This window comes from Oncorhynchus keta, chromosome 3 (genome assembly GCF_023373465.1).
Source record: "Oncorhynchus keta strain PuntledgeMale-10-30-2019 chromosome 3, Oket_V2, whole genome shotgun sequence".
Taxonomy (NCBI): Eukaryota; Metazoa; Chordata; class Actinopteri; order Salmoniformes; family Salmonidae; genus Oncorhynchus; species Oncorhynchus keta.
Window position 1 is genome coordinate 8,785,638 of NC_068423.1, and position 140,042 is coordinate 8,925,679.

Below are 140,042 nucleotides of genomic sequence, written 5' to 3' on the forward strand. Positions count from 1 at the left end.
AAGGATCTTTTAATGATCAATTAGCCTTTTAAAATGATAAACTTGGATTAGCTAACACAACGTGCCATTGGAACACAGGAGTGATGGTTGCTGATAATGGGCCTCTGTACGCCTACGTAGATATTCCATTAAAAATCAGCCTGTTTCTAGCTACAATAGTCATTTACAACATGAACAATGTCTACACTGTATTTCTGATCAATTTGATGCAGTTTTAATGGATGAAAAATGTGCTTTTCTTTAAAAAACAAGGACAATTCTAAGTGACCCCAAACTTTTGAACGGTAGTGTATGTTTGGAATACCTTGCATAATACTGGACATCAAATGCCCAAAAGAACGATGTAATATCAGATAAACATTTTTATTTAAGCTTTATTCAACTTTGCAAGTCAGTTAAGAACAAATTCTTATTTATAATGGCGGCCTACCCTGGCCAAGGCCTAACCCAGAAGACACTGGGCCAATTGTGCGCCGCCCTATGGGACTCCCATTCACGGACGGTTTTGATACAGCCTGGAATCAAACCAGGTCTGAAGTGACGCCTCTAGCATTGAGATGCCGTGTCTTAGACCGCTGTGCCACACGGGAGAACGTTAAAGGTAACAGACTAAATCCATTTATTGAATTTCCCTTTGATTAGCAGCAGTGGCTGAGGAGGAAGAAGAATCACATGTGACATTCAGCTATGTGTTCCTTTTTGATTGGAGGTTAACCTGGGGTCCATTTACGGAAAACCATAGACCAGCAAAAGGAGCCATTCCCCTGATATGAAGACCCGAACCAGCAACCAGCCTAATGACATAATCCTTGTCCTGCAAAGTTGTTATACATCGTCTTAACAGTAGATGAGGCTGTTGTCTTGACATAGGATTGGAAAGCCAATGTCCATACAACACCAGCTATGTACCACGGCTCTTGCTCAGTAGATAGGGAGTCGGGTACAGAGTAATTACAGTGTAGGTACACATTTTTACACAGTGTAGGTACACATTTTTAGCTAGTACTTGCCTGTTTACATAGCTAGTACTTACCTGTTTACATAGCTAGTACTTGCCTGTTTACATAGCTAGTACTTATCTGTTTACATAGCTAGTACTTATCTGTTTACATAGCTAGTACTTACCTGTTTACATAGCTAGTACTTATCTGTTTACATAGCTAGTACTTACCTGTTTACATAGCTAGTACTTACCTGTTTACATAGCTAGTACTTACCTGTTTACATAGCTAGTACTTACCTGTTTACATAGCTAGTACTTACCTGTTTAAATAGCTAGTACTTACCTGTTTAAATAGCTAGTACTTACCTGTTTACATAGCTAGTACTTACCTTACCTGATTTGATATGATTGCAGCATGCACATTTTCTAGAATTCGCCAAATAAACATTTAACATTTAATTATACAAAACAATACACATTCAACAATGTCCTTCAACAGTTTTGCTATGTAGTGCACCACTTTCTAGGTGTTTATTCCACTTCCATGTCAACGCATCTTTGTCACATTATATTTCACATAGCCTTGAAGAGGCTTTTTGAGAGGTTAAACATGAATATAAATTAATTAGAGTTCGACTATACAGCTCACTAGTGCTGTTCTAATATCTGGACGAGTACAAAAGACAACAGTGCACATGTGTTGCACATTTGGGGAGGGGGGATAAGCAACTGTTTGTCTGCTAGAAGTTTTCATCAAATGCCAAAATAATAACAGACAAAGTTACGAGCAAAAAAAAAAACGGGGTTGTTGACCACCGCTTGGGCACATGAACTGTCCACACCAAACCGACTTGAGAGACTGGTTTCCTCCATCTGTCCTTTGTTGGTATGTGTAATTGTGTTTGATTTAGTGTATGCTAGCCACAGAGAACATGTGGTGGCCAGTTAGGGAGAGGGAAGGAGAAAGCGAGAGAGAGATGGTCCTCAGAGAGAGAGAGATGGTCCTCCCAGAGATAGAGATTGTCCTCCTAGAGAGAGAGATGGTCCTCCGAGAGAGAGAGATGGTCCTCCCAGAGAGAGAGATTGTCCTCCTAGAGAGAGAGAGATGGTCTTCCTAGAGAGAGAGATGGTCCTCCTAGAGAGAGAGATGGTCTTCCTAGAGAGAGAGATTGTCCTCCTAGAGAGAGAGAGATGGTCCTCCTAGAGAGAGAGATGGTCCTCCTAGAGAGAGAGAGATGGTCCTCCTAGAGAGAGAGATGGTCCTCCTAGAGAGAGAGAGATGGTCCTCCTAGAGAGAGAGATGGTCTTCCTAGAGAAAGAGATTGTCCTCCTAGAGAGAGAGAGAGAGAGAGAGAGAGAGAGAGAGAGAGATGGTCCTCCTACAGAGAGATATGGTCCTCCTAGAGAGAGAGATGGTCCTCCTAGAGAGAGAGAGAGAGAGAGAGAGAGAGAGAGAGAGAGAGAGAGAGAGAGAGAGAGAGAGAGAGAGAGAAAAGACACAGTGGAGGAGACGGGTGACAAACAGTCCCAGTCGACCACAAGAACTCACATATATATAGAGCAGTGTTAGGAAGTAAGTCTACAGAGACCAATAGTATCAGTATCAATAAATGGCCATCCTATCAGTGATAGGATTGTGTGTAGGGACAGAGGGGTGCATATTATGCCAGCAGCATACCACCCTGCATCCCACAGCTGGCTTGCCTCTGAAGCTAGGGATTGGTCCTGGATGAGAGACCAGATGGTACTGGAAGTGGTGTTGGAGGGCCTGTAGGAGGCAGTCTTTCCTTTGGTCCCCCCCAAAAAAACATTGCCCTGTGTAAGGTGCCATCTTTCAGGTGGGAAGTTAAACAGGTGTCCTGACTCTCTGTGGTCACTAAAGATCTCATGGCACTTATCATAAGAGTAGGGTTGTTAGCCCCGGTGTCCTGGTGAAATGACCAATCTGACTGTCATACCATCATGGCCACCTAATCCCTCTCCTCTCCCCTGTAACTATTCCCCGGGTTGTTGCTGTAAATGAGAATTTGCTGTCAGTCAACTTACCTGGTTAAAAAAATGTAGACGAGTAAATGAACTGGGTGTGGTGAGAGTGAGTGGACATTAGGCTATTGTCCAACCTAGTCCTAACGGGCCATAGGCACAACAGGAGAGCACATTTTACATCGCTAAGCCTGTGCCAGTGTAACTACCATTAACATGTGTTACCTTGTAATGAGCTACTAAGTGCTTCTTAGAAAACAAATAACCTTGGGTATAACATTGGGCACACTTGGCTACTATAGAGTGCATGCACGGCCTCATAAATAAGAGAGTGCACTCTCAAGGTCAGCTGCGGACCTGTTGTTTAGCAGCAGCTAATGAGCTATGTCATGGTCAGAAACACGGACACGTTAGCGCAGTCAGCACAGTGGTACGTCATAGTGCTCTCCCCATGCCATTCATTATCCCTTCAACCTTTTTCGATGTCAAATCAAATCAAAGTTGATATGTCACGTGCGCCGGATACAACAGGTGTAGCAGTTACAGTGAAATTGCTTACTTACAGGCTCTAACCAATAGTGCAAAAAAGGTGTTAGGTGAACAGTAGGTAAGTAAAGAAATAAAAACAACAGTAAAAAGACAGGCTATATACAGTAACGAGGCTATAAAAGTAGTGAGGCTACATACAGACACTGGTTAGTCAGGCTGATTGAGGTAGTATGTACATGTAGATATGGTTAAAGTGACTATGCATATATGATGAACAGGGACACAATGCAGATAGCCCGGTTAGCCAATGTGCGGGAGCACTGGTTGATCGGGCCAATTGAGGTAGTATGTACATGAATGTATAGTTAAAGTGACTATGCATACATGATAAAAAGAGAGTAGCAGCAGTGTAAAAGAGGGGTTGGGGGAGGGACACACAATGCAAATTGTCCGGGTAGCCATTTGATTACCTGTTCAGGAGTCTTATGGCTTGGGGGTCAAAACTGTTGAGAATCCTTTTTGTCCTAGGCTTGGCACTCCGGTACCACTTGCCATGCGATAGTAGAGAGAACAGTCTATGACTAGGGTGGCTGGGGCCTTCATCTGACACTGCCAGGTGTAGAGGTCCTGGATGGCAGGCAGCTTAGCCCCAGTGATGTACTGGGCCGTACCCACTACCCTCTGTGGTGCTTTGCGGTCAGAGGCCGTGCAATTGCCGTACCAGGCAGTGATGCAACCAGTCAGGATGCTCTCGATGTTGCAACTGTAGAACCTTTTGAGGATCTCAGGACCCATGCCAAATCTTTTTCGTTTCCTGCGGGAGAATAGGCTTTGTCGTGACCTCTTCATGAATGTCTTGGTGTGTTTGGACCATTCTAGTTCGTTGGTGATGTGGACACCAAGGAACTTGAAGGTCTCAACCTGCTCCAATAAAGCCCCATCGATGAGAATGGGGGCGTACTTTTCCTGTAGTCCACAATAATCTACTTAGTCTTGGTTACGTCGAGGGACAGGTTGTTATTCTGGCACCACCCAGCCAGGTTTCTGACCTCCTCCCTATAGGCTGTCTCGTCATTGTCGGTGATCAGGCCTACCACTGTTGTGTCGTCTGCAAACTTAATGATGGTGTTGGAGTCGTGCCTGGCCATGCAGTCGTGGGTGAACAGGGAGTACAGGAGGGGACTGAGCACGCACCCCTGGGGGGCTTCAGTGTTGAGGATCAGCGTGGCAGATGTGTTGCTACCTACCCTCACCACCTGGGGACGGCCCGTCAGGAAGTCCAGGATCCAGTTGCAGAGGGAGGTGTTTAGCCCCAGGATCCTTAGCTTAGTGATGAGCTTTGAGGGTACTATGGTGTTGAACGCTGAGATGTAGTCATTGATGTGCAATGTACAGTGCATTTAGAAAGTATTCCGACCCCTTGACTTTTTCCACATTTTGTTACGTTACAGCCTTATTCTAGGACAAACTAAATAGTTTTCCCCTCTTCAATCTACTCACAATACCCCATTTTGTTGTGCAAATTTTAAAATAAATGTACTGAAATATCACACTTCCATAAGTATTCAGACCCTTTACAAAGTGCTTTGTTGAAGCACCTTTGGCAGCGATTACAGCCTCGAGTCTTCTTGGGTATGAATTTACAGGCTCGGCACACCAGTATTTGGGGAGTTCCTCCCATTCCTCTCTGCAGATCCTCTCAAGCTCTGTCAGGTTGGATGGGGAGTGTCGCTGCACAGCTATTTTCAGGTCTCTCCAGAGATGTTCGATGGGGTTCAAGTCCGGGCTCTGGCTGGGCAACTCAATGACATTCAGAGACTTGTCCCGAAGCCACTCCTGCATTGTCTTGGCTCTGTGCTTAGGGTCGTTGTCCTGTTTGAAGGTAAATCAACCCCCCAGTCTGAGGTCTTGAGCGCTCTGAAGCAGGTTTTCATCAAGGATCTCTCTCTACTTTGTTTTGTTCATCTTTCCCTCAATCCTGATTAGTCTCCCAGTCCCTGCTCCTGAATAACATCCCCACAGCATGATGCTGCCACCACCATGCTTCACCGTAGGGATGGTGCTAGGTTTCCTCCAGATGTGACACTTGGCATTCGGGCCAAAGAGTTCAATCTTGGTTTTATAGGTGCCTTTTGGCAAACTCCAAGCGGGCTGTCATTTTCCTTTTACTGAGTAGTGGCTTCCGTCTGGCCACTCTACCATAAAGGCCTGATTGGTGGAGTGCTGCAGAGATGGTTGTCCTTCTGGAAGGTTCTCCCATCTCCACAGAGGAACTCTGGAGCTCTGTCCGAGTGACCATCGGGTTCTTGGTCACCTCCCTGACCAAGGCCCTTCTCCCCCGATTGCTCGGTTTCGCCGGGCGGCCAGCTCTTGGAAGAGTCTTGGTGGTTCCAAACTTCTTCCATTTAAGAATGATGGAGACCACCGTGTTCTTGGGGACATTCAAAACTGCAGACATGTTTAAGTACCCTTCCCCAGATCTGTGCCTCGACACAATCTTGTCTCAGATCTCTACGGACAATTCCTTTAACCTCGTGGCTTGGTTTTTGCTCTGACATGCAGTGTGAACTGTGGGATCTTATATAGACAGGTTCCAAATCATGTCCAATGAATTGAATTTACCACAGGTGGACTCCAATCAAGTCATAGAAACATCTCAAGAATGATAAATGGAAACAGGATACACCTGAGCTCAATTTCGAGTCTCATAGCAAAGGGTCTGAATACTTATGTAAATAAGGTATTTCATTGTTTTGTTTTGTTTTTGTGTAAAAATGTCTAACAACCTGGGTTTGCTTTGTCATTATGAGGTATTGTGTGTAGATTGATGAGGATGTGTTTTTTATTTAATCCATTTTAGAATAAAGGCTGTAAAATGTGGAAAATGTTGAGGAGTTTGAATACTTTCCGAATGCATGGTATATTTATGAGCTTCCAGGGCTGTGTTTCATGTCATACGTGTTACCTATCAATGCATGGGCTTTGAGTTACCACTAAAATACGCTCACACATACAGGCACACATATGTACGGCTCTGGAATTAATGAACCCTTATTCTTAGATCAACAATGTTGTTTTTCCTGTCATAAGGGTGCTACTGTAACACTAACATACAGCACATAGTAGCCTAAATCTCATTATAACGGGACTACTGTATGGCTCACCTCTATGTACTTAAGGTGTTAATTGCACATACAGTATTGCACATACAGTATGTTCACTCAGTGGTCAGTTTATTGGGTACACCAGTCAAGTACCGCGTCGGACCTGCCTTTGCCTCCAGAACAGACTGAATTCTTTGGGGCATAGAAACGTTGCTCAATTGGTATCAATGGAACTGTGTGCCAGGAAAACATTCCCCACACCATTCCACCACCGCCACCTGCCTATACCGTTGACACCAGGCAGGTTAGGGCCGTGGACTCATTCTGTTTACGCCAAATCCTGACTCTGCCATCACCATGACGCAACAGGAACCGCGATTCGTCGGACCAGGCAATGTTTTTCCACTCCTCAATTGTCCAGTTTTGGTGATTGTGTGCCCACTGGAGCCACTTCTTCTTGTTTTGAGCTGATAGGAGTGGAACCCGGTGTGGTCGTCTGCTGCAATAGCCCATCTGTGACAAGGGCCGACGAGTTGTGCGCTCCGAGATGCAGTTCTGCACACACCACTGTTGTACTATTATTTGGCCTACTGTTTGTTGCCCTCCTGTAAGCCTCCTGTTCTTCCTCCACCTCTCATCAACGAGCTGTTTTCCCTCACAGGGCTGCGGCTGACTGGGTGTTTTTTGTTTGTTGCCGGTAAACCGTAGACACTTGTCAGGTCTGAAAAGCCCAGGAGGATGGCCTGGAACCGGCGCACCAGGCACCGAGGATCATACCACGCTCAAAATCGCTTAGGGCACTCGTTTTTCCCATTCTACTGTTCAATTGAACAGTAACTGAATGCCTCAATGCCTGTCTGCCTGCTTTATTTAGCAAGCCAAGGCTGTGTGTAAGAGCGAACCATTTCTGTGAACGGGTCTGGTGTACCTAATAAACTGGCCTGTATTGTATTATTTGGACTGTATTATTTGTGATGTGTTGGATTGGATAATTATGTAGTCTTGTGGGGAACACAATTCCAACCCACTGATCCAAATAACTTTTACTAAACCAAGTGCTTTAAAGCTGTTTATATGCAGTGTGCATCTCACGATGGGTTCTTTGCAGTTAGTTAGCGCTTGGTGAGCGGATTAGGCATTACTGGGTGAACAGTGATGTTCCTTAAAGGTAGAGTCAGTTATAGGACACCATCATACACAGCGGGTGACTTCCTGCTTAGAGTAATCAACAACAACAATAACAACACAGTCGAATCAACCATTCACATCGACAGGGCTTCAGTGGAGAGGGTCAAAAGCTTAACGTTCCTCCACAAGCACATTACCGGAGACCTGACATGGACCCATCAAACAGACACTGTTAAAGAAGGTTGAACAGTGCCTCTTCTACCTCAGGCAACTGAAGAAATGTGACATGGCACCTCAGATCCCCAATAACTTTTACAGATTCACCATTGAGAGCATCTTGTCTGGCTGCATCATGGTCTGATATGGCATTTGCAAAGCGCACTCAACCACAAAGCTCTACAGAGGGTGGTGTGGATGGCCCAGTACATCAGTGGGGGACGAGCTGCCAGCCCTTCAGGACGTTTACGCCAGGAGATTTCTGAGGAAGGCCTGGAAGATCAGTAAGGACTTCAGTCACTCGAGCAACAGACTGTTCACCCCATTACCATCTGGCAGACGGTACCGGAGAAACAGGCTCCGAGACAGCTTCTACTACACTTTTGTACAGCTAACCTTAGCTGTCTACCTGCTCAGATCTGCTATTTATCTGCACCTTAGAGACTATTTGCATTGACTCTCCACACATCCAACCCTACATACACATACATTCACATAAACACACACACAAGAATACGCACACACACACACACACACACACACACACACACACACACACACACACACACACACACACACACACACACACACACACACACACACACACACACACACACACACACAAAACTGCTCAACCAAGACATTATTCACTTTATTACCGGTAAATAACAGTCATACTTGACATACAGTGCCTTCAGAAAGTATTCATACCCCTTGACGTTTTGTTGTGTTGCACCCTGTATTTAAAATTGATTACATGTAACGGCGTTCTTTGTTTGTAGAAAGAGAGTCGGACCGAAATGCAGCGTGGTGGTTACTCATGTCTTTAATAAATGAAGAGCGATACATGAAATAACTTATACAAAAGCAAAACAACATACGGAACGTGAAACCTAATTACAGCCTATCTGGTGAAACTACAGAGAGACAGGAACAATCACCCACGAAATACAAAGTGAAACTCAGGCTACCTAAATACGGTTCCCCATCAGAGACAACAATAATCACCTGACTCTGATTGAGAACCGCCTCAGGCAGCCAAGCCTATACTAGACACACCCCTAATCAACCACAATCCCAATGCCTACAAAAACCCCAATACGACAATACAATAAACCCATGTCACACCCTGGCCTGAACAAATAATTAAAGAAAACACAAAATACTAAGACCAAGGCGTGACATTACATATATAGTTTTTCTCACCCATCTACACACAATACCACATAATGACAAAGTAAAAACATATTTTCAGACATTTTTGCAAATTTCTTGAAAATGAAATACAGAAATATCTCATTTACGTAAGTATTCACACCCCTTTGCTTTTACACTGCAAATTGAGCTCAGGTGCATCCAATTTCCTTTGATCATCCTTGAGACGTCACTACAACTTGATTGGAGTCCACCTGTGGCCAATTAAATTGTTTGGACGTGATTTAGAAAGAAACACACCTGTCTATATAAGGTTCCACAGTTGACAGTACATGTCAGAGTAGAAACTATCCCATGAAGTCTGAGGAACTGTCCATAGATCCACAAGATAAAATTGTGATGAGGCATACGTATATCTGGGGTAGGGTATGAAATCATTTCTAGTGTGTTGAAAGTTTCCAAGAGCACAGTGTTCTCCATCGTTGGGAAATGGAAGAAATGTGGAACTACCCAGACTCTGCCTAGACCTGGCCGTCTGACCAAACTGAGCAACAGGGCAAGAAGGACCTTGGTCAGAGAGTTGACCAAGAACCAAATGACCACTCTGTCAGAAGGTTCCTTGGCTAAGATGGGAGAACGTGCCAGAATTACAACACTTCTCACCAGTCCGGGCTTTATGGGAGAGTGGCCAGACGGAAGCCAGTCCTGGAAAAAAAGGCTCATGACAGCACGTCTGGAGTTTGTAAGAAGGCACGTGAAAGACTCTGAGATCATAAGGCAAAAGATTCTGTGGTCTGGTGAGACATAAATGTAGCTCTTTGGTCGGAATGCAAAGCGCTATGTCTGGAGAAAACCAGGCACAGCTCATCACCCACCTAACACCATCCCTCCTGTGAAGAGTGGTGGCAGGATCATGCTATGGGGAATGCTTTTCATTGGTATGGACTGGGAGACTGGTAAGGATAGAGGAAACAATGAAAGGAGACAAATACAGGCAAATCCTTGATGAAAACCTGTTTCAGAGTGCAAATAACCTTAGAGTAGAGGAAGATTTACATTCCAACAGGACAATGACTCCAAGCATACAGCCAAAGCAACACTGGAACGGCTTCAGAACAAAGAATGTGAAAGTCCTTGAGTGGCCCAGCCAAAGCCCAGACTTGAATCCCATTAAGAAATCTGTGGAAAGTCTTGGAACTTGCTTTTCACCGCCCAAAAAATAGTTCAGATGTGAAAAGCTGACAATCATACCCAAGATGACTCAAAGCTGTAATCACCATCAAAGCTGCTTCTACAAAGTCTGGACTCTGGGGGTGTGAATACTTATATAAATGACATATGTCTGTATTTCATTTTCAACACATGGCAATATGGAGTATTGTGTGTGCATGGGTGGGGAACAAAATCAATTTAATCCATTTGAATTCATGCTGTAACACAAAAAGATGTGGAATAAGTCATGGGGTATAACACTTCAAATAAGGGCTATGTTTTGTGTAGGCTTACCCCCCCCCCAATTAAAAATGTCACGCCAGGGTAAGCCTACGCTAATTTCAAGTGTATCTAAAATCCCCTGTGGTGAAAATAAATGGCGGAAAAACGATTGGAACACTTCCGTTTGACCGCTAGGTTTTATGGGTATTATGACAGCTCCACTGTGGGGCTTTATAGAAAAAGGTACACAACCCCCCGAGCCAATTTTACATTGAGTTCAGATTTTCAAAGTTGCCCATCCCTGTTTTAGAGGGTTTCTCAGGCGTGAGGACCTCGAGTTCTCATACTGTAGGTCACATAAGTTTTCCTCATTAAGGAATAGTCATTTATTTTGGGGCTAGGGATATCCAGGTGAGTCTGTACAATCAATCACTGATGTAGATGAGTGCAGTGCAGAGCCAGAATAAAGACTAGCAGGTACTGTGTAAAATTCCGTCAAATGTGTTGTATGTCTGATTTAAGTACCCTTCTTGTGATAATTTGAGATAATCTTTACTCTGACTGAAAGTTTGGTGACTATTTTAAGTGTCCACTTTTGAAGCTTTAACTATGTGCATATAATTAGCTGTTGTTTCATCATAAAATATGAGTAGTTCATTTGATAGACTTTTCAGAAATTGACATACAATAATTATATAACAAAATTCAATGTATTTGAGTGATCAGCAATTTACAAGTACCTTATTTGCACTTATGCTTAACCTATGGACACACACCCATTTTTTGTTGTATCAAGACTCAAATGAACCAGGATAAAAAGCATTGCAATCATAGAAATGAACACTTTATACAGAAATAAATTGAGAACAATCACCACACTCATAAATATATTCACATAGAAAATGGTGCAACAGTGTCGTATGGATACAGTAAGAGACCAAAAATAGCCGAGAAGCTATAAAAACTAGGCTAGAAGCTATTTAAGCTCAGAGGCCTTTGCAGGAGTTTAAATTCTTCATGCACAACACGCGTCATGATGTTTTTGTCTCAACCATTAGCTAAGGCAGCATTTCCCAAACTCCATCCTGGGGACCCCAAGGGCTGCACGTTTTGGTTTTTGCCCAAGCACTATACAGCTGATTCAAATAATCTGAACTTGATGAGTTAATTATTTAGCTGTGTAGGGCTAGAGCAAAAACCTAAATGTACACCCCTTGGGGTCACGACGACCGAGTTGGGAAATGCTGAGCTCAGGTATTCCCCAATTCGTGACTACAAATCTAACTCAAGACCAATTTTTCTTCTCCCGTATAAGCTCATCCTCCAATCCTTGTTTTCCCATAGCTTTTATGTCCCTTTTCTAGAGTTTAGGGTCTTTTCAAAACACCTTATATTCTCCCTTTCTTTGTTTAAACCTTTCACCTGTGTAATACAAGATATCACAAATGTAACATTTGTCGTGACTACCCCCTGTCGTTTTATAAAACATTTTTTTAAACGTATTACTAATGAACTTCCCCCTCAGAAAATGATTCTGGTTTCTTCAGTATCACGCAGGAAGACTGCACCCCAACCCAGAACTCTGGCAGAATCTTATCCTTAATAGGGCCCTCAAGTCTATTAAGCAGCTTCACCTCCTTCTCCTCTCCCTCGTTCCCTTTTTCCACGAGGTAGAAGCTCATGACGCCGGCAAGCAGGTCGACATACACACCAAAGGTGGAGCACTGTGGGATGTCCCAGGTGTCCTTGATCCTCGCTTTGAACCACACCTGGTAGCAGGAGCCGGACCAACCCAAGCGCCAGAATTCCTCATTCTTCCCCAGGCCACTGGGCGTCCCAGCATTGACCCTCCTCGCCTCCCTGCTCCTTCATATGTGGTGCCGATGACCACCCATCATGTGTACTCCACCTCCCAGTAGCCCCTAAAGCCCCAAATCCCCTGTAAGAGGAAGATCGATACGATGATAGATAAGACAACAGTGCTGTTCGTGATAAGGGTAATATAAAAATAACACTATGCAAACGTGTATTCATGTGCTATAATATGTGCATTATACTGCAGCGCGAGCATTGTGAGGAAACCCATGTGGTTAGAGTGTTGGACTAGTAACCGGAAGGTTGCAAGTTCAAACCCCCGAGCTGACAAGGTACAAATCTGTTGTTCTGCCCCTGAACAGGCAGTTAACCCACTGTTCCTAGGCCGTCATTGAAAATAAGAATTTGTTCTTAACTGACTTGCCTAGTAAAATAAATAGGAAGAAAGAGCTACCTGAGGGGAGTATGCATATATTTTTGGACTGTCCAGGACGGTTCACATGATATCATCTCCCCTACGAGACACCTTGGCCCTGTCCTCAGAAATCCACAGCATCCTATTGGCTGTCTCGTCATTCAGAGACAGGTTGATCCAGTCTAGATGAAAGACAAATGGGGCAAATGCATTCATATTATTCCATATTTGAAAACATTTGCTGAAAACGGTGCACATCCTTATGTTTTAGAAGCGCGGCATGTTGGCTCTGGAACATTGGGTGTCATAGACAGGTGCTTTCTCTGTGACTAGAGGGAAGAGAAAGTGTCAAACGGGAATAAGAGGAATTTGACATCAATGTGCAACACATTTACTCATTATACTAATCAAAATAAATATCTGTTCTACACTCTAATAAACGCTGGGTTGGGGGGGGTCACTTAGTTGGGTTGTTTTCTTAAAAACGGCTGGGTTATTGACATATGACCCAGCGGGTCAGATGATAAAACTGGAGGTGTAGCTTAGTAGGGGCGTGGCTTTCAGATCGTTCTTTTTGACCACCCGTGAGTGTAAATGTAATTCCGGTTCATCTGTTCTGTTGTTAGCACATGTTACGGTTGAACACTGACACTATTGAAACTTTAATGAGGCTTACACAAGTGTATGAGTTTCTCAAGAGCCTATGCATAGCTCAATGTTGGGATACGTAAATAATAATGTTATAGATGTATATATTCTAATGTGCAAAAATATTCAAGGAAAATTTAACTTTGCCGCGTACAAACTTAACATGATGAACAGGAATGACATTGTGGGTGGCCAAAAATAATTCTCAAAGCCACACAACTGGTTAATGCTTACTCACAAATCCCTCTTAGGCCTCACTCCCCTTAACTGAGATATCTACTGCAGCCCTCATCCTCCACATACAACACTCGTTCTGCCAGTCACATTCTGTTAAAGGTCCCCAAGGCACACACATCTCTGGGTCGCTCGTCTTTTCAGTTCGCTGCAGCTAGCGACTGGAACGAGCTGCAACAAACACTCAAACTGGACAGTTTTCTCTCAATCTCTTCATTCGAAGACTCAATCATGGACACTCTTACTGACAGTTGTGGCTGCTTTGCGTGATGTATTGTTGTCTCTACCTCCTTGCCCTTTGTGCTGTTGTCTGTGCCCAATAGTGTTTGTACCATGTTTTGTGCTGCTACCATGTTTTGTTGCTACCATTAGGTCTCTCTTTATGTAGTGTTGTCTCTCTTGTTGTAATGTGTGTTTTGTCCTATATTTACATGTTATTTATTTTTTAAAATAAATAATAATAATCCCAGCCCCCGTCCCCACAGGTCTTTTTCCTTGTGGTAGGCCGTCATTTTAAATAATAAGTTGTTCTTAACTGACTTGCCTAGTTAAATAAAGGTTTCATAAAATAAAATGTAAAAAACCCTAATGAGCCACACCTGAAATTAACCAACGGATTTCATAAAGAAAATATCCAGATGCTGGGTCAACTAAACTGATGGTTATAAAAACAACAATTAATGCTTACATTTACCCATGTTTGGGTAATCCTAACAACCCAACTGGGCCAAGATAACAGCATGTGTTCTGTCCTATATTTAGGTTGTTTTTAACACAAAGGAATAAAATATGGACACTTGGTAACTTCATGGCTAGGAAACTTTTATAAGAACATTCCATATGTTAGGCTCTGACCAAGGACACAAATAGAGACTGATTTGAAGAGGGCACGACAAAACCTTTTCCCCCTCAGGAGACTGAAAAGATTTGGCCATGGGTCCTCAGATCCTACAGCTGCACCATCGACAGCATGGTTGCATCACTGCCTGGTATGGTAACTGCTCGGCCTCCAACCGCAAGGCACTACAGAGAGTAGTGCGTGCGGCCCAGTACATCACTGGGGCAAAGCTACCTGGCATCCAGGACCTCTATACCAGGCGGTGTCTGAGGAAGGCCCTAAAAATTGTCAAAGACTGCAGCCACACGGGTTCTGTGTGACTGTTCTCTCTGCTACAACACTGCAAGCGGTACCGGAGCGCCAAGTCTAGGTCCAAGAGGCTTCTAAACAGCTTATTCTACCCCCAAGCCCTGGCATATCAAGAAGCTGATTAAACAGCTTGCTCATTACAGAACAGGGTGCACCTTGCAATCGGCATGCTGATTGCCGGAATGTCCACCAGAGCGGTTGCCAAGGTATTTAATGTTAATTTATCTACCATAAGCCGCCTCCAATGTTGTTTTAGAGAATTTGGCAGTATGTCCAACCATCCTCACAACCGCAGACTACATGTAACCACGCCAGCCCATCACCTCCACATCCAGCTCCTTAACCTGCAGGATCGTCTGAGACCAGCTATCCAGACAGCTCAGACAGCTGATGAAACTGTGCGTTTGCACAACCGAAGAATTTTGGCACAAGCTGTCAGAAACCGTCTCTGCATGCTTGTCATTATCACAAGGGTCTTGACCTGACGGCAGTTCTGGGAATGCTCATCTTTGAGGCCACTGGCACACTGGAGAAGATGAAGATGAATCTCAGTTTCAACTGTGCCGGGCAGATGGCAGACAGTGTGTATGGCGTCATGTGGGTGAGTGGTTTGCTGATGGCACGTTGTGAACAGTGTCCCATGGTGGCGGTGGGGTTATGGTATGGGCAGGTATAAGCTACGGACAACGAACACAATTGCATTTTATCAACGGCAATTTGAATGCACAGAGACAAAATACTGAGGCTCATTGTCATGCCATTCATCCACTGCCATCACCTCATATTTCAGCATGATAATGCATGGCCCTATGTTGCAAGAATCTGTACACAATTCCTGGAAGCTGAAAATGTCCCAGTTCTTCAACGGCCTGCGTACTCACCAGACGTCAGTCAATGAGCATGTTTGGGATGCTCGGGATCGACGCTTACGACAGCATGTTACAGTTCCCGCCAATATCCATCAACTTTGCAGACATTAAATAGGAGTGGGACAACATTCCAATGGCCACAATCAACAGCCTGATCAAATATATGTGAAGGAGATGTGTTGCGTTGCATGAAGCAAATGGTGGTCACACTAGATACTGACTGGTTTTCTGATCCACACGTCCCTACCTTTGTCTTAAGGTATCTGTGACCAACAGATACATATCTGTATTCCCAGTCATGTGAAATCCATAGATTAGGGCCTAATGAATTTTATTTGAAATGTACTGATTTGAACTGTAACTCAGTAAAATCGTTGAAATTGTTGCATGTTGGGTTTATATTTTTGTTCAGTGTACATGTGGAAAAAAGTATTTGAGTGAATATGAACAAGCCAGGAGCAAATGAAACAGAAAGTGAATTCTCTCCTCCCTCTCTCCCTGGTTTTATCTCATATGTAATATTCCATACCAGTGACAAACTCGGCTATACTATCCACATATGGCAGTACACAAACAAAATCTAGCTCACTCATTTTACCAGCTAGAAAGTAAAAGCCACAAATTAATTCAGAAATGGAGGAAGAGGATAGCTAGCTATAGCAAGCTAGCGTTAGCTGATACCTCTTTAACAACATTGATTCTAAGATTTAAAAAAAATATATACTTTCCCAATTAACAACATCCACAATCCAACCCTCGAAATAAAGCCTGTCTCCAGGACTTCTCCAAAATGACCACAGATCTGTGATCAGATCCAAGACCAAAGTGTTACATTTCAATTTAGCCCGCAGGAAGGCTCTATATCAGGGGTTCTTACAATTTTTCAGCCTGGTACCCAAATGAGAAATTCTGTGTTTTCCTGGGACCCAAGCGTAGGAAAATATGCAACTATTTGTAAATGTCAATACATTTCGTTGCCCTTATGCCTAAAATAAATGCAGTATAGACAAACACAAATAATTAAATAGCCATAAATATCTTTTCATGTTTATTTTTCCCCATTAACAACACTCTGACATACCTGTCTAGGTTGGAACTGTTGCTGTTAAAATACAATAAATAATTTCATTCTGAACTGAAATAAATGTATTGATCACCTCACACAGATGTATAACTGAACACACACACACACGCATGCTTTTTGATCGTTCAACCCTAAGTAATAGTACAGATAAAAAATGACTGGATAAATGATTGTTGATAGAAAGTCTCGGTTGGAACTGTTGCTGTTAAAATACCATTTTTATTCTGAATTGGAATAAACTGATTGATCACATCACACAGATGTAGACAAGAAAACACACACATACACAGTCCCAATGAGAGGGTGTGTGGCTGGTTGAAGTTTCCAACAAGCATGTCTATTCTGGGCTCCGTTTTTAACAGTGCAATACTGAGGTCATGCTCAGCATTGACACTGTTTCTATGCTTGAGAACCCTGACTTGCATAGTTATGTGGTGCCAAACTGGATCAGAACATCTACTGCTTTCTCAGTCAGGCAGGAGACGCTTCCTGCTGAAGATGAGCAACCCAGAACTGTGTGAGTGTTTGCGTCAAAAAGCATCTTGCGTCAATCAGTTTATTCCAGTTCAGGATAAAAAAAGTAGCAGCAACAGTTCCAACCTAGACTTGTTTTCAACAATCATTTCTACAGTAAAATGTACAGTAGGCCTGATCATTTCTACACTAAAATGTACAGTAGGCCTGATCATTTCTACAGTAAAATGTACAGTAGGCCTGATCATTTCTACAGTAAAATGTACAGTAGGCCTGATCATTTCTACAGTAAAATGTACAGTAGGCCTGATCATTTCTACAGTAAAATGTACAGTAGGCCTGATCATTTCTACAGTAAAATGTACAGTAGGCCTGATCATTTCTACAGTAAAATGTACAGTAGGCCTGATCATTTCTACAGTAAAATGTACAGTAGGCCTGATCATTTCTACAGTAAAATGTACAGTAGGCCTGATCATTTCTACAGTAAAATGTACAGTAGGCCTGATCACTTTTCATCGTCATCTGTACCGTTTCTTAGGGTTGCACGTTAGCTAACGTTAGCTATTAGCTGTGTAACGTTACAAGGCCATGGGGATTGTTTGAAAGAGAAACTCACATCTACGACTATGAGATGTGTTTGTGATGGAACAGTAGTGGAGAGGGTAGCAAGTTTTAAGTTCCTCGGCATACACATCACAGACAAACTGAATTGGTCCACTGACACAGACAGCATCGTGAAGAAGGTGCAGCAGCGCCTCTTCAACCTCAGGAGGCTGAAGAAATTCGGCTTGTCACCAAAAGCACTCACAAACTTCTACAGATGCACAATCGAGAGCATCCTGGCGGGCTGTATCACCGCCTGGTACGGCAACTGCTCCGCCCTTAACCGTAAGGCTCTCCAGAGGGTAGTGAGGTCTGCACAACGCATCACCGGGGGCAAACTACCTGCCCTCCAGGACACCTACACCACCCGATGTTACAGGAAGGCCATAAAGATCATCAAGGACATCAACCACCCGAGCCACTGCCTGTTCACCCCGCTATCATCCAGAAGGCGAGGTCAGTACAGGTGCATCAAAGCTGGGACCGAGAGGCTGAAAAACAGCTTCTATCTCAAGGCCATCAGACTGTTAAACAGCCACCACTAACATTGAGTGGCTGCTGCCAACACACTGACATTGACACTGACTCAACTCCAGCCACTTTAATAATGGGAATTGATGGGAAATGATGTAAATACAGTGCCTTGCGAAAGTATTCGGCCCCCTTGAACTTTGCGACCTGTTGCCACATTTCAGGCTTCAAACATAAAGATATAAAACTGTATTTTTTGTGAAGAATCAACAACAAGTGGGACACAATCATGAAGTGGAACGACATTAATTGGATATTTCAAACTTTTTTAACAAATCAAAAACTGAAAAATTGGGCGTGCAAAATTATTCAGCCCCTTTACTGTCAGTGCAGCAAACTCTCTCCAGAAGTTCAGTGAGGATCTCAGAATGATCCAATGTTTCGGGAACGTGGCGTGTATGTTTCGGGAACGTGGCGTGCCTGACAGCAGCTTAATCAACAACGCCATCAACATAGTCAACGTTGTGGATGTTTGAAGATGGAAAAGAGGCGGAGGAATATGATACAGTGGGACAGAGCATTGTGTCTGGAACAGGACTCTGAAAACTGAAAACGGTAGAAAATAAAGTGTTCTGAAAATGCTGTCCTCAACATTTCTAAATAGTAGGCATCAGTCTTTAAATGTGTTTTCATGAAACATACACTATGGACGTTAATTAAAAATGTGGTCTTCAATGAGCCTGTATGGTTCATATACACTGAGTATACAAAACATTAGGAACATCTGCTCTTTCCATGACATAGACTGACCAGGTGAATCCAAGTGAAAGCCAGGATCCCTTATTAATGTCACTTGTCAAAAGTTTGGACACACCTACTCATTCAAGTGTTTTTCTTTATTTTGACCATTTTCTACATTGTAGAATAACAGTGAAGACATCAAAACTATGAAATAACACGTATGGAATCATGTAGTAACCAAGAAAGCATTTTGATTTGAGATTCTTCAAAGTAGCCACCCTTTGCCTTAATGACAGCTTTGAACACTCTTGGCATTCTCTCAACCAGCTTCATGAGGAATGATTTTCCAACAGTCTTGAAGGAGTTCGAACAAATGCCGAGCACTTGTTGGCTGCTTTTCCTTCACTCTGTGGTCCAACTCATCCCAAAACATCTCAAATAGGGTTGAGGTCGGGTGATTGTGCAGGCCAGGTCATCTGATGCAGCACTCCATTACTCTCCTTGGTCAAATAGCCCTTACACAGTCTGGAGGTGTGTTTTGGGTCATTGTCCTGTTGAAAAACAAATGCTAGTCTGACTCAGCGCAAACCAGATGGGATGGCTACTCTGCGTCTCACAAAGACACGGTGGTTGTTCCTAAAAATCTCAAATTTAGACTCATCAGACCAAAGGACAGATTTCCACCGGTTTAATGTCCACTGCTCGTGTTTCTTGGCCCAAGCAAGTCACTTCTTATTGGTGTCCTTTAATAGTGGTTTCTTTGCAGCAAATTGACCATGAAGGCCTGATTCACGCAGTCTCCTCTGAACAGTTGATGTTCAGATGTGTCCGTTACTTGAACTCTGTGAAGCATTTATTGGGCTGCAATTTCTGAGGCTGGTAACTCTCTAACGAACTTATCCTCTGCAGCAGAGGTAACTCTGTCTTTCCTGTGGCAGTCCGGATGAGAGCCAGTTTCATCATAGCGCTTGATGGTTTTGAAGAAACTTTAAAAGTTCTTGAAATGTTGCGTATTGACTGACTATGTCTTAAAGTAATATGGACTTGGCATTTCACAAAATAGGGCTATCTTCTGTATACCACCCCTACCTTGTCACAACACAACTGATTGGCTCAAACGCATTAAAAAGGAAAGAAATTCCACAAATGAACTTTTAACAAGGCACAGCTGTTATTTGAAAATCATTCCAGGTGACTACCTCATGAAGCTGGTTGAGATAATGCCAAGAGTGTGCAAAGCTGTCATCAAGGCAAAGGGTGGCTACTTTGAATAGAGATTTGTTTAATACTTTTCTTGGTTATTACATGATTCCATGTGTTATTTCATAGTTTTGGTGTCTTTTCTATTATTCCACAGTGTAGAAAATAGTAAAAATAAAGAGTAGGTGTGGCCAAGCGTTTGGCTGGTACTTTGTGCAACTGGAAAATTGGTATTGAAGCATAAGGTGGATGGGAATGTGCAGGAAACCGTTTAACCATATTTTGAGATTGTACAATCCTGTGTGTGTCACACCCTGATCTGTTTCACCTGTCTTTGTGCTTGTCTCCACCCCCCTCCAGGCGTCGCCCATCTTCCCCATTATCCCCTGTGTATTTATACCTGTGTTCTCTGCCTGTTGCCAGTTTGTTTTGTTTTGCGAAACCTACCAGCGTTTGTTCCCCTGCGCCTGTCTGTTCTTGCTCCTGTTTTCTAGTCTTTGACCGTTCTGCCTGCCCTGACCCTGAGCCTGCCGTTCTATACCTTGCGCCACCTCACTGGATTATTGACCCCTGCCTGACCTGACCCTGAGACTGCCTGCAATTCTGGAACTTCTGCACCCCCTCTGGATTACTGACCTCTTTGGAAAGGTCTTTGACCTGGCATTTGCCTGCCCCTGTACTAGAAATAAACGTTTGTTTCCTCGACACTGTCTGCATCTGGGTTATACCTGAAACCTGATTAGGTGACTAGTTAGACTGGAAACTACGAAGAATAAGACCAGAATCTATTAGGTTTGGTTAATTAACCTCTACAGGATCGGTGGCCCCCCTGCAGGAAGGTTGATCTAATGTGATTAGCATGAGATTATAAGTAACAACAACATTTCCCAGGACATATACATATCTGACTGGGCAGAAAGCTTACATTTTTGTTAATCTAACTGCACTGTCCAATTTACAGCTATTCCAGTAAAATAGTACCATGATATTGTTGGAGGAGAGTGCACAGTTATGGACTTGAAAATGTATCAATTAACCAATAATAATACATTGTGACCTTTCTCTTGCATTTCAAAGATGATGGAAAAATACCAAAATGTATGTTTTTTTCTTTGTATTATCTTTTACCAGGTCTAATGTGTTATATTAATTTCCCATTTCCACAAACTTCAAAGTGTTTCCTTTCAAATGGTATCAAGAATATGCATATATTTGCTTCAGTTCCTAAGCCACAGGCAGTTAGATTTGGCTATGTCATTTTAGGCGAAAATTGGAAGAACGTGTCCGATCCTTAAGAGGTTTTTAAGAATCACTGACGTGGAGTGTACCTACATTTTCATTGCTGTGATTTGGATACCAATGCAACACAACAATACTGTTGGTGTCTTTTCAAAACATTTTTGTTTCTCACACAGTACTCACCTGACATTTACCATAGCATTGTGTGGTAACAATAGATACCCGATACTTAGTCACTAGTGAAAGTATACACACCTCTTGCACACCTCTTCACATTTTGCTGCCTAAATCCCCCAATACTGCAATACTGCAAGACAATTTGACCCTACCAGTTTGGGTCAAATTGAACACAATACAAAGTCATGGGTATGCTTGTCATTGGCAGAAACTGGGGAGTTTGTCCAGATAAAAAATATATAAAAGGAGTAAAGCCCAGGTAAAAAGTTAGAGGAAAATCCACCTCAGTCTTCTGGAAACCTAACCCTGGGATCAAGTTTTATATTTCAGTGTACAACTACACAAATGAATAAAGACACACCAGAATGGCTTTCCAAGAGGTGTTGAGTGTTCTTGAAAATCTGGGACCAGGTTTGAATATCGCTGTCCGTCATTGATTCCCAACCAAATTTACTGACCTTGAGCAATTGTGACAAAAAAAGGATATACACTGAGTTTACAAAACATTACGAACACCTGCTCTTTTTTGTTGGTTGTAATTACACTTTTTATTGTTTCCTTTCACAATATAACAACGCAATTGAAATACATTTAACACTAAAGCAATAACCTGACAGACGTGACTATAAATACAATGAAGAAGCAAGAAAAGGAAACAAACTTTAAATTGTTCACCCTCAACCCCTTCCCCATCTCCATAACAGCTATTACAACAAAATGATTTTTATTTTCATTTATTTTCTCTTTTTTCCTTTTAATTAAAAGACCCTACCCCTACCAGTCATCTATGTACAGTATGTCTGTAGTCTACCAGGCCATTACATATTGTTTTCTCTTTCTATCTCGGAGAGAAAATGTCCCCAGATGTCAGAAAAGTAATTGACTTTGCCGTGTATAAATCAATCTTTCATATGAAGCCGTTTCTGCTAAGGCTATGTACCATTCCTTATACGAGGGAGGGTTCTTCACCCTCCAGTGTCTCAATGACTCTTTTGGCTGTGGTTAGAGCAACCTTTAGCCAGTTTAAACACAAGCTTCTCAGTCTATCAATATCCTGATATTCAGGATTTCCAAGTATTGTGGTACCCGGAATATCCCCAATATTTTCCATTTCCTTCTGCCAATAGTACGCAAGCTGGGACAGTCAGAGAACAAATGGATCCCATCACCTGTAAATGACTGACATCTCCAGCGTTGGTTAGATTCTGTCAAACCTATTCCGTTCAACCTCAGAGGAGTCCAATAAATCCTATTGAACACTTTATAGACTGACCAGGTGAACTTGACACAACTGCGGGAATCATTGGAGTCAACATGGGCCAACACGAGGGGGGCCCTAAAAGTTGGTAGAATCGTATTCAAAATGGTTCACAGCTGTAATGGCTGCATTACAAGGTGTAAGACATCTTGTTTTTTGAAATGTATTAATTTAGAAAATATAATTTGGAAAATATCATTTTCTTTCACTTTGAAAATGTAGAGTATGTTTCAAATTCCAAAGAATCCAAAATACAGGTCACGAGTATTTATTAGGTAATTATGTCACACAGTAAAAAAAAAAATACCGGATTAATAGGGACAGTAAAATTAAGTATAGCAATATTTTACATTTAATTCACACTGTAAACTTCATGGCTGTGTTTACAGGCTATTAAATGTAAGATCAGTCAAAGGGTGATGGTGTCAGCCACTCCACTCAGTCTCTTTTACCTTTCACTGCACTAACATCTCTTCTTAAATTACATTTAAACATAGGTGGTCTTCCTTCCTTTTGGCTATATTGGTTTCAAGATGTAAAGTTCAAATTCTGACAAGATGTTGGTCTAATTCTGTCCTCTCCTATTTTTAAAATGACGAATGTGGGACAACTATTTAAAAATACTATAAATGAGTTACATAAAATCATCAAACACTTTAGGAAAATATTGTCCTGTACATATCTTCAGACACATACCAATCTAGTCAGTTTATCCAGATTTTAGAGCTAGTATTTCAAAGAAAAATCTTCGTGGATGACTGTTGTTGATGTGTGCAGAGGGTCCCTGGTTCGCGCCCGGGTATGGGCGAGGGGACGGTTTAAAAGTATACTGTTACACAGAGACTGACCATCCGTGAGATAAAAATGATATGTTGTTTGGAGGCTATACAGCATTTGTTTACAAGAACATTGTTTGCAATCAATGATGTAAACAAAACAAGCTTATATTTGGGGTTCTGATGGGTTACGACAGTTGTTCTAAGCTCATGCATAAGTTATATTCTTCAAGAATCAATGGCTCAGTGTCATTCTTTTAAAAGTCCTGAAATGGATTTGGCAATCCCCTTTAAGGGCCAAACCCAAATGTAAAATCTCTGCACATACCTCACATTTTAGTGCAAATCTCAGATTAAAACCAATGCATTTCGGCAACGTGTTAACGCATGTGTATTCAATTCGGTTCTGGTCACAAGTGTGCAATGTCAGTTTGTGGACCTTCGGGGTGTTAGTTGATAGTGACCCCACCACCTCCCTGCCTGTTGAACAAAGGGTATCAAGTCCTCTCTCTCTCTCTCTCTCTCTCTCTCTCTCTCTCTCTCTCTCTCTCTCTCTCTCTCTCTCTCTCTCTCTCTCTCTCTCTCTCTCTCATTCTCTCTATCCCTTCCTCTCAGTGCATTTCAGCCCTGTCTGCAACTATATCCCTCGGTGGGCACACCGAGCCGGTCGTGCTCGTTTCTTTCACAGATTTACGGGAGAGCTGAGCAGCAGGGGACTTGTCTCCACGGTGACACTAGCTGTCAAGCCAGTCGCATTCTGCTAGCCGAGGAGTCACAGCTGAGGAGTCACAGCTGAAGAGGCGGTGACGAGCAGTAATGAAGACATTCCTTCAGACCCGCTTTTAAACCACTAGATGTCAGTGAATAGGAGACAGGGGAAAGTGTCAGATAGTGTGCCGTTCTAGAGTTACACTGTCCAGTATGGTCAGGCTCTGTTGACCATTATAGCATATATAGCTTTTGAGCGCCTTATTGGTACATTTAGAAAGGCCTGGGGAGGGGGATTCAGTTATGAGTAGGAAATACTGGATTGGCTAAATTGTCCATGTCGATGGGCCAACAAAAGTGGGGAAAAGAGAAAGTCATTAAGAATTCTATATTGTTCAATCTTTATGGTGTTACAAACAACATTTTAATTTTTAATCAGGGGGAGGAGTGGTGAGGGGGTCATCCGGCCAGTTGTTAGGGTATGTTTATTCACCGGCTATTAATAGCACTGATATGAAACATAGGAACTAAATTAATGAATATAGTACGTACATGTATGTGTCATGGTTGGGGTCAGTTCGAATTGATGGCCATCAATTCAGGAAGTAAACTGAAATTCCAAGTGTAGCATTTGAAAAAGGGCATACAGTATATTGCCAATGACTGCTTAATAAACTGAAAAGTGGAAGCTATTTTTTTCATCACTTTTTCCATTAACACCCAATTGTTTTAAACCTTTAACCCCAACCCTGATATATAAATGTAGGTCAAGAAAAAGTATCCTATTACATTAACATAAATATGGTACATTAAAATACTACACTTACTTTTTTTAACTAGGCAAGGCAGTTAAGTGCAAATTCTTATTTGAAATGACGGCCTAGGAACAGTGGGTTAACTGCCTTGTTCAGGGGCAGAACGACAGATTCGGGGATTCGATCTTGGAACCTTCTGGTTACTAGTCCAGTGCGCTAACCACTAGGCTACCTGCCTCCCCACGATATTTTATATAATGTGACATAATATAATGACAAAATAAATCTAACTAGAAATGGAAGAAGGAAAGAAAACAAAGAGCATAACCCAGAGGTGCTTTTTTTAGCCTCTGGGTCAGGCCCTTTGCATGTGATTTAAGGCTTGCACACATAGCCCTGAATGTGGATCTAACGTTAGTTTTAGGGACCACCCGCAGTAGACCTCAGACTGCCAACATTTTCCACTTGATTCTACATGTTAAATTGGTGCACATTCGGGTTAGCAGATTACGTTCAGAGGTGCTAAGCACTCTCGGCCAGCAAACGCTATTGGTGCGTCTGAGCCCTTAATGGTAGTGTGAGAGGTGATGATTGGGGCAGCGGTTACATACACGAGGTGCAAGACAAAGTGCTAGAAAAGTAGCAGATGTTGCTACGCTCACAGCATAGTTTCCCTCTAACATGACAAGTATTCCACAAGTTTAATACGTCGACCGATCCCTTGGTAAAATAAACCCCTTTCACCACTCCACCTTCTCACCCTCTCTTGTCTCCCCCACCTTATCACTCTTGCCTCTCACGTCGTTTCCTTGGAATCCTCATTGGTTTCAAGTGACAGCCTCTCCCTTTCTCTCTCTCCCCCTCTGCCTCTCTCCCTACCTTCCTCCCTGGTGGGTGGGTGACTTAAATGCCAGGAGAGCTTTGAATAAAATAAAAAAGAGAGAGAGAGAGGGGAGAGGGAGAGGGAGAGAGAGAGAGAGAGAGAGAGAGGCAGAGAAATAAAAGGAATAAGCACAGCAAGCCCTCAAACTTCCAGCCCGAGACGAGAAGGCACTGGGATAGCCACTGGGATAGTCATGCCTGAAGCCGCCGATGATGCAGGTATGCACCTGATGGTTCATTCATTTGAGTCAGTATGTGGAAAGTGTTTCTGTTAGAGGATGCATATCTCAGATGTGAGGGTGTAAAGCGCTAAATTGTCAAATGCGAAAGGGTTTTTTACATAGTTGTTAGATATTTAGAGAATTGTTCATTTGTTCTGCAAAAGTGGCGTACTGTAGACATATTGTTGCAGTGTTGAACATGCATTCTGATATGTATTTCTGTCAATGTCCATAGAGTTACTTTACTGTTAGTGAAGACTACTTCATAGCGAACTCTGTCTAAATATGGAGAAAGGAGTGGGATGTGTCTCCAAATTCCTCACAGAAATGCTTTATTTGACCGTCATAATTGTTGTCTTCTCATGAATTTAGCAAATTGAGTTGTCAATTTACTAAACAGTTTCTAAAGTGATTGTTTTGAGCAAATGCATAGCTAATATGACTGCGTACGGCACTGAATATGAATGAAAATACATTCAATGCCAGAGCAATTTCCAAACAGTGCACACTGATGTCATTTATAATACTGTTAGTAAGCTACAGTACATTTCTTAAACCAGACTGCATGGAATTTGGTTCCAGATAGCAACAACCTGATGTGAAAATGTACTGCATATCTTAGGTTGGAGAGGACCAAAAAATTGGCAGAGGTAGAGCTTAGCACATACTGTATGTCATGTCAGAAGATGGGAGAGGGGAACAGATGGCAGGTGCAAGGGAAGTGGTTTGAGGGACTAGTTTGTCTGAGAGAAATTACTACACACACAGGGGGTCTAACCTCACTGCCCTCTCAGTTTCGTCACTGCAGCACAGCTTGAACTTGATCCAGATAATTACTATTGGTGTGTGACACTATAGGGTGACCAAATGCATGTGTTCAGAATCAGATGAGCTAATCAGGTGATGCAGTCATAAGCGATGTGTAGCTTACATATGCCCTCGGAAACTGATGTGTACAAGTTTAAAAGTGCAGGCTCTTGCACATGGGAAGTAAATGATCATACGTGATGGCTTTACTATGGAAAACTCAACAGCCATTAAGTTTTATCAAATAAATTGTACAGTATCAGGGGGAAGTTTTGTAAAAAAATAAAAATAATAATAATAATATAATAGTACAGTTCTGTGTAAGGCGCATTCTGTGATTTCATACAGATATTCCCCCTCAAAAGTATTAAAAAAATATAAAAAACATACAAAATGTTGACTATAAGCTCTGATATATTGATACCATGAAAAACCCGGAAATTGTATTTGTATGAGACTTAGAAATGTAACAAATTGAGCTGACATCACAACCAATGGATTGCAACACTATCTACTCTATAATTTACTATCTGATATGTGGCCATAACACTTATGTCAATTCAGGCTACTAGTTACGTGTCCAGAAGTATGTTTATTTTAATCGCTCCTCAGTTTTTTCCAAATATTACAGCTCATACAAAAGCATATACCTCACCGATATTCACACATTTTCTGCACCTGTCCTGAAAAACAAAAACATTTTCTTTCAAGTTTTACTTTCATTTGTTTTTGTTCCACGTTTGCTAGCTGGCTTCGCTCCAGAACTTTGATTTATACACAAATGCATGCGAGGGAAGGTACACTTTGGGAATAATGCTTGTTTTGGAAGATTTCATTTCCTGGTTACTTGGCACGACTGTCGGAAAGTTGGTAAATATACTGTTGTTTATGATAATGTCATTTAGCTGATGACAACATAACGAAAATAAGCTTGGTAGCATCATGGCGTTTGAATCCCAACTTTTCCTACCTATCAAAGTCAGACTGACACTTAGTAACGCAATAACGTTTGGGTATGTCATGACTTCAATCGTGTCATAAAACTTCAAGCACTATATTTAGTGATGTGTGTCTATGGCAGATTTCAATATATGGTTGGCTTCCTCTCCTCTGAGGAGCGATCTGTCCTCCGTTTTAACATCCACGTTGACCAAGTGTTACCGTAAATCACAACGCTGACGGTAACCTGAGAGAGGGACTAGAAAACCCGAATGTGAGAGGGAAATGAGTTTTAAACACACCACGTTGATTTCAAAACAGGGCGATTGGCCTTGTCTTTCTGTCGTCGCTGCTCGACCACTTTTTTCCTCTGACAGAAAATCTCTATATTTCTTTGACACATAGCGCTGTCTGTTTTTACACGGTGTGAGTCTTCAATGACAGTCTATGAAGTCTTGAAATGTAATACACATTAAGCACTACTAACTTTTGAAGCTCCCACAGCTCCTTACCTTTGTGAAGGCCTATTACCACATTTCCAAGATTTCCAGACGCCTGTCCTACCGTCTGTCACCTATGATACGGTGACCACTGTAACACCCATAAACTTTCACCTCCTTCCATCTACTCTCGTTCTCCCAGAGCCATCCTTTTTCACCCTGAATTTACCGGTGGTTAGGGCCTTAAGATAGATATGATATCCCCTTGCCACGTCTGAACCCCCGCCACCATCTTAGACCTTTCTTGGCTCCGTCCTCACTCAACCGCTAACCTTTGACTGCACAGCTCAAATAACCACCACCCTCCCTGATTGACGGGTTCCTGTACATTAGGCTTACCAGAAGAAAAGAACTCTAAATATAATATCATTTGGAAGGACAGATACAAACAGATTATTTCAGTATGAAAATACTCTGAAAATGTGAAAATACATTACAGTTTAATAACAAACTTCTGCAATAAAGAGTTTTTTTTTTTAAACAGGAAATACCCATTTGTACCAAGTATTTATGCAGTTTATAATCATTCATAAACAATTGACATACATCGGGGCAGCTTTTCTGCCTGTCACTTTAGCTACTCAGGATACAGAATAATCTACTCTGTGTATATTTTACCCGTTTGTCCTTCAAAATACTTATCAATGCCTTGGGGGTCTTGCATTTCTGTGTCGTTCCATTATTAGGTAACCACAAGACCATTTCTTTCTTTTTATCACTGATCTCTCTCTTCCCCCTTCTCCCAGTTAAAAATATCCCGACTTCACCTCTAACCTTTTTCCTCATCTACATTACTCCACCCACATTAATATGATATCACACCAGCCTATAAGGTTTTATCGTATCCAACTTGCAATATAATTTGCTATAAATCATGATCTAATCCTCCATCTGTCTCTGCAGATGTAGGATCTTGTAGTGTATTTGAGGTTTAAAAAGGCTTCTGAAGTCAGTAATATCCACTTAGAAATGTCAGAAATGTCCCTCGTGAAAATGTATCAACCCCGACAAAACTGTCCATTAATTACAATCAATATAATAATACATTTTTTCCTGTTGCTCCAGGATTATTTTCCTGCTGTAGCAAACTGGCTCAAATTAAGATCTTTCATCTGTACTTTTTCAAAAAAAATATAGTCCAACCCTTCCTATTTGAACTAGTTTCTCATCCTACTCTTTCCCGACTCCTCTCTCAAAAACTTGACAGGTCTGCTTTCAACGTAAGCGGAGAGAGACAGGGAGAGAGCAAAGGGTTGGAGGTAGCCTAGTGGTTAAGAGCATAGGGCCAGTAACCGAAAGGTTGCTGGGTTGAATCCCTGAGCCAACTATGTGACAAATCTGTTGACATGCCCTTCTGCAAGGCACTTAACCCTCTGGATAATAGCTCCTGCTAAAATGTCAAATTAAATGTAGAGATGACAGTTTGTTGGCCACAATTCCTTTCATCTTTGCAAAACATTATGGCAGCAAAATGAACTCTTCATCATCCTCTCTCATGTTTCCTGTACATCTTTATTTTGTTTTCTTCAACATGGCTTGTGCAATGCACTTCCTGAAACCATAAAAAGGAAAAGGTTGGCACTCTAAAAACATCGTTATTCCACCTCTTGCCACTATTACATTTTTGGGCCATATTGCATTGCATTGAATTGATTGCTTTTGAAGGCATTCTCTCGATATGATGTCACTCTTTCAAGACATACAGTGCCTTCAAAATGTGTTGACACCGCTTGACGTTTTGTTGTGTTACAACCAGGATTTAAAATGGATTAAAATGTTGATTTTGTTTCGCTGGCCTACACACAATATTCCATAATGTCATAATTATTAAAAAAGGAAATGCTCAAATGTCTTGGGAAATAGCAAACCTAAATAAGTTCAGGAAAAAACGTAACTTAATAAGTTGCTTGGACTCACTCTGTGTACAATGATTTAACATGATTTTGAATGACTACCTCATCTCTGTGCCCTGCAAATACAATTATCTGTAAGGTCCCTCAGTCGAGCAGTGAATTTCAAACACAGATTCAACCACAAAGACCAGGGAGGTTTTCTAATGCCTAGCAAAGAAGGGCACCTATTGGTAGATGGGTAAAAATGTGAAAAAAGCAGACATTGAATATCTCTTTGAGCATGGTGACGTTATTAACGACACTTTGGCTGGAGTATCAACGCACACAGTCATTAGGAACGATGCAGTCATTGTTCCTAATTCAGTTGCTGAAAAGGAAGGAAACTGTTCAATTACAGAGTTTAACGGCTGTGATAGGATAAAAATTAAGACGAATCAACAACATTGTAGTTATTCCACAATACTAACCTAATGGACAGAGTGAAAAGAAGGAATCCTCTACAGACTAACAAATATTCCAAAAAATACATCCTGTTTGAAACAAGACACTAAAGTAATACTGCAAAAAACATTCTGTCCTGAATACAAAGTATTTTATTTGGGGCAAATCCAATAGAATACATCACACTCTCCACATTTTCAAGCATAGTGGTGGCTACATCGTGTTATGGGTATGCTTGTAATCGTTAAGGATTGGGAAGTTTTTCAGCATAAAAAAAATTAAGAGAATGGAGTTAAGCAGAGGCAAAATCCTAGAGGGAACCCTGGTTCAGACTGCTTTGCACCAGACACTGGGAGATGAATTCACCTTTCAAGGACAATAACCTTAAGCACAAGGGCAAAGCTACACTGGAATTGCTAACCAAAAAGACAGTGAATGTTCCTGAGTGGCTGAGTTACAATTTTGACATAAATATACTTGAAAAACTATGGCAAGACCTGAAAATGGTTGTCCAGCGATGATCAACAACCAATTTGACAGAGCTTGATGAATTTTGAAAAGGAATAAAGGGGAAATTTTGCACAATCCAGTTGTGGAAAGCAATTAAATAGTCTTACCCAGAAAGACACACTCTTGTCATCGCTGCCAAGGGTGCTTCTACAAAGTATTGACTCAGGGGTGTACTTGTGTAAATTAGATATTTAAAAAAAAAAAATGTCTATACATTTTCTAAAAATTCTAAAAATCTGTTTTCACTTTCTCATTATGGGGTATTGTGTGTCGGCGGCTGAGGGAATAAAAATATTGAATCAATTTTGAATTCAGGCTGTAACAAAATGTGGATTAAGTCAAGGGACTCCCCATTCTAGGTTTACACTTTACCTCCTTATCTGTCTTGTTTCTGCCAAGGCTCTCTCCATGGCAACTCACAGTGAGCTCCAAAGGCATTGGGACAGTGGCACATTTTGTTGTCGTTAGGGCAACAGACCAGGAGAGATGTCTGCCTCCCCCATGTAGGATTCATAAATCCTATCACCAGGACTGTCGTTTGAAATCCCATTGATTTACCACAAGGCTTAATCGTCCTCCAGATGCGGCCATAAAAGACACCATCGAAGTGTCTGTGTATGGCCATGTTGCACCAGATCACATGCTCTTAGCTAAAGATAGCAAGACGGTAACTAAATCTACCGTATCTGTTTCTATGTACATATTTAAAATAATTGTATGATATGGGCTGACTATTACATCAGTCCCGGCCTAAAGTTCCTATTGGCTCAAGGCCAAGGTGGGCAAGGTCAAGGGGGGCTGATTAGTGGGTGGAAGGTCCCTTGAGAGGTCAGAGGCGTGACCTATAAACAGACACTTCACACCTCCAAGGCAGAGAGAGCCCTTTCTCACGCAGCAGACTGGCCATAAATGTAATCAACTCGAGCTGAGGGGGAGATGGGTTTTAACAGCTGCCCCTCCAAATTAAAAGAACTTGGACTCAAAGGACCATTCAGTCACAGTCCCAATAGTTTTGGAGAATTGCATTGAATTGATTGCTTTTGAAGGCAGTGTTCCCAATATGATGTCACTCTTTCGTATGTCTTGAAGGAGTGACATCATATTGGGAACACTGCCTTCAAAAGCAATCAATTCAATGCAATTCTCCAAAACTATTGGGACAGTGACTGAATGGTCCTTTGAGTCCAAGTTCAAAAAGTATTGACACCGGTTGACTTTTTGTTGTGTTGCAGCCTGGATTTAAAATGGATTCAAATGTAGATTTTGTTTCGCCTGGCCTACACACAGTGTGTCAATGACCTCCCTGTCATCACGACACAGCGTTTCTCAAATGAAAAGTAAAGAAATGAGTTGTATGAATAAATCCTATTATCAGGACGGTCATTTAAAATCACATTGATTTACCACAAGGCTTAAACATTCCTCCAGATGCGTCCATAAAAGAAGCCTTATAAGTGTCTGTGTATGGCCATGTTGCACCAGTGCTACAGTAGATCACATGCTCTGAGCTAAAGATAGCAAGACTGTAACTAAATATACCGTATCTGTTTGTATGTAGGCCGTCATTGTAAACAAGAATTTGTTCTTAACTGACTTGCCTAGTTAAATAAAAGGTACAAATAAATAAAAGGACATATTTTAAATCATTTTATGGTATGGGCTGGCTGACCCCTATTAAATCAGACCAGTGGTGTGGCTACGATCTGATCGATGTTCCTTAGACTAGGTACCTTGTTGTCCTCAGGCTCGGTCTTGATCATGTGGCCGTCTTGCTTTGGCTTGTGTACTCCTGGTCTGCAAGGTGCAAGGTCTTTAGCCAGCTGCATTCCAGTGCTCCTAGGGTTACGGAGCACTGCCTCCTGCGATTTTGGCTGTGATGAGACAGATGGGACCAGTTGGCCACCTTGAGGAGCAGTTGCCCATTGCCGCTGAGCCATCCCATTCGCGCTGTGCTCTTGGGGGCTGTGACAAGGGGACTGGTCATGGTCTCCTTGACTTTAGATCTTGTGAAGGACGTGGAGGTGGCGTCCCTCACGGATGTTGCAGAGTTTCTTGAGGCTGCACTTCTCTGCTGAGTGCTATCGGTCACATCTGGTGCAGCGCTCCTCCTCGTCTAGGAGTACGTAGAGTAGGGCTGGAGCTAGTCCTTAAACTTATGTCGAAGTGGCGAGGCTGGCTTTCCCCAGGGTGGACTCTGGTCGGTTCCGTGGAGAGCGTTAGTGCCCCATCTCTTCTGTGGGCAAACGCTCACGCCTCTCTCTGGTTCGCTTGTGCCCTGCCCTCACACTCTGCCTCGATTTGGAGCCAATTCGCTAGGTCTGTGAGATCCGGACACTCACCATTGAGCTGGCAAGGATGGAGAATCTGCGGAGACCATTTGGATCATCCAGGCGGACGTCAGCAGCATTCATCGTGTGGGCAATCTGCCCAAGTGCCAGGTTGTGTCGGTGGCCCCACTGCTGCCCATGGGTATGCATCGCTGCTGTGTAGGGAGCTGGATTCTTTTTTATATTTTTGTGTTTGTTTGTTGGACATATAAAGAAATACAAAATTACAAATGTAACAGGTACATCCTTTTATCCCCCTGTACCTATTGAAACACCTCCCTTCCATTAACATCAAAAGCAGCGTATATATACATAATTAAATACAAAAAAGTATATATATACATTTATATGCACATATGTACACATACAGTTGAAGTCGGATGTTTATATACACCTTAGCAAAATACATTTGGGATGGTGTTCTTCAGCTTGCATCCTTTCCCAATTTTCCTCCAAACATAACGATGGTCATTATGGCCAAAGAGGTATATTTTTGTTTCATCAGACCAGAGGACATTTCTCAAAAAGTATGATCTTTGTCCCCATGTGCAGTTGCAAACCATCGTCTGGCTTTTTTTTATGGCAGTTCTGGAGCAGTGGCCTCTTCCTTGCTGAGCGGCCTTTCAGGTTATGTCGATATAGGACTCGTTTTACTGTGGATAGATACTTTTGTACCTGTTTCCTCCAGCATCTTCACAAGGTCCTTTGCTGTTGTTCTGGGATTATTTGCACTTTTCGCACCAAAGTACTTTCATCTCTAGGAGAGAACGCATCTCCTTCCTGAGAGGTATGACGGCTGCGTGGTCCCATGGTGTTTATACTTACGTACTATTGTTTGTACAGATGAATGTGGTACCTTCAGGCGTTTGGAAATTGCTTCCAAGGATGAACCAGACTTGTGGAAGTCTACAATTGTTTTTCTGAGGTCTTGGCTGATTTCTTTTGATTTTCCCATGATGTCAGCAAAGAGGCATGAGTTTGAAGGTAGGCCTTGAAATACATCCACAGGTACACCTCCAATTGACTCAAATGATGTCAATTAGCCTACCAGAAGCTTCTAAAGCCATGACATCATTTTCTGAATTTTCCAAGCTGTTTAAAGGCACAGTCAACTTAGTGTATGTAGACTTCTGACCCACCAAAATTGAGATACAGTGAGTTACAAGTAAAAAAAATCTGTCTGTAAACAATTGTTGGAAAAATTACTTGTGTAATGCACAAAGTAGATGTCCTTACCGACTTGCCAAAACTATAGTTTGTTAACAAGAAATTTGTGGAGTGGTTGAAAAACAAGTTTCAATGACTCCAACCGAAGTGTATGTCAACTTCCGACTTCAACTGTACATACATACATATACACAAAAATAAAATAAAAATATCACAACATACTGTCCCTTTCCTCCCACACCCTCTTTTTGTGGCCAAAATTCTTACCCTTGATCAATAGAAGGCAACTGTTCAAAAAAGGAAATTTAAAGTCATCAGTACAACCTCTCAAAGTATTTAAAAATGGTGTATAAAAAAAAGTATATAAAAGACATGAGATCTTTCAACCAGGCTGATACAGTGGGAGGTTTGGAGGATTTGCAATTAAGCAAGATCTTCCGGCGGGCTATGAGGGAAGCAAACACTACAGCGTTTGCTTTACTTTTAGTGAGACTAGGCAACAATGACAGAACTCCAATAGCTATCAAAGGACAAGGCTGCAGGTCGATATCCAGAATTTTAGAGAGAGTATTAAAAAAGGATGGCCAATACTCAGAAAGCTTAGAACATGAATAAAACTTCATGGGTGTGGTGTGCCGAAGTGATTGAACATCTATCACGTGTAATTTGTGTCAGGGAGACATTTTGTATGTTATTCTTTGGCGTAGTGAATTCTGTGCAAGACCTTGAACTGAATTCAACTCAATCGAGCACATCGGGATGTGGAGTTAACCCCAAGAAGGGCCTCCTCCCATCAGTTCAAGTTCACTACCCGTTTGTCTTGATTTTGTTTATTGGAGAGGGTTCAGGGGAAAGCATAATGTCATATAATCTAGAAATCTCTACTAGCAATGTCTTCGGAGGTAGTTGAGGAAAGGTGGGAAAATGAAAGCGAACAAAGTTGCGGGCTTAAAAATAACGAGATCATTAAAACTGGCAAACTTCCCATCTAAAAATACATCTTTGAAACATACCAAACCTCTCTCTCGCCACAAAACAAAAGCCTGGTCGAGTTTGGAGGGTAAAAATAGGTGTTTTTTTCAGATAGGTCTACAATGTTGACAAAATACAGTATACTTTGAAGGACACAAGGAGCACAAGTAAGAGCAGAAAGGGAGGATGATTGGCAGGAGTGTGCTTCTAATGAGCACCAGTTGGTACCTGGAGCATTACACCAGACCATAATCTTTTGAATATTGGCTTCCCGATAATAAAAAAGTACATTTAGAAGTGTCAATCCTCCATCTTGTCTCCTTCTTTTAAATATTGCTCTACGTATCCTAGGTTATTTGCCTTCCCAGATAAAATGACTGATGAGCCTATCCAACTTGGTAAACAATGATTTCGGAAGAAAGATCGGAAGACAATGAAAAACATATAGAAACCAAGGTAAAAACACAAACTTTTCTGAATGTTCCATTTGTAACCTGAGAATGATCCAAATGTGTTTAAAATATGCCGTATGCTATCGACAGAGTTCACAGGGTTAGTGATGTGTAATAGTGGATCGTCTGCGTGTAGTGACACCTTGTGTTCTTCACCAGCTCAGTGGATTCTCGTGAATGATGATCATTTTAAGGCCAAGTAAAGCGGTTCTTCTTTTATCTGCAAAAAAGAAGCGGGGACATAGGGCGACGGGTCCCGCCGGAGAGGGGAAAGTATTTTTGAATGTTGAAGGTTGGTGTGCACGCTAGCCGTAGGAGCAGAATAGAGGAGACGTATCCATGAGATGAAATTGGACCCAAAACAAAATCTTCACAAAATCTTCAATAATCCAACTCCTCCCCGTCGAAAGCCTTCTCCGCATCAAGAGAAACAACAATTCTGGGGTCTGGAGAGACAGGCGCGAGTGTAATGCCCAAAAAGACGGCGTACATTGGAAAACAGTTGTCGCCCTTTGATGATCATCAGATATGACACCCTGAAGGCAGGGATCCAACAGGCATGCTAGAACCTTGGCTAATAGTTTAACATTGGCGTTCAAAGTGAAATGGGCTGATATCCACTACATTCCGCCGGATCTTGATCTTTCTTGGGTATAAGTGATATGTAGGCTTGAGTTAGCGTTGGGCGGAGAGAGCCATGTGATAACGAGTCGGTGAACATATCTGATAGTAAGGGGGAGAGTTGATCTGAGAATTTTTTAAATGGGGAATCCGTCAGGGCCTTGCCACTTTGCATTTAACTTTAGACCCTTGGTTATCTCATCGAGGTGCAGAGGGTTGTCCAGAACATTACTCATGTCCATATCAATAGATGGAATATCCAAGTTGTTTAAAAAGTTGTCCATTTCCGTATGCCTAAGAGTACCAGTCTGACTGGAAATCCCAAAACGTCAAATGAAGAAAAAGGAAAAGAGAGATTGAGAGAGAGGAGCAGCATGAAAAAATAACATCTGAATAATACATTTAAAAAACTTTAGAGAAACAGAGCACAAGAATCTTTGGATAATGCCAACATAATGTTCAATGGCCATAATGTGAAGCCCACTAGGTGCTGCCACATGGCTGAGATAATGAGAAACATTCTAAAGGAACCAGTAGGCTATGAAAAGGGTCATCCCCTGTCTTGGTACATTTTTACAAACGTCCTTAGGTGGACACAATTAAATAACAGTATACAAATGGACAACTAGCATTTTGGATATATACAATTAAGCACACAAACCATGGGTCTGAACTCTTCAGGTAGTGCAACGATTTAACAAGAGTGAAATTAGAAGAGAAGAGTGATAGTTTTCGACTCCAATGTCGTAGTGGAGTCCAAGATCAAGTGAATGTGACTGAGGACCACCAGTGAGCAACATCACCGATTAAGGCCAACATAAACCACGGCAGTTCAAAATGTCCATCAATAACATTTAAAAATACAATTTCAAAAAACGTTATACATCAAGGAGAGCCCCAAATGAAAAATGCATTTATATATACACAAATATCGGTATCTAATTTGCGAGTAACAGTATCCAAAATAGCCTACAGGTTGCCAAACTACCATGTGGGCTATAGATTGCCATAAGTGGAACAGCGAAATCAAAGCCTTAGTCAAAATTTGAAAAAGCAAAAGGCTGCGTTTTCAACAGCGATTGTTTTTGATTAAGAAACTAAATGAGATCAAATTGAAGTTTAAAGTACAGTGAGACAGCATACTATGTCACTGTCAACAACAAATGAGTTATGTGCCGCCTCAAACCTACTCTAGCCGGCAAATGTTAGCATAGGATTATTTCACGAGAAACGGGTCGATAGATAGCCATAGATGTATGTATGTAGCTGTGTGTCCGCACGGTCACTGGGACTAGCTTTACTCACAAACAACAGGCAGGTGAGCAATCGATTGTATTTGAAATATCGCGAAAGGCCTGTTGGGTCTGGATGTTTTTATTTCACCGACATATTTGCCATGTGTTCCCGATTGTAGGCTATGCCTCGTTATTGGGCTACAATCCACAGCGAGGCTATTTAAAAAAAAAATTTTTTTTAAAGCTATTGATCCTATGCTGCTAAATTATAGGCCTTTTCATGGTGTAGTATGCTATTCTGAATGATTAAATTTATTTCTGAACAGACAGCAGTAAGTCTATAACTTTGGCAAATGTATTCCAATTCATCAGGGGTGCCGCAGTTCCTTCAGAACCCTTTGCACGGCTATGGTTCTCTAAGGAAATACATGATGGTCAACGCTGGAGAGATGAGAGCTGCAGGCTCATGTCTACCAGAGCAGACAGGGAGAAAGAACATAGAAAGTGAATCTCATTCTAGTAATGTGAGATATACTGGCGCAATTCTCACAAAGCCATGGCCACGCGTTGGTCTCAAACATAGGTTACAATGTTGCGCAAATCAGAAACCCGGGCCAGGGCTGAAAATCTAATTTTCCACATTTTTTTTTGTTGGGGGCAGGATAATTTATTAGCAACTCGAATTAAAAATAATTTTCTTGTCACGAGAGGTACCGGATCCAACAAAACAGTCCAAAACGGAGAAGTGCCAGAACCTGTTCTGCTCAAATGAAACACGAACTCTGTTCCTTGCCTCAGACTGCACAGGCTGTTCTCTCACCAAGCGATCATATTTTCACCCATCAGACTATTCTCAATTTAATCTCGTCATTACGAATATATTAAATTCGTTTTGATTTAGAATAGCCCGCTATCAAATAGGCAAGAATAGGATCAAGACTAAAAATACATGTCCTCCATATACACTGGAATAGTGAATGGAAGCCACTTTTCCGCAGGAACATTTTTCACTCATGTTGGGTAAGCTACTCCGGTTCTGGTCACTTCGCTGCACCACAGGTGATATACCACTCAAACTCTGAATGCCATGGGCTGTCCAACTGTGTTCCTGCTGCTACCAAGTGCTTAATTTGGGAAACCAAGTGAAATCTGTTTGGGAACATCAATAGAAACATATTTAATGAAACTGTTGACATCTCTCTGAAAGGGCAACCAGTGAAGAACAAACACCATTGTAAATACAACCCATATTTACTTTTGTACATAATGATAACACTGGACATAGCTATAATATGACATTTTAAATGTGCCTATTCCTTTGAAACTTGTGAGTTTGATGTTTACTGTAAAAATGTTATTGTTTATTTCCCTTTTGTTTATTATCTATTTCGCTTGCTTTGGCAATGTTACCATATGTTCCCCAAGTCAATAAAGCCCATTTGAATTGAGTTGAAAGCAATGAAGGAGAGAGGGGAGTAGATGGAAACTCATGGTGGTGAGGTATTCTTTAATTAAAGGTAATGTGTCAGTCTATTAATGATGACATTTCAAAAAAATACCCCATTACTAGGCTATTCGAAATCTAAAACAAATTTACTATAAATGTAGGCTAAATCTGTAAATTTTGGATTTAGGCTAGACCACCAAGATATCTTGAATCAGTATTTGTTTCTGCTATGTGTAATATGTGGTGTCTATGTACTGTATAATGGCACAATCATTATTTTAATTCTGGGTTTTTGTCAGGAAAGCTGCAGAAGGACGAGTAGGCTACAATTCCCCATCGTTCATCAGAGCAATTTTGACGGCCAGCTCGCGAAAAAGTTTGAGAGGGTTTATCTAATGTTCCTTTGTTAGATTTGAGCTCATCTTGCTCTGGCTAGCATTAGTTGTTGATCTTGTTGTTGTTGTTGAGGTGCATTTCGCTATGGCGCACCGGTCTGGGTGGACTCTGGTACTGGACCAGGCCGATGTTTTTATTGGGTTTTATTTACTGCAGTGTCTATTAAATTGTCCAAACGCACGGCCCCTTTCCCACTCTGTAGCTGCTGTAGAATTGTAGAATTGTCACAAATGCCTTAGAATATATAATTCCCAAACATTCTAAGAATTTATGAAAACGTGAAAAAGACCATATTTAAGCTCTCGCTTGTCAGAAAATGTTTTTCAAAGTATCGTATTCTTCCTGGGGGTGTATATGAACAGATTTGAATAACGTTTCATGCCGCTAAAATGCTGTCAGTTCCGCTTTAAATATTGACGTCACAAATGTGTTATTTGTACAGTTCTTTATTACAAATGTTGTTATTTGTTTCATTTGACTGTGTAAAACCCAGCAGCACTAGTTGTTTCTCTGAGAGGGAGGTGTCCACAGTATATAGCATTTTGCAAAAAAAATACATGATTATTTGTCTCTCTAAAATTAAACCATCAAGTGATACAGTACATGTCTGTCATTGAACAAGCCCGTGCCACGTTTAGAAAGTGAAAAGCGCACCCATCTCTGATGCATTTTAGCATTTCAATGTTTAACTTCATCAAAAGTATGACCCGTACAATATATATAGGGCATATTGGATGCCCATGTCTGTATGTGATCCACCAGGTATCAAACCAGGGAGCGTGACTCTATGGACTGCATTGGTCCATTGAGCTGAGGCCTAGGCATTAGCTTTGGTAGCCAACACAAATCTATAGCGAAGTTATACATCATGCAAGCATGTTTCACCAAACCACCTCCTCCTCACGTACATCTTCACGAAGCTATTGGAGGAGACTGACCAATCAGTGGCTACTCTATAGCTGAAGGTGGAGTTTTACCTCGCATCGACTTATAGATGACCTGGAGCCAGTGGGTCTGGCGACGAATATGTAGCCAGCCAACTAGAGCATACAGGTCGCAGTGGTGGGTGGTATAAGGGGTTTTGGAAACAAAACAGATGGCACTGTGGTAGACTGCATCCAGTTTGCTGAGTAGAGTATTGGAAGCTATTTTGTAAATGACATCGCCGAATTCGAGGATCGGTAGGATAGTCAGTTTTACGAGGGTATGTTTGGTGGCATGAGTGAAGGAGGCTTTGTTGCGAAACAGGAAGCCGATTCTAGATTTCATTCTGGATTGGACATGTTTAATATGAGTCTGGAAGGAGAGTTTATAGTCTAGCCAGACACCTAAGTATTTGTAGTTTTTCATATTCTAAGTTAGAACCGTCTAGAGCAGTGATGCTAGTCGGGCAGGCGGGTGTGGGCAGCGAACGGTTGAAAAGCGTGCATTTGTTTTTTACTAGCGTTTAAAAGCAGTTGGAGACCACGGAAGGAGTGTTTTATGGTATTGAAGCTCGTTTGGAGGTTAGTTAACACAGTGTCCAAGGAAGGGCCAAATGTATACAGAATGGTGTCATCTGTGTAGAGGTGGATCAGGGAATAACCCGCAGCAAGATGTATTGTATTGTTGATGTATACAGAGAAAAGAGTCCGTCCGAGAATTGAACCCTGCGGTACCCCCATAGACTGCCAGAGGTCCGGACAACAGGCCCCCAGATTTTACACACAACTCTGTCTGAGAAGTAGGAAATTACTTTTAAAGTGAGGAAATTACTTTTAAAGAATGACCAGGCATCCTCGACTGACAGGATGAGGTCAATATCCTTCCAGGATACCCAGGCCAGGTTGATTAGAAAGGCCTGCTCACAAAAGTGTTTTAGGGAGCGTTTGACAGTGATGAGGGGTGGTCGTTTGACCGCAGACCCATAGGGGATGCAGGCGATGAGGCTGAGTGTGATCGCTGAGATCCTGATTGAAAACAGCAGAGAGGTGTATTTGGAGGACAAGTTGATAAGGATAATATCGATGAGCGTGCCCATGTTTACGGATTTAGGGTTGTACCTGGTGGGTTCCTTGATAATTTGTGTGAGATTGAAGGCATCTAGCTTAGATTGTAGGACTGCCGGGGTGTTAAGCATATCCCAGTTTAGGTCACCAAACAAAACGAATTCTGAAGATAGATTTGGGGCAATCAATTCACATATGGTGTCCAGGGCACAGCTAGGACTTGAGGGGGGTCTATAACAGGCGGCAACAGTGAGAGACTTATTTCTAGAGAGATTCGTTTTTAAAATTAGACGCTCAAACTGTTTGGACATGGACCTGGAAAGTATGACAGAACTTTGTAGGCTATCTCTGGAGTAGATTGCAACACCTCCCCCTTTGGCAGTTCTATCTTGACAGAAAATGTTGTAGTTTGGTATGGAATCCTCCGAATTTTTGGTAACCTTCCTAAGCCATGATTCAGACACGGCAAGGCCATCAGGGTTGGCGTAGTGTGCTAAAGCAGTGAGTAAAACAAACTTGGGGAGGAGGCTTCTGATGTTAACATGCATGAAACCAAGGATTTTTCAACAAATGAGAGTGCCTGGGGACACGCAGGGCCTGGGTTAACCTCCACATCACCCGAGGAACAGAGGAGGAGGAGGATGAGGGTACGGCTAAAGGCTATCAAAACTGGTTGTCTCGTGCGTTGGGGACAGAGAATAAAAGGAGCAGATTTCTGGGCGTGGTAGCATAGGTTTAGTATAATGCATAGGTGAGGTGCGGGTACAGGGAGGTAAGCCCAGGCACTGAGTGATGATAAGAGAGGTTGCATCTCCGGACCCGCTAGTTATGCTGGGTGAAGTCACCGCAATCAGCTAAGACATTAACACAATAGCTATAAACATAGCAAGCTAGCTATCTTTTTAAGTTAACCACATCACCATGTGAAATAATCAGATTTATAATGAAGAAAACATGCCCTGCAAATATTGAGTGTAAAAAACATTATGCCAGTTTGATATGCTGCTTGTGTATTCATTCCCATATCTGCTACAAATAGAACGTTATCCTGTTTTGGTCACGCAGAAAACGCACATGGCTAGCTAGTTGGGTACAGCAGGTTCTACCATTTTTGATAGCCTGTAATCAGTAGTTATTACTTCTAAGTAAAATACATTTTTGGGTCGATTCTTGTTGTTTGGTTTACTGTTTCAATTATTGTTGAGATTATATTTGGTAATCAATGCAAAATAGTCTACTTTGATGAATAGCCATATAAATCCTATAGGAACCAAGCGACAACACTGCTCCCACGACTGTGGAGGGATACGGCTTGTCTCAATTTTCAGGTAGTAAAAACGCATCTTGAATGACAGAGTTTATTACAAGGAGCTACCCCTTTTGTGACATAAAACAACATTCCAACACTCCGAATCTTACGTCTCCATAGAGTTTGGAGTAAGCGTCACTCACTCATTCAAACACACCGCACGGCCCCTCTCTTTCCCTTTCTCTACAGCTCTGGTTAATAAAGCAGCAAAAACAATTAGCTTTTCTGCTGCTTCCCTCACACAAATCGGACCAAATTAATTAATGCATTTTGGGTCCAGGGCTTTCCCGTGTCCATTTTGGAACGGGACCTCTGACTACCATCACTATCAACTCCTCATCATTCAAAATATTCAAATTCATAGTGTTTAGAGAGTGATTAGAAGGACATAAAGCACTGAGTACCTGGCCATAGGAAAGGGCCGTTAGCAAGTCAGATAGGCTACCAATCAATAGCATTCATTTGCACAGCTTTGGATGGGATTACCGTGACCTACAATCAAATGAAATTTGACTGTGGTCATGACTCCTGACTGCTGGTGTGGCAGTAATACGTTCATCACGATAGCCCTAACCCAGGGATCACCAGAGGCCGTCATATGTTGAACCAAGTCATGCCCTCAGTGACTATCAACCTATCAGAGGAGTTTCGTTTTTTTTTTCTTCATTGGGGAAAGTAGGTGTTATGAAGTCTCAGTATCTCTTTTACATTGGGAATACCACATACTAAATCCTAATCTCAAGTATGGACACAATGTGAGTTGGTGTTAGTGCCCCAGCTGTGCCATGGCACTAGGACTGTAGTAGCCTCCATTTCCCTAATGCACTGGACTCTTCTGGCATACTGAAGAGTGTTTTACAGATTTACACCTACTCCTCTAACAGGGTATCAGGGGCATTCACACCACGATGGTAGCCAGATAATACCCTGCTGTCTGTATTATCCAATTACTTTGTGTTGCAGGATGTATTTTTACATTGATTTTTGAAGCAGATGTAAAAAAATATATATAAAAACGAAAATGTGAGCAATGTACCATTCATTCTATCTGATACTTACCTAAACACACGGAAGACAACACAATACCTGGTATCAAACAGTGCATTATGAAACTGAAAAGAAACAAAAGTTGGTAACAAAAGTTACAATTCAAAAAGAAACCAAAGACACCAGGTAAAAAAACAGACTGTGAAACAAAGTGCCATCTGAGAAGAAGAACGTACGGATGGTCAACGTATATGTTTTAGATCGATCAAAAGGCTTCCTGGATTGAATCCGAAAATGTCTTTGAAAGATGTACTTTAGCAGGAGCTTTTGGGTAGAAAGAGACAGCCTGGCTGAGGACTGCAGCAGAGGTCAGCTCCGACTGTTTAAGACAATGATGGGCCACTCAGGGAGAACTGACATGACTTCAGCAAGGACATAATACACCATCCCTTTTCCAGCCCCCACGGTAATGTAGTCGGGCCTGAGAAATCGTTGGGAGCCAGCTATATGATATGCCTGATGCGTCTATTTCAGATTAGAGGGTTCTTTTACCAGCTTTCTACCTCAGCCAATCCAAAGTCGGTCCCCCTGTCCAATACCCCTGATAGGCAAAAAGGCTGGCTGGACAAAAACCCGGATGGACCAGAAAGAGGAGTCATACCGGCAGGGCAGATAGCAATGCCCCGTTCCCAAAATATCTACTGTCGGTGATCCAATGACCCCGAGTTCACAGTGAAATTTGGGGTCAGGTATCAAATTTAAGGGTAATGCAGGCCGTGTTTCACAGTCTCCTACAAATTCTACTGGTGACGATTTTAAAGTGGATATAAAAGTCTGGTGTCTTCCACTCTAGAGTTACACTCCAAAGAAGTGAGCCACACAGTAACATGAAACACTACATTTAACATAGCTGGTCTAATGTCATTGCATGGACCATCTGTTGCAAACAAACAGCAAAAGCTGTGAGGGAAAGGCCAATATTGAATAAAGCTTAGTCTTATCACCTTACGTCCTAAATTAGACATCTCAAAATACTTAAGTATTGTCAGAAAACGTTATGTACCTTTGAGCATAGAAACAAAGCTTTTTTATTGAAATGCCATTTCTCTAAATGTAAGTGGTAAGCATTTGCGTTAATTGCAATGGTTTCATGATTGTAGTCGTGCATACGTTATTGTAACACAGCCAATTGATGTTTTTCCATTTCAGATCAGGTCATGCAAATACTTATTTAGGAATCAACTGAGGATCAACAATGATTTCCCTACAGTCTTATCAACTCTTCTGATGTGCGTGTACTGTGTGTTTCTGTTTTTTTCAGTGAAGCCGGAGGGCGAGGGTGAGTAACTTTGGTGGCGACCTTTGAGTGCATTACAGTGGCATAGTTAGACATGATAATGACCGACATTTTTCCATGTCTTCTTGTCAACTGGTCATGTCAGAGGGTAAGTTACAGGAGGGTAGGTTACAGGAGGGTAGGTTACAGGAACTACTGTAAAACAAAGCCATGTCTGCATCTGTTATTATTGTGCATATGACGGGGCTGAATGGCAAAGTGGACTGATGTAACTAAACCATCTGTACCATGATAATGTAATATCATTTTACCCATTGTCTTACTGTCATGCAATTGCAACACCCATATAAAGATATGAGAATATTGTCATGGTTTTGACCAGTACTGATGACTGGTTATATATTGTCCACTTCTTCTTATCTAACCATTTTTTTTGTTTGCCTTCTCAGGAGAAGCACCAGCAGAAGGTAAGGTGATGATTTCTAGTACAGACCCCAGTTCAGTGTCAATAAAGCCACCTTTCTATGGTCTTCACGCAGTTGTTTAGAATGCAACGCTTTTGAACACTTAGCGTAACACTGAAAATGTGATTCTAAAACGATCGGTTGTCCCTAATCCCAATGCCGCTAATAGAACATGTAGTCACTATTCAATCAGCTGGCACACATAATCAAACCAAAATATTCCCCAAATCGACTGAAATATGTAGAGACTCGGTCTCTGAATTTACAAATGAAAGTGCAAAAATGACATCTCTGTTTTAGTCTAGCAAAAAATGTATTTTATCCTGGTGGAACCAGGTGATCCAATCGCTGACAAGTTAGTTTAGAATAATTCCCATTATTAGGCATAAGCTCAAACAGTTTCAATGTGGAGGAATGCCAGACTGGTCCGCGCAGTGAAAAAGAATGCTGAACGCCGCGATCAGGCTGATTCCACCCGGCTAAATGTCTTTGTCCTCCAAATAAAATGACTATTCAATTCACTTCAGTCCCAGAATCCAGCAATGCATTAAAAAAAGTGGCTAAAATCGAAATTAATCCAGGCGCAAGAAATGTATAAAGGAAATACGATAAGAAATCAACTTCCCAGTTCAGTTGTTAGTCTGTGTAACACGTCTAATATCCATGCTGTGGTCCTTCTGTAAATAATGATCATTTTTCCTCAGCTGAAGAAAAACCAGCAGAAGATGGTAAGGGACACTTATGTTTTATTGTATTGAGTGTTCAGTGTTGATAGGTTTGGTTGTACATTGTATGTATGTACGTAGGTGCGTACGTATGTGCCTGCATACAGGCTGTGTTCAGGTCATGGTAAACCTATAATACTCATAATATGATATCTTGCAAAGTAAAACAACACAAAAACAATTTTAGCTGATGCAAAATCGACAGAACTATGTATGTAAGTATGCGGTATGTGTATCCTATGGACAGAATGTACTGTATGTGTTTGTATGCATGTACTGCACTGTGCAGTATACATGTTCCTCAGTGTGTTAACATTTGATATTTAAAATTATTAGATTAAATATCTGTATTTTTGTAATAATTCCTCAGACTCTGGCATGTGTGGAACTACGTCATTCTCAAATTTTGGTGGTGCAATAACCCTGTTTCAGTCCCTCAAGGAAGTCCAGTGTTTGCACTAGAGTTGGTTCTGCATTAGAATGTGTCTATTTTATAGTTTTCAAGTTAAAATGCTTCCTTTTTCTCAGATGAGGCACTGCCTGAAGGAGAGGAGGGTAAGATAAGTTTCGTTGGACTGTCTAAACTAGCAGAGGATGCCTTTGTACTGTATGACTGAGAACACAACCTATGTGTCAACTGTCAACAGCAGACCTGGGTCAAATACATGTACAGTTGAAGTCGGAAGTTTACATACACCTTAGCCAAAAACATTTAAACTCAGTTTTTCAAAATTCCTGACATTTAATCCTAGTAAAAATTCCCTGTTTTAGGTCAGTTAGGATCACCATTCTCCTATTATTCTGAAATGTCAGAATAATAGGAGAGAGAATGATTTGTTTCAGCTTTAATTTCTTTCATCACATTCCCAGTGGGTAAGAAGTTGACAAACACTCAATTAGTATTTGGTAGCATTGCCTTTAAATTGTTTAACTTGGGTCAAACGTTTTGGGTAGCCTTCCACAAGCTTCCCACAATAAGTTGGGTGAATTTTGGCCCATTCCTCCTGACAGAGCTGATGTAACTGAGTCAGGTTTGTGGGCCTCCTTGCTCGCACACGCTATTTCAGTTCTGCCCACAAATTTTCTATAGGATTGAGGTCAGGGCTTTGTGATGGCCACTCCAATACCTTGACTTTGTTGTCCTTTGGAAGTATGCTTGGGGTCATTGTCCATTTGGAAGACCCATTTGCGACCAATCTTTAACTTCCTGACTGATGTCTTGAGATGTTCCTTTAATATATCCACATAATTTCCCCTACCTCATGATGCCATCTATTTTGTGAAGTGCACCAGTCCCTCCTGCAGCAAAGCATTCCCACAACATGATGCTGCCACCCCCATGTTTCACGGTTGGGATGTGTTCTTCGGCTTGCAAGCCTCCCCATTTTCCTCCAAACATAACGATGGTCATTATGGCCAAACAGTTCTATTTTTGTTTCATCAGACCAGAGGACATTTCTCCAAAAAGTACGATCTTTGTCCCCATGTGCAGTTGCAAACCGTAGTCTGGCTTTTTTATGGGGGTTTTGGAGCAGTGGCTTCTCCCTTGCTGAGCGGCCTTTCAGGTTATGTTGATATAGGACTCGTTTTACTGTGGATGTAGATACTTTTGTACCCGTTTCCTCCAGCATCTTCACAAGGCCTTTGTTCTGGGATTGATTTGCACTTTTTGCACCAAGGTACGTTAATCTCTAGGAGACAGAACGCGTCTCCTTCCTGAGGGGAATGATGGCTGCGTGGTCCCATGGTGTTCATATTTGTGTTCTACTGTTTATACAGATGAACGTGGTACCTTCAGGTGTTAGGAAACCTCCAATTGACTCAAATTATGTCAATTAGCCTATCAGAAGCTTCTAAATCCATGACATCATTTTCTGGAATTTTCCAAGCTGTTTAAAGGCACAATCAATTTAGCATATGTAAACTTCTGGCCCACTGGAATTGTGATACAGTGAATTATAAGTTAAATAATATGTCTGTAAACAATTGTTGGAAGAATTACTTGTGTCATGTGTAACAGTTTAACTTTAGTCCGTCCCCTCGCCGGGCTCGAACCTGGGACCCTCTGCACACAGTCAACAGTCACCCACAAAGCATCGTTACCCATCACTCCACAAAAGCCACGACCCTTGCAGAGCAAGGGGAACAACTACTTCAGGTCTCAGAGCGAGTGACATCGGTTACACATGCACAAATTAGATGTCCTAACCAACTTGCCAAAACTATAGTTTGTTAACAATACATTTGTGGAGTGGTTGAAAAACAAGTTTTAATGACTCCAACCTAAGTGTATGTAAACTTCCGACTTCAACTGTCGTTCAAACACTGTTCTGTGCTTGATTTAGCTTGCCCAGTACAATTAAACGAATTAAAAAGCTGCAAAACTGCTAACTATAATAGCCCACCTCAAATGCTGTCAAGTATTTGACCTATGTATTTGAGTCATGTATTTGAACCTAGTCTGGTCTATTTAAGCAAGGCCCGGGCAGTGTGGTACATTGTGAATATACCACGTCTAAGGGTTGTATGTGGTCACGAAAGTGACAAATATGTAATTTTGCTGAACTATCGCTTCAAAATTACATGTTTATATATTTGTTTCCTTACTTTAAAAGCAGTCTATGGACAAGGAGAGACTGCAAATAAGGAAATAAATATATGCATATGTAAATATATAAAGTACATTCCTTTAATGGGGATAGCAGAAGAAACAATGATGTACTTGTATATTTTGTGTAATATATGAATGTTTGGATGTACAGTATGTGGAATTTTGTACCATGCACAATATGTATGTGCCTGTACGTGTTGATTGCCTGAGTAATGCTGTACAATGTATGTGGAGTTAATTGTAGTTATTTTAATATATTATATAATGGTTTTGTTTGGTCTTGGACATGGCGACACCATATTATTGTCAGTGATGGTGCATGATTGCAGCGCAATTATTGTATATAATGAAATTGTCTGGTTACTGTAGTTGAAAGTGAAAAGTAAACACAGTACTTTGTATTTCCAGGAAAGGGAGAATGAAAATGTTGTCATTTTCTTCTCTTTCCCAAGGAACTATGACCAATGTTCATTATAAGAGGCAAAATATTGTATAATTCGATTTTTTGAAATACTTACCTTATACAGATTATGTACTGGAAATATTTATTTGGAAATGCAGTACCAGACAAAAGTTTGGACACACCTACATGTACTCATTCATGAGTTTTTCTTTCTTTTTTTCTATTTTCTACATTGTAGAATAATAGTGAAGACATCAAAACTATGAAATAACACATATGGAATCATGTAGTAACCAAAAAAGTGTTAAAAAAATATAAATACATATTATATATTTGATTCTTCAAAGTAGCCAGCCTTTGCCTTGATGATAGCTATGCGCACTCTTGGTATTCTCTCAACCAGCTTCACCGGGAATGCTTTTCCGGGAATGAAGTTCCCACGTATTCTGAGAACTTGTTTGCTGCTTTTCCTTCACTCTGCGGTCCAACTCATCCCAAACCATCTCAATTGGGTTGAGGTCGGGTGATTGTGGAGGCCAGGTCATCTGATGCAGCACTCCATCACTCTCCTCTTTGGCCAAGTAGCCCTTACACAGCCTGGAGGTGTGTTGGGCCATTGTCCTGTTGAAAAACAAATGATAGTCCCACTAAGGGCAAACCAGATGGGATGGCATATCGTTGCAGAATGCTGTGGGAGCCATGCTGGTTAAGTGTGCCTTGATTTTTAAATGTGTCTGTTACTTAATCTCTGTGAAGCATTTACTTGGGCTGCGATTTCTGAGGCTGGTAACTCTAATGAAATTATCCTCTGCAACAGAGGTAACTCTGGGTCTTCCTGTCCTGTGGTGGTCCTCATGAGAGCCAGTTTCATCATAGCCCGTGATGGTTTTTGCAACTGCACTTGAAAACTGACATTCATGTCGTAAAGTAATGATGGACTGTTGTTTCTCTTTTCTTATTTGAGCTGTTCTTGCCATAATATGGACTAGGTCTTTTACCAAATTGGGCTATTGTCTGTATAGCACCCCTACCTTGTCACAACACAACTGATTGGTTCAAACGCATTAAGAAGGAAAGAAATTCCACAAATGAACTTTTATCAAGGCACACCAGTTACTTGAAATGCTTTCCAGATGACTACCTCATGAAGCTGGTTTAGAGAATGCCAATAGTGTGCAAAGCTTGTCATCAAGGCAAATGGTGGCTACTTTGAAGAATCTCAAATATAAAATATAATTTGAATTGTTTTAACACTTTTTTGGTTACTAAATGATTCCATATGTGTTATTTCATAGTTTTGATTTCTTCACTATTATTCTACATCCTAAAAAAAAAGTCTAAATAATGAAAAACCCTGGAATGAGTAGATGTGTCCAAACTTTTGACTGATACTGTATATATTTGGAATATAGCTGCGAGCAGCAGTGAACAATGTTCACAGGATGAAAGAAAGGACACAAAATCAGTTTTGATAACAAAGCAACCACTATCATGTTGGAGCTAATGTTTAGCTAACCTTTAGGTATAGTCAGTGAAAGCATTACCATGTTTATCTCTCAATACCACAAGGAATTGTTCAAATAATTACTTAATGTGTTGAGTTTGTGTACCAATTCTGGGGTCAATTGGTTTATGTTAAGCTTTGTTAAATATTTTTAGCGTTAGCGTATAGGTATATTGCAGTCAACTTTGAATTCTGGGACTTTATTTTGTCAATCTGATTGTGTAAATTGATTCAATCTCAGTCTGTACTCTCCACATTAGCATTCCCAAATAGTTCAATACACTGTCACAGCTGTAATACGCAGACTGCAAGAGGCAGGACTTCCTGTTGAAAACGTTCCCTCATAAAATATCCACTTTTCACTATGTTCTGACCACATAATGTGGAGTTATTGACATTTTATGTCAATAACTTAGCCGTCTTTTGAACAAACGTAAGTTTAGACATGTACAGTGCCTTGCGAAAGTATTCGGCCCCCTTGAACTTTGCGACCTTTTGCCACATTTCAGGCTTCAAACATAAAGATATAAAACTGTATTTTTTTGTGAAGAATCAACAACAAGTGGGACACAATCATGAAGTGGAATGACATTTATTGGATATTTCAAACTTTTTTAACAAATCAAAAACTGAAAAATTGGGCGTGCAAAATTATTGTTGTTGATACATACAGAATTTGGTGTTAGTTGTTTCGTTTTTTTTAAAGCGTTTCAAACATTTTCAAGATGGAGGAAAATCTGTCCTAACAGATCTTATGGGTCCTTGAGCCAAATTTGTTTAGCATGAGGAAAGAAGCCTACATACAAAGTTTCACGTTCCTAGGTCAAACAGGGCGACGTATTTGAGGATTTAAGTGAGACTGCTGAAAACGGCGCCCCTATTGGTCAATCAGTGACATTCTATATGACCAAGTCACTCATTGCCTCTAGTTCCTGTGTTCCAAAAGAGAGAACAAGTTCCCAGTCTATGCTTGAGGTATTTGACCATGTCAAGGAAGAAAATGTAATCCAGCTTCGCTGTGAACCCCTAAATGTATATTTGGAAAGACATATTGATGATTTAATCATTACAATGTGTAATTATCAGAGGCACCTGCTGAAACAGCTCCAGCCCCAAGTGAAAATGTAAATGTGGAAGGTGGTTTACATTATCTGTCTCCTCTGTATAGTCTTTGATGTTAAGTCACCTATTTGAGAGGTGAGAGGTCTTGGAGAGATCCTGAACCAGTTCCCGACTGACATTTTGGTGTACAAAGCGCTGTGTCAACGTCGTAGTGTCCCGTGCCTTATTGTGCCAGAAAATCCCATTTGTCTGCTCTCCGCTACCACTCTCTGAGCGGAGCTACATTAAAATGTCAGGTTCCAGACCCCACATTTGTATAGGGAGTGACACGTCACATTTTCTGGCCTACCCGGACAAATAATCGATTTGCTCTCCTTCTGAGCAACGGAGCCCAGCCTGGGAGACGGTATAATGAAAAGGGGGACAGTCAAGCGAATCCAAATTGTGGTTTCATCTCACTGTGGTGTTCCCAGACGGATTTAGAGCTCTCAACATGAACAATACTAAATAATTTCATAGAATCCTAGAACAAGACCACATACTCTTGGCCACAGACAGATTCCTTCACTTCTGCTTAAAGCCGACGTTGTAACGGCGTCTCTGCGCTGCTCAATGGACCTTTGCCCGAAGAAAAGTATCTGTCGTCAGTTACGTAATTGTGTCAATATTGTACTGTAACTGATGATCATATTTATTTTTGCCGTTATAATACAGGTGAAATATTACACTAAGTCGTTTATCATTTGATGTGTTACTATATTTAGAAAGCATTTCAGTCATTTCAAGCAATATTGCCTCACTTTTGTTGAATGGAACAAACAATATATTATTTTCATAGTATTTAGCTACAGTATGTACTTGAGCTTGTGTCCTCAATTGTGAGTACAATTTATAACGATTTAAATCTAAAAGTATGCAACATTAGCAGTTCTTGTTTGTGGCCATCTCATGTAAAATAATTATGTTTAGCTATGTCTTTTTAGGCGTAAATCTCCATTTTGGACCTATCATTCAAGCAGGCACCGGAAGAGTGTTTATAATTTTCTAATACCCAAACTATATTGATTCAGAAACGTCTAAAGCCTCAATGTAATGTAAAGCTATGGCCATGAGTATCAAGTTGCATCCTGTCTATCCTGCCTACTTACCAATGGCTGTAAAGAAAACAGGACACAAGGCTGTACTACTGTGGTCAAACATGTGTTTTTCAACACAACTTTTTAAGGGGTTGTCTGGTAATACTTTTTAAGCATTTATTCGTTCTTATGCTTTACAAATGAACACTAAATGTTATACTTATGCTTCTGAATTATAATTCTTATAAATGCTTATACATGTTTACGATGAATCAGTGTTGTAGTAGCTTACCCGCGACTACATATTGATTGTGTTTTTTACTCGGCTTTGACTCGGACAATAAGGACTCTTCATTTCTTCCCGAGAACAGCCGAGACCAGCAAATGAAACAAATCACTGTTAGCTCCCATTTATCATTATTAACAGCTCCCAAGGGGACACCAGGGAAGTTGTAACATATTTTGTATTTCTAGACCTGTTTGGGGTCTGTGAGAGGGGTTTGTGCATGTATGTTTTTTTTTTTTACATAATAGTATAGTTTAACAGTGTGTTATTATAAGCTGGGTGGTTCGAGCCCTGAATGCTGATTGGCTAAAAGCTGTGGTATATCAGACCATGTACCACGGGAATGACAAAACATATTTTTACTGCTCTAATTACATGAGTAACCAGTTCATAATAGCAATATGGCACCTCAGGGGTTTGTGGTATATAGCCAATATACCACGGGCTAAGGGCTGTATCCAGGCACTCTGTGTTTTGTTGTGCATAAGAACAGCTCTTAGCCGTGACATATTTTCCATCTACCACACCCCCTCAGCCTTATTACTTAAATATAAACCTGGTTTGAATCGTGGATGCTGATTGGCTAAAACAGACTATGTACCATGGGTATGACACAAAACACTTGAATACTGCTTTATTGAAGTTTCACTATGCATACCAAGGCAAATGATATCGGAAAAGCAATAAGGCTTGTATTAACACATTTCCCCTTGTTTCTAGCCTAGCAGTTGATCTGCAACAATGGGGGTTTGTATAAACCTTGCTGTCTGTTTCACCGAACTCAGCAATGCCATGTAGAAATGCGATCTCCCCCTGTATCCTACCATAGAGAGGGAATAATGTCCTGACGAAACAGCAACTTTTCTGACCAGACCCAGGCGAAATAATGCAGCAGCGTCATTATAATGGACAAACAAAAAGTGAAGCTGCTTTTTGCTGTCATTTCAGCTGCAGAGGCTAACTAGCAGGTTGATGGCTAGCTAGCAAGTGACGAGAAGGTTAGCCCACAGATGAAAGGTTAGCCTGCCTGCATAGCAACAATGATTTGATTGCAACCAGATTTTCATCCCACACGATGTCCTCCGGTGGAAGGGTGAAATAGTATGAATTTACCTTTCCAAAATCAAGTTTGTAATGAAAATATGTTAGTTATTGTTTCAATATGTTGGTAGCAATAAGGCACCTCTGGGTTTTGTGGCATATGGCCAATACACCATGGCTACGGGTTGTGTCCAGGCCTTCCGCTTTGTACTGTGCCTAAGAGCAATCCTTAGCAGTGGTTCTGTATATTGGCCATACACCACACCCTTTGGACCTTATTGCTTAAGGATAAACAGATATCACCATATGCCTTGCTCACATCGATATCCAATGATATCGATATCATACTGAATTATCGATATTGGTGCCCACCACTATAGAATCATAGATCTTGATGACAAACATCTTGACGACTTCAGCGAATAGCATTCTAATTCTGGAAGTTGTGAAATGGTGAATCTGTTAATAGTAATAAATCAACTGTTTTACTTAATTTAGAGACCCTAGCAGAACCAGCAAGATGAGAAGTCAAACGGTACAAGAAACCTTTCCTCCGTTGTCTGTTATGGTCGAAAGACCGTGGTCCAGTCCAGTATTTTGATTTTATGACTTGATTTTCACAATTGTTTCAGTGCTATTGGTTATTCTGGTAACATTTCTGCACAGTTAATATGGGTTTACAGTATTATGAGCTTTCTGGATGTGTGTGTGTATGTGGATGTGTGTGTGTATGTGGATGTGTGAGTGTATGTGGATGTGTGTGTGTATGTGGATGTGTGTGTGTTACAAGATGTATCCAAACAAGGGATTGGCGCTCATCAAAAAATGTGTGTTATGATTGTTCAGAACATGCATATGTTACGTAAAAAAGGTGTGAGACCAGGTTGTTTCCTTGTGCTTGCTTCCTTGTGTGTCTATGTACATGTGTGTGTTTGTGTTTCAAGAGGTATCCAAACGACTCATAAGTGCTCATCAAAACCTCTCTTTGTTATGATTGTTAGAATTTGTACACTACCTGTCAAAAGTTTTTCAACACCTACTCATTCAAGGGTTTTTCTTTGTTTGTACTATTTTCTACGTTGTAGAGTAATAGTGAAGAATTCAAAACTATGAAATAACACATATGGAATCATGTAGTAACCAAAAGGCGTTCAATTTGACCTGCTCTTGACATAATATGGACTTGGTATTTTACTAAATAGGGCTATCGTCTGTATACCCCCCCCCCCCCCCCCACCCACACACACACACACCTTGTCACAACACAACTGATTTGCTCAAACACATTAAGAAGGAAAGAAATTGAAACCTGTTAATTGAAACGCATTCCAGGTGACCATCTCATGAAGCTGGTTGAGAGAATGCCAAGAGTGTGGAAAGCTGTCATCAAGGGAAAGGATGGCTACTTTGAAGAATCTTAAATGTAAATACATTTTGATTTGTTTAACACTTTTTTGGTTAATACATGATTCCATATGTGTTATTTCATAGTTTAGATGTCTTCACTATTATTCTACAATGTAGAAAATAGTAAAAATAAAGAAAAACCCTTGAATGGGTAGGTGTTCAAAAACTTTTGACTGATAGTAGGATCTTAATGCGTTCTCTACAGCAGGAAGATAATCCTGCAGCAACAGGAAATGTGAATTATTATGAGGATTATACTAAATTGACATTTGTTCTGATATTTCAGTGGAAATTGCAAACTACGGAAGCCTTTTTAAAACTCAAATGCACTACAAGTATGCATTTCCTGCTGTGCAGGAGCAGGACAATTCTCAGCAACAAAAGAGTGATCAAGTTAAGATCCTACATCTGTGCGTTAATGTGTGTGTGTTTGGAAGTGTGTTCTCATCTCTACCCTCACACCCCTCAGGGGTCCATCAGTCGCAGGAGATTACAGGACTGTTTCTTCAGCACCCTGAGACTACGGTCGCCATAACAGGTTATACAAACAACACTGGCAGTTGACTAATACTAGCTACATCCTAGCATGCAAATACCAATTTGTCTTACTACTTTGAATTCACGTAGGGTATTGTTAAACTGAGTAGTTATTTGCTGTATATAAATACTACAGTAGGCCTAATTCTGTCATGTACTTTACCAACCTGTTGACCTGAAGTTTACACAATTCAGCTGTACTGTAGGAACTTTGGTATAGGAACACATACAAATAGAAAAGGGCCAAATTCTATTCCTTTACTGGCTTTCTGAGTGTTGATTGTGAATGGCAGGTACGGACATTGTGTTTACTGCCAAAGTGGACTCTACTACACTATCAAGGAAACCAACCATTAAATGGCTGAAGGGGAAGTGGCTGGACCTGGGCAGCAAAGCAGGAAAACACATGCAGTTCAAAGAGACTTTTGACAGAGCCACAAAGGTACGTCTATGGAAGTGGGTGGGGTTGGCTGGATGAGTGGAGGACAGAAGTGAGGGAATGTTCTATGCATCACCAATCCTCCCCCCTCTCTCTCTCTCTCTCTCTCACTCTCTCTCTCACTCTCTCACTCTCTCTCTCACTCTCTCTCTCTCTCTCTCTCTCTCTCTCTCTCTCTCTCTCTCTCTCTCTCTCTCTCTCTCTCTCTCTCTCTCTCTCTCTCACTCTCTCACACACTATCTTTCTCTCTCTCTCTCTCTCTCTCTCTCTCTCTCTCACACACTCACACACACACACACACACACACACACACACACACACACACACACACACACACACACACACACACACACACACACACACACACACACACACACACACACACACACACACACAAACACACACACACGCACACACACACACACACTTAAATGTTCTACTCCACTTAGATCTACACCTGGGACATGAAGATAATCAAGGTGGTCCCTGGTGACGCTGGGGCCTACAGGTGTGAGGTCACCTCCAAAGACAAGTGCGACAGCAGCGCTTTTGACATCTCCGTGGAGGGTGAGTGGGACATATTAGGAACACTGACCACTGCCCCCAATATATTTTGTATCCCTGAACTACCATTATATCTGATTCATCTATAAAGGCTTGATGATGAGTTGAGTCATTAAGTGTGCTACCTTTGAAATGGATGAAATACATGGAACGACTGGGGGTTTTCAGGAAGAGGTTTGAGAACCACTGCCTCAATGCACAATCAAAGGTTCTTAACATAAGATAGGGGGTATTACAAGTGTGGCAGGTAGCCTAGCCGTCAGTAGCGTTGGGCAAGTAACCGAAAGGTTGCTGCTTCGAAACGCCAAACCGAATAGGTGAAAAATCTGTCGTTGAGCGCGGCATTGTACCCTAATTGCTCCTGTAAGTCGCTCTGAATAAGGGCGTCTGCTGAATGACTAAAATGTAAATGTGTAATCGGTTTAGGTGCACGCAACTGTAACCCATATGTGTTCTTTATGCAATCCCTCTTATTCCAGCTGTGCATACTGAGGAGGAACATGACATTATGGCCGCATTCAAAAGAACGTAAGCATTTGTATTCATGTTTGAGCTTATTAGTATTTCTTTGTGTGCGCGTGCACACCTGTGTACGTGTATGATTGAGCGCTATCCGTAATGTGTTTGCTTAATCTAGAATGACAGTATATATTTTGTGCACTGTCTTTCTCTAATTAGGGATGCTGGAGAGGATGAAGGCAGTTTGGATTTCAGTGCTTTGCTGAAAGCTACCAAGAAGTGAGCACTGTTTACATTGTGTGCCATATGTAGGGATCACATAAAGTACAAGGGATCAGGGATCACCGGCCACATTCCAGCGACCAGGGATCACCGACCACATTCCAGGGATCAAAAATGCATACATGATTACATTACTATTGTTTTTAGCTGTGTCATTTTTTAATGCTACATCCATTTGCAGTGTACAGTACAGTCCTTCATGTAGCCTATCCTTTAGATTACGAGTACAAAGTTGATTGGATAGTATGATAGAACGTGCTGGAACGAGTCATTCACTTGAAACTGAGAGTCGACTGACCATTGATTTGCTAGATTTTTGTATCGTTGACTAGGTAGCCTCTCCCTTTGTCCTCTCTCTTCATCTCGGGGCCCTCTTTCTTCCTTCCCTGCCTCATCCTTCCGTCTTTCACCCACAGGAAGAAGAAGCCAGTCGTAGACGAGGAGAAGGCAGACGTGTGGGACATCCTGAAGAACGCTCAACCCAGCGAGTATGAGAAGATTGCTTTTGAGTACGGCATTACAGACCTGAGGGGTCTGCTCAAGCGTCTGAAGAAGATGAAGACGGTTGAACCCAAGCACAGCGACGGTAAGATGGAGAGGGGAAATATTATTATATTTGTCTTCACTTTCTTATGATTACCAAAAACAAAAAGCTTCTCCAAGTTATTAAACAAACGGTAGTACCTTGCCAATCTTACAACAACTGTACCCAATGTCATGCTCTCTGTTTCGCCCTGCAGCTTTCCTAAAGAGAATGGAGTCTGCCTACTCTGTGGATAAGGGCAAGAAAATCGTACTGCAGGTGGAAGTGGTTGACCCAAATGCCCAGGTCAAATGGTTGAAGAACGGCCAGGAGATAAAATCATCAGCCAAGTAAACACACAAATACAGACACACCCACCATCAAACACACACACACATCCTAGAAGAGGCTACTGGGAGGCTGAGGCTCGTTGAGGGCCATTATGGTTAGAACATATCAGGACTGAGGGCCGAACCCCAACTTGAGAAATGACGGCGTAGCTGGAACCTTTGACTGATGTCAATAAGCGAATCACATGCATCTCCTTGTTAGGATATGGCCATAACTTACTGACGTAATACTAGCAAGGGGACGCGAAAGAAGTGCAGAGGCTATTCATGGAGATGGCCATTAACGGAGATTTTACAAAATAGATTTTTAAAAAGTCCACTTACGTGACTGTTATGTGACTGTTTCCTAGTAACGAGTTAACGTGACTTAACGCAAAACACAAAAAGCAAACTCACCAGGTTGTTTGTTTACTTTCCTCTTGGCATATTCAGTCAACAAGATATTTGTTTTGAAAAGATGTTTTGTACGCCTTCCATTGAACAATCTCCATCAAAAGGCAATGTAGGCCTATCTATTTTTGTCTTCTCTCTGGAATGCATTGGTAGAGCAGAGTCCTCTCTCTCTGTAGCAATGCCAGATATGTGATTAATTGCACAGTTGGCCCTATCTGATTTACCGCAAGCTAAGCTGGTGTTCTCCACGTCTCCTAGGCTTGACCGGCAGGGCTGGAAAATAGCTCTCTAAAATTATCTCTCCGCAACTCCATCATTCTAAATTGCGCTGCCATCAACACATTTTATTTCTAGGAAGCCATAATCAGCTTCTCGGTGGCCAACAAATCACGTTGACAGGTCATATCATTCCCTGCGCATAAACTCCTCATGTTTAAAAAAAAAAAAATTATCAGAAAAATTTTGCTACAATTTTTGAAGCCCCCCATCTTGGCAGTGTAGAGATTTTTTTTGCATTTTTAAGCCACTAATCCTGCAATTCTACACATTTGTCAATGGAGCTGAGAGAAAAATGCTGCAGTTTTAAAGTGAATTTCCTGAAATTCTATGCATTTTGCCATGGCTAATGCTGTGTTCTTTTGCTCAAACATATTAACAAAATCGGCCTTTATTCATTGTTTTGTTTTTTAAAAACTTTTATTTTGGTGATTGTTAGTTCTGAAAGATTCTATTATAAAAAATAAAAAATGGATTGGTCCATTATCTTTTCTACATACTTTGTATCTGAGTAGTCGTTTAAGTTCACACTAAAAAACTGTTTGGACTTAAGCAGCCCGAGAAAAAAAACACTTGGGCTGCCTGCCAAAATGTCTTCTATTCAGAAAAATCCTTGCTCATGTACAAAGTCAGGTCTGAATCATTATCATGGACAAGTCTTAATTTAATGGCCATAGTTGTTTACTTGTGGCCTCGTGACAGTTTGGTAGCCTTTACTGTACTTCACCTCTGATTACTTAGTACTCTTAGCTAACCCTTAACTTAACACTCTTCTATTCTTTCTTTTTAAAACTTTTTTTCTTTTTTTGTCTATCCCCAGTATGAACTATGAGATTTATTGCAGCAACAACTTTAGAAGACTAAAATAACCCATGCGTTAGTTCTTCTAAACAAATGACAATGGTCAATCACTTTCGGAAAACTGTAGATTGCCATTTTATTCAAGTTGACATGCTGCTCATACAAGTCTTATAAACGGGCTTTCGGAGAATGTTAAATGACATTCATTCACAATGCTGTCTCTGTCCATCCGTTTGTCCGTGTGTCCGTTTGTCTATCTGTGCACCAGGTACATCATAGAATCAATTGGCAACATCAGGACGCTCACCATCAACAAGTGTAGCCTGGCTGACGACGCTGCGTACGAGTGTGTGATTGGGGAAGAGAAGTCCTTCACAGAGGTGTTTGTCAAAGGTACGCCTTCTTCTCGCTCGTCTACACTCTTAGAGAGAAAAAACGACTATCGAGAACCTAAAAGGGTTCTTCGACTTTCCCCGTAGGAGAACCCTTTGAAGAGCACTTTTTGGTTCCAGGTTGAATACTTTTGGTTGAAGGTAGAACCCTTTTGGGTTCCATGTAAAAACCCTTCCCACAGAGGGTTGGACATGGAACCCAAAATGGTTATATCTGAAACCATAAAGGGTTCTACCTGAAACCAAAAAAGGGTTCTTCAAAGGGTTCTCCTATGGGGGCTGCCGAAGAACCCTTTTGGAACCCCTTTTTTTCTAAGAGTGTGGAGTTGTGATTTGCTGATGCCATGTAGCATAAAGTGTACCTTTATTGTAGTGTTACCCCATGTGTCCTTTATTTAACCAGATGACTCCCATTTACATAGTAATCTTTTTTTTTTGCAATTCAACTTTGACCATCAGAATCATCCAAGTATCCATATAACGACAATAATCATCAAACAAAAAAAAAGATTTTGAATAATGTAAAAAAAATATATATTACAAAAAATATTTGCAGTTGTGTACGCTCACTGTCACACATTTTTCGAAAAAACGACTTTGCCCCCTGAGGGCCACCGTGTAGCCAATGTACCAAGTAATAAACACAATGTTTTTTACACTGCACTTACAATAATGTCCCAGTGTTAAGGAACATGAAAATGGTGTCTTCTTGCTGTCGTCCTCTCCAGAGCCCCCGGTCACCATCACCAAGCTGCTGGATGACTACCACGTGGTGGTGGGAGAGAGGGTGGAGTTCGAGGTGGAGGTGTCTGTGGAGGGAGCACACGTTAACTGGTCAGTAAAACCTTCCAGTAATGCTTTATTTGACAGTCCCCTTTAATCCGGTATGTTTATGGTATTTTACATGGCGTTAACTAAGAAACTGTGTAGTAAAAAAATGATGCTTTATAGTACTGACCTCAAAGTTTAAAAAAGAAGGAAAGTAAAGTTCAGCTTGGAAGGCCTGAACCATTTTTATGTTCCTGGTGTCTGCGCAATTCACTCAGGTGTTTCCGTGTCACCTACTCTCACTCCTCAGGATGTTTGAGGACCAAGAACTCTCCAGGGACTCCCATAAGTACCGCTTTAAGAAGGACGGATTGAAGCACATGCTCATCATCCAAGAGGCTTCGCTGGATGACATTGGGATGTACTGGTGCTTCACCAACGGCGGGCGAACCAAAGGAGAGCTGGAAGTTGAAGGTACCATTCTTTGTTCTAGGGGAAAGATGAGACATATTTTCCAGTCGTCGCGGTGATTCAAATTCAGTTCTATATCTGCGGTGGATTTTTGCTGTAGTGCTGTGGACAAACACTTGTAGGTATGCTAGTTTGGGTATCCACTCACTTCTCCCTCTCTCCCTGTCTCTCTCTCTCCGCATTCTCTTTCGTTCCTCTCGCTTTCCTCTCTATCCCTGTCTCTCTCACTCTGCCCTCTTCCTATTGCTCCCCCCCCCTCCAGAGAAAGAACTGGAGGTGTTGCAGAACATCGCTGACCTGACGGTGAAGGCCGAGGAACAGGCCATGTTCAAGTGTGAGGTGTCTGATGAGAAGGTGACAGGGAAATGGCTCAAAGATGGCGTGGAGGTGGTGCCCAGCAGTCACATCAAGCTGACCCACATCGGAAGGTACGGGCCCATGTTACGTGTCAAGCGACTTTAGATTGTAATTATGTCTTTGTATCAACTTCTGATTATGTTTTGCCTACAGAATGTGTAACCACGTGGACTGTCTGTCTTTTATTTTCAGTGTGTATTGTATTCTAGAATGACGAGGAGCTGTGACTGTGTAATTCTCTATTGAACTAGAATGTGGCACAATTCATGAGCAGCTTCCTCATCCTCAATGTGTTTTAGAATCCATCGTCTTACCATAGACGACGTCAAGCCCGAGGACGCTGGAGACTATACGTTTATCCCAGACGGATATGCCCTCTCACTGTCCGCCAAACTCAACTTCCTGGGTAAGAGAAAGAGAGAGAAAAGATGAGAAAAATATCTCTATTTTTTTTTTAAATGACAAATTCACCAACTTTGGAGAAATGTACATCATGCCTATACATACTGTTTAAATGGAAATAAAGTCCCTTAACATCAGTTCAAGTCACATATGAATAAATCCATTTTGTCTTCCTTTCAACAGAAATTAAGATCGACTATGTCCCCCGCCAAGGTAGGTTTTCTAAATTACTGCTACAAAACATAATGCCATAAGTATTGATTCACATCAATATATGCAATATATCAATGTACAGTGCATTCGGAAGGTATTCAGACCCCTTGACTTTTTACATTTTTTGTTACGTTACAGCCTTATTCTAAAATTGATTAAATCATTTTTTTCTTCATCAATCTACACAAAATACCCCATAATGACAAAGCAAAAACATGCTTTTAAAAATGTTTGCAAATGTATTAAAAATACAAAACTGAAATATGATATTTACATAAGTATTCAGACCCTTTACTCAGGACTTTGTTGAAGCACCTTTGTCAGAGATTACAGCCTCGAGTCTTTTTGGGTACGACACTACAAGCTTGGAACACCTGTATTTGGGGAGTTCCTCCCATTCTTCTTTGCAGATCCTCTCAAGCTCTGTCAGGTTGGATGGGTAGTGTCGCTTCACAGCTATTGTTTAGGTCTCTCCAAAAATGTTAGATCAGGTTCAAGTCCGGGCTCTGGCTGGACCACTTAAGGACATTCAGAGACTTGCCCGAAGCCACTCCGTTGTCTTGGCTGTCTGCTTAGGGTCGTTGTCCTGTTGGAAGGTGAACCTTCGCCCCAGTCTGAGGTCCTGAGCGCTCTGGAGCAGGTTTTCATCAAGGATCTCTCTGTACTTTGCTCTATTCATCTTTCCCTCGATCCTGACTAGTCTCCCAGTCCCTGCTGCTGAAAAACATCCCCACAGCATGATGCTGCCACCACCAGGCTTCAGCGTAGGGATGGTGCCAGGTTTACTCCAGACGTGACGCTTGGCATTCAATCCAATTAGTTCAATCTTGGTTTTATCAGACCATATAATCTTGTTTCTCATGGTCTGAGAGTCTTTAGGTGCATTTGGCAAATTCCAATCAGGCTGTCATGTGTCTTTTACTGAGGAATGGCTTCCATCCAGCCACTCAACCATAAAGGCCTAATTAGTAGAGTGCTGCAGACATGGTTGCCCTTCTGGAAGGTTCTCCCATCTCCACGGAGGAACTCTGGAGCTCTGTCGTGTTCTTGGCCACTTGCCAAGCCCTCGACTGCTCAGTTTGGTCGAGCGGCCAGTTCTACGACGTGTCTTGGTGGTTCCAAACTTCTCCCATTAAAAAATGATGGAGACCACTGTGTTCTTGGGGACCTTCAATGTTGCAGAAATGTTTTGGTGCCCTTCCCCAGATCTGTTCTTTGACACAATCCTGTCTCGAAATGTGGTAAAAGTCAAGGGGTCTGAATACTTTCCGAATGCACTGTGTATATGTATGTACGTATGTACGTGTGTGTGTGTGTGTGTACATTAATTATCAATATACTGTAGATATAATAATCTAACATGTACATTTACATTCACACCGTTATTTGCCTTCTGTATAAAGACCCACCCAAGATCCATCTAGACACCACCGGCAACATGGTTTCCCAGAACACCATCATTGTGGTGGCTGGCAACAAGCTGCGCCTGGACGTGGAGATCTCTGGAGAGCCTCCTCCCACTGTCGTCTGGGCAAAGGGAGACACGGTAGGCACTTCCTAAAGTAATTCATATAAATATGTGTGGAAGTCAGTTGCTAATTCTTTAACTCAAATTTTGTCTTGAGTGTTTCCGGTATGGTTTACATGTCTATACAGATATGATATACATTTAATCAACTTACATGTTCATGAAACCAAACACACCTTATTTTCAGGCTAACATACTTTTGCTCGTGGGCGTGTTTTGATTTCTCGTCTCTTAGGCAATCACAGCTGTGGAGGGGCGTGTGAGGACAGAGAACCGGAAGGACCTGAGCTGCTTCATCATAGAGGGGGCAGAGAGAGAGGATGAGGGCAACTACTCCATCATTGTCACCAACCCTGCCGGAGAGGACAAGGCTCATCTGTTGGTCAAGATTGTTGATGTGCCTGACTGCCCTGAGAATGTAAAGTGTACCTCGGTGGGAGAAGACTGTGCCACCATGGTCTGGGAGCCACCTAAGTTCGACGGAGGCGCACCGGTCACAGGTTTTTAAATACTGAAATACTTTCATGTTAAAAACATGAGTAAACCCTTTTAGTAACAGAACAATGTAGTAGGTGGATGAATGGATGGATGGGTCACTCATTCTCTTCCTGTTTCTATCGTTCAGGCTATCTCATGGAGAGGAAGAAGAAGGGCTCCACCAGGTGGACGAAGCTCAACTTTGACGTGTACGAGGGGGTGACGTACGAAGCCAAGAGGATGATTGAGGGCGTGCTCTACGAGATGAGAGTGTACGCCGTCAACGGCATTGGCATGTCCCAGCCCAGCCTCAACTCCAAACCCTTCATGCCCATCGGTGGGTGGAGTCTCAAACGGATCTCATAATTCTGGATTGCTCTGTATTGTCAACCCTCACTTTCAGTAGTTTTGTCTCCCTCACTGCCTCTGTCTGTTGTGTCTTCTCTCTATTTCACTCTCTCTCTCTCTCTCTCTCTCTCTCTCTCTCTCTCTCTCTCTCTCTCTCTCTCTCTCTCTCTCTCTCTCTCTCTCTCTCTCTCTCTCTCTCTCTCTCTCTCTCTCTCTCTCTTCTCTCTCTCTCTCTCTGTCCCTGTATCTGTCTCGTACCTCCCTCCGCGTCTTTTGTCTCCTTCTCTTCCCACCACAGCTGCAACCAGTGAGCCTCTGGGCCTCAAGGTGCATGATGTCACAGACACCACATGCACCCTGAAGTGGCTGGCCCCTGAGAAGATCGGTGCCGGAGGCCTGGACGGATACGTTATTGAGTACTGCAAGGAGGGAGGTAAGGGTGTGAGACAAAATAAGACCGTTATCCCTTTTAAATGGCAATTTAATTAGGCCTAGCTGTGTCTAAACACAGATTTGTGTCAGTTCAACAATGGCATGAAATTAATGTTGTCCAAAAACAGTAATTTGTTGTGTATTACAAGTTGTGGTAACATAGCTACCCAAACGGTCAGTTTCCTACGCCCTGTGTCAAACGCCATAGTCTATCTTTGTCAAATCGAATTTATCACTGTCAAACCTCATTCATCACTGTCAAACCCCATTCATAACTGTCGTACCTCGTTCAAGGTCAAACCTCATTTATCACACTGTCAAAACCTATTTATCTCAGCCATACTGTACCTCATCTATCACTGCCAAATCTCATTTATCATGGTAAAACCTACTTTGTCATTGTAAAACCTCATTTACCATGGGTAAACCTTACGTATAACACAGTCACAACTCATTTATCGCTTCCTCCTCAGTCTGTTTCCCTTTCTTTTGGTCCTAGACACGGAGTGGGTGGTAGCGAACACTGAGCTGGTGGAGAGACAGACTTATACGGTCCGCAACCTCCCCACCGCGGAGAAGATCAATTTCAGAGTGGTGGCCGTGAACATTGCTGGACGCAGCCCCCCTACCGGCCTGGCCCAGCCCGTCACTATCCGCGAGATCGTGGGTGAGTTCTCTGTCGCCCGTAGGAATAGGACTGTGTGTCCTGCTGAACAGGGCCCTGTTGTATTGTATTGGGTTCATTTCAACTTCAATCTGGAGTGGATGACGTAAACCACAATCCCGCCACCCATCTCTCTCTCTCGCTCCCCATCTCTCTCTCTCCCCATCTCTCTCCCCATCTCAACTTCAATCTGGAGTGGATGACGTAAACCACAATCCCGCCACCCCATCTCTCTCTCTCCTCCTCTCTCTCCCCATCTCTCTCTCTCTCCCCATCTCTCTCTCTCTCCCCATCTCTCTCTCTCCCCATCTCTCTCTCTCTCCCATCTCTCTCTCCCCATCTCTCTCTCTCTCCCCCATCTCTCTCTCTCTCTCATTTCTCTCTCTCTCCCCATCTCTCTCTCTCCCCATCTCTCTCTCCCCATCTCTCTCTCTCTCTCTCTCCCATCTCTCCCCATCTCTCTCTCTCTCCCCATCTCTCTCTCTCTCCCCATCTCTCTCTCTCCATCTCTCTCTCTCTCTCTCTCTCCTCATCTCTCTCTCCCCATCTCTCTCTCTCCCCATCTCTCTCTCCCCCCATCTCTCTCTCTCCCCTCCCTCTCCCCATCTCTCTCTCTCCCCATCTTATGCTCTCTCCCTCTCCCCCATCTCTCTCTCTCTCTCCTCCCCTCTCTCTCTCTCCCCTCTCTCTCTCTCTCCCCACCTCTCTCTCCCCATCTCTCTCCCCATCTCTCCCTCTCTCTCTCCCCCATCTCTCTCTCTCTCTCTCTCTCTCTCTCTCTCTCTCTCTCTCTCTCCTCTCTCTCTCTCTCTCTCTCTCTCTCTCTCTCTCTCCCCATCTCTCTCTCTCCCCATCTCTCTCTCTCCCCATCTCTCTCTCTCTCTCTCCCCATCTCTCTCTCTCGCTCCCCATCTCTCTCTCTCCCCCCCATCTCTCTCTCTCTCTCTCTCCCCATCTCTCTCTCCCCATCTCTCTCTCTCCATCTCTCTCTCTCTCTCTCTCCCTCCCTCTCTCTCTCTCTCTCTCTCCATTAGAACTGCCCAAGATCCGCCTCCCTCGCTACTTGAGACAGAAGTACCTTAGAAGAGTGGGCGACAAAATCAACCTGACCATCCCCTTCCAGGTCAGTTGTTCAAAGTTATATTTTTCTATTTTCACCGATTTTATTTGAACTAAAGTCACATTTTCTGTTTGTTTATTGAACCTTTATTCAACTTGGCAAGTCAGTTAAGAACAAATTATTATTTATTCAGTAGAGTACAGAACACCTCATCTGCCTTGAATAAGGGTTTCTCCCAATAAGCAATATAGTTTGTTTGGAGCTCCTGACTCTGGTCCTCTTCAATGACGGCCTACGTATGACGTATGATCCAAAGCTATCTTGAATGCTGTGACTTCTACATAATCACTCTATTTGGGACGAGCTTGAACAGCTTATCAGGTGCCCATTATCTAGTGAAGTTGGTTTACCAGGTACCACTGCAGTTAGTCATCGACAGCTATTGTTTTGTCCTTCATTTGTTTCTATTCTGAGCAAAGTATTACCTCGTGTCTAATAGGGTAAGCCACGTCCCAAAGTGCAATGGTACAAGGATGGGGAGGAGCTTGACAGTCGAGTTGCCAGCGTACGCAATTCCGAAGTGGACTCTATCCTGTTCATCCGCTCGGCTGAGAGATCCCACTCTGGGAAGTACGAGTTGGTCCTGCAGATTGAGAACATGGAGGCCAGGGCTATTCTGGAAATCAGGATCGTAGGTAAGAGATGAAAGACAATTGTAGACATAAGTGTCCTCCCTTCTTCCATCCGTTTAATGGGTAATGAACACAACCCAGGAACATAAGTGAAGTGGCTAAGTCATTTAGCATCGCTACTGCCTTCCCGAGAACTGAAGTAGCTACTGTTGTCCCCCAGAACCAGAAATGGCTTGGCTTTTTGCATTGTTGTGTCGCGGGGGAAATCTACGAAGTCGACAGTATACTGGCTCTAGGCCGCTGTAATGTCTTACTGTAGTAAATATCGTGCCATTTTTTCATCCTAAACGTTTAAAAAAAAGACCATATATTTTTGTCCAATCAGAGACACCCGGGCCTCCCGAGGTAATGAAGGTCACAGATGTTTGGGGCTTCAACGCTGCGCTGGAGTGGAAGCCACCAAAGGACGACGGCAACTGTGATATCACCGGTTACACAATACAGAAGGCGGACAAGAAGACAAATGTGAGAGAGGAGGGCATAGGGACAAAGGGATCAAATACTCCATCCCCCAGCATGCAAAGCAAAGCTATGGGCTACTGTATAGGATTGTGAATTTGTGGCATGGGGAATGGGAATAAAAAAGCAACTAGAACCAAATCAAATTATTGATAATGGACACCGTGGAATTCTTAAAGTAACTCGAAACACCAGATCACTACAACTGACCACTCTCCTCATTACCATCGCTTTCTCTCCCCCCCCACCCCTCTCTCTCCCTCCTCCTCTCTCTCCCCCCACCCTCTCTCTCTCTTTTCTCTCCCCCCACCCCTCCCCCCACCCTCTCTCTCTCTCATTCTCTCCCCCCACCCCTCTCTCTCCCTCCTCCGCTCTCCCCCCACCCTCCCCTCTCATTCTCTCCCCCCTCCTCTCCTCCCCCTCCCTCTCTCTCCCTCCTCCGCTCCCCCCCCCCACCCTCTCTCTCTCTCATTCTCTCCCCCCCCACCCTCTCTCTCTCTCATTCTCTCCCCCCACCCTCTCTCTCCCTCCTCCGCCCCCCCCACCCTCTCTCTCTCTCATTCTCCCCCCACCCCTCTCTCTCTCCTCTCCTCCTCCCCCCCCACCCTCTCTCTCCCCTCCTCTCTCTCCCCCCCCCCCCCACCCTCCCTCTCCCCCACCCTCTCTCTCTCTCTCTCATCCCCCCCACCCCTCTCTCTCCCTCCTCCTCTCTCTCCCCCACCCCCTCTCTCCCTCCCCCCCCACCCTCTCTCCCCCCTCCCTCTCTCCCCCCCACCCCTCTCTCTCTCATTCCCCCCCCACCCCTCTCTCTCCCTCCTCCTCTCTCTCCCCCCCACCCTCTCTCTCTCTCATTCCCCCCTCCTCCCCTCTCTCCCCCCACCCTCTCTCTCTCTCATCCCCCCCACCCCTCTCTCTCCCTCCTCCTCTCCCCCCCCACCCTCTCTCTCTCTCATTCTCTCCCACCACCCCTCTCTCTCTCTATCTTTCTCTCTCTAGGAATGGTTCACTATCTACGAGCACAACAGGAGGACAAACTGCACAGCCTCAGACCTGATCATGGGAAATGAGTACATGTTCCGCGTCTACAGCGAGAACCTCGTTGGAAAGAGTGAGGATTTCTGCCTCAGCAAGGACACAGCCATCATACCTAAGATAGGTGGGTATGCCTGTGTGTATGCGCGCGCGCGCGCGCGTGCGTGTGTGTGCTGTGCATACTTACATACCTTATGTCAACAAGGCCTATAGTATCTTCAATGCCTACAGTATTTTAACAGAGACATCCATTACAGTATTAATTCATTACCACTCCGTATTAATTCACTGTATAATAACCTCCCTTTCCTTCAGGATTGGAGTACAACCCACCTCCATTCAAGGAGAAGGATATGCAAAGCGCCCCCAAGTTCATACAGCCCCTGCTTGACAGGTCTGTGGTGGCAGGCTACAGTACCGCCATCAGCTGTGCTGTCAGGGGCTACCCCAAGGTATGTCTTCTGGGACAAGCAGTCCGAATACTCTAACTGTAGGTGCAGGGGAAGGGGAAATTGTTGCTTTGTTGAAGAACCTTTGGCAGCGATTACAGCCTCAAGTCTTCTTGGGTGTGACGCTACAAGCTTGGAACACCTGCATTTGGGGAGTTTCTCCCATTCCTCTCTGCTGATCCTCTCAAGCGCTGTCAGGTTGGATGGGGAGCGTCGCTACACAGTTATTTTCAGGTCTCTCCAGAGATGTTTGATCAGGTTCAAGTCCAGACTCTGGCTGGGCCACTCTAGGACATCCAGAGACCTGTCCTAAAGCCACTCCTGCATTGTCTTGGCTGTGTGCTTAGGGTCACTGTCCTGTTGGAAGGTGAACCTTCGCCCCAGTCTGAGGCCCTGAGTGCGCTGGAGCAGGTTTTCATCAAAGATCTCTCTGTTCATATTTCCCTCTCTGTTCATACTCTCCCTGCCGCTGAAAAACATCCCCACAGCATGATGCTGCCACCACCAGGCTTCAGCGTAGGGATGGTGCCAGGTTTCCTCCAGACGTGATGCTTGGCATTCAGGCCAAAAAGTTCAATCTTGGTTTCATCAGACCAGAGAAACTTGTTTCTCATGGTCTGAGAGTCCTTTAGGTGACTTTTGGCAAACTCCAAGAGGGCTTTCATGAGCCTTTTAATGAGGAGTGGCTTCCGTCTGGCCACTCTACCATAAAGGCCTGATTTGTGGAGTGCTGCAAAAATGGTTGTCATTCTGGAAGGTTCTCCCATCTCCACAGAGGAACTCTGGAGCTCTGTCAGAGTGACCATTGGGTTCTTGGTCACCTCCCTGACCAAGGCCCTTCTCCCCGATTGCTCAGTTTGGCCGGGCGGGCAGCTCCAGGAAGTGTCTTGGTGGTTCCAAACTTCTTCCATTTAAGAATGATGGAGGCCACTGTGTTCTTAGGGACCTTCAATGCTGCAGATTTTTTTTCATACCTTTCCCCAGATCTGTACCTCAAAACAATCCTGTCTCGGAGCTCTAAGATATTTCTGTTGTTGCAAAAAAATTCTGAAAACCTGTGTTCGCTTTGTCATTATGGGGTATGGCGTGTAAGATTGAGGAGGAACACATTTTTTTCCAATCCATTTTCGAATAAGTCTGTAACGTAACAAAATGTGGAAAAAGGGGAAGGGGTCTGAATACTTTCCGACTGCACTGTACATACCTACGCATTTCTAGACATTTACAAGCATTTCAAATGGCTTACTCATGACAGTTTTTATAAAGTGTTACCATGTTTTTGTTAAGTCCTTCCCCTTGATTTGTGTTACATTGAAGGCCATTAAGGTCGCATACTTGTCATGAAGCCACTGACACAAGTCTCTCTTTGGCTCCCACTTAGCCTAAGATCAGGTGGTTGAGGAATAAGATTCCCTTGGACGAGAACCCTCGGTTCCTGATGCAGAACAACCAGGGGGTTTTGACCCTGAACATCCGCAAGCCCAGTCAGTATGACGGGGGCAAGTTCACCTGCAAGGCTATCAACCCTCTGGGGGAGGACGTCGTGGAGTGCACCCTGCTCGTACGAGGTATGGATGGAGAGGGACAGGGGGGAAGGGAGGTGGAGGGAGAGGGAGAGTGGGGGGTGGAATACAGGGATGGGGAAACGGATTGAGGGAGAAAAAAAAGATGGCGATGTGAGGTAGAGAGAGAGAGAGGGGTTGTGAGGGGGGAGGGATTGGAGAGAGATAAGGCGTAGTGCAAGCTAAAGATAGGACGTGTGGGGCGAGGGAGGGCGGAGGGAAGGAGAGGGATGGTGGGCGTAGGGTGGGAGAAAGGGATGAGAGAGAGGGAGTGCCAGGTGGAGATATGAGGTACGGAGAGAGGTGCCGGGGGAAGGAGGGAAGGATAGAAAAAAAGGATGGATGAAAGGAGAGAGAGAAAGTGGAGTGCAAGCTGGAGATACAAAGTATGGAGAGAGGGAGGGATTGAGAGGAGGGGTATGGAGGAAAGGATTGGGAGAGCGAAACAGGGAGAGGGGAAAGATATATTCAATATTTTTCCACAATCGTAGAATGATAGTCATTGTAATGGAAACAACACCATGGATTCCAAAATGCAACTTTTTTTATATGATTGATGGATTGATTAAATGTCTTCGATTTTAATTAGGTTCTATGGTGTACATTACCTCAAGCATATTGACCATGCAGTATGAACAGCACCTGAATGTTCGTTTTCAACCGCTGTCATTTTCTCACCTTCTCATAGCTCTCAAGGACAAGGAGGACGGAGATGAGAAATGAGCTGCAGAATGTTCACAAAACATTCACAATGTTTCAGTAGGTTTTGAAGCATGCGTTGAAATAAAAAATACTTGAAGTTTTGGCTGTCTTTATTTCCTCTTGAGCATATTTTGTATTTTCGTGGAACCAGAGTAGTACATAGAAAATACATAGAATCCGAATATTCAGCACGCTTGTTTCACTACAGTTGCACATTTGGGCAAGTCTCTAAAAGCTTTCCACACCTGGATTGTGCAACATTTGCCCATTATACTTTTCAAAATGCTTCAAACGCTATCAAATCGGGTTGTTGATCATTGCTAGACAACCATTTTCAGGTCTCGCCATAAATTTTCATGTAGATTCAAGTCAAAGCTGTAACTCGGCCACTCAGGAACATTAACTGTCTCCTTGACAAGCAACTCCACTGTAGATGTAGCCTTGAGTTTTAGGTTATTGTTCTGCTGAAAGATGAATGAATCACCCAGTGTCTGGTGGAAAGCAGACTGAACCAGGTTTTCCACTAGGATTATGCCTGTACTTACCTCCATTCTGTTTATTTTTTTATCCTGAAAAACTCCCCAGTCTTTAACGATTACAAGCATACCCATAACATGATGCAGCCACCACTGTGTTTGAAAATATGGAGAATTGTACTCAGTAATGTGTGGCATTGGATTTGCCCCAAACATAATACTTTGTATTCAGGACAAAAAGTTAATTGCTTTGCCTCATTTTTTGCAGTGTTAATTTAATGCCTTGTTGCAAACAGGACGCATGTGTTGGAATACTTTACTTTACTATTCTGTAAAGGCTGCCTTCTTTTCACTCTGTCAATTAGGTTAGTATTGTAGAGTTACTACAATGTTGTTGATCCATCCTCAGTTTTCTCCTATCACAGCCATTAAACTCTGTAACTGTTTTAAAGTTTCCATTGGCCTGGTGGTGAAATTCTTGAGCACTTTCTTTCCTCTCTGGCAACTGAGTAAGGAAGGATGTGTGTATCTTTGTAGTGACTGGGAACACCACCCAAAGCATAATTAATAACTTCAACATACTCAAGGGGATATATCCCATGTCTGCTTTTTATCGACTGAGGGACCTTACCTCTAATTGTATGTGTGGGGTATAGAGATGAGGTAGTCATTCAAAATCATGTTAAACACTACTACTGCACACAGAGTGAGTCCATGCGACTTATTATGTGACTTTAGTCACATTTTTACTCCTGAACTTATTTAGGCTTGCCATAACAAAGGGGTTGAATAAATCAAATCAAATGTGATGTGTCACATGCACCGAATACAACCGGTGTAGACCTTAGAGTGAATTGCTTACTTACTTAACCAACAATGCAGTTTTAAGAAAATATCTTTAAAAAAGGAAGAGATAAAAAGTAACAAATCATTAAGGAGCAGCAGTAAAATAACAATAGCGAGGCTATGTACAGCGGGTGCCGGGACAGAGTAAATGTGCGGGGGCACCAGTGTCGAGGTAATTGACGACTTATTGACTCAAGACGTTTCAGTTTTTCATTTTTAATTCATCCGTAAAAAAAAAATAAAAAAAAACATAATTCCACATTGGCATTATGGGGTATTATTGTGTGTGACAATAAAATCATAATGTAATCCATTTTAAAGTCAGGCTGTAAGACAACAAAATGTGGAAAAAGTCAAGGAGACAACTAATTCAATCATTTTCTAAATATTATAAAAGCCAAATCACTCAATCAAGACCTAAGATGACTTGACATTCTGCTAAATAGAACAACATCCAATAGGAACTCAATACAACACAATACAAAAAAGTACAATGGATCACAAGAGAACAAAATTCACAAGGTCATTGTATGGATGATTTCTATTTTAATCTCATAGTAGGCCTATAAGTATTGATGTGTTGCCCTGTCCTCTCCAAATGCCTCCAGGATGTTTTAGGAAGACGTATTCAAGCCTGGAGAGCCAGACTACCCCTCCCTGGAGTACAGGTTTCTCCTCCGGTGAATTAACACAGCTATGCTGGCCAACAACGCCATTGTCAGGATAGCAACTGCCACTGCAAGCGCCGCAATGACACCTTGCAAAAGTCAGGAGAGATGCAATGAAGATAAGCAATCAGATTGAAAAGATTTCCGCCCGGTTTCAATGAGTAGTGTCAGTCTCCGAGTAAACGTTACAGTATCTGTCGCAATATTTATGGATATTCTGGTGTATAGAATGACAGAAAAATGAGCTCCTATAAGCAAAAGTAACAAAGCAAAACCTTTGAACCATTAAGACAATATGGACTACCTTTCTTACCTGTGTTGGACCATGATGGTTTGAGCCCACACTCGGCGTCCCAGTCCGTTGAGATGACATCTTTAACCAGGTCAGTGAATAAGGTCAGAGGGCATGGAGTTGTCTCACAGCCAGGCACAGGGTTCGGGTAGGGATCACGGGATGAGTCATTACGGTAATACAAGTCAAGAGAATAGGACCTGGAATAGTTCACAGAGACTATGTAAAGACATAGCCGACAGTCATGTGTTATGCAGATTTCTGTAACACTTTAATACTAATTTCACATCTCACATACCATTTAGTTGTCATTTAAAGGTGCAATATGCAGAAATCGCTCAGCTATTTCCTGGTTGCCAAAATGCTAATAGTTCACCAAATGTTTATGTGGCAAAACAAGCAATGTATAGTGTAAAGAAAAATCATTGTACCTTCTTAACCACTGTGCAATATCTTTTCAATTAGCAAAAAATATTGTATTTTCAGCTCTTTGAAGCTGGTGTACAAAACCGAAAGTAAAAGATGCAAATATGAAACTTAAGCACGGGAAGCATAGAAATAGCGCACATAGAACAGATATAGCGCTTCTTGGACTTGCTTTTAATGTGAATGACGATGTGAATTTTTTCAGGTCACCCAAAAATGTACATATTGCAGCTTTAAACCAAATAATTTCGACAGTTTATTGCGCTAAAACATTAGCCTTGTACATGTGATCATTTCTGGAGGTATCACAACTAAAACTACATTACCCATGGTCCTCTTGGTAGAACTCAAAGAGCTGACAGGCAGCATAAGGAGGAAGAAGACCATTGTACACGTCTAGGGCAGCCTGGAGAGTGATGAGGGTGGAGTCATGCTAGAGAGAGAGAGATGTACACATTAGAACACAGAATGAACTGTGTTGCATAAATTGCATAATCACATAGCATTAACATTGTGTTTGGTCATGCGTGGATGTGCTTGTGAATGTATAAATATGAATACGGAGACATGCTAGATGTCAGATTGCATAATATGAAGTGTGAGTGTACAATTAAGTATGTGGATGTGTGTGTGTGTGTGTGTGTGCCAGCGGTGTTCACTAACTGCTGAATACATGATGAACTTGAGTGTGCTCCCTTGCTCCATTGCCTTGGAGAAATTCCTCAGGATGGCATTCAACAGAACCCCTAAACAATAAACAAACCATCAACATTATAAAAACAATCATAGTGACATACACGCAAACAAACAAACTGTTGGCACAATCCAACTCATTAACATAACATTCAGACCAACTCACAATCCACAGGATATTTCCTCCACTCAGCATGAGCAACCTCTCAGCCCACAGTCACAACATTAACTCAACGTCACTTCAACTTATTTTCAACTCTCAACCCACAACAACAAAGCGACAGTACTTCAACTCTTTTACAACCCACATGACCTCTGACACCTTCTGAACTCTAACCTCTCACCTCCTGAGAGCCTGGCCTTTTCCTTTCTCTTGTGAGTGACGACGCTGAACATGACCTCAAAGGAGGATATTTCCTGTAGAGTGTTGAGTACTTCCTGTGTGGCCCAGCCAGGGGTGGTCAGGTTGTGATTCCTCTAACAAGGGTACAATGACAACCGTTAGCATCGTTCTGTTTGAAGCGCAACTCTTCCACAACACATGAGTCACAAACAAGCCTATACCAGTGTAATTATTGTGCGCTGCATCCCAAATGGCACCCTATTCCCTTTAAAGTGCACTACCTTTGACCAGGGCACATAGGACTCTTGTCAAAATTAGTATACAATACTGGAAATAGGGTCCCATTTTGGACGCCGCCTGTATTTCACGGTTTGTATAAGTCTTTCTATTTATATCCATCTCTGAAAATAACAGATGATGGATGAACACTTTGCACTGGTGCTAATGTGTATTACTGTAAATATGACCATGTCTACCTCTTATATAATCATGGATATTATTAATTTCAACGAGCTATTGAGTTATTCATCGAGCCCAACTGCCGAGGTGATCACATGGCAGTGTACCCCTATGTTGTTTGTACCCAGGCCGGGGCACAGAGGCCCAAAGAGTAACATCCAGGCTTTCTGGCATCAAAAGTTGTCAATTGAAACCAATAGAAGCTAAACTATTTGACACAGGGCAACTTGCAAGAGAGGTAGGTAGGGGAAGGGAGGGGAGGCGTCCTGCCTATATAATGAGTGAGGCAGGATGCAGAGTCTGATGAGTCTGACTCATGGGTGCAATTTTTATGTCTCTGTGTAGTATTTGTATTTATTATGGATCCCCATTAGCTACTTTTCCTAGGGTCCAGTAAAATTAAGGCAGTTTATACCATTTTAAAAACATTACAATACATTCACAGACTGTATGCCCTCAGGCCCCTACTCCACCACTACCACATATAAACAGTACAAAATCCATGTGTATGTGTGTGTATAGTGCGTATGCTATAATATGTGTGTGTGTGTGTGTGTGTGTGTGTGTGTGTGTGTGTGTGTGTGTGTGTGTGTGTGTGTGTGTGTGTGTGTGTGTGTGTCTGTGCCTATGTTTGTGTTGCTTCACAGTCCCCGCTGCTCCATGAAGTGTTTTTTAATCTATTCTAAATCTATTTTAACTGCTTGCATGAGTTACTTGGTGTGAAATAGAGTTTAGTACTGTGCGCCTTCCATAGTCTATTCTGGATTTGGGGACTGTGAAGAAACCTCTGGTGGCATGTCTTTATCATCGGATGGGGCCACAGTGTCTCCTGACCCCTCCTGTCTCAGCTTCCAGTATTTATGCTGCAGTAGTTTATGTGTTGGGGGGCTAGGGTCAGTTTGTTATATCTGGAGTACTTCTCCTGTCTTATCCGGTGTCCTGTGTGAATTTAAGTATGCTCTCTATAATTCTCTCTTTCTCTCGGAGGACCTGAGCCCTAGGACCATGCCTCAGGACTACCTGACATGATGACTCCTTGCTGTCCCCAGTCCACCTGGCCGTGCTGCTGCTCCAGTTTCAACTGTTCTGCCTGCGGCTATGGAATCCTGACCTGTTCACCGGACGTGCTACCTGTCCCAGACCTGCTGTTTTCAACTCTCTAGAGACAGCAGGAGTGGTAGAGATACTCTTACTGATCGGCTATGAAAAGCCAACTCCTGAGGTGCTGACTTGCTGCACCCTCGACAACTACTGTGATTATTATTATTTGACCATGCTGGTCATTTATGAACATTTGAACATGGCCATGTTCTGTTATAATCTCCACCCGGCACAGCCATAGGAGGAGTGGCCACCCCTCATAGCCTGGTTCCTCTCTAGGTTTCTTCCTAGGTTTTGGCCTTTCTAGGGAGTTTTTCCTAGCCACCTACACCTACAGCTTCTACACCTGCATTGCTTGCTGTTTGGGGTTTTAGGCTGGGTTTCTGTACAGCACTTTGAGATATCAGCTGATGTACGAAGGGCTACAGAAATACATTTGACTTGATTTGTGGTGTATGCATGGATGTCCGAGCTGTGTGCCAGTAGTTCAAACAGACAGCTCGGTGCGTTCAACATGTCAATACCTCTCACAAATACAAGTAGTGATGAGGTCAATCTCTCCTCCACTTTGAGCCAGGAGAGATTGACATGCATATTATTAAAATGAGCTCTCTGTGTACATCCAAGGGCCAGCCGGGCTGCCCTGTTCTGAACCAATTGCAATTTTCCACCGTCCTTTTTGTGACACTTGACCACACGACTGAACAGTAGGAAGTTAGAGATAGTTTCGTAAGCCAATGCTAACGAGCATTAGTGCAATGACTGGAAGTCACAGAGTGGTACGGACAACATGCAGGAAACGTGGGTTTAATGGGTTTCAAGCAAGTCTGTGTATGCATCCCAAATGGCACCCTATTCCCTACAGTGCACTTCTTTTGACCAGAGCCCTACGGGCCCTTCACAAACTAGGTGGCCTATAAAGTGAAGAGGGTGCCATTTGGGACGTAGATCCCTTTGAAGGGGACCTGCAACTAACCCTATAGAGGAAACCCTACATGTGGCATAGTATTTACTTCAGAGTCAGAGCTTGTATGCAGAGAGCTACATACAATAGTCCAGTACCTGACAGGAGAGAGTGTCGTAGACCCTCCATATGGAATTCCTGCCCAGCAGCCTAGACACAGGATACCCAGTGTGGTTGGAGAGCTCCTGTATAAATCGCTGTGGGAAGATGTTCATCTTATACGATTTTTTCATTTATTCCAGTCAGTCAATGTTATGATTGCGCCTGGTGGATTCCTAAAAGCAATCACTCGGTCACATATTCACATGTCACATTCGTTTTTTGCTTCCATAAACAGTTGATTATTAAAACCGTAAGTCTTGTCAAATAAGGGCACCGTACCAAGGTTTTGTTTTATATACCCAGTGCTTAGTTGAGAGAAAATGACTCAGGGGAAAGGTTCATCTACACTGATGCAAAATACATGATTACTGTCAGTACGTAGTGATAGGTCATCATTCTAGATCCAGTATGTAGCTTTGGTGGCGACCCAACGAAATTCAGATAGAAATGTGAGTCTGATAAGCAGCACATTCTATGTGAGCTATTTCTATGCTTCCCGTCCTGAAAGAGATTGAACGGGATCTTATGGACTTACATATTGTACGAATTGGAATTCATAACATATCATACATTTTGGCTCATGAGCGCTACTTTTCAGCTACTGGCTGAAATTATACAAAACCTTTATAACTTAACTTTAAGTTTCGGTTTTGCATCTTTTTACTTTTGGTTTTGTACACCAGCTTGAATCATCTCAAAATACGATCTTTTTTTATTTTAGAAAATATATTTCACTGCAGTTTAGATTATTTAATGATTCTCTACACTTGTTTTGTCACGTCAACAGAAATTAGGCGAACATGATAGAATCTTGGTGAGCGATTTCTACATATTATGTCTTTATGCCCATTAACCTTTCACCTGCTTTTCAGATCACATAAAATGAGACGAGAGGAAGCCACTTGTGACTATTAAGATGAACACAGGGTGACAAAACATTTTCAGATAGATACTCCATCTTCTCACCAGAGGGTAGTAAAGAGCACCAAGGACACCTCCATCAAAAGCCAGACATCTCCATAATAGGAATCAGGATGGGATTCAGTTAATTAAAGCCTATTCATTTTAATTCTCAATATAATTCAATCCTGTCATTAATTAACAGCTCTGAGAATGTGAGAGAAATTGCACCAAGCAGCTTTTTGGAAGATGAAGGAGAAAACTGTGAGTGAGGAAATCACTGAGGACCTGATGTCACACCGAAATAACTAACAAGGCCTTTGTGACAACTAATAACCTACTGGAATGAAACAATCATTCAGTCTTTGAATAACAAACACATGTAGCAAGTGAGTCAAAGTGAATTCACAAGACAAGATTAATAGGGACAGGGTTGTGAGGAAAAGGGTTTCATTGCTGCGACATATTGCTCAAGGCCCATCTATGACAGGATAGGACTTGAAATGACTAGACAGAACAACAAAAATAAACATTAACAATAACAACGTTAAAAAAAAAAATAGGGAAAGCGATTGAGGTGTGTTTGATAACCTTGGAGTTTCTCCCTTTGGGGCTATTCTATTTGGACAAACTCAATCAAGCGCAGAGTATTTGAAAATATTTGACATACTACTATGCATTTGACACAGGTCTGAGCATGTTATGTCATGTCTACTACATGTGTAGTATCTTCATTTTTAAAACTCCTGAGTGGCGCAGCAGTCCCTGGTTTGAATCCGGGCTGTATCACATCCGGCCGTGATTGGGAGTCCCATAGGGAGGCACACAATAGGCCCAGCGTCGTCCGGCTTTGGCCGGGGTAGGCCGTCATTGTAAATAATAATTTGTTCTTAACTGACTTGCCTTGTTAAATAAAGATTAAATATATATATATATATACAGTATATATTGATCACTCTGTATTTTCCTGCAGGGCAGGATATTCAAATGAGCCTCATTCTTTACATACATTCACCGAAAACCTGTAGTTCTCTTTCTCTCTTGCTCGCTCAAACACTAAATCAACAGACAGAATAAATGTCCTACTATCGTAGGTCCTGCTACAGCCACATTAAAATGTACAACAATGTATCTGAAATGCAGCCATTACACATCAACAACTGTCGTTGTATATACCCTATTATTAACTGGGTGGTTCAAGCCCTGAATGCTGATTGGCTAACAGACGTGGTATATCAGTATACAGTATGACAAAACATGTATTTTTACTGGTCTAATTACGTTGGTAACCAGTTTATAATAGCAATAAGGAAACTCAGGGGTTTGTGGTATATGGCCAATATACCACGTCTAAGGTCTGTATCCAGGCATTCTGTGTTGCGTCGTGCGTAAGAACAGGCTGTATACCACCCCCCCTCGGGCCTTATTGCTTAAATAACACAAATAGATAATGGTCTCTACTACAACATAGTGTATCCGAAATGCAGCCTATGATCAGTGAAAAAATGTCCTCCTGCGACGAAACTGGTCCAATTAAGATGTATGAAGCGTCATAGGCTTTAATGATTTGATGTGTTACCTTGACAACTCTTCTGAGACTTACCTGGTGAGACTTGAGAACTCTCCGGTAGTGTTCGCTGTCAAACGTCTCCCCCATCAGCTCTCTAAACCTGGGGCAGTGTTTGCTTGGGGACTTCAACAGCTTGTGAAATCCAAGACAAAACAACCATTTTTATTCCTCTGTCAAATTCCTCTTCCTCTTCTCATAAAACCCAGGTACACTCAGTTTACAGCTTTGCTTTACGAGTGGCCCTTCCTTTCTTTTCTTTTTAACACCGCCTCAGTGCCAAATGGCCTATTGGTCAGAGAAATGGACATGAAGGTCCATGCTCACATCTCAAATGGGCGTAGTGATATTGAGTTCCACATCAGGCTCCAACAAAACCAAGATATCTTGATTCAAATTAGTCTTTCTTTTTTTCAAATACTTCAGATGGAATGACTTTACACTTCTGGGACTATTTCATTGGTTCCAATGTAACCAGGCAAGCTCAATCAAGCACAGCTAAAGTTTTTGAAGGAAAACAAACACTATTTTGAATCCAGGTCTACTGGAAAGATTCATACAGCTGATTTAATGGATGGTGAGTGAGTGAGTGAGTGAGTGAGTGAGTGAGTGAGTGAGTGAGTGAGTGAGTGAGTGAGTGAGTGAGTGGGCACGTTTGTCTCTGCCAGCCAGCCGCCAGCCCAGGGCTCTAAATGAAACAAATTCATTGATAGCACTGGTGCTCCCAACTTTAAAAAGTTAGGAACACCACATGAAATTTAGGAGCACCAGAAAATCTATATTTTTTAATTGCTTGAGATATACCGTACGTGGCCTATATTAATTCTAGGTACTTTTGTGCCCTAAAAATATGTAACACAGTAAATACATTTGTTTATTTTAAAAGCTAAAATGTTGATGTAAATACCTGTCATTAAAATTACAAAGAAAATTGTGGAATGTTTACTTTCTACATTGTGTAAAAGCACTATTTTCATATTGCGATGCATTACATTGAAAATTATACATGGTCTCTTTAAAAATGTCAGGTTTGCGATTAAGAGCAAAGCTATTAGTGAAAGGAGGGGCTAGAAATCCCATCGGGCTAGAAATGGAGGACCGTGTAATGCCCCACCCAGCAGATTGTAGAACAATCGCGTTCAAGTTGTCATGCTGCTTCACGTGGTTGCTAAAATGATCGTCACGCAATCCCTTCTCAAAGTCAAGACACCTGACTATTTTTCTTGAGAGTACATAATGTCATAATTCAAAAGCTATACGATGTTACATCTCGGAAAAAAAACTGTAATGCTGTACTTGTTGCTCATGCTAATGTTGGGTTTTTAAACTAGCGCCCAATTGACCCCCATTCACTCCTTGAAGGAGATCTTTTCTTGTCGTAGAATAGCCCAGAATGCACCTCGCGGCCCATTGACGACGCATGGTAACGTACACAATCGCATTAATACGATTTCAAATGGAGTTTCCAATCTCCTCAAAAGTATCTCTGTTAGTAGTGTGTGATTGCAGCCGCAATCGAGAATCCAATTGGTTTCTTCATGAACACACTTGAGCACACCATTTTCATGGTTGTGTGACACTTTTGATATTCTGTATTTCCCCTGATTGTCTATGCAATTAAAAAGGGAAATAAAAGTATTATCAGAGGTTTTACCAGTGTCTGAGCTAGCTAGCTACAGGTGTCGCCCCCGCCTTCCATCTACTGTGTACCGGAGTCTAGCTAACTAGTCCTTCGCTTACGCCTGCTTGCTAGCACACAGTGTCCTTCGCTCCCACCGGCTGAACACCTGCCCTTAAAAGAACTGCAGGAAAACAGTGCCCGACATGCAGGGGCAAAGTACACTGTCTACCGGTGTCCTAGATAGCTAGCTATCTATCCTGCCTATTGCCTGCTATGTACCGGAGTCCTAGCTAGTTAGCTAGCACCCAGTGTCCTTCGCTAACGCTATGCCCGACATGCCAAAGTGCCTATCCTGCCTACTGCCTGCTATTGCCTGCAGAACTGGAGGAAAGCAGTGCCCGACATGCAGGGGCAAAGTACACTGTCTACCGAGTCCTAGCTAGTTAGCTATGTACCAGAGTCCCTAGTGCTCACCCAGTGTCGCTAACGCCTGCCGAACACCTGCCCTCGCCATCGTTAACAGAACTGGAGGAAAGCAGTGCCCGACATGCAGGGGCAAAGAACACTGTCTACCGTTTTCATAGCTAGCTAGCTACCGTTGTCGCCCCCCGCACCATCTTATTTTTCTATGATATTAAGGCGGTCCGCAAAAAAAAACCGTTTAAGGTGCATGTCACTACCTACTGTGCTGGAGTGTGCGATCAATCATGGCCTGACAAATTCTGTACCAAGAAAATACATTTTTAAACCAAATAAAGCTGTACTAACTTCTACCACACCCTCCCCTCAAAAACCCTCCCAAGCCCCCCAACCTCATTAAAAACATGTTGAAACAATCCACCCTTAGGATTATTCAGCATATCAACAACCATTTTGACAGTAGCATCTGTTACCCCATCACTATTTTGCCGTATCCACAATAGCCTTCAAGCTGGTATTTCTGCTTTCCACAACCCGAGTCGTGTTGATAACCTTACCAATGAAAGCTATGAAATGAACCTTTGACACAGCATATTCATGAGCGCAAGATTTATGAACAGGTCTCGAAACAATGCCAGGCCCAGCAGAAGCACCAGCCCCAACAGTAGGTCCACTTACTACAGGAGCAGCCATGGAAGCTCCATCAGTCCGCACTGTAGTTCCACCAATCTGTTTACCAGCCTCTGCATAGAGTGCATTCGGAAAGTATTCGGACCCCTTGACTTTTTGCACATTTTTTTACGTTACAGCCTTATTCTAAAATGTCTTATTTCCTCATCAATCTACACACAATAGCCCATATAATGACAAAGCGGAAAACAGTTTTTTTTCTTATTTTTTTGCAAATGTATAGAAAATAACAAAACAGAAATACCTTATTTACGTAAGTATTGAGACCCTTTGCTATGAGACTCGAAATTGAGCTCAGATGCATCCTGTTTCCATTGATCATCCTTGAGATATTTCTACAACTTGATTGGAGTCCATCTGTGGTAAATTCAATTCATTGGACGTGATTTGGAAAGGTCCTACAGTTGACAGTGCATGTCAGAGCAAAAACCAAGCCACGAGGTCGAAGGAACTGTCTGTAGAGCTCCGAGACAGGATTGTGTTGAGGCACAGATCTGGGGAAGGGTACCAAACATTTCTGCAGCATTGAAGTTCCCCAATAACAAAGTGGCCTCCATCATTCTTAAATGGAAGACGTTTGGAACCACCAAGACTCTTCCTAGAGCTGGACGTCCGCCCAAACTGAGCAATCGGGAAAGAAGGGCCTTGGTCAGGGAGGTGACTAAGAACACAATGTTCACTCTGACAGAGCTCCAGAGTTCCTCTGTGGAGATAGGAGAACCTTCCAGAAGGACAACCATCTCTGCAGCAATCCACCAATTAGGCCTATATGGTATAGCGGCCAGACGGAAGCCACTCCTCAGTAAAAGGCACATGAAAGCCTGCTTGGAATTTGTCAAAAGGCACCTAAAGACTCTCAGAATATGAGAAACAAGATTATCTGGTCTGATAAAAAACTATTTGGGCTGAATGCCAAGCGTCACGTCTGGAGGAAACCTGGCACCATCCCTACGCTGAAGCATGGTGGTGGCAGCATCATGCTGTGGAGATTCGGCAGGGACTGGGAGATCCTTGACGAAAACCTGCTCCAGAGCGCTCAGGACCTCAGACTGGGCCGAAGGTTCACCTTCCAACGGGACAACGACCCTAAGCACAAAGCCAAGACAACGCATGAGTGGCTTCGAGACAAGTCTCTGAATGTCCTTGAGTGGCCCAGCCAGAGCCTGGTCTTGAACCCGATCAAACATCTCTGGAGAGGCCTGAAAATAGCTGTTCAGCAATGCTCCCCAACTAACCTGACAGAGCTTGAGAGTGTCAGCAGAGAAGAATGGGAGAAACACCCCAAATACAAGTGTGCTAATCTTGTAGCAACCATACCAAGAAGTCTTGAGGCTGTAATCGCTGCCAAAGGTGCTTCAACAAAGTACTGAGTGAAGGGTCTGAATACTTACGTAAATGTGATATTGAATTATTATTATTTTTTATTTTTTAGACATTTGCAAAAATGTCTAAAAACCTGTTTTTGCTTTGTCATTATGCAGTATTGTGTGTAGACTGATGAGGGGGGAAAACGATTTAATCCATTTTAGAATAAGGCTGTAACTTAATAAAATGTGGAGAAAAGTCAAAGGCTCTGCATACTTTCCGAATGCACATTATACATTATGACTGATTCTATATCTCTGAGCCTCTCTAACCTCTCTCTGCACCTGGCATCCATCAAATGATGCACTATGTTGTCATCGTACCCCCCTTCCACAATTACAACTCTTAACCTTCACATTGCTCCCACATTCACCGCAATCATGTTCCGCTCCATACTTGGCACATATTTTCTTTCCTTTACACTGAACAACTACATGTCCCATTCTTTGGCATTAAAAACACTGCAATGGGGATGAGACCAATTCTCTGACATTGAAACTAAGGAATCCTATCTGTACTTTTCTAGGCAAAACCTTCTCAAACCTCAGCAACACTGATAAGCTTTCACTTCTTTGACCCTCTTTCCTACTGATCAACCCTTTGGCCTCAATCACTCTGCCTCCCTTCACATTTTCTTTCATATCATCTGTGGACATAGATATTGGGACCCCAGTGATGACTCCCCTCGACCTAGCATAAGCACCAGGGACATGGCTTCTAATCTTCTTCCCATTAAGCTTTTCCATTACAGAATCTTCCCTTGCTGAGCCTGGCTACCACAAAATATTAGCAATCTACCATTTCCAATGAACCAGGCTAGTTTGACTTCACCTATCTCTACGACGTTGGTTAATCGGATAGGGTGTAAATGAGGCCCTGTGGTCTCATCAAACACCATCACAACTTTCCACTCACAACACATTATTAGTCTTGCTTCCTACCTTGGCCCTCTTTACGCTTTGCAGACGAGACGCTCCACTACTTTCAGTATCATGATCTCTCTTCTTCCTGTGTCTTTCCTCTACAGACCATTCAGATCCTTGACCCTCATCCTCCCACTCCATATCATCAGAACGGTCACCCATATTGATCGCATCCCAGCACAGCTGTTGCTTCTCCAACCTTGTCTCAATTTCCTCCACTTCGTCCGCACTACTCGCCGCGATTTTCAACCATCCGCCATACGTTACCGTTCCTCGGCCTGTCCTTTTTTGCTCTGTTATGGTTCTTCCATCTGGAGGGAGCTGCCAGCTTGTGGTCAATCTTCCATAGGAAGGTGAAAATGTTGCGCCGATACTATTGGTCAGATCTTTTGACCTGGTTTGACCTGGTTTGACCTGGTTTGACCTGGTTTGACCTGGTTGGGTCACGCCGTTTTCGCTGTAGTAATGGTGAAACCATGACGTGAATGAATCTGCACTCGCTTGTTTCTCTAGGGCACAGAGGAACAAATGGTACAGTGTGAAGCCTTATCGTTACAGATGCTTTCGTAGTCGCTCAGTGCTCCCAAAATAAAACTCCTTGTTGCACAGAAAAATATTTGGTCGCAGGTTTAGAGCCCTGCGCCCGCCTACCTTATCCTGTGCTCTGGTGACAGTGTGCACTGGAATGGGCCGCCATGGTAACTGGGGCATGAGGGGAGGGGGGCGTCTGTTTGGGGGGAACAGCCCAGCCAGGTTAGCCTGGGCACTCATTAGAGTGCGGTCATAGTCTGTACTCCGCACGTACACCTGTGTGGAGGGAAAGAAGTAAAGCTTAGGTTCCTATGTCTATACCAGCATACCACTTAGAGAATGCATGTCCAAAAAACTGCTTCACTGTACAGTAAGTGGTTTGCCAGTGTGCATAATGGAACAAAGCTTTACTGTATTAAGAATTAATATGTTCTATTTAAAATGTGCTTTTCCCTTTTCTGTCATCCTATGTGAAGTGATTGCACACTGTAAATCATTTTGACAACATTGGCTTTTCCTGTGATGCCGATAAAGCTGGCTTGAATTCGAATGTGACATGACAGGGGACAGGAAAGGTACGGCACGAGCTGAAACTTGAGTGTGACAACAAATCGTTAGCGACAGCGAATTAGGAAAGTTGTTATTTTGGTGGTAATTGCTACTTCATGGACGGAGGGAGGGAGGGAGGGAAAAAGGGAGAGACGGGGACGAGAGAGAAAAAGATAAAGAGATAGAGTGGAGTAAAGAGAAAAAGGGAGAAAACGACAGGAAGTGAAAGAGAGCGACTGGAAGAGGGAAATCAGATCTTTGTTGTAATGCCAGTACGATGCGAACTGCCTTGGGGCACACAGAGCCAAACAACATGCATGCAGCCTAATGCACAGTGACGAGATCAGTCGGGATTAGCCCACATGTTACATCATGTTATGAGGCCGGGGTGATGATGTCATCAACATGAGTCATTCTCATTAGCCTACACCATAACAGACATTACAGGCACTAAGTACCACACATGGATATTGTGTGGTCATATGCTCCAAAGAACCCAGACGTATAGCCCGAAATAGATTTGCCAAGACTTCAAATGCACAAACAGCACACATGGTAAACAATGCTATTTCTCTCCAGTGTAATATGTACACGTTTGGGCTCCAGTAACGCACCTCTTTGCTGTTGTAGTCTTCACTGAGGAAGTGTCCATAGCGTCTCTTTAGAAACCTGCCGAAGTCAAACTGCTGTCTCATCCCCAACTGAGCCAAGTGAGACAAAAATAAGACGAGAGAAAGCTTATACCTCACACAACAGCCTCGGTCAAGTAAGAACTTCTACGGAGAAGATTTAGGAGATATTACTGTGAAGTGTGATAATATTGCTTGTTTTTGTTACGGCACATGATTATCTAACATTTCATGACAGACTCCTTCAACTTTTTCTGAAGAAAATGTGTGTGCTTTCTCAAGCTCATAGTTGAAGAAGAAATTACAGGCACGTTCAGAATGGAAATATAGGCAAAGGGTTTTTCGGGAAACATAATTGTCATTGCATACTCAAACTTCTGTACCTCAGTTAGCTGCCCGAAGCCTTGTGCCCACGCTTCCTCACCGTGAGGGTCCATGGGAAACGACTCAATGGGGGATCGATCGCCATGACGAAATACCTTACGCCAGTCATATGTTTTATGTCATATGTATAGAGTACCTTACACAAGTCATATGTCTTATATTCCTATGTGATATGCAGAAGTATATTTTATACCTGGTGCTAACATGTCCTATGCCCTAATCTTATCCACAATTCCAGTTGTGCCCACATATTAGTCGTTGCATCTACACGTGGTATTAAAATGTGTCTCTAATCCGTTTACGTGTGTCCCCATTGTGACCAGATATCCTAGTCTCTCCGGAGGTGGTCAGGGAGATGGGCTCACAATCAGCAAATAATACATCTTTGAATCATCTACACCTGTCTTAAAATGTGGGCACAATCAGAATGTGGACAAGATTGGGACAAAGGACACATGTTAGCGCCAAGTATAAATGGGGCTAAAATTGGGTTAAATTAAGCTTGATTGATTGGTTTAATACATGGCTCCTACATCAGACATCAAATACAATATGATTATTGATCATCTTATTTACTTATTTTCCCTTCAAGCATAAACCAAAGTGTTGAATCTATCAGGATTTCATTAAACATTTGAAAACGAATCCCAGAGGAGTAAAGCAGAACTGAAAAGACTTACGGCAACAACAAATGTCAGAATGCGGGATTCAGTCGATGAGACACAAGAGAGAAGTAAAAGGTAACCCAAAGTTGTTAGGCACCCCACCATCTCCTCTGTAGTTTCTTTCACAGTGGGGTCGCCTTTTAGAGGTTAACTGAAGAAAAAAAGGTCATATCGATTATCGATACAGACAATGAAAACGTTCTGCCAAATTCAGTTTGTTTGCTCACTCAATATCACTTGGAAACTTTTAGCAGAAACACACTATTTGGCAAGTCTATTAATAAGGTCATTATTTTATGTAAATGTAATGGTGATTCTAATTCCACAAGTTCAATAGTTGTTAATTAACTAATAATAGTTTGTTTGTATAATAATAGTTTGTTAATTTCTTCTGAACACTTACGTCATTAAATGTAAATGATGACCTGTCAGATAACAAATTAGAATAATTATAAAACATAATTACTGCAAATGTTCACTTACCTTAATTTGTATGTAACAGACTCAGAGTAGTTCCTTGCAGCTGGTTTGTATTTTAAGAAATCTATGAGAAAAAGGCCCACTGCAGTAAACCTCATCTGTTAAGCTATACACAGATACGAATTGACATTTAGTGCATGTTTCACTAAAGGATGCACTGCTTTCATAACCTACCTAGCTGACCCCCACTTCCTCTTCTCTTCCTCTCTCCCTTGTGATGCCTGCTCCCGATTCGCACGGGCCGCTCAAAATCCAAATCACTGTATCTGTCAATCTCACTCGCTCTCCCTTGACATACCAATGGACCAATATACCCTGGCAGTTCTCTTCAGTTTCGCATTTGATCTGTAGACATATATGTCCACCTCAGACAGGACAGCTCTCCTTATGTAGCAGCCATACAGTGCCTATGGTGAAACAAGCCCTAAACATGCGAATTGTCCTCTAACAAGGCTCTAACGATAGCCTTACTCAGTTGGTGCCTCACTTAGCCCCCCACCACCACCACCACCACCACCACCACCACCACACACGCACACACACGCTCACACACACACACACACATCCGTGGGCACGCAGACACATGCTTACATCCATGAATGCATTCACACATGCAAGCACACATGCAATTACGCACACACAGCACATTGCATGCATTCACACACCGCACACACACAGACCGGGGCCACAAACACTCATTATATCGTGCCATGTCATCCACCATGGATTTTGCCCCAAAATTACAGGGCCTGCAGTGTTTTCTCTGACTTAGCAAACCTGTAGGGTTCTGTTAGTATCAAAGTCGCCTTATGGGTCAGTAATATAGGGTAATATGATGTACTATAGGCTTATAATTTATGACCCATCATGATTGGAACAAGTGAGCTATTTTGTAACCCTGTACATTCTTAGAATGTGGGGACAGCCAAAGAACCCTTTTGGAACCCTTTTTTGTAAGAGTGTAGGTATGTTTATACATAGTAGGATGCATATGGTATAGCAGTACAAGCTAAATGACACATTTGAGTGTACAGCCATAAGCCATAAATAGTATGCCCACACAATATACACTGTACACACTGCACACGCACACTAACACACACACACACACACACACACACACACACACACACACACACACACACACACACACACACACACACACACACACACACACACACACACACACACACACACACACACACACACACACACACACACATTCAGTGCCTTCAGAAAGTATTCAGACCTCTTGACTTTTTCCACATGTTGTTGTGCTACAGCCTGAATTTTAAAATGATTACGTTGAGATTTGTTGTCACTGGCCTACACACAATAACCCATAATGTCAAAGTGGAATTACAGTTTTTTTTTTAATGTTTTTTTTTTTTTTACAAATTCATAACAAATGAAAAGCTGAAATGTCTTGAGTCAATAAGTATTCAACCCCTGTGTTATTGCAAGCCGAAATAAGTTCAGGAGTAAAAATGTGCGTAACAAGTGAAATAACAAGTTGTACGGAGTATTTGTGTGTGTGTGGTAATAGTGTTTAAAATGATTTTTGAATGACTACCTCATCGCTGCACCCCACACAATTATCTGGAAGGAGTGAATTTCAAACACAGATTCAACCACAAAGACCAGGGAGGTTTTCCAATGCCTCGGAAAGAAGGCCACCTATTAGTAGATGGGTAAAACATTTATTACACGTTGGATGGTGTATCAATAGACCCAGTCCCTCCAAAGATACAGGCCTCCTTTAACGCAGGGATTTCACCATGAAGCCAATGGTGACTTTAAAACAGTTACAGAGTTGAATGGCTGTGATGGAAGGAAACTGAGGATGGATCAACAACATTGTAGTTCATCCATAATGCTAACCTAATTGACAGAGTGAAAAGAAGGAAACCCGTACAGAATAAACTGCAAAAGAAATTGGCAAAGAAATGAACTTCATGTCCTGAATACAAAGCCTTATGTTTGGGGCAAATCCAACACAACATATCACCGAGTACCACTCTTCATATTTTCAAGCATAGTGGTGGTTGCATCATGCTATGGGTATGCTTGTCATCAGCAAGGTTTTTTTTTATGATAAAAAGAAACAGAATAGAGCTAAGGACAGGCAAATTCCTAGAATAAATCTTGGTTCAGTCTACTTTCCAACAGACACTGGGTGTCACCTTAGATATCTCTGTTTTCTTTATATTTTGGTTAGGTCATGGTGTGACGAGGGTGGTTAGTTTTTGTATTGTCTAGGGTTTTTTGTATGTCTAGGGGTTTGGTAGGTCTAGGTATATGTATGTCTATGGTGGCCTGAATTGTTTCCCAATCAGAGGCAGCTGTTTATCGTTGTCTCTGATTGGGGATCATATTTCGGTTGCCATTTTCCCTTTTGGGTTTGTGGGTTCTTGTTCTATGTGTAGTTGCCTGTCTGCACTATCCTATCCATATAGCTTCACGGTTTGTTTTATTATTTTGTTAGTTTGTTCAGTGTTCATTCGTTTAATAAAGAAGAATGTGCGCATACAACGCTGCACCTTGGTCTCCTCCTTTACAACAGACGTGACAGAAGAACGCACCATAAAAGGACCAAGCAGCGTGTTCAGGAGGAGCAGACATTATGGACTTGGGATGAGATTTTGGACGGAAAAGGATCCTGGACGAGGGAGGAAATATTGGCAGGAGAGGATCGCCGACCATGGAGGCAGGTGGAGATAGCACGGGAGGAACGGCGACGATATGAGGGGACACGTTTAGCAAGGAAGCCCGAGAGGCAGCCCCAATAATTTATTTGGGAGGGGGCACACGAGGAGATTGGCGGAGTCAGGTTGGAGACCTGAGCCAACTCCTCGTACTTATCGTGGGGAGCGTGTGACTGGTCAGGCACCGTGTTATGCAGAGATGCGCACGGTGTCTCCATTTCGCATTCATAGCACAGTGCGCTCTATTCCAGCTCCTCGCATTTGCCGGGCTAGAATGGGCATCCAGCCAGGACGCTTTGAGCCAGCAATATGTTCCAGATCTCCAGTGCGTCTCCAAGGCCCAGTGTATTCTGTGCCCCCCCCCACGCACTCGCCCTGAGGTGCATGTCCCCAGCCCGGTACCACCAGTGCCGGCATCACGCACCAGGCCTCCAGTGCGCCTTTGGGGGGGTACTGTCATGCTCTGACCTTAGATATCTCTGTTTTCTTTATATTTTGGTTAGGCCAGGGTGCGATGAGGGATGTTAGTTTTTGTATTGTCTTGGGTTTTATGTATGTCTAGGGGTTTGGTAGGTCTAGGTATATCTATGGTGGCCTGAAATGTTTCCCAATCAGAGGCAGCTGTTTATCTTTGTCTCTGATTGGGGATCATATTTAGGTTGCCATTTTCCCTTTTGTGTTTGTGGGTTTGTGGGTTCTTGTTCTATGTTTAGTTGCCTGTTTGCACGATACATATAGCTTCACGGTTCATTTTGTTAGTTTGTTCAGTGTTAATTTGTTTAATAAAGAAGAATGTATGTACAGTATACTACACTGCACCTTGGTCTCCTCCTTACAATGAATGTGACACTGGGAGACAAATTCACCTTTCAGATAGACAATAACCTAAAACACAAGGCCAAATATACACTGGAGTTGCTTACCAAGATGACATTGAATGAAAATCTATCGCAAGACTAGAAAATGTCTGTCTAGCAATGATCAACAACCAACTTGACAAAGTCAGGGGCTGAGCCCCACCTGTTTAGAACATTTTTGGGCATTCATACGTGTCACATACGGTGGGGCAAAAAAAGTATTTAGTCAGTCACCAATTGTGCAAGTTCTCCCACTTAAAAAGATGAGAGAGACCTGTAATTTTCATCATAGGTACACTTCAACTATGACAGACAAAATGAGAAAAAAAAGACAAGATCCCACAAACTCAGGAGGAAAACAAGCTGCCTAAGTATGATTCCCAATCAGAGACAACAATAGACAGCTGCCTTTGATTGGGAACCATACCCGCCCAACAAAGAAATAGAAAACTAGAATGCCCACCCAAATCACACCCTAACCAAATAGAGAAATAAACAGGCTCTCTAAGGTCAGGGCGTGACATCTACTCTCAACGTAGACTCTCAAAGGGCAGCCTCTCCCTAGGGAGGGTGACATGTTCGATGCCAACATAACGTAGAGACGAAATCGAGTGGTTTTCTTCCAAAAAGTGGGTCACAACTGGGTAAGTCAAGTTTTTGCACCTAATGGTGCTACGATACTCTGAGATACGTACATGTACTTTTTATTTGCGCTTTGTTTTACCCACCTAATTTTTACCACAAGGACAAGTTATAAGATAAATAACTGCCTTAGTGAAGCACGTGATAACACCTTTGATTGGGATCTGTTTCCCTGTTTGGGGGTGTTTGAAGGATCTACATTTATAAGTTTCATTGCATTGAGCACAGCCATTACACTTGTAGTTTCCATCCAATAGGGGCACAAATACACGTTGTGCAGGGATATCTTGGGGTGGTCAATCTGAGTTTACCAGTTGATCTCTGAGGTTTCTGCCCTGCGAGAATAACGACCAAGGGAAGGATCGAATCCACCTCACTCACACACACACACACACACACACACACACACACACACACACACACACACACACACACACACACACACACACACACACACACACACACACACACACACACACACACACACACACACACACACACAGTCTTGTATAACTAACCTTGTGGGGACACACAATTCAGTCCCATTCAAAATCCTAACCTTTACCCCAAAACCTAACCCTAAAATGAACCCTTGCTCCTAACCCTAAAACTGATTCTAAACCTGACATTAATTCTAACCTTAACTCTAAACCCCCTAGAAATAGCATTTGACCTTGTGGAGAATAAAAGAAATGTCCCCAGTTGATCAAATGTTTTTGTTTGCTATTCTTCTATTCCCCACAGGTATAGTTAAACATGACCCCTGCAAGCACACACGCACACACACATACAGTATATACTGTTGACACTGCAATACACTGACTGCGACATCTGAACTGCATTAAAGGGATGGTAAGATATATATATTTTACTGCAGCAATACTGTTTCTATCTCTGTTGAAATACGGTGCATTCGGAAAGTATTCAGACCCGTTAACTTTTTCCCCCCAAAATTACATCACAGCCTTATTCTAAAATTGATCCAATTGTTTTTTCCCCCTCATCAATCTACACACAATACCCCATAATGACAAAGCAAAAACAGGTTATTAGATTTTTTTAAATGTACCTATCACATTTACATAAGTATTCAGAACCTTTACTCAGTAGTTTGTTGAAGCACCTTTGGCAGCGATTTACAGCCTTGAGTCTTCTTGGGTATGACACTACAAGCTTGGCACACCTGTATTTGTGGATTTTCTCCCATTCTTCTCTGCAGATCCTCTCAAGCTCTGTCAGGTTGGATAAGGAGCATCGCTGCACAGCTATTTTCAGGTCTCTCCAGCGATGTTCCATCTGGTTCAATTCCGGGCTCTGGCTGGGCCACTCAAGGACATTAAAATATTTGTCCCAAAGCCACTCCTGCTTTTCTTGGCTGTGTGCTTGGGGTCGTTGTCCTGTTGAAAGGTGAACCTTCGCCCCAGTCTGAGGACCTGCGCTCCCCGAGGAAGGTTTTCGTCAAGGATCTAGCTGTACTTTGCTCCATTCATCTTTCCCTTGTCTCCCAGTCCCTGGCTCTGAAAAAACATCCCCACAGTATGATGCTGCCATCACCATGCTTTTCCGTAGGAATGATGCCAGGTTTCCTCCAGATGTGACGCTTGGCATTCAGGACAAAGATTTCAATCTTGGTTTCATCAGACCAGAGATCTTGGTTCTCATGGTCCATCTTGTTTCTCATGGTCTCTGAGTCCTTAGGTGCCTTTTGGCAAATTCCAAGCGGGCTGTCATGTGCCTTTTACTGAGGAGTGGCTTCCGTCTGGCTATACAATAAAGACCTGATTAGTGGAGTGTTGCAGAGATGGTTGTCTTTCTGGAAGGTTCTTCCATCTCCACAGAGGAAATTTGGAACTATGTCAGAGTGACCATCGGATTCTTGCCAGGTCTAGGAAGAGTCTTGGTGGATCCAAACTTCTTCCATTCAAGAAGAATGGAGGCCACTGTGTCCTTGGGGACCTTCAATGCAGCAGACATTGTTTAGTACCATTCCCCAGATCTGTGCCTCGACACAATCCTGTCTCGTAGCTCTATGAGCAATTTCTTTGACCTCATTGCTTGATATTTGCTCTGAAATGCACTGTCAACTGTGGGACATAATATAGACAGGTGTGTGCCTTTCTAAATGATGTCCAATCAATTGAATTTACAACAGGTGGACTCCAATCAAGTTGTTGAAGCATCTCAAGGATGACCAATGGAAACAGGATGCACCTGAGCTCAATGTCGAGTCTCATAGCAAAGGGTCTGAATACTTGTGTAAATAAGGTATTTCTGTTTTGTATTTGTAATACATTTGAAAAAAATTATAAAAACCTGTTTTTGCTTAGTCTTATGGGGCATGTGTGTAGATTGATGAGGGAAAAAAATAATTGTATTTATTTTTTAATAAAGCTGTAACCTAACAAAATCTGGAAAAATGGAAGGGGTCTGAATACTTTCCGAATGCACTGTTATTGCCACAATTTCACCATGGTTGTCATGGAAACCCAGCAGTTGATGCATTTTGACCGAATCTGTTCAGGGAGACTGAGACATTGAAAAAGCGGAGATGAGAGGTGGAGGGATACCCAAATCCATCAAACGAGTGAACGTTACTAAACAGTGCAGGGCATTTCAACACAATAAGGCTCCAATGGGAATGAACGGTTGGGAGAAAGAGCACAAGAGAAAGAGCGAAAGAGCGAAAGAGCGAGAGCAAAAAGGACGGAGAGGGAAAGAGCGAGCTATTTTAGGCTGCGGGTTGTCATGGAAACAGCAGCCTCGCTACTACAAATGGAGACAACTAGAACACATGGATCGACAAACAAATGGCGTGCGTACAAGAGCATGCAAATGACACGGCATGTGTGACTACTCTCCATCTTGGTCGGGTTAATCCTCATGAAAACACAGTCTCTTTCAGCCAGAGTGAATATGAATGGGGTGCTTTAGTGAGAGGGGACAAACGCTGGGAGTCAGGGGCTAAGTAATGTCCATTCAGTCAATAGTGAGCCAGCCACTCAGTCTGTCTTTTAATTAACCAGTCCCTTTGGCCGCTTCCTTCCCCCTCTTCTTCTCTCTTTCCCTCTCTATCTTTCTCCCTTTCTCTCTCCCTTTCTCCCTCCCTTTCTCTCTCCTTCCCTCTGAAGGACAGAGGTATTCCCACAGTTCTCTGGTTGCTATAGCAACACTGCGGCGAGAGGAGGAGAAGAAAAAAAAGAGAGGACACAGGCAGGAGGAGGAGGAGGAGAGAGGGAGGGGGAGGAGTAGGGGGGAGGGGTAGAGAGAAGCGGGGCCTAAGATGAGGGGATGTGTGAACAATGCTAATGCTAATGATAGCCGCACCCGAACCGGGGCGATGGCGACTCTCCGTTTGTAGAGCCGCCGAGAGCCCAGACTGTCACTGTCATTAACATAATTCTCGCCGGATATCTTATCTTGCTTCGAGTCGATATCTCTCTCTCACTCTCTACAGAACACAGTGGAGGCCTATAGCCATCTGCTCATTCATTTGACATTGAGCGGCTCGATTGTCATAATTGTGTTGAATTTATTTACCTCGTGAGTGTCGTTCAGAATGACAGGAAGTACAGTGATAAGATCCCACACATCATTACTTTACCCAGGGAGACTGAGAATGACAGGGGGATAAGGCAGTGTGTGGTTATTGCGTGAGGACTTAAACAATGCAAACCAAAGGGCCCATCTGACAAGGTGGATTTTTTAAAAACATGATAAATAAACGGATAAATATGGTATGAAGTTACATACGTACTGTTATACACATACTGATAATAACACCCTTCTGTGAATGTATACAACGTCGGCATGCTGTTGGTCCAGTTGACGACACCCGACGCATGCCTTCCCTCATCCTGGTGCTAACTGGGTAATATCGATGACACGCAATCTCTAATATGTACACGTACAGTGCATGTACATGTTGGTAGGCCATATGTAATATCAAAAATATTTGTCACGTCAACACATTAACACAACCGAAGACATACAGTATGTGCCACTGAAGGCCCTGAGGAATATAAAGGGGAAATAATCTGGGTGTCCGTGGTGCCAATGTACACTGAGAGTACAAGACACCTGCTCTTTCCATGACATAAACTGACCAGGTGAATCCAGGCGAAAGCTATCATCGCTTATTGATGTACTTTGTTCAATTCACTTCAATGAGTGTAGATGAAGTGGAGGAGACAGGTTAAAGGAATGATTGTTAAGCCTTGAGACGATTGAGACGTATTGTGTATGTGTGCCATTCAGAGGTTGAATGGGCAAGACAAAAGATTTAAGTGCCTTTGAACAGGGTATGGTAGTAGGTGCCAGGCGCACCGGTTTGAGTGTATCAAGAACTGCAAGGCTGCTAGTTTTTTTTGAATGCTCAACAGTTTCCCAAGTATATCAAGAATGGCCCAGCACCCAAAGGATATCCAGCCAACTTGACACAACTGTGGGAAGTCAACATGGGCCAGCATCCCTGTGGAACGCTTTTGACAACTTGAGTCCATGCCCAGACAAATTGAGACTGTTCTGAGGGCAATAAAGGGTGGAACTCAATATTAGGAAGGGGTTCCTAATGTTTTGTACACTCAGTGTACATCTGGTAGACACATACAGTACATGCACAAGTCCAGTAGATACATGAAGGCTATGTATCACTATGGCCATCAATGTGTGTCCCATGCATACCGCATAGGCCTACTAGGGGGACTGTTGTTGTTGGCGTCTCGTATGCCTTCTGCATGTCAACTGTCTCTCTGTCCTCTCTTGTCAATCAATAGCTCATCTCTTGACGTCAATACTGTTATACCCCATGGGACAGAAATGTATTTCCTTAGGACAAATGGAGTATGAGAGAGAGAGTGAGAGAGAGAGAGAGAGAGAGAGAGAGAGAGAGAGAGAGAGAGACATGGGACAGAAATGTATTTCCTTAGGACAAATGGAGTATGAGAGAGAGAGAGAGAGAGAGAGAGAGAGAGAGAGAGAGAGAGAGAGAGAGAGAGAGAGAGAGAGAGAGAAAGAGAGAGAGAGAGAGAGAGAGGTGGAGAGGTAGAGAAACTTGTTCTGCCTTCCTATCTCATCATGTTATAAATAATATATCCGACAGCAAGAATTGTTACGTCTTTCTTTGCTTTTCCTTTGATCTTTCTTTCTTTCTTAATTTGTTCTTCTTCAGTCCTTTGCTTCTTAAAACAATCTTCTCCTTCTTTGTGTTGTCAAAAATGACTTTTCAGAGAGAACGAGGACCTGCCCCTCAAAAATAAGAATACATATTGGAACAGTAATAAAAATGGAATCAATATATGAATCTAGACACAACAGAGAGGCAGCAGACACAGAAATGACCACTGCCCCATATTCCCAAGTGTTGAGTTCGCAGACACAGATTTGTCACTTCTACAGTGCCGAGATAGTTGTGAAACTGACAGTTACTTTTGCAAACGCATTCCAATGAAATATATATAGCTCACGTTACCAGGCTTGAAACTGAACACTCCACTCAATGAGTAGTGACATGTTCCAAACATGGACCTTTCACCCTCTTCTCATATTTTTCATTATTTCTCTCTTTACATTTCACAAGCCTTTATCATTTCCCCTTAATCCTCATCCACTTCCTTGCCGTCATCCTACGGTGTCCCTAAGAAGCAAAGTAGCTTCACCGTATCATCCGGCAACCAGAGGCCTACTGTAATGTACCATACGGAGTAGTGATGCATACTGTAGTCCATTCCAAAATGTATCCACACACGTCCACATAGCGCATCAACGTACCTCAGCAACATACATGACCTACTACTCCCACCCCGTTCATCTGCAAGACTGGGATATCGGAGACGATAGAGAAATAGCTAAAAAGCAAAGAATCCCTTTCTAACCTCAAACCTCTTTTTACAGTGGCTGGTGAGATATTTCTGGAAGTCCTGTGCTTGTTAGAGGTTCTGTATTGGTAACATCTATCACGGTTAGAATGCATTATGAATGAGATTCTAAGGCACCGATGCATTCTGAACGTGTGAGCTATTTCAGAGTGTGTTCACGATGCACCACAAGGAAAATATATTATTGGTAATTGACCCATTGCCGCATTGCCGGAAATGGAACACAAGGCAAAATCATCATCCCAAAAAATGACGATATTTTGCTGACATTTTCTGTTAAGGTAACATGTTTTCGCTGAGAGTAAAAGAACATTCTAAGTGGAGACTGGAGTCATAAGCATTTAAGTTTTTCGCAATGCTTGACTGGGATTGAAATAGGTGCCGGTACTCAGTTCCGGTGAGCTGCGGCCCAAGTCGAGCACTGTTTTTACAGCTTTAGAGTATCACTGTGATAGCCTTGTGTACGTCCTCAAAGATATGGACAAGCTGTTCAGGAAGCTTGCAAAGGAAATAAGATACACTTTTTCAATCATGTACGCATGGTATAAATACCGCATCTCCTCTTCAGTGTCAGTGTCATGGGAAAATGCACACAATTCCTCCCAGTAACAATACGGGCAAAGGTTTCCACTTGGAATCAAACACATGCATTTCTTAACAACAACCATGTCCATATTCTATTCCACAAAATGTGTTTCAGGTGGGCACATGAACCAATTGGATCATCATAAAAAAAAAGTTGGCACAGGCTCCAGATAAACTCTATCAACCTACTCCCCCATCTCCCACCCACTTCCACCTTTTCTGCATTAAACGATAGGGGAAAGAAATGATCCAAATGAAACCAATAGGTAAAAAAATGTGTTTTTTTTTCCAGAGTAGAATTACAAATATGCAGTTATTTCAGGTGACATAGCTTGCTGGGTTGAGCACTGTCTCCACCGGAATTGGCATCAAATGAGGTAATGAAACTGCCCTGGGGGAGGAGTGTGTTAGGAAAGTGGAAGTAGAGATATGGGTTAAGAGAATGACTAAAATAGAACGCGGATAGCATCTTCCATAGCTCTTTGAGCTGGTATACACACACTGTCCAGAATAATAATCGAGATGAAAAAAAATCACATTTTCCTGAAAAATATATTATTTACATCTGTACATTTCCACATACCATACATTGTGTCAGGCACTGAGACATTCGAGAGCATTCGGTTCTCATCTAATGGGGATCCGGAATAAAATGCATATACAAAATGATAGTATGCTGAAGTAGCAATTTGTCTCTATTTACATATAAAGATCACTAATCTCAAAAAAAATTGCATTTAGTACAATATATCCCTAATACACACACTAACTCCTATTCAGTTGAATGCATTCTGTTCCTTAGGCTTTCTCTCACATGTTGATGTAGCTGGGAAATGTTGCCGAGTCCCAGGCTTTGAGTGGCATTGAAAGGCAGAGCATATCCACTCAATTCCCTAACAGATCACATAATCCACAGCCAGTATCTAGCCATTGGTGCTACATCCACACTTGAATATAGCGACCCTAAACTGCTCTTGTATGCATGTACTGTAGGCATGCTCAGAAGTACGCTACCTCCCTACAGCAACAAAAAAAAAAATGTCCATGGTTCTAGAGCAAAGGCGCTACTGTCGCTGCCTACGCACTGTGACACCTCTGCTCCATAGCTCCATAGTGGAGTTCATGTAGTGTCAGTCTCCCGACCGACACTGTAGTATATGTGCAGTCTGTTTGTTGGCCAGGGGAGTGAAAAGGGAATCCCCTTGAGAATCACTGCTGGGAGGCTATTGAATTTGAAGGGAACGATAGCACGGAAAGAGAACAACAGGGCAAGAGAGCAGGCTCAGGGAGGCTCAGGGAGAGGATAGATATTTTGGGGGATACAGATAAAGGGGACATCGATGGGGAGGAAAGTCTCATCCATCAACAAAAACAATTTGTCCCCCTTTCATTTCAATTAGTCGGGTCACAATTAGAAGAGGCAAAAATGTAATGTAAAAAAGAAAAAAGGTTCCCCCAGTACAAATGGTTGTGCCTTGCTGTGAGCGATGAGAAGGGTATTTTCACAAGATCACCTTGCACTGCCACATATGTCCGCGTTAAGATCACACGCTCCTCTAATCACATTTGCATTCCCAGCATTACATCTTCCGTCTTTTAGTGTGGATGCGTGTTCAATTTGTTTCCCGCCGCAGCGTACGATGCATTCCGCTTCTCTCTTCCAGGCCTCTTAAGAATATTTACGATTGATGCGTTACCTAAATCTGCCGGTTCTGTCGACATAAAAGCCTACTTAAGGCGCGAGTGATAGATGTTATGTAGATGTTTTTTTTTCTTCTTTCGTTAACCCACATTTATTTCCTTTCAGCTCATTCTGTGTGTTTGGCAACACAGGTTACGATTTACCTACTCGAAATTTCACCTCAAGGTGTTTTGAGTGCAACTGCTTTCAAGCCTCATCACAGCTCGAGGTTATCTCCTTCAATGTATTAATAAACACCATCCTTACTGGCAGCTACAAATGTAACTCCGTTTTTCTGTTACAATTCACCAATTGCTAACAACCCATCTCTTTATTGTCCAATCAATGTCTGTACTGCAGTGTGATGCTTGTTCCAGCAGGAAGTTTTTTTAAACAGATGTACAGACAGTCTCCAGGGACCAATGGGGGGGTCTCCAGGGGCTGCAGGAGGACAACCACATATAAACATGCCCCAAAGAACATGCCCCAGAGAATTGAATAGTGTCCCATAAATGTACAGTAGTCTTCGTTAAACATGTCACATAAAATCAGACAAATGTTGCAAATTCGAAATGCAAAATGGATCATCAGTTTCGTATTTGTCAATCCACATTTCTTTATATTGGTTGTAAATCAATATGCCATAAACCGTATGAAACCGGGACAAATAAGTGGAACACACTATGATTCCAGTTCCCACGGTTATGGGAAGTTACGTTTACCTTTGTATGACGAACCAGATCTCGCTAACTGTTCTCAACCATTACTCTGTAACCAACTGGGTGCAAAACACAGACAGTTACTCTATCCTGACCAAGAAATAAAACATGCCCTGTGTTCTAACAGTGTGTCAAATCAAGAAGTTAATCTATCAGTGGTTCCCAAACCTTTTTTTTAGTCCCGTACCCCTTCAAACATTCAACCTCCGGCTGCGTACCCCCTCTAGCACCAGGGTCAACACACACTCAATTGTTTTTTTTTTTGCCATCATTGTAAGCCTGCCACACACACACACACACACTATACGATGCATTTATTAAACATAAGAATGAGTGTGAGTTTTTGTCACAACCTGGCTCATGGGAAGTGATAAAAGAGCTCTTATAGGACCAGGGCACAAATAATATAATAATAAAAATCAATCATTTTGCTCTTTATTTAGGCATCTTACAAATAACACCTTGTTTGTTCATCAAACATGGTGAATAACTCAACACAGGTTAATGAGACGGGTGTGTTAGAAAGGATGGACATAACTCTGCAATGTTGGGTTGTATTAGAGAGAGTCTCAGTCTTAAATCCTTTTCCACACACAGTCTGTGCCTGTATTTAGTTTTCATGCTAGTGAGGGCCGAGAATCCACTCTTACATAGGTACGTGGTTGCAAAGGGCATCAGTGTCTTAACAGCACGAGGCAAGAAACTCTGAGCGCAGCCCAATCCAAAAATCTGGCAGTGGCTTCTGATTAAATGACATTTTCACAGAACTGCTTGATGCAATTTAGATGAGGCTCTCTTGTTCAGATATCCGTAAGAGGACTGGAGGCAGGGCATGAAAGGGATAATGAATCCAGGTGTTTGTGTTGTCCGTTTCGGGAAAGTACCTGCGTAATTGCGCACCCAACTCACTCAGGTGCTTCGCTGTATCACATTTGACATTGTCCGTAAACTTGAGTTAATTTGCACACAAAAAAAATCATACAATGATGGAAAGACCTGTGTGTTGTCCTTGTTAATGCAGACAGAGAAGAGCTCCAACTTCTTAATCATAGCCTCAATTTTGTCCCGTACATTGAATATAGCTGCGGAGAGTCCCTGTAATCCTAGATTCAAATCATTCAGGTGAAAAACGTAACCCATATAGGCCAGTCATGTGAGAAACTCGTCATCATGCAAGAGGTCAGACAAGTGAAAATTATGGTCAGTAAAGAAAACTTTAAGCTCGTCTCTCAATTTAAAAAAACGTGTCAATACTTTGCCTCTTGATAACCAGCACTCTTCTGTATGTTGTAAAAGCGTTACATGGTCTCTACCCATATCATTGCATAATGCAGAAAATACATGAGAGTTCAGTGGTCTTGCTTTAACAAAGTTAACCATTTTCACTGAAGTGCCCAAAACATCTTTCAAGCTGTCAGGCATTCCCATGGCAGCAAGAGCCTCTCGGTAGATGCTGCAGTGTACCCAAGTGGCGTCGGGAGCAACTGCTTGCACGAGCGTTACCACTCCACTATGTCTCCCTGTCGTGGCTTTGCCCCATCAGTACAGATACCAAAACATCTTGACCACCAAAGTCCATTTGATGTCACAAAACTGTCCAGTACTTTATAAATATGCTCTCATGTTGTCCTGGTTTCCAGTGGTTTGCAGAAGAGGATATCTTCCTTAATTGACACTCCCATAAACGTAACAGACATATACCAGGACCTGTGCCAGGCCCGCCACGGCTGTTAACTCATTCAGCTGTAACGCATATAATTCACTGGCTTGTATGCGAAGCAGTAATTGTTTCAAAACATCTCCTGCCATGTCACAGATGCGTCGTGAAACAGTGTTGTTTGATGAAGGCATTGTCTGTATAGTTTTTTCAGGCCTTTTCCCCCAGCATTGTCCCAGCCATGTCCGCGGCAGCAGGATAAATTAAGTCCTCCACAATAGTATGGGGCTTGCCTGTCCTAGACACTCGGTGGCACACCATAACACTCCTGTGAATTATTTTTCAAATTGTCATGTTTTGTTTCTAAATGTCTGCACAAGGTTTCCGGCAAGAGAGTAACGGTTAATGTGATTGGATGTTCATTATTTGACTAGGCTACTTGTGTTTGACATTGTGTTGTTATTTCGCTGAACACGAGATGGTTTAATTTTATTTTTGCTAGTGAAACGAGGATACTCAGGCGAGAAACAAAACCTCACCCAAATGTTTTGCCCCGTTGGAAAATATAAATGTACTGTTTGAAAATGTGAAGAAATTATTATAATTTTTTTTTAAAAATGCGAATAACATTTTATTTGGCATACCCCCGACGGCATTGCGTGTATCCCTGCCAACCCAGTTTGGAAATACCTGATCTAGATGAACCAAGGGTAAAATCCATCTTACGTCATTTTTTGTCAAATACTTTAAAGATAAATATCTTTACTGTGTATTGTGCACCCTGACAGATGGTAAGCCTTTTTGTCACTCCTATGTAAATATTATGAAGACAGTATGTCAGGTCACCTCAAGTATAATTACCTTGGTACTTGCTGTACACCTCAACATGCTAGCAAACTAGCAACATCGCAACAACAAAGAGCACCTACTCATGTGTGGTTAAACAAACTTGCAATGACTTCCACTCATGCATTGATTAAGAGTGTACTTTCATAGCCCAATGTCATTAAGCCGTACTACAGTGTAAGATTCAGACAAGTCCACAGCAGTGACTCACACCTGTCTACGGTGTCCATATTAGGACACTTACTCCAAGCGACAATGATATCAACTCCAAGTGACTCTGATATAAACCCCTGCTAACTCTGACACAACATCCATGGATGTGTCTCTGACCTAATATGGGCACCGTGCTAGTGGTCAATGAAATGCTAACTCCCTTTTCTTCTCAAAAATGAAAAAGAAAAATGACAAAACACACAGAATAATTTCTATTTTTCAGAATTCATTTCATTTTTGTTTTTATCAAATCCACGCCATAACTTAATGTATCATCATGTAACCCCGGCTTAAATGTTAAAACTTCTGTAGTACACGGTGGTCAAGATGGGAAGACAACAACAACTGAATTGGAACTATGTGTGGTGAGTAGTTCTGTATGTGAAATATGATTTACAGCTAGCAGAAAGTTAAGCCAAACGGACAGCAACGTACAATACCTCTCAGTCATTGTATGACGATCATAGAAGTGTAAGTACCATATGTGTTGATTTGGCCAAAGTTATAGAAAAATAGTACAGTGTTTCAAACCTTCTACTCCACCATTTTGCATCCCTGGGTTTATGATTTTTACAGATGGCAGTACATTGATAATGACCATATTAATAATATTACACTTTAGATACAACCAACACGTGGGGAAAAAAATGTCAACAACTGAACACAAAAATGACACTTTTATTATTTTGCATTTAAGGAAATCTATATGTTTTCTATAGCTTCACTTCATGTATTTCACATCATTAAAAAGCTTTCCAAACAACAACCTAGTTCAGTTTCTTGTTCTGTTTATCAAATGGAATCTTGTACCAAAAGGTCAGTTTGTGGTTTAGAATACAGTATTCCATTATTTTCTCACAAGTTTGTGGCTGAAGTAATAGTAATCCACATTCTGTGTAAGTTATCCAATTTTTACTCCAAACACCAAATGAAATGGCATCTGGGCTGTAGCATCCAGCTGTAACAAGAGGTGGGACAAACGACACACTCAGTATTCCATCTGTTGCAAGAGGCCATCATCTTCTTCTTCTGTGCAGTAGAGTGAAGAAGACATAGTTGTCAAAGTTCAGGTGTTCTCCTCTGATGTTGTTACCCGGGGCATGACTTAGTAGTAACTGTATAATACTTCCTGTTTTGTCATTCCGCCATCAAAAACACTACACCACTATCTTCAGGGTATAACAGGGTGGCAGATAATTATGATAATTATAATAATAATAACAATAATAACATAATAACGTTAATAGTAATATGGCTTAAATAATAGATGTGTTTCTCCAATGGTACAATCGTAACAACAGTGATGCTACAATATTGATATTGATCATCAAACATGGCCAAATATTATAATTCCAAGAAAGGACTTTCTTGTTCTACTAGCATATTCAGGAGGTACTTAATATGCTCTTTGAAATCTGACAGCACAGTTACCAAAATGTAGCACATCAACTGTCATCAACAGTGCAGCCATATGCTGGAGTTTTTAGTCTTCATTTATATTCTAGTAACGTCTCAATGGGGAAACAGTTGAACTCTCTGCCGGGCCACATGACTAAAATACTATATCAGCATCCTACTTCACTCCTTTTGAGGAGGAGTGCCATAATTACTGAAAATATGTGTAAAACATCAGGGAAAACCTTGCTTTTACAACTCCCTAATAGTTCCTTGGTTGGTCGGTCGTTTTGCCTGTCTCATCTCAGAAAGTCTACAGGCAGCACATAAACTGAGCGACATTGAAAGCTGACAAAATTGCACCGACAAAGTCATTCTGCCCCGTTATTGGTATGTTCGGCATGTTCCTTTCATATCTTAATGCTGATCAAACTAACTTAAATCCAGGTGTAAATGTACGAGAGATATCGTCACAAATCGCCACAGATCAGAATTGATCATATTATTATTAATGTTACTATTATCGTGGTTGTTTTTGATCATTATCAGAATCATTATTTCCTGGAGAGAGAAAAAAAACCGATGCACTCCTTACGAGAGCATAACAACGAGATCAGAAGAACCAGCCTTCCCCACCCACTCAAGCACTGAAAATGTATGCAGCACCTGCGAGGAGAGAGGGGTGCAGCAATAGCGATTGTTGAGTGGTTTGCAAATTACACAGAGCAGCATGTTGGTGCAAGATCACCTCCATATTACACAAAGACTAATGCGGGTAGCGTTACCACCACACGTCAAATCTCAAGTCGTCTTTCACGTGAATGGAGTTGGCGTGTTCAGTTTGCAACAACCATTTTTATATCCGTTTCCCGTGTTGACTCACATCACTTTCTTGGGGTTAAGGAGACAAACTGGATCCTGTGTCATTTTAAAGCAGCCTTTTAATGCCAATGCAACTCCCTCATAAGAATGACTAAAAGCCGGTCTTGAGATATTAAAAGAACAGACATCATAATGCGATTACCAAGATGACTAATGGGTGTATCGTATACCATATAGGTTCAACCTAGATTGAAATATATAGCCTACTAATCACTTTTTAGAACTACTGCATGTTTTCAGTTGGTTTCCATTGACCGCCCAGACCTCGATATATGATTTATTTATTTCATGTGAATGATACATGGCTAGACAACTGTACACATTATATCAAACTAAACAAAAATCATTGAAGACATAGTTCAAATGCGCAAAGCTTTAAAATGGTATGAACACATGAAAGGTACACCGTAAAAAGTTGGTTCGTACAATTGTCATACAACCAAATACTATTATCGTACATTTCTGTTCCACTAAACCAAAGAATGTGGTCGAATCCACCCACTGAATGCCATCGCAAAGACAGGCATTTAATCACCCTTATGACAGCGTTATGTGGCATCAAAATGGTCACCATGAGAAAGGAGTTCATATCAAATTCACCACTTATAGCACATCTCTTGCTACTGATCGAGTTACACTTTGTCAACATTTCCCATACAAGTCTTTGCAAGGTATTAGCTCACTGTTGATGTGTTTTGTTATTTCACCTAAATTTGCTGATGGTACACGTATATGCTGGCATCTGGAGCTCTCATTTGAATAATCAAGTAGCCTGCTGGAACATATGGAATATATTCTCAAAAACAAACAAGAACAGAAGTGTCCAGTTATCGTCACGGTTGAGCGAGTGAAACACAGGGAGAGAAAAAACCCTCGCCAAACAGAAAACTGGGGGAACTCTCCAGCCATTCTTCAGTACTCATGGCAGCCAAATTCATAGATTCACAATGAGTGTTGCAATTGAGCCCTTATGTATTCGAGGAGTAGCCAAACTCAAAACATATGTATCGTTATATTCAACCTTCACAATCACCGCCCCGGATCACTCAGAAAACAAACGACTACAGCTCGTACATCCTCCAAAATATCTCTGCGTTAGAGTCTGCAATGTAACATATTCAAATGAAAATATATTTATGTATCTGTGTGACTTTCACAGTAGTTTGTACTGTACTGTACTGTATGTACCTTTTGTCCATCCATTTCTGCCTACCTACAGCCTCAAGGGGAGACTATTGAGTTCATGCGAGAGAGTATCTTGCACAAGTATTTTCTGTGAAAGAGCAATGTCTCGAGCATTTTTTTTCCTGCAATGTCTCCAAACGTCAATGTGGTCAAGTGCTGTGCGTGACATAAGTCTCGACTTACTAGCCAACCACAACGTGGGGGATTGAGCTACAGTACTTGGAAAGGCGTTGTCTTCTATGTGAATACAACTCGTAGAAACGGCAAGAAACATTTGCTTTGGCACAGATTTACATTGTAGCGATGTTCGTTTTTGAACTCCATTGCCGTGATCGTTACTACAAACACAAGTATCCCATTGTGGTAATCCTTGGCTCAGTACACTGTCACTGACCAGTCTATGTGTTTGTGTATTGCAGTGTCAGTCTATCCCCTCTCCTGGTGTAATGTCAATGCACTGTAGTGTTTAATCGTTCGGCACGTAAAGAGGCCATCAATCCCCTCTCTGTCTTTCCCTTGCACTCTCTCTCTCCTCACTCTTTTTTTCTTCAGATTTGAGTCTCTTGAACGTTTTCCTTTGAGTTTCCCTTGAACAAAAGAGGCTCCATTTGTGGATTCTGGTTCTGGCCCATGAAACCCTTGATCGATCCGTGTAATCCCATGGGGGACATGGGGAGGGACATCGGCAGAGGTGGGGAAACGGAAAGAGGGTTGGTGTTGGCGCCATTTCCGGACATGGTCTGGAAAGTGGCTGAGGAGATTGGAACCTGTGTACAGGAGATGGGGATATCCTGGCCTTGCTGGTTCAGTGGGGACGGGTTGTTCTTGTTGCTTAGAGTACTGATGCCTGCCCCTGTCCCAATGCTCAGACCCATAACGTTGTTGTTGAAATGATTGGCCTTGTAGTAATGGTTAAGATGCTCTGATCGCCCGATGTTGGGAAGGTTGACTATTTCCGGGTGATGCATTCTCAAGGTTCCGTCTCCTCCGCACCCGGATTGCATGGTCGATCCCCCTGAGATGCCGCTCCCGGCCCCGGCACCCATCTCATCCTCCACGTTGATGATCTCGATGGCGCGGGTGGGGCCATGGTGCTTGTGCAGCTGGTGCTGCTTCCTCAGCTTGTAGAAGACCACCAGCATCACGGCCGCCATGAAGGTGATGGCCACGAAGCAGCCAATGATGATCTTGGTGGTCTTCATCACGTCGTCCAGGCCAGGGATGTTCGTGACCTCCATTATAGACACTGTGACTGCCTTTTCAGTGGCTCTGGTGGCTCGCGGGGACAGAGAGGAGAGAGATGAGCGAGATGGAGATATGGTGAATCCAGCCCTGCCTTTACCCAGTACCCCTCCTGAAACAGTGGGACCCAGGTAATCTGGCGGTACGTAGGTTTCGTTGATGTACTGCCTTGCAGCGGAATCCTCCCCATTGTTAGTTTCCACGGTTTCCACAGTGACGGTGGTGAAGTAGCTGAAAGGGTTGCTGGAGTCTGAGGTAGACACGTTGAGCACTGCGGTTGCCGTAGTGTTGCCGGCGGAGTTGGTCACCATGCAGGTGTATTGGCCCGTGTCCTGCACAGTCACATTGGTGAAATTCAGGGTTCCGTCGTGAAGGACTGAGATCCTGACGCGGTACGACCCATGCGTCATGAGGGTGCCATTTGGGGTGAGCCAGTTGACAGACGTCATGGAGGTGCCAGTGCGACACTTCAGCTCGGCAGCCATGCCCTCTGTGACATTGAGGTCAGTGGGTGGCTCTACAATGACAGGAGCGTAGCATGTGAAGTGGCTCTGGTCCAGCTCACCAATGTACCGGCCCTTCAGGCCTGGGGGCGCGTGGCAGCGGGCACAGCATGTGGTGTTACTGGGCACCGTCTCCTTCAGCCACCAGCTAAGCCACAGGACATCACAGTTGCACACCCAGGGGTTGTGGTTGAGGTGCACCCGCTCCAACTGGTGCAGCGGGGTGAAGAGATCGTGGGGCAGCGAGTGCAAGGTGTTGTGGGACAGGTTGAGTTCCTCCAGGTTCTTCAGGTCGTCGAAGGCATTGCGCTCAATGACAGTCACCTTGGAGTGCATGAGCCACAGTTTGCGCAGCGACACCAGGCCTTGGAACGAGCCGGGCCGGACATTCCCCAGCTGGTTGCCAGACAGCTCTAGCTCCTCCAGTCGGACCAAGGGTGTGAGGTTGGGTATTTCCTTCAGACCGCACATGCCCAGGTTCAGGAAACGCAAGTTGAACAGGCCCTCGAAGGCAGCCTCAGAGATGTAGTCCAACTTCCGTAGTTCGCCCAGGTCGAGACGGCGCAGGGAGGGAACGCGGTGGAAAGCGTACGCCGGCAGTGTCTCGATGGGGTTGTTCCGTAGCCAGAGCTCCCGCAGCTTGCTGAGGTACTCAAAAGCCTGCGACGGTACCAACGTAAGGCGGTTGTCGAAGAGCTCCAGGGTGTTGAGGTTGGGTAGGCCATTGAACGCGCCCACCTCGATTTGTCTGATGTGGTTCTTGGAAAGCTGCAGGATTTCCAAATGCCGCAGGTGCTTGAATGTGTCAGACTTTATCACCTGTTAAGAGAGATAAATACATGTTGGTACATTATAGCCATATGAAACCGCTCGGCCGTAAAGCATACTCTTTTCATATGCGTACATGTATGGATTGTAGGTAAACGTAATGAGAGAAAGGCATATTTACCTCAATCGTGTTCTCTTGTAGGTTAAGGTATCTTGTGTTCACAGAAATACTGTCCGGGACTTCTACCAAACTCTTCCTTGTACAGATCACTCGGCTTGCCTGATTGGAGCAGCTACAGGGGTTTGGACATGGGGGAGCGGCCTCTGTTACCTGAGGTCCATGGTGGTGGAGCCACAGTAAAATCTGGACCAACCAGAGGAGGGGGGAAGGGGTGGAGGGGCTGGTCACCATGACAACACGCATGGCAAATGGGTCATGACCCACCCCTAGTCCTAATATGTTTATAAGTCCCCTCTGATACAAGACAATTAAGTAGTTCTCTTGTTGTTCATGTTACCAATCCATTCTATTCTTCTCTTTCAAGTCTTTTCAATAACTGTTAGATGTTAAATGTTCTCTTGATTTATCATTTATATTTCCTCACTTGACTATGTTAATGTCAGTGTAAATATAAAAGGCAGTCTAATTTTCAGCACAGCTTTTTAGGGAATTATGTATTTGTAGATCCCATGACAATTATTAGAACAACAAAGTAGATGTTTGGTGAATCTGCTCTTGATTGGCGTATCTCTGTGGATGGTAGATGCTCCTCACTGTATAGGGGAGGAAGAGAGAGAGAGAGAGAGAGTGAGCAAGAGAGAGAGAGAGAGAGAGAGAGAGAGAGAGAGAGAGAGAGAGAGAGAGAGAGAGAGAGAGAGAGAGGGATCAGACAACCTCACAAAGCATGAGTTCTGTAATTGTAGAAGCATTGTGAAATCTGTGGGCACTGAAACATAGAATCATGTTGGACTTTTAACGCAATTGCAAGATTGATGGTTAATATATAACATGTTTGAGCGTTGGGCCAGTAACCGATAGGTTGCTAGTTTGAATCCCAGCTCCGACAAGGGGGAAAATCTATCATTCTGCTCTTGAGCAAAGCAGTTAACCCCCCACAAGTGGAAGTCAAGTTATTTTTAAAAACTCAAGAGCTCAGGTGTGTCACAACTCAAAGAAACCACAGGCCTAGAGCAAAGTATGAAATAAACTTTAGTGTATGATTCATTACTCGATGATGAGAGAAAAAATAAACACCTTTGTTATTTATGAGCATAATCATACACACTGTAGTGTATTTGGACTGGAGAAAAGGTATTTATGTAAAAAAAAAAAAAACATGAACACATGCCAACATCACTCTAAAAGACTATAACAAGCAAGCGTTGAACTGTCAGTTTGCTATTCTATTTAATGAGGTATAACTTGTTTTTAGAATCAATGTTACACAACTACTGCTACATGGGGGAAACAGCAAAAGGTTTCCCGACATCAAATGTATGGTGACCTAGCCCTAATGATCTGCAAGACGGATATTAATCCAGTCACAATCAGTTCTATTGATCACAAGGAACTGGAGGGTATGTTTTGTGATGTTGAGGGGTACTTCCACAACCAAGTGTACAGATGCTGGATCTTAATTTGAGCCAGTTTGCTACAGCAGGAAAATAATCCTGCACCAACAGGAAATTTGAATTATTGTGTGGATTATAATTGATGGATTTTTTTCTTTGTAGGGGGTTGATACATTTTTGGTATCAGCAAATCTCGTCTGAAATTCTTACGTTTGAAATGACAAACTTTAGAAGCCTTCATAAACCTTGAATTACATTCCATGTTTGCATTTCTCAGCAACAACAATGAAGATCTTACATCTGTAACTCAGTTATCGACATCCCCCCTGACTGGTCTGCATCCTCCAATAGCCCTTCAGGGTTTGATTGGGGTGAAAGAACCCGGGTTAAACGTGTACCCCCTAGCCTTATGACTGTATCATTTCAGTAGCCCATTTCACAGTGAACGTGTTTTACATTAAGCAGCTCAGCCTTTGTAACTCTAGTGTGATTACCATCAGGCTACTCATGATGTACATATACCACATTTGAAAATAATTGTCTTATGAAGACACAAACAAGTCATTTACAGGTTATTGCTGGGTACCAGTTTACCATATCATTTTGACATGGTAGTTTCTGCCAATTTCTGCTTCTACAAATTGGGAAGTAAAATAGCTAACATAGTTATCTTAGCATGTATACAAACATGGGATCCCACTCTCATCTCTGATTCAGAGGGGTTGGGTTAAATGCAGAAGACACATTTCAGTTGAATACATTCAGTTGGACAACTGACTACCTATCCCCCTTTCTCTTACCTTTCCATTCATCCTCCCTCCCACAAACTACCCTGTACTGTCCCTTTAAGACCGACAAATATGGAGACCCTTATCAGAACCTCAATACAATACTACATGTGGTTCAAGGCCCTGTTGTTCAAACTAAAGCTACCTGTGCTCAAACTCGTGTATATCCATTTGTATCATACCTCTCTGGTAAATGGTGAATGATGTGACAAACACAAAACATTCAGTCAGCATCCGTCCTGTGGGGGAGGTTGAAGGAGAATGGCAAGAATCGTGCAAGGTAACAGGCGGGCCACAAACAGGAAAATAACATTGCGGCACAACAGTGGTGTGCAGAACAGCATCTCAGAACGCACAACTCGTCGATCGTTGTCACGGATGGGCTTTTTCAGCAGACGGCCACACCGGGTTCCACTCCTACCAGCTAAAAACGAGTAGAAGCGGCTCCAGTGGGCACGCGATCACCAACCCTGGACAATTTAGGAGTTGAAAAACATCACCTGGTCCAACGAAATCCAGTTTCTGTTGAGTTATGCTGATGGCAGAGTAGAAAGTACAGAGTACAGGCTGGTGGCGGTGTTGTAATGGTGTGGGGGGAATGTTTTCCTGGCACACGGTAGGTCCCTTTATACCAATTGAGCAACGTTTCAATGCCCCGAAGAATTCAGGCTTTACTGGAGGCAAAGGGGGGTCTGCCCCGGTACTAGATTTGTGTACCTAAGAAACTGGCCACTGAGTGTAAGTCAAAAGCTTTTTATGGTTCTGTAGGCTATGTTACACTGTCGGGTGCCTGCACGTCAACAGCCCATACTTGCTCAGTAGACATAGCATGTTTCTTTCTCTCACAAAGGGGTCATTAAAAAGTTATGCTTTAGAAATGTTCTAAAATAATCTGAAATATCTGGCTTGTGGTTTACAGCTCTATAGTAGTAGAACTAGGCCTACCTATTGAAATGATCGAGTAGCCTAAGTGAGTCCATGATATCTTTAGACCGAACTTAAACATAAATAAAGGAAAAATACACAAACTTCCCATACCACAATGTCAAAGTACCTGATCCAGAGATGATCCCTGAAACGTAGACGTTGCACACATTGAACAGTGCACACTAAAGCCAACCCCTGCCTCTCACCATCACAGCATAGGGAAACATACTCTTCATGAATCCTAATGTGCGCATAGGCTGCAGAATAGATCCACATCAATGGGTGTTAAAATATTGCTAAAAGCAGCCATTAAAGATCCCAGTGTAGTCAAAAACTTGATTTCCTATGTTTTATATATATTTCCACACTATGAGGTTGGAATAATAGTATAAAATTGTCAAAATGGTGATAATGCATGTTGAGTGCAAGAGCTGTTTGAAAAGTTTTGGCCTTCCACGGTGACATCACCATGCAGTATATCAGTTAGTAGACAGATAAGAAAGACAGGGCCAAACATCTCTGCAAATAACAGGAAAGTTTCACTTTTCCCCACCCCACTCAAACCACTCCCAGACAGTCCTGGCAACATTTTAGCTTGAGAAATTTCTCTTTGCTAAGAAGCTTTTTTTTTTTAAAGGTACTTAATTGTTACCCAGAAATGATTTAATATTGAAATAAAAATGTCTGCATTGGACCTTTAAGAAGCTTATGATGGAGAATATCCTAAATATAGGTCTGTGGAAATGTACTTTACCCGCCCTCACACGTGCACACACACACACACACACACACACACGCAAACACGCACACAAACACTTGCACACACCACACACCAAATCCATGATTCTCCACTATAATTTCAGCGTTGAGGCAAATGATTGTTGTGTCACTGTGCATTAGATAGTTTACCGGTCTTTGCAATGGACAGTCGCATTGGGGGAGGGGAATATATTCAATATGTGCCCCGGGTGTCCCTTCACGATCTATGTGGCCGTCATTGTAAATAAGAATTTGTTCTTAACTGATTTGCCTAGTTAAATAAAGGTTACATTTAAACTGAAAAAAAAATGCGGGGCCTACACTCCAGGATGATATCTCTGAGATGATGCCCACTGAAGTCAGTTCGACGTCTATTCCAAGTCGGTTCAATGTAATTTCATTGAAATTACGTGGAAACAACGTTGAATCAACCAGTGTTGGACTTGTCCATCATTGTGAAAATGTTCTCTGTTATTGTGGCGATCTTGATCAGCAAAGATCAATTTTTTATTACATAAGAAGTGTATGTTGGGTCTTTTTATTTTACCAGGCAAGTCAGTTAAGAACAAATTCTTATTTTCAATGACAGCCTATGAACAGTGGGTTAACTGCCTGTTCAGGGGCAGAACAACAGATTTGTACCTTGTCAGCTCGGGGGTTTGAACTGGCAACCTTCCGGTTACTAGTCCAATGCTCTAACCACTAGGCTACCCTGCCGCCCCTTACAAGACAACAGAGGGACACACCACTGTAAAGCGAGTTTATGAGCTCATGGCTGCATGGGGAAATGATTGCTCTTTACTCAGAGTCATTCCAAAGCCATCAAAACAGAACACATATTGTTGTCCATGGACGTACGTTATCTCTTGTTTTCAGGCGACTCTCTCATACAGGCTGTGCACTGTGGAGGCAGGCATCTGCAACAATGCAATTCTATAGTGCACATTCTCTTATTGTAGGTGAACGTTGGCTACCTATAGTCTACTCAGACATGTCAACTCATAACACTCTCTCTCAATTCAACGTGTCGAGCACAATAAGACCAGCGAACGTACACGAATGTGTGCCTCATTATTTGATTGACTTTACTCCCTTCAACTGCAGTGAACTTCTGTTAGGGAGGTGGCTTTTGCCTATCTTGGGCTACACTAAAAAGCACTGGGGGAAAAACACACTGCGAACTCTTAAGTTACCCCATACCACACATTCCACCTCCAGTGGAAGACAAGGTTGAGTAGTCTGTAGTCTTTTTATTTTATTTCCTGTCGGCAAATACAGAACATTACATTATGTTCATATAACATGGCTCCGGTTTTATTCCTACAGGCTCTTCTTACTCTTTTCCCCCCCATACACTATAGACTTTACACCGATGCAATGAATTTGTCTCATGTCAAGAGCTGGTTGCAGTTGCACCCATGTAGATATTGATCGACTATACACAATCAGTTCTGGGAGAAGAAAGCGCTCAGTCGTGAAGAAACAAATGATCTGCAACCTGCTGGCCAAATGTTACACCAACACATGATTAGTGTGTAATCACTGTCCACCAATGGTTTATTCTTTGGATCTGTTGAGGTGAATAGTGGGGTAACACTTTACTTAACTAGCCAGCGGTTTCAATTGACTTCAATAGCCTGCAACTATAATGTCCATTATGATGCAGTTATAATGCATTGTCGAGTGTATAATGTAGACTATTACAATAGTATCAAAATGATCCTGAATAAATAACAGCCATTTTGAGTAAGTTGAAATGGTGATACATAATAGAGACATAGGCCTAACATAAGTCTATCATAAGCCTTATTATAAGACATTATAAAAGCTCATAGCTTTATATGATTACAACCAGTTCTGAAGCACAGCAGTCTAGTAAAGTCAAAGTAAAGTGTTACCAATTGTGGCTTTGTTGTGGCTTTCAATATCCTCGGGCTAAAGACTACCTGAGCATAAAGAGAGATCCTGTAGGGTACCCAACTCTTTCCCTGGCTGCCACTGCTCTTGCTCAACAACAACAACAAAAATCCTCTGTGTCATCACAACTTTTGGAGATATTTCAACAAAACAATTTTCGGATAAATGTATCAAATTTTTTGAAAATTTGAAAGAGTTGTAGATATATTTCAATGAAGTTAGATTTACATTTGTTTTTAAATTATACAAGGAGGAAAGCCTTAAGATGAATTATCCACGTGTTTAGAGAGAAACATGTTGATCCTTTTTTTGTAAAGTAGTAAGTAATATGTTGGATGAGTGTGTTGGGGGAAGCCCCCCAGCTAGTTAGCATTAGCTGCTAGGTGTGCTAGCTAGCAACCTTACAACCAAATCATCAAAGGTAAAATACATAAAAAGATAACGTAACTTAATTGCAGTTGTAAATGTTTCCACTAGTGACTGATTGCTTTGCAGTTAATGTTACTTTATAGCCTTTTAGCTATTTTGCACAGCAACCCCTTGTTTTCAGTCACAGGTGGGACTGGAGTAGGTGTGAGCAGTGCAGGAGGTGTGCAAATGAGTTGTGCTTCAATTTTACTGGAGATATCTTTATTTGTGACCTTTGTACAAATTAGAATCGTGCAATAATAGAGCATAAGAGAGTTGCCATATCAATGTGAAACGGAATTAATTAGGTAAGTTATTGTTGTTGTTATTAAATGTTATATTCCAATGTTATTTAATGTTATTAGTTATATTCCATCCCAATTCATGTTTATTTTGATAAATTAAAAACAAAGATTGAAAACCTTTTGCTCTTGAATGTAATTTTAAAGACTGCTGGGATTTCAAATCTTGCATTATTCAAATAATATTTAGTTCAATTGTATGTCATGGATTGTATGGGAACGGAACAACAAAATGTATGTGCAGGTGAGTTCAAATGAGGGACTTCACATCAAATCTCCTCATAGTGCGGCTATTAATGGTGGCATGTGCAACACCCTTCGCCCCATATTTGATTTAAATAATTACATTTAGACAACGAGACGTAGCTTTGAAGTATTACGTAGTAAAGAATTTCTAAATACAACTGATTAAATGGATTTTAACACACTTTTGTCAAACCCTATTCCATAATCTTCTACCGGGGCAACTGGCCACCTGTACTTTACAAAAACGGCCGTTTTCTAATAACAACATTTCATGAAAAAAAATCAACTGTAGCCATTTATTACCGTTTATAGTTTATTCGCCTAAGCATGGCATTCACCCAAATACCATTTATTTGCCAAACGTTGCTTTTTTTGTGTCAGCAATTAGACATTGTTCTTTAGGGGGCAAGTTACCCCCTAGTACCCAATACCACGCTAAATTAGGCCTGATATTTACCGCTGGTCTGAGACTAACACAAAGCTGCAACAGCGCTAACGTCTAGGCCTACTGTAACTATGACAACACCAAATTGATTCGGAGTTGTTGGACGTGGGCTTCCTGTTAGGAGGAGGCTATATTCAAAATAGTGGCAATCAGTGTTAGCCTATTGGGGAAATTAGGTAGGTCAAAATGGTGCTTCAAACACTTCAATTGCAGGAGAGATTTTTTCTCTCCTTAATTGGTCTGACATTTTACAGCATAAAATGGAGACTCTAAACATTGGAATGAAAAGTCGAATTAGATCATTTCCAAGGAATTTATATGACAAATAGGTGTCATCTATTCTCAATGTATGGTCAAAGCACAATAAACCCTAGTGAATATAAATTAACATGTAATTTCATTAATGCAGCTGGCCTCGCGCTACGGCGCACCTTCTATGGAACGCAATTGAAATTCTTAGAATAGGCCTAATTCGGCACATGCTGCATTACAAAATGGCTTGCATCGACTGTCTCTTTGAATGTGGAATAATGACAACTACACAATTGCAACAAGAATAATGATATTTAACGTTATGAAGCTATATTACTACAAAATAGGCTTACATATGGTGACAATATGATTTCAACAGCTTTTAGGGTTGAATTGATCTTAAGAATACATTTCAACACAAGATCATATCAATACATCAGCTTTGATTTTCAAAATGTCTAACGTTAATTGGAACCTACTAGTTATGACTTGTATCCATTTATACTTAGCTATTTTAGCTAATAAAACAGTAATGTCGCCACCTGATATCCGCAGAAACAAACCAAAATAAGAAATAGGTTGACTACGACTGTCTTTTCAGACGTTTCTACCAGTATTAGGCTATGTGCAATTGACTCATACCTTTCTGTTTCAATTGCTGCGGCGTGAGGTCGACGTTTTCTTCTCCTTTCGATCCCTCTCCTGTCGCCAGTCCCCCAACCTCTCTATCTATTTCTCATTTTCTCTTCTCTAAATTGATTCGCTCGATTCCACGGCTGTGAGTTCGGCTCTTGTTCTTGTCTTCCGCAGCAGCAACGCAACAGGGACTTCATACGCCGATAGCACGTTCAATATAAGCAGAATCCACACACACCATGAAAAAGGGTGAAGAAACGTTAACGTTACAATATATAAAGCGGTATTTAGTTCAAATAAAAACGAAATCCGGATTGGATGCATCCAAGCGGCTTCTTATCCTTGGAGACGCGCGCAGGCAGCAAACGCGACGGCGCCCGTTGGGCAGAGTATTTTTGCGCTTCAGCATAAGCGGCAGTATACGCACATTCCGTAGGTCTGCAGCTGAATGCCACGAAGGCAGCGTAAGCTCTCAACATGGACCACAGAAGACCAACCATTTATGATGGAGAGCCATGATCAAGAAACTCGCCATGTATTCCAAGACGTATGGCGCTAATGCACTACACTATCCTCATGGTCTTTGCAGTCGTTGTGCAGGTCCTACTATAACCTAGGTTTGAAGGGTGAGTGGGATATCAGGTCCAGTGGGTTTGAGAGAACCTAGATAGATCTATGATGGGCTACGGACAGTGGTCACAGAGTGTTAAGTGTTTGATATGACTCAGCACTCTATTGCTCGATTAATTGATTGATTCGGTACATTTCAGGAAAAGTTGCATGAGGTTTCGCTGCAGTCTGCTTAGTGGCTTTGAGATCAAGATATTGCTGGTTCCCAATTGCATCTCAGAGTGAGTGAGCATATTGCCACTGGGCCTTTGGGGAAAGTAGCTATTTCACTACCCCTGGGCATTTTCAGTTGTACTATTGTTGCACAAATGTTGCCTTATTTAAATTTGTATTTTTTTTAACCTTTATTTGACTAGGCAAGTCAGTTAAGAACACATTCTTATTGACAATGATGGCCTACAAATATCAGATCTGACCTGACCAATCAACATTGGTTTAACACAGTATAAAGGTTTCCTAGAAGAAGAAAAAAAATCAACATTGAGGCAATGGCTTTTCAATTAGGGTTTTGTAATTTTGTAGTTTATCTAAGGTTGTGGCGTCATGGCATACAGCTTATTAGCAGAAAAACACTACGTAAGTTTTAATTTAATTAAACTACACTACATGACCAGAAGTATGTGGACACATGCTCGACGAACGAACATCTGATTACAAAATAATGGACGTTAATATGGAGTTGGTGCCCTCTTTGCTACTGAAACACCCTCCACTCTTCTGGGAAGGCTTTCCACTAGATGTTGAAACATTGCTGCGGGGCACTTGCTTCCATTCAGCCACAAGGTCGGGCACAGATGTTGTGCGATAAAGCCTGGCACGCAGTCGGCATTCCAATTCATCCCAATGGTGTTCGATGGGGTTGAGGTCAGGCCTCTGTGAAGGCCAGCCAAGTTCTTCCACACCGATCTCAACAAACCATTTCTATATGGACCTCGCTTTGTGCACGTGGGCATTTTCATGCTGAAACAGGAAAGGGCCTTCCCAAAATGTTTACCACAAAGTTGGAACCACAGAATAGTTTAGAATGTCATTGTATGCTGTAGTGTTAAGATTTCCCTACACTGGACCTAAGGGGCCTATCCCGAAGTATGAGAATCAGCCCTAGACCATTATTCCTCCTCCATCAAACTTTACAGTTGTCACTATGCGTTGGGGCAGGTAATGTTCTCCGGGCATCTGCAAAACCCAGATTCATCCGTCGGACTGCCAGATGGTGAAGCGTGATTCATCACTCTAGAAAACGTGTTTCCACTGCTCCAGAGTCCAATGGCTGCAAGCTTTTCACCACTCCAGCCGACGCTTGGCATTGTGCATGATCTTAGGCTCGTGTGCGGCTGCTCGGCCATAGAAACCCAGTTCATGAAGCTCCTGACGAACAGTTATTGTGTTGATGTTGCTTCCAGAGACAGTTTGGAACTCAGTAGTGAGTGTTGCAATCAAGGACAGATTATTTTCACACGCTACGCACTTCATCACTCGCCGGTCCCGTTCTGTGAGCTTGTGTGGTCTACCACTTTGCGGCTGAGCCGCTGTTGCTCCTAGACGATCCACTTCACAATAACAGCACTTACAGTTGACTGGGGCAGCTCTAGCAGGGCAGACGTTTGTCAAACTGACTTGTCGGAAAGGTGGCATCTTATGACGGTGCCACGTTGAAAGTCACTGAACCTTTCAGGAAGGCCATTCTACTGCCAATGTTTGTCTATGGAGATTGCATGGCGGTATGCTCAATTTTATACACCTGTCAGCAACAGGTGTGGCTGAACTAGCACGAATCCACTCATTTGAATGGGGTGTCTGCATACTTTTGTATATATAGTGTACCACCAAGCTACTAGTTGAACTGCATTATTCACTCCTCCCAAACTAAGCTTATTATGACATATGGATAACCAAGCAATCAAGAAAACATTGACCATCTGATCTGAATTTTTGCTCAATGGGTATAACAGCGAATGGTTTTGTCTGGACATAACAGCCTTGGACAGCAATTATGTGTGTCGGGATGCTGTGTGTGGCATGTGGTCCTGTTAGTCGGTTCCTTGTCCTTTCCTTCTCGTAAATAGATCCCTAAACTGAAAGTAATGGAGATTAGGAGAAACAGTGACACTGCTCCACTTGGTGTATACCGCCCACCTTGAACATTAGCATGACCCTTCACACCAGCCAACTCTAGTCACCTGTTGTACAATGCACTGGATCCTGTCACTCTGTTTCCATGCATTCCACTGAGAGTTGTGTTCAATTTTAAAAAACACAAGACTATAGCTATTCTCAGCAATCCACAGCATTTGCTCTCAATCAATTTTCAAGCTGCACCCGCATGAACCCATGATAAGTTCAAATGTGTAGCTTATAGCATCACTCCCTCCACCCCCATTCCCCCTCACCCCATCTATCTCCACAGTACAGGCTGTGGAGTAGAGCACAGACAAGAGTATTCACCAGAAGAACCCCTCAGATATACTCTCCACTCCCTCGCTTTTCGACTCCTCCCCTTCCTCTCCCCGAATGCCGTAATGAGCATTGCTCACAACCGATAGCTTTCGCTAAGAGCCGCACAGCAATGAGGTCTCTGTGCCTTTTGCTTCTCTCTTCCTCTCCCTCCCCCTCTCTCCGCCTCTGACTCTCTCTCCCCCTCCACCTCTCTCTCTCTATTAAATTTCCAGTCACACAGTGGTGCAGAGGATATTCCTCTTTTCCCTCTTTCTCCCTCTTCCCCTGGTCTCTTGCATTTCCCCCACACTCCTTCTGAAATCTTAGTCCTCTCCCAATCCCACTCTCCCTTTCTGGCTCTCTTTCAATCCCTTCTCTCTCTCTCTTCTTCCTCCGTACATCTCTTTCCCTTCCAACCCCTGCACCATTTAAAATGTTTCCATACACATGACCAAAGATCACCCCACCCCCTGCTTTACCTCTTGCCCCCCCCTCCCAACGCTCTGTCCTCGCTGTCATTGCATGTGTGGCAGTACGTGTGTGTTGGTGTGTGTGCGCGTGCGTGTGTACTTGTGTGTGTGTGTGTGTGTGTGTGTGTGTGTGTGTGTGTGTGTGTGTGTGTGTGTGTGTGTGTGTGTGTGTGTGCGTGCGTGCGTGCGTGTGTGTGTGTGTGTGTGTGTGTGTGTGTGTGTGTGTAGGCGAATGAACAAACACTTATAGCTGTATTGCTTGTGTCATCAGTACAGAGAGGCTACCTGACAGAAATACAGTGGATGGCACTAATCCTGCCAGAGAGAGGGGGGAGGATGGAGATTTGGCAGTGGCATGTCATCGCAAGACACATGTAACATGCTGATAGCTCTGGAGAGGTACAGCTAGGACTGTGGAGACACACAGGAGGGTGTCGCTACGTATTCATCAATTCCATGACACTTTGGATCAAGGATGTTGGATAGCTGTCTCTATGCCCTGTCTTTTCAGATAGCCAAGCTGGTTGTGCGCATTCCTATTGTGGTGAACATTCACGAACACGCATTGTTTGACAATGTGGGTCATTAGGTATGCTTTGAGATTCTAGTAAACAAAATAGCAGTCTGTTTGATAGGCATCTGATGTGAGCTTGCTAACGAATTGATATTTTGGCACTTTAGTCTTTTGGATCTGTTCTATTTATAACTGTGACTGAAAAGATAGAAAACCGTTCAATGTCATTTGTGATACAGAAAGAGATAGATACTGAGTGAATTTAGTGCTATTCATGGTGACAACGCTGTGTGCTGTGTGAGGGAGGGAGAGAGCCAGAGGAGAGATTCTAGTGTCACAGTATCTTAGCAACTGCCTCCATCTCCTTGGAGACAAGACCTGACATCATTTCCCGTCTGTGAGAAATCGCTTTGGTTTGTACACAGTGTGTTTGTGTGTGTGTGTGTGTGTGTGTGTGCGTGTGTGTGTGTGTGTGTGTGTGTGTGTGTGTGTGTGTGTGTGTGTGTGTGTGTGTGTGTGTGTGTGTGTGTGTGTGTGTGTGTATGCGTGCGCTATGTGCATGCACTCATGTTTATGTGGAGATGTGGGCCTGTTATGATTGCTAGCAGTATGTGCAGTGATGCGGTGGGGATGTATTCCAATATAATAGGGTATATTCAAGAATGACTTTCAGAAAATAGTTTACAAATATGTATTAGTTAAAACAACATATTAAGACAGACGTTAATCAAAATGCCTAACTTGAAAGTATTATTATGAATTATGTTTCTTAATTTTTTTACTTAATTAAAATGTAACTTTATTTTACAAATAATTTATTTTTACTTTATTTAAGGTAACAATAAACACATAATATTTTTATGTAAAGTTATTTTTCCCATCAACAAAAAAACACAAATGTGCTAATTTGTAATAAGCATTACTAAATAAAAAAATAAAAAACTTTATTTAACTAGGCAAGTCAGTTAAAGAACAAATTCTTATTTTCAATGACGGCCTAGGAACAGTGGGGTTAACTGCCTTGTTCAGGGTCAGAATGACAGATTTGTACCTTGTCAGCTCAGGGATTTGATCTTGCAACCTTTCAGGTTAGTCGTCCAACGCTCTAACCACTAGGCTACCTGCCACCCCTTCATTAACAATTCATATATATTTAATTACTTTAAAAAATGTATCAACATTTAGAAGCATTAAGAAGCAATTATGATAATTTAGCAAGCACAGAATTGATAAATATTTAGCGAAGGATATAACATGGCTTATTCAGGAAAATGATTGCCCCAAATTTGCTACCTAGATACCAATGTTTATCAGATAGCAAATGTCAGGGATAATAAATACAATTTATTTTAAAAGAAATGATGACACTTTTGACAATACTTTGTGAAAATACACTATATGACCAAAAGTATGTGGACAGCTGCTCGTCAAACATCTCATTCCAAAATCATGGGCATTAATATGGAGTTGGGCCCTCCTTTGCTGCTGTAACAGCCTCCACTCTTCTAGGAAGGCTTTCTATTAGATGTTGGAACATTGCTGTGGGGACCTGCTTCCATTCAGCCACAAGAGCATTAGTGAGTTCAGGCATTAGTGTAGGTCTGGCTCGCAGTTTGCGTTCCACTTCATCCCAAAGGTGTTCGATGGGGTTGAGGTCAGGCCTCTGTGCAGGCCAATCAAGTTCTTCCACACCGATCTCAACAAACCATTTCTGTATGGACCTCGTGTTGTGCGTGGGAGCATTATCATGATGAAACAGGAAAGGGCCTTCCCCAAACTGTTGCCACAAAGTTGGAAGCACAGAATCATCTAGAATGTCATTGTATGCTGTATTGTTAAGCTTTCCCTTCACTGGAACTAAGGGGCCTGAAACCTGAAAAGCAGCCCCAGACCATGATTCATAACTCCAGAGAACGCATTTCAACTGCCCCAGAGTCCAATGGCGACGAGCTTTACACCATTCCAGCCGAGTTAATGTGCTGATGTTGCTGCCAGAGGCAGTTTGGAACTCGGTGGGGAGTGTTACAACCGAGGACAGACAATATTTACGCGCTGCGCGCTTCAGCACTCAGCTGTCCAGTTCTGTGAGCTTGTGTGGCTTACCACTTCGAGGCTAAGCCGTTGTTGCTCCTAGATGTTTCCACTTCATGATAACAACACTTACAGTTGACCGGGGCAGCTCTAGCAGGGCAGAAATTTCTCAAACTGACTTGTTCAAAACTCCTATGACGGTGCAATGTTGAAAGTCACTGAGCTCTTCAGCAAAGCCATTCTACTGCCAATTTTTGTCTCTGGAGATTGCCTGGCTGTGCGCTCGATTTTACACACCTGTCATCAACGGGTGTGGCTGAAATAGCCGAATCCACCAAATTGAAGGGGTGTCTACATACTTTTGTATCTATAGTGTACCTTGTGCTGATTAAGTACATGTATTTCACAATACTACTAATGATTAATGTATACATAGTTGATGGTTTACAGCAAGAATATGTCTGCTTCTGTACTCCCCTGAACAACCAGTGTCCTCTGCTGTCACCTAGTGAACACAGGAGAAAACTACAACGTTAATGAGTTTCACTTATACACTTACAGTGAGGGAAAAAAGTATTTGATCCCCTGCTGATTTTGTACATTTGCCCACTGACAAAGAAAATATCCGTCTATAATTTTAATGGTAGGTTTATTTGAACAGTGAGAGACAGAATAACAACAACAAAAATCCAGAAAAACGCATGTCAACAAATGTTATAAATTGATTTGCATTTTAATGAGGGAAATAAGTATTTATATGTAGACCAATTATATGCATATCCTAGCTTCTGGGCCTGAGTAACGGGCAGTTTACTTTGGGCACGCTTTTCATCCGCATGTCAAAATAGTGCCCCCTATCCCAAACTTAAGAACAAATTCTTATTTACAATGTAGGCCTACCAAAAGGCAAAAGGCATCCTGCGGGGTTGGGGGCTGGGATTAAAAATATAAATAAATTAAATATAAATATAGGACAAAACATACATCACGACAAGAGAGACAACACAGCACTACATAAAGAGAGACCTAAGACAACAACACAGCAAGGCTGCAACACATGACAACACAGCATGGTAGCAATACAACATGACAACACATGGTAATAACTCAACATGGCAGCAACACAACATGGTTGCAGCACAAAACAGTGTACAAACATTATTGGGCACAGACAGCAGTGCAAAGGGCAAGAAGGTAGAGACAACAATACATCATGCAAAGCAGTCACAACTGTCAACAAGTGTCCATGATTGAGTCTTTGAATGAAGAGATTGAGATAAAACTGTCCAGTTTGAGTCTTTCAAGTCTCTAGCTGCAGCTAACTGAAAAGACGAGCGATCCAGAGATGTGTGTGCTTTGGGGAACTTTAACAGAATGTGACTGGCAGAACGGGTGTTGTATGTGGGGGATGATGGCTGCAGTAGATATCTCAGATAGGGGGAAGTGAGGCCTAAGAGGGTTTTATAAATAAGCATCAATGGGTATACAGAGGTGACCTACATGATTCCATACTACATGATTCCATATGTGTTATTTCATCATTTTGATGTCTTCTACAGTGCAGAAAATAGTAAAAATAAAGAAAAACCCTGGAATGAGTAGGTGTGTCCAAACTCTTGACTGGCACTGTAGATATTAAAATATTTACAGTATTTTATTCACCCATCTTTTACTGAAGACTGTTACCGATGTGTTGGATGAATTATCACATCATAATAACTCTAATGAGTGTCCCCTCCAACTATTCACATAAGTGCCATTTGAACTACCCACTTTTTTTTATCTCTTTACAATGTGACTGTGATCAACTGATACAGGTAAATATTCCTCTTGCCCCAGCAGTGTGGGATGAATACAGTAACTCCATGATACACTCTATCTTTTCTCCTCTCTGATCACATGAAGGCAACAGTCTCAGTAACCCCAAATTATGTTTGTCTTCTCTTGGCCTCTCTGTGTGTATGGTTCCATAAACTAGATTTCCTCAAAACAATTCTCACTGAGAGGTTAGCTTTTGTATCAATCTCTCAATTCTCTGTCCTTCTCCTCCAGCTGTCTGCTGAACTCACTCTGCATCTTTGTCACTGAGATCATGATGCTCCTCTGTAATTCAGGTAGGACCACCTTCATCATGTTTCTCTCTGCTTCAACTATGGCCTCTCCTTCATGCTGTCTCATCTTTCCTACATCCTTCCTGTGCATCTCTTCCCTCTCTCTCCTCTCCTTCTCTCGCTCTTTGTCAATCTCATCCCTTCGATCAGACTTAATTTTTAGCTTAATCCTTAGATCTCTTTTCTTCTCCTCATCCCGCTCTTCTTTCACCTGTCTCTCCAGGTCAGTAGTTCGCTCACTGAGTGTCCTGATATTTCTCCCGTGGTCCTGAATTACTCCCTCTATCTTCTTCAGAGAGACCTGCATCTCTTTATTAACCTTCTCTTTCACCTCCCACTCCTCCCTTTGTTTTCTCTCTCGTTCCTTTTGTACATTTCCCTCCATCTCTCTGACCTGGGCCTCTGCCACCAGGTAGGTCTGACTGCTATAGAAGCTCTATATCAGGGCTGTCCAACACTGTTCCTGGAGAACTTCCCTCCTGTAGGTTTTCCTTTCAACCCCAGTTGAAACTAACCTGATTCAGCTTATCAACCAGCTAATTATTAGAATCAGGTGCGCTAGATTAGGTTTGGAGTGGAAACTTACAGGATGGTAGCTTTCCAGGACCCAGGAACAGGATTGGAGACCCCTAGCTCTATATGTTTCCTGACATAATCTTCTCTACCTGGTCTAGCAGCTCTAGAACCTGAGTGCCATGGCCCCTGTCCTTAATGTCGAGGACGTGATACCTGCTTCACCATTTCTGTTGCACTCAGCACTGCCCTTTCCCACACGGACAAAGGAACACCTACGTGAGAATGCTGTTCATTGACTACAGCTCAGCGTTCAACACCATAGTGCCCTCAAAGCTCATCACTAAGCTAAGGACCCTGGGACTAAACACCTCCCTCTGCAACTGGATCCTGGACTTGCTGACGGGCTGCCCCCAAGTGGTAAGGGTAGGCAACAACACATCTGCCACGCTGATCCTCAACACGGGGGCTCTTCAGAGGTGCATGTTTAGTCCCCTGCTATACTCCCTGTTCACCCATGACTGTGTGGCCAAGCACAACTCCACCACCATCATTAAGTTTTCCAACAACACAGCGGTGGTAGGCCTGATCACTGACAATGATGAGACAGCCTACAGGGAGGAGGTCAGAGAACTGGCAGTGTGGTGCCAGGACAACAACCTCAAGACAAAGGAGATGATTGTGGACTACAGGAAAAGGAGGGCCGAGCAGGTTGAGAGTTTCAAGTTCCTAGGTGTTCACACAAAAAGTTATACAGGTGCACCATTGAGAGCATCTTGACTGGATGCATCACCGCGCTACAAAGGGTAGTGCGTACAGCCCAGTACATCACTGGGGCCAAGCTTCCTGACATCCAGGACTTCTATACCAGGCGGTGTCAGAGGAAGGCTCTAAAAATTGCCAAAGACTCCCACCACTCTAGTCATAAACTGTTCTGTCTGCTACCACATGGCAAGCAAGCGGCACCGGGGGCCAAGACTGCCAAGACTCGGTAAGGCTACCCCTTAGCCATAAGACTGCTGAACAGCTAATAAAACAGCTACCTAGACCATTAGCACTGACACCCCCCTTTTTTATCCACTGCTACTCACTGTTTATTATCTATGCATAGTCACTTTACCCCTACCAACATGTACATGTTACTTAAATTGCTTCAACTAACCTGTACCCCCGCACATTGACTCAGTACCGGTACCCCCTGTACAGTTGAAATCAGAAGTTTACATACACTTAGGTTGGAGTCATTTAAACTTGTTTTTCTACCACTCCACAAATGTCTTGTTAACAAACTATAGTTTTGGCAAGTCAGTTAGGATATCTACTTTGTGCATGACACAAGTCATTTTCCCAACAATTGGTTACAGACAGATTATTTCACTTATAACTCAATGTATTACAATTCCAATGGGTCAGTGCCTTTAAACAGCTTGGAAAATTCCAGAAAATGATGTCACAGCTTTAGAAGCTTCTGATAGGCTAAGAATTGTAGACCTCCACAAGTTTGGTTCATCCTTGGGAGCAATTTCCAAACACCTGAAGTTACCACGTTATTCTGTACAAGCAATAGTACGTAAGTATAAACACCATGGGACCACGCAGCCGTGATACCGCTCCGGAAAGAGACGTGTTCTGTCTCCTAGAGATAAACGTACGAAAAGTGCAAATCAATCCAAGAACAACAACAAAGGACCTTGTGAAGATGCTGGAGGAAACAGGTACAAAAGTATCTATATCCACAGTAAAACGAGTCCTATATCGACATAACCTGAAAGGCTGTTCAGCAAGGAAGAAGCCACTGCTCCAAAACCACCATAAAAAAGCCAGACTACGGTTTGCAACTGCACATGTGGACAAAGATTGTACTTTTTGGAGAAATGTCCTCTGGTCAGATGAAACAAAAATAGAACTGTTTACCATAATGACCATCGTTATGTTTTGAGGGAAAAGGGGAGGTTTGCAAGCCGTAGAACACCATCCCAACCGCAAAATGGCTTAAGGACAGCAAAATCAAGCTATTGGAGTGGCCATCACAAAGCCCTGACCTCAATCCCGTAGAAATTTGTGGGCTGAACTGAAAAAGAGTGTGTGAGCAAGGAGGCCTACCAACCTGACCAAATTTCACCCAACTTATTGTGGGAAGCTTGTGGAAGGCTACCTGAAACGTTTGACCCAAGTGAAACAATTTAAAGGCAATTCTACCAAATACTAATTTATGTATTTAAACTTCTGACCCACTGGGAATGTGATGGAAAAAAAGCTGAAATAAATCATTCTCTCAACTATTATTCTGACATTTCACATTCAGTGGTGATCCTAAATGACCTAAGACAGGGAATGTTTACTAGGATGAAATGTCAGGAATTGTGAAAAGTGAGTTTAAATGTATTTGGCTAAGGTGTATGTAAACTTCCTACTTCAACTGTAAATATGAGATGAGTAATACAGGATATGTAGACATTAAAGTGGCGCTATTTAATGTGACTAAGTGACATCTTTATTAAATCCATTTATTCAATCTATTACGGTGGCCAGAGATTTGAGTCTGTATGTTGGCAGCAGCCACTCTATGTTAGTGATAGCTGTTTAACAGTCTGATGGCCTTGTGATTGAAAAACAGCTTTTGTCTCTCGGTCCCAGCTTTGATGCATCCGTACTGATCTCGTCTTCTGGATGGTAAACGGGGTGAACAGGCAGTGGCTCGGGTGGTTGTTGTCCTTGATGATCTTCTTGGCCTTCCTGTGACATCGGGTGCTGTAGGTGTCCTGGAGGGCAGGTAGTTGCCCCCGCTGATGCATTGTGCAGACCGCACTACCCTCTGGAGAGCCTTGCAGTTGTGGGTGGAGCAGTTTCCATACCAGGCGATGATACAGCCCGACAAGATGTCCTTGATTGTGCATCTGTAAAAGTTTGTGAGTGTTTTAGGTGACAAGCCAAATTTCTTCAGCCTCCCTGTAGGCCGTCTCGTCGTTGTTGGTAATCAAGCCTACCACTGTAGTGTCGCCTGCAAACTTGATGATTGAGTTGGAGGTGTGCATGGCCACGCAGTCATGGGTGAACAGGGAGTGCAGGAGATGGCTGAGAATGGAACCTTGTGGGGCCCCTGTGTTGAGGATCAGCGGGGTGAAGATTTCACCACCTGGGGGCGGCCCGTCAGAAAGTCCAGGACCCAGTTGCACAGGGCGGGGTCGACGAGTTTGGAGGGTACCATGGTGTTAAATGCTGAGCTGTAGTCAATGAACAGCATTTTTACATAGGGATTCCTCTTGTCCAGTTGGGACAGGACAGTGTGCAGTGTGATGGCGATTGCATCGTCTGTGGACCTATTGGGGAGGTAAGCAAATTGGAGTGGGTCTAGGGTATCAGGTAGGGTGGAGATGATATGATCCTTGACTAGTTTCTCAAAGCACTTCATGTTGACTAAAGTGAGTGCTACGGGGCAAGGGATAGTCATTTAGTTCAGTTTCTTGGGAACAGGATCAGTGGTGGCCGTCTTGAAGCATGTGGGCACAGCGGACTGGGATAGGGATTGATTGAATATGTCCGTAAACACACCAGCCTGCTGGTTAGGGGAGGTTTTTATAGTCAGAGTGGGTACACCATCACTTGCTAATAAACTAGCTCACTGAGTCAGCATATACATCAGTGTTGTTGTCTGAGGCTACCTGGAACATATCCCAGTCCATGTGACCGAAGCAATCTTGAAGCGTGGAATCCCATTGGTCAGACCAGCGTTGGATAGACCTGAGCACGGGCGTTTCCTGTTTTAGTTTCTGTCTATAGGCTGGGAGCAACAAAATGGAGTCATGGTCAGATTTGCTGAAGGGAGGGCAGGGGAGGGCTTTGTATGCATTGCGGAAGTTAGAGTAGCAATGGTCCAGAATGCTACCAGCTCATGTCACGCATTCGATATGTGTCACGTAGCTCAGTGTGTTGTAGCTCAGTTGGTAGAGCATGGCGCTTGTAACGCCAGGGTAGTGGGTTCGATTCCCGGGACCACCCATACGTAGAATGTATGCACACATGACTGTAAGTCGCTTTGGATAAAAGCGTCTGCTAAATGGCATATATATATATATATATACGTTCTGACCTTTATTTCCTTTGTTTTGTCATTATTTAGTATGGTCAGGGCGTGAGTTGGGGTGGGCAGTCTATGTTTGTTTTGGGTATTTCTATGTTTCGGCCTAGTATGGTTCTCAATCAGAGGCAGGTGTCATTAGTTGTCTCTGATTGAGAATCATACTTAGGTAGCCTGGGTTGCACTGTTTGTTTGTGGGTGATTGTCTATGTTGATGGCTTGTTTCAGCGCAGCGCGCATTAGCTTCACGGTTGTTATTTTGTTTACTGTTTTTGTATAGTATTTCAGTGTTCAGCGTTTTCTTTATTCAAATTCATGATGAACACATATCACGCCGCATTTTGGTCCTCCGATCCTTCTCGCCTCTCCTCTTCAGATGAAGAGGAGGACGACCGTGACAATATGCTGATAGAATTTAGGGAGCCTTGTTCTCAGATTAGCTGATGCACCCATCCCCTTAACGGGATCATTTTCGTCAACCACCGCTGAATTGCAGAGCGCCAAATTCTAATTAATCACTAAAAATACTTCATTTTCATGAAATCACAAGTGCAATATAGAAAAACACAGCTTAGTTTGTTGTTAATCCACCTGGCGTGTCAGATTTCAATAAAGCTTTTCGGCGAAAGCATACCAAGTGTTTATGTAAGCACATCTCTCTCATTAGACAAAATATTACAAACAGCTAGCAGCCAAGTAGATTGGTCACGAAAATCAGAAAAGCAATAAATTAAATCGCATACCTTTGATGATCTTCGGATGTTTGCACTTACGAGACTCTCAGTTATACAATAAATGTTCCTTTTGTTCAATAAAGATTATTTTAATATCCAAAATACCTCCATTTGGTTGGCGCGTTATGTTCAGAAATCAACAGGCTCGAGCGGACACGACATCGCAGATGAAAATTCCAAATAGTATCCGTAATGTTCGTAGAAACATTTCAAACGTTTTTTTATAATGAATCCTCAGGTTGTTTTTACAATTTATAATCGATAATATATCAACCGGGAATGTAGCTTCTTCAATAGGAGAGAGAGAGAAAATGGCTGCTCCAACCTGTTGCGCATACAAAACGCTGCTGGCACCCAGCCATACAATGACACGATGTGATCTTTCTCGCTCATTTTTCAAAATAAAAGTCTGAAACTATGTCTAAAGACTGTTCACACCATGGGAATTTGGTTGATATCCCTTTAAATGGAGCGAAGGCAGTCTATGGAACAGAGAGCTTTCAATATAGTGGCCACTTCCTGGTTTGATTTTCCTCAGGTTTTCGCCTGCAATATCAGTTCTGCTATACTCACAGACAATATTTTGACCGTTTTGGAAACTTTAGAGTGTTTTCTATTCTAATCTGACAATTATATGCATTTTCTAGATTCTGAGCCTGAGAAATAGGCAGTTTAATTTGGGTACGTTTTTCATCCAAACATCAAAATACTGCCCCCTACACTCAAGAGGTTAAAATCTCCAGCTACAATAATTGCAGCCTCAGTGTATATGGTTAACAGTTTACATATAGTCCAATGAAGTTCTTTCAGGGCTGTTGAGGTATCTGCTTGGGGAGAATTATCTTGGTAGATAATGCAGTTGGCATTTGATTGTAAGGGAATTCTAGGTCAGGTGAACAAAAGGACTTGAGTTCCTGTATGTTGTTATGATTACACCATGCGTCGTTAATCATAAGGCAAGACACCCTGCCCTTCTTCTTACCAGAGAGATGTTTGTTTTGTCGGGTGCGATGCATGAAGAAACCAAGTGGCTGTACCGAATCTGACAACATATCCAAAGTGATTCATGTTTCTGTGAATCAGAGAATGTAACAATCTCTGATGTCTCTCTGGAAGGAAACCTGTGCCCTAATTTCGTCCACCTTGTTGTCTAGAGATTGGACATTGGCGAGTGATATGCTCGGAAGCGGTGGATGGTGTGCTCGCCTTCTAAGTCTGACCAGTCGGCCGCTCCGTAGGCCACTCCAATCCATAGGCCTCTCCTGCGGTGACCGTGTTGTTTTGGGTCGGCCTCTGGTATAAGATCCCATGTCCAGAGTGGATGTCCGAACAAAGGATCCACTTCGGGAAAGTCGTATTCCTGGTCATAATGTTGCTAAGTTGACGTTGTTTTTATATCCAGTAGTTCTTCCCGGCTGTATGTAATAACGCTTGAGATTTTCTGGGCTAACAATGTAAGAAATAATACATAAAAAACGCATCACTGCATAGATTCCTAAGGCCCTGAAGTGAGGCGACCATCTCTGTCGGCGCCATCTTGTATGGTAACTAGCTAACTTACGACAGGCTAAACTGCTTGCAATCTTTCCGCAGCAGTAGGCCACAGAGGTTTTATGTGCATGCCCACTGGCATGTGGACACGCCCAACCACTGCCCCAGCTATGGGTGAACAGTCAGTTAAAGAGCTCCACGCATCAGGGTGAAGTAGGACCCTGAGATAAAATGGACAACAGCAAATGTCAGGAGGACCTGTGCCCTCTCATTTGCTCAGATGATCCAGGACTTGAGGGGATTGGTTACTGATGGTTACTACTGCCCACTAATTTTCCAATTGTAGAAAATATCAAATGTATTCTTTATTCCTATCCCTATATCCATTAATATGCCTTCTTTCTATCAGTTATTCATAGAAATACACCTGCGTCATGTAGGTAATTAGTTCATTAGTAGGGTTATTGTGAGTGCACATTATATACAGCGACTTACAAAGGTATTCATCCTCCTTGGCATTTTTCCTATTTTGTTGCCTTACAACCTGGAATTAAAATGGATTTTTTTTTTGGGGGGGGGGTTGTATCATTTGATTTACACAACAAGCCTACAACTTTGAAGATGCAAATAATTTTTTATTGTGAAACAAACAAGAAAACTGAAAACTTGAGCGTGCATAACTATTCACCCCCCAAAGTCAATATTTTGTAGAGCCACCTTTTGCAGCCATTACAGATACAAGTCTCTTGGGGTATGCCTCTATAGGGTTGGCACATCTAGCCACTGGGATTTTTGCCCATTCTTCAAGGCAAAACTGCTCCAGCTCCGTCAAGTTGGATGGGTTCCGCTGGTGTACAGCAATCTTTAAGTCATATCCCAGATTCTCAATTGGATTGAGGTCTGGGCTTTGACTAGTCCATTCCAAGACATTTAAATGTTTCTCCTTGAACCACTTGAGTGTTTCTTTAGCAGTATGACCAGGGTCATTGTCCTGCTGGAAGATGAACCTCCGTCCCAGTCACAAATCTCTGGAAGACTGAAACAGGTTTCCCTCAAGAATTTCCCTGTATTTAGCACCATCCATCGTTCCTTCAATTCTGACCAGTTTCCCACTCCCTGCCAATGAAAAACATCCCCACAGCATGATGCTGCCACCACCATGCTGGGGGTGATGTTCTCGAGGTGATGAGAAGTGTTGGGTTTGCGCCAGACATAGCATTTTCCTTGATGGCCAAAAGCTCAATATTAGTCTCATTTGACCAGAGTACCTTCTTCCATATGTTTGGGGAGTCTCCCACATGCCTTTTAGCGAACACCAAACGTGTTTGCTTATTTTCTTCTTTAAGCAATGGCTTTTTTCTGGCCGCTCTTCTGTAAAGCCCAGCTCTGTGGAGTGTACGGCTTAAAGTGGTTCTGTAGACAGATACTTCAATCTCCGTTTTGCAGCTCCTTCAGGGTTATCTTAGGTCTCTTTGTTCCCTCGGATTAATGCCCTCCTTGTCTGGTCAGTGAGTTTTGGTGGGCGGCCCTCTCTTGGCAGGTTTGTTGTGGTGCCATAGTCTTTCAATTTTTTACTAATGGATTTAATGATGCTCTGTGGGATGTTCAAAGTTTCTGATATTTTTTTAATAACCCAACCCTGATTTTTTACTTCTCCACAACTTTATCCCTGACCTGTTTGGAGAGCTCCTTGGTCTTCATGGTGCCGCTTGCTTGGAGGTGCCCCTTGCTTAGTGGTGTTGCAGACTCTGGGGCCTTTCAGAACTGGTGTATATATACTGAGATCATGTGACAGATCATGTGACACTTTATTTAAGTCCAAACTAATTATGTGATTTCTGAAGGTAATTGGTTGCATCAGATCTTATTTAGGGGCTTCATAGCAAAGGGGGTGAATACATATGCACGCACCACTTTTCCGTTTTACAATTGAAGTTATTTTTTAAGTTATTTTTTTCACTTCACCAATTTGTACTATTTTATGTATGTCCATTACATGAAATCCAAATAAAAATCAATTTAAATCCAGGTTGTAATGCAACAAAATAGGAAAAACGTCAAGGGGGATGAATACTTTTGCAAGGCACTGCAAGGAAAGGATTTATCTGCGAATAAGCATGAACCTATGGTCAATTAATACAATGTCATATCTAAGGTCTAGGTTAGATTGTACCAATACGAATATATTGGGGTCTGGATAAGGCAATGGGGAGCTTAGATGTAAGAAGCGTGGGTTGTGCGAGAAATTGGGTTTAGGTGCAAGTTTGCTGCCAAGCTGATGAGTAGCAGAAAATTACTGTTTTCTTTATTTACGAGGACATGATATCAGGAGATGTTGCCCTGCATGTCAAGTTTTTGTTTTAATCTCTTTTAAGGTGCAGGAAGGAAGACACACTGTCACATGTGCCGAATACAAAAAGTGTAGACCTTATATTGAAATGCTTACTTGCAATCCCTTAACCAACAGTTCAAGAAGAGTTAAGACAATATTTACCAAATAAACTGAAGTAGAAAACAAATAAAAAGTAACACAATAACATAATAATAACGATGCTTTTTACAGGGGGTACCGTTACCGAGTCAGTGTGCGGGGGTACAGGTTAGAGGTAATTTCTACATGTAGGTAGGTGTGAAGTGACTATGCATAGATAATAAACAGCGAATAGCAGCAGTGTACAGTACAAATAGAAGGGAGGTCAATGTAATAGTTCAGTGGCCATTTGATTAATTGATCAGCAGTCTTACAGCTTGAGGGTAGAAGCTGTTAAGGAGCCTTTTTGTCCAAGACTTGGCACTCCGGTACCGCTTGCCATGGTGTAGCGGAGAAAACAGTCTATGACTTGGGTGACTGGAGTCTCTGACAATTTGATGGGCTTAACTCTATTATATATGCCCTGGATTATATATGCCCTTGGCCCCAGTGATGTACTGGGCCATATGCACTACCCTTTGTAGCGCCTTACGGTCGGATGCCGAGCAGTTGCAATACCAGGCGGTGATGCAACCGGTCAGGATGCTCTCGGTGGTGCAGCTGTAGAACCTTTTGAGGATCTGGGGACCCATGCCAGATCTTTTCAGTCTCCTGAGGGGGAAAAGGTTTTGTCGTGCCCTCTTCACGAATGTCTTGGTGTGTTTGACCATGATAGATAGTTGGTGATGTGGACACCAAGGAACTTGAAATTCTCGACCCACTCCACTACAGCCCCGTTGATGTTTATGGGGGACTGTTTGGCCCGCCTTTTCCTGTAGTCCACGATCAGCTCCTTTGTCTTGCACCACACTGACAGTTCTCTGACCTCCTCCCTACAGGCTGTCTCATCGTTGTCGGTGATCAAGCATACCACTGTTGTGTCATCAGCAAACTTAATGAGGGTGTTGGAGTCGTGTTTGGCCATGCAGTCGTGGGTGAACAGGGAGTACAGGAGGGGACCAAGTACACACCCTTGAGGGACCCCAGTGTTGAGGATCAGCGTGGCAGACGTGTTGTTGCCTACCCTTACCACCTGGGGGCGGCCGGTCAGCAAGTCCAGGATCCAGTTGCAGAGGGAGGTGTTTAGTCCCAAGACCTTAACTTAGTGATGAGCTTCATGGGCACTATGGTGTTGAACGATTAGCTGTAGTCAATGAACAGCATTCGCACATACATAGGTTTATCTTTTGTCGAGGTGTGAAAGTGCAGTGTGGAGTGTCGATTGAGATTGTGTCATCTGTGGATCTGTTGGGGTGGTATGCGAATTGGAGTGGGTCTAGGGTATCCGAGAGGATGCTGTTGATGTGAGCCCTGACCAGCCTTTCAAAGCACTTCATGGCTACCGACGTGAGTGTTACGGGGCTGTAATCATTTAGACAGGTTACCTTTGTTCCTTGGGCACAGGGACTTTGGTGGTCTGCTTGAAACATGTAGGTATTACAGACTCAGTCAGGGAAAGGTTAGTGAAGACACTTGCCAGTTGGTCCACACATGCTGTGAGTACACGTCCTGGTAATCCATCTGGCCCCGCGGCTGTGTGAATGTTGACCTGTTTAAAAAGGTCTTCGCTCACATCAGCTACTGCGTTGTCACACAGTCATCCAGAACAGCTGGTGCTCGTGCATGCTTCAGTGTTGCTTGCCTCAAAGCGAGCATAAAAGGCATTTAGCTCGTCTGGTAGGCTCGTGTCACTGGGAAGCTCGTGTCTGGGTTTCCCTTTGCAGTCCGTAATATTTTAAGACACCTTTTCCTTCAAGGTTTATAGCAAGATAGAGGAAGTGGTTCTTGCAGCTGACTCTCTTCCTGCAGTGGTGGCCTCTGTGCAGCAGCTGACCAGGATCCACCAGCAAATCCTTCAGCAGCAGGTTATGAAGGACACGTTTTCCTGCGCTGTATGCAGAGGTGAGCGACCTCTGACCTTCTCACTGACTGTCCCACTAATATATAATAATAATATATGCCATTTAGCAGACGCTTTTATCCAAAGCGACTTACAGTCATGTGTGCATACATTCTACGTACGGGTGGTCCCGGGAATCGAACCCACTACCCTGGCGTTACAAGCGCCATGCTCTACCAACTGAGCTACAGAAACTGAGCCACTGAAAGCAGTGTATAGGTCACTAATCTTTTGTCATTTGCATTTAATTTTAGCTGATAGTCCTTGCTCATCCAACAGGACATGTGTTACACACAGGTTTATCAATATTAGAGACAATAACTATAGAGAGTACAATACCTTGCTCCCTGTGGAGCGAGCATAATGCAACATCAAGTCTTTGTTTTGCCTGATGGCCCTTGGCAACTTTTTTAGCTTCCTCCCCAAGACAGGCTACTGGTCTTTAATCCTTTGTGGTTGAATCAGTATTGCGGTTCAAGTTTAAAGGACATCAACACCATGTTGTCCTGACTAATTTGGTAAAGGCTAGTTAAAAGTAGGCTCAGCACAGTATTCCATTCAGAAACCAGATCATACAGACATAGCATTACTTTCCTTTATACATTTATTCTTACAATGTATGGTGATCACATCAGAGCAAAAGCAAAGTAGCAATTACTGAAATGATCACACTCAAGGATAAAGTTCTTAACAGAAAGAGCATGGAAAATATACACAAGGGTGTGTCCTCAGAAGGTCTGTATGGAGGAGTGGGCCAAAATCCCTGCTGCAGTGTGTGCAAACCTGGTCAAGAACTACAGGAAACGTATGATCTCTGTAATTGCAAACAAAGGTTTCTGTACCAAATATTAATTTCTGCTTTTCTGATGTATCAAATACTTATGTCATGCAATAAAATGCAAATTAATTACTTAAAAATCATACAATGTAATTT

The 140,042-nt window shown here is 42.5% G+C and overlaps 3 protein-coding genes across 7 annotated transcripts; 1 reads left to right on the plus strand and 2 right to left on the minus strand.

Moving 5' to 3' along the window:
* The first annotated feature begins 26,009 nt into the window (after positions 1 to 26,009).
* mybpc2b (myosin binding protein Cb) lies at positions 26,010 to 73,563 on the plus strand. Of its 3 annotated transcripts, XM_035746994.2 has the most exons (30): positions 26,010 to 26,170; positions 45,445 to 45,462; positions 45,870 to 45,887; positions 46,589 to 46,612; positions 47,138 to 47,164; positions 56,469 to 56,537; positions 56,830 to 56,978; positions 57,425 to 57,542; positions 58,019 to 58,067; positions 58,218 to 58,277; positions 58,697 to 58,866; positions 59,021 to 59,153; positions 60,892 to 61,016; positions 61,744 to 61,849; positions 62,094 to 62,257; positions 62,517 to 62,682; positions 62,911 to 63,017; positions 63,197 to 63,226; positions 64,630 to 64,772; positions 64,990 to 65,254; positions 65,380 to 65,568; positions 65,878 to 66,012; positions 66,511 to 66,678; positions 67,710 to 67,798; positions 68,235 to 68,430; positions 68,753 to 68,892; positions 69,883 to 70,042; positions 70,234 to 70,370; positions 71,749 to 71,935; positions 72,618 to 73,563. In XM_035746994.2, exons 1-30 carry the CDS (start codon positions 26,146 to 26,148, stop codon positions 72,650 to 72,652), a joined length of 3,402 nt encoding a protein of 1,133 aa, XP_035602887.2. In that variant the 5' UTR covers positions 26,010 to 26,145; the 3' UTR covers positions 72,653 to 73,563. The 3 variants fall into 3 exon arrangements, with proteins under 3 accessions (XP_035602887.2, XP_052344250.1, XP_052344261.1); XM_052488290.1 differs by lacking the exon at positions 47,138 to 47,164 and having other exon boundaries at positions 26,011 to 26,170; XM_052488301.1 differs by lacking the exons at positions 46,589 to 46,612; positions 47,138 to 47,164 and having other exon boundaries at positions 26,011 to 26,170.
* A 596-nt stretch (positions 73,564 to 74,159) lies between these two features.
* LOC118365504 (testicular acid phosphatase homolog) lies at positions 74,160 to 90,154 on the minus strand. Of its 2 annotated transcripts, XM_035747774.2 has the most exons (13): positions 89,900 to 90,154; positions 89,729 to 89,789; positions 89,261 to 89,396; positions 88,580 to 88,675; positions 88,182 to 88,268; positions 87,139 to 87,294; positions 81,505 to 81,603; positions 78,998 to 79,096; positions 76,377 to 76,509; positions 76,003 to 76,085; positions 75,666 to 75,772; positions 74,935 to 75,113; positions 74,160 to 74,710 (listed from the first exon to the last, which is right to left on the minus strand). In XM_035747774.2, the coding sequence occupies exons 3-13, from the start codon at positions 89,348 to 89,350 to the stop codon at positions 74,601 to 74,603; spliced, it is 1,239 nt and encodes a 412-aa protein (XP_035603667.1). In that variant the 5' UTR covers positions 89,351 to 89,396; positions 89,729 to 89,789; positions 89,900 to 90,154; the 3' UTR covers positions 74,160 to 74,600. The 2 variants fall into 2 exon arrangements, with proteins under 2 accessions (XP_035603667.1, XP_052344269.1); XM_052488309.1 differs by having other exon boundaries at positions 89,729 to 90,154.
* A 16,007-nt stretch (positions 90,155 to 106,161) lies between these two features.
* On the minus strand, positions 106,162 to 120,336 carry lrrc4bb (leucine rich repeat containing 4Bb). Of its 2 annotated transcripts, none has more exons than XM_035747786.2 (3): positions 119,737 to 120,336; positions 111,660 to 112,252; positions 106,162 to 111,529 (listed from the first exon to the last, which is right to left on the minus strand). In XM_035747786.2, exons 2-3 carry the CDS (start codon positions 111,900 to 111,902, stop codon positions 109,514 to 109,516), a joined length of 2,259 nt encoding a protein of 752 aa, XP_035603679.1. In that variant the 5' UTR covers positions 111,903 to 112,252; positions 119,737 to 120,336; the 3' UTR covers positions 106,162 to 109,513. The 2 variants fall into 2 exon arrangements, with proteins under 2 accessions (XP_035603679.1, XP_035603688.1); XM_035747795.2 differs by lacking the exon at positions 119,737 to 120,336 and adding an exon at positions 114,021 to 114,362.
* Between the last annotated feature and the right edge of the window lie 19,706 nt (positions 120,337 to 140,042).

Excerpts from the sequence above, each read along its gene's own strand:
- lrrc4bb (XM_035747786.2), bottom strand. The coding sequence starts at position 111,902 with ATGCGTGTTGTCATGGTGACCAGCCCCTCCACCCCTTCCCCCCTCCTC. Across the intron at positions 111,530-111,659 it reads TACAAGAGAACACGATTGAG|GTGATAAAGTCTGACACATT; the intron begins GTAAATATGCCT and ends CTCTCTTAACAG.
- mybpc2b (XM_035746994.2), top strand. The coding sequence starts at position 26,146 with ATGCCTGAAGCCGCCGATGATGCAG. Across the intron at positions 56,538-56,829 it reads GACTACGGTCGCCATAACAG|GTACGGACATTGTGTTTACT; the intron begins GTTATACAAACA and ends TGTGAATGGCAG. Across the intron at positions 57,543-58,018 it reads TTTTGACATCTCCGTGGAGG|CTGTGCATACTGAGGAGGAA; the intron begins GTGAGTGGGACA and ends CTCTTATTCCAG.
- LOC118365504 (XM_035747774.2), bottom strand. The coding sequence starts at position 89,350 with ATGGTGGGGTGCCTAACAACTTTGGGTTACCTTTTACTTCTCTCTTGT. Across the intron at positions 87,295-88,181 it reads AAGACTACAACAGCAAAGAG|GTGTACGTGCGGAGTACAGA; the intron begins GTGCGTTACTGG and ends CCCTCCACACAG. Across the intron at positions 74,711-74,934 it reads ACCATCATGGTCCAACACAG|GTGTCATTGCGGCGCTTGCA; the intron begins GTAAGAAAGGTA and ends GACTTTTGCAAG.